This window comes from Erpetoichthys calabaricus, chromosome 11, assembly GCF_900747795.2.
Source record: "Erpetoichthys calabaricus chromosome 11, fErpCal1.3, whole genome shotgun sequence".
Classification (NCBI taxonomy): Eukaryota; Metazoa; Chordata; class Cladistia; order Polypteriformes; family Polypteridae; genus Erpetoichthys; species Erpetoichthys calabaricus.
This window is the reverse complement of record NC_041404.2, coordinates 138938066-139082244: the sequence shown is the minus strand read 5'-3', so window position 1 is coordinate 139082244 and position 144179 is coordinate 138938066. Positions and strand designations below refer to the sequence as shown.

Genomic DNA, 144179 nt, shown 5'->3' with positions numbered 1-144179 from the left:
GACCAGTAGGGGGTGCCATTGATCCCCAAACCCCAGACCCAATAATACCCAACAAAGTCAAATAATGGATTTTTAACCCACCAAGCACAGTCCAGAATGAAGCAGAGCTGATAATCACACAAACTCTTTCTTCTCCTGCGGCCTTCAGTTGTCGCCCACTCTGACACCCCGCTGGACCCCGGATGGCTTCCAGTGGCCCAGCATGATTAGTGGGGAGCACTTCTGGGTTATCTGAGAACCACGGCAGTCCTCCCCCTTGTGGCGCCTGGGGACCCTGACAGGACTCCACTTTCCCATGAGCCCCTGCGGCTGGCCAAGCTGGGACGCCTCCAGTAGACCACTGGAACTCCATGCCCTGGCATCTTCCAACTTGGCAAGGGGTCGTCCAGCTGGGATGCCGTTCCGTCCTTCATGGGCACTCAAGACGTCCAGCATCTCCATTATGGACTGAGCACTCGCGCTATCATCACGGCCTCCACGTTTATGCAATGCACAACTCTTTGATTTTATTGCTGACATGATCACACGTTATATAAATGAGAAGCGCAGTGGAGTCATGGGGGATTAAAGGTTTAAGTGTGAGTGCCAGCTGTTATTCTTTATGTAATTCCATTCTGGAACATAATAGTAAAAGAAATGTGCCGAGTGTTGGCTAATGTCCATCTGCATTTTGTAACTCTAAAGCTCGGACCCCCGCGCACACACCCGGGTCAGGAGGTGCCCACACGGTGGCGCTCTGTGTGCAGGCCGTCCACCGTCAGGCCTTCTCCTTCATTTGCTGCTGACAGCGGACAACGAAAGGACAGCCGAAAGATTCAAAGACAGCTCGACTGTCAAAGTGCTGCGTATGTCCATCGGCCAGGAGCCATTTGTAAAGCCTGCAATCGCATCTGACCTACGAACTGAGAACAACCGGGGATGAGAGGAGGCCATTCAGTCCAAGAAGCCCATACAATACAGTTTATTTTTGTAGAGCCCAAAATCACACAAGGAGTGCCGCAGTAGGCTTTAACAGGCCCCCCCAACCGCCTCGACTCCCAAAAAAATCCTTGTAGGGAAAGGCAGTTCAAAGAGAGACCCCTTTGCAGGTTGGTTGGGCGTGCAGTGGGTGTCAATAAAAGGGGGTCAATACAACACAATACACAGAGCAGAACAAATCCTCAATACAATACAATAGAAATATTACAAGGACAAAGCAGAATTTAGCAGGAGATGATATCCCATACTGCGGTGGGTTGGCACCCTGCCCGGGATTGGTTCCTGCCTTGTGCCCTGTGTTGGCTGGGATTGGCTCCAGCAGACCCCCGTGACCCTGTGTTCGGATTCAGTGGGTTGGAAAATGGATGGATGGATGATATCCCATAATACAATTTGGATTTGTTCAGAGTCCTGGAGACTTCGGCCATAAAGCCGCCTCTCCCTATTGGCCATTCCACAGCTGAGTCAGCCAATCCGATGAAAGGACCCCTCTACCCGACGATTCCTGCAATCCTCCATCAGGCAGGCAGAACAACTTGGCAGGTGGGCAGTGGGCACCAAGTGCCACATCTGAGTACCGAGAAGAGAAACAGAACTGGTGAGGGTTAGTAACAAATTAGAACTCTCATATGCTGTGGTGGGCTGGCGCCCTGCCCGGGGTTTGTTTCCTGCCTTGCGCCCTGTGTTGGCTGGGATTGGCTCCAGCAGACCCTCGTGACCCTGTAGTTAGGATATGGATAATGGATGGATGGATGGAACTCTCATATGACTTGTGTTTTAGTGCTAATGACTAACAACAGAGATGCAGTCTGCACAGTTAATCAGCAGCTCTAGTCAGGGTGTGCTAAACTGACGTCGTGAGTCTTCAGCTGGGATTTGAAAGCTCAGACCGAAGGGGCATCTCTTATAGTAGCAGGCAGACCACTCCACAGTTTAGGGGCCCCCTGTAACTAAATCCTGCAGGGGATTCAGAGAGACCCCTACATCCTCCACACTTCATTCATTTTAAATTTGCCATTTTTACCCATCAGTCTTCACTCAGTAACCCATCATAACAAAGCGAGGACATGTGACCAGAAATGTCAGCACATTTACTAAAAACCCAAAGTTGAAACATCTCATTCCGGACCCGAGGATGTCACGTCTCACCCTTTACTGGTATCCAGAAGGCTGCCAGTCCAAACCCCCATTACTGCCAAAGGGGGGTCCTTTAACCCGCATTTGCTCCAGGGCCATCTTAATACATGGGCACGCAGTTGCCCGGGGGTCTTACGAGCATAGGGGCCCCATGCTAATCTATGCTGATTGGTTGTGTAGTTAGTTAGGGACCCGACTGCACTGCTTTGCCCGGGGGGGGGGGGTTTGGGGGGGGTATGCGGAAACAAAAAAATTCCTAAATTCCTAACACAAGAAATTGTATACGGTGAAATAAAGAACAAAAAAAAATGTTTGTGATGTGCCATCTGCTGTCCTTGAGTGTAATCTGACACAAACATAGCGGCCCCCCCACATCACGCCAACTGTCCTTTGCACCCGTGTCCATACTGCTGGTCAGTACCTGGAGACATCTAAGAGTGCAAACTCCACAGAGGAAATTGAAATAAAAAGAATAACTGGTAAAGGAGTTCTAGTGTTTACAGCTTTGGGGGGGGACGGTGTGTGTGTGTGGGGGTCCGGTGTGCGAAAATCCACATTTAGCGAATGCAGAATAAGAGCTGAAAATAAAACGGTCAGCAGATTCGACCAACAGATGCCAGGGTTGGGGTCAATTCAGCAATGGACTCAACAATTCCAATTCAAAGAAGGAAATGAAGTGGGAACTCAACAACAACAACTGGGAGCTGAACTGGAAATGAATGGGAATTTCAGGAAGTGGTGTTCAATTCAGGGAAAGGTCTGCCGGATTCCACTGCTTGCTGTTTCTGGGCCTTTACTGGGGATGACGTGTAGGGTGAATTACAAATACCAAGTGCTGTATGAAGACCAGTTGGTGAAGTGGAAGTCAGTGAAGCCGAGGATCCGTGAACAGCATGAGGACCACGGAGCTCACACACTGCCACCTTCACCAAAGTGACCCTTCATAAAGGTCAGTTAGCCAGTCAGTATACCCTCACACAGGGTCACGGGGGTCCGCTGGAGCCAGTCCCAGCCAGCACAGGGCTCAAGGCAGGAACAAACCCCGGGCAGGGTGCCAGCCCACCGCAGGGCACACACACACATCAAGCACACACTAGGGACAATTTAGGATCACCAATGCACCTAACCTGCATGTCTTTGGACTGTGGAAGGAAACGGGAGCACCCGGAGGAGAACCTGGGTCTCCTTACTGCGAGGCAGCAGTGCTACCCACTGCGCCACTGTGCCGCCCCTTCATAAAGGTCTTCCCAGAAATTCCAGATTTCTCAGCCATTTCCAGGTCTAATGTGTTAATATTACCCTCAAGAGTTCCTACGCAAGTCAGACCCTCCAAACAGTCCAAGACCACACACACAAAATGCAATCCAAGGTCAATCAAAATCAGACTCACAGCAAACCCCCAGTCACCTCGAGCCCCAATTGGCTTTCATTGATACTCACAGCCTGCGGTGGGTTGGCACCCTGCCCAGGATTGGTTCCTGCCTTGTGCCCTGTGTTGGCTGGGATTGGCTCCGGCAGACCCCCGTGACCCTGTGTTCGGATTCAGCGGGTTGGAAAATGGATGGATGGATGATATCCCATAATACAATTTGGATTTGTTCAGAGTCCTGGAGACTTCGGCCATCAAGCCACCTCTCCCTATTGGCCATTCCACAGCTGAGTCAGCCAATCCGATGAAAGGACCCCTCTACCCGACGATTCCTGCAATCCTCCATCAGGCAGGCAGAACAACTTGGCAGGTGGGCAGTGGGCACCAAGTGCCACCGAGAAGAGAAACAGAACTGGTGAGGGTTAGTAACAAATTAGAACTCTCATATGCTGCGGTGGGCTGAAATCCTGCCCAGGATTGGTTCCTGCCTTGCGCCCTGTGTTGGCTGGGATTGGCTCCAGCGGACCCCCGTGACCCTGTGTTCGAATTCAGCGGGTTGGAAAATGGATGGATGGATGGATAGTGATTTGTGAAATTGACACGCATAACGTATAAAACTTACCTTACTCTTGTATTTCCTTTATATGTTTTCAATTTCTGTGATTCATAATATTTAATGTACTGTGGACTGTTTAGCAAATCAAGTGCAATTATCTGAGAAAGTGACATTTATTTGAATTCAACTTTGTTTCCTGAAATTCCAATTCAATTCCAATTCCAATTCCAATTCCCTACCAATGTGTTCTCAATTCTGTTTGTGAGCGGCCCCAACCGTGTCTGACGCCACTCTGCACTGGGGGGGGGGGGGGGGGGGGTTTGGAGTGGGGGGGAGTAGTCCCAGGGAGTGTGTGGGGGTGGTTGAATGGGCCCTTTGGCACACCAGGACTGAACTTGAGACCCTGTGTTGGTTTCGGTTCTTTTGCGCCCCCTACTGTTCCCACTCTGAACTTGTCACATTTCGTTTTATACGCTGAGAGCGTACAGCGGGTGTCACCTCAAAGTCACACATTCACTTCCAGCTCTTTGTCCTCTCAGCTGCAGTGACCGATGGCGGCCTGTCGTCGTGCCCTCATTCTTCTCGTGCCCGCGTCTCTCTTCTCTACCCTCCCACACACACACACCCATATTTCATTTTTACTTTTCCTCCTTCTACAGGACCACCTTTGCCTTGTGACAGACGGACTTTACAGCCCAGCCAAAGATCACGGACAGAAAGCCAAGGAGAGAATCGGACTTTACCCGGATGGAGTAAATCACCTGGTGATGCCAACTCTGTTCTGCCAAACGCCCACCACAGGAGCACAATGAGCACAAAGTGATGGAGATGAGAGGAAAGGGGCCTGCAGGTTTATGTAAATCTGAAAATGTTTTGTAAAATAAAACTTATTACTTTTTTATAATAAGACATGGAATACATTTAAAAAAAATGAGATAAATGTTTAATGTCTTCTCTAAGAAGTGGGCACTGAAGGTGCTGTGGGACTGTGGGTACACAATTGGCATAAACACGGAGAGTAAAGGGGTGTGTAGAAGGTGATGTTCAAAGGGGTGTCCACTAGGGGTCAGTGATGGGGCCGCCGCTCTTTTTTAATATCAGGATAAGAAAATGAAGTAGAAGAAGAAGTCGGCCAGGCATGAAGAGGTCCCCAAACTGGGTGGAATGGCAGGTCACGGAGGGTCCGCATGGTCATCACAGAGAGACCCTGGCAGCACATGGGCCTGGGCACATTTGTGGTAAGTGAAGTTTGACACGTATTACAGTGGGTCCCTCAGGCCCCGTCACGCTTTCTTCCCACTTTCCTGGGTTGCAGATTTCATTTGAATTGGTCCGGTTTGCCATTTTTGCCCTTCATGCTGCACTCGTAACCCACGATGACAAAATGTTTTCAGAAACATCCGACGCCAAACTCTCTCCTTCCCAGAAGTGTTCAGCACCTTTGCTGTGGCCCTCCACATTGTGCCCGGGTGCCTCCTGTCTATTTGAATTCCCCTTGAGAAGTTTCTAGAACTTGGCTGGAGTCCACCTGTGCCAACCTGAATGGAGCTGGACATCACTGAGAAAGGCCCACCAGTCCCTGTGTGTAGAAAGGGCCCACAATTCACACTGCATGTCAGGACAAAGAAAACCGAGAGACAAAGTCTGAGGAACTCCCTGTAGACCACCGTGATCAGGTCATGGTGAGGCAGAGGATGAAATGTTTACTGAAGCTTTGAGTGTCTCCAGGACCCCCATGAATTGTGAAACAGGGGCGGTCTGGGTCCAGCAGGTGTGGACTACCGGGGCGCATCCAGCTGCCCTAACCCAACGCAGACGTGCAGAGACTCAAGTGCAGCAGCACACAACACACTTTATTTCCGCGGGGTGGCGCTTTCAATAGGACAATACAAATGAGCAAAAGCACCAAAGCCCAATTCTTTTCTTCTCTCTTTCCTCCTCTCCCAGCAGGCATTGCCCACCCCCTCCCGACTCTGGCTGCCCAAATAGCATGAGGCGGCTCCTTTTAGGCAGCTCCTGGGAGGGCTTCAGGTGGCTCATTAGCGTTACCTGGACACCCTCCACTTTGGCCAGGGGGTCGACTTCTGGAGGAAGAGAACAAAGCTGGCAAGAAGGAAAGAAAGAAAGAAAGAAAGAAAGAAAGAAAGAAAGAAAGAAAGAAAGAAAGAAAGATAAGGTGGTATATAATATATGATAGATAGATACAAATGAAAGGCACTATATAAGATAGATAGATAGATAGATAGATAGATAGATAGATAGATAGATAGATAGATAGATATGAAATGCACTATATAATAGACAGACAGATAGATGTGAAGGTGCTATATAATATAAGAAAGAAAGAAAGAAAGAAAGAAAGAAAGAAAGAAAGAAAGAAAGAAAGAAAGAAAGATAAGGTCGTATATAATATATGATAGATAGAAATGAAAGGCACTATATAATAGATAGATAGATAGATAGATAGATAGATAGATAGATAGATAGATAGATAGATAGATAGAAAATGAAAGGCACTATATAATAGATAGATAGATAGATAGATAGATAGATAGATAGATAGATAGATAGATAGATAGATAGAAAATGAAAGGCACTATATAATAGACAGATGTAAAAGGTGCTATATAAGAAAGAAAGAAAGAAAGAAAGAAAGAAAGAAAGAAAGAAAGAAAGATAAGGTGGTATATAATATATGATAGATAGAAATGAAAGGCACTATATAATAGATAGATAGATAGATAGATAGATAGATAGATAGATAGATAGATAGATAGATAGATAGATAGATAGATAGATAGATAGAAAATGAAAGGCACTATATAATAGATAGATAGATAGATAGATAGATAGATAGATAGATAGATAGATAGATAGATAGATAGATATGAAAGGCACTATATAATAGATAGATAGATAGAAAATGAAAGGCACTATATAATAGACAGATGTAAAAGGTGCTATATAAGAAAGAAAGAAAGAAAGAAAGAAAGAAAGAAAGAAAGAAAGATAAGGTGGTATATAATATATGATAGATAGAAATGAAAGGCACTATATAATAGATAGATAGATAGATAGATAGATAGATAGATAGATAGATAGATAGATAGAAAATGAAAGGCACTATATAATAGATAGATAGATAGATAGATAGATAGATAGATAGATAGATAGATATGAAAGGCACTATATAATAGATAGATAGATAGAAAATGAAAGGCACTATATAATAGACAGATGTAAAAGGTGCTATATAAGAAAGAAAGAAAGAAAGAAAGAAAGAAAGAAAGAAAGAAAGAAAGAAAGATAAGGTGGTATATAATATATGATAGATAGAAATGAAAGGCACTATATAATAGATAGATAGATAGATAGATGGATAGATAGATAGATAGATAGATAGATAGATAGATAGATAGATAGATAGATAGATAGAAAATGAAAGGCACTATATAATAGATAGATAGATAGATAGATAGATAGATAGATAGATAGATAGATAGATAGATAGATAGATAGATAGAAAATGAAAGGCACTATATAATAGATAGATAGATAGATAGATAGATAGATAGATAGATAGATAGATAGAAAATGAAAGGCACTATATAATAGACAGATGTAAAAGGTGCTATATAAGAAAGAAAGAAAGAAAGAAAGAAAGAAAGAAAGAAAGAAAGAAAGAAAGAAAGATGCCTGTGTAAAGGTACCCTGTTTAATTAAAGGGCTGACTTGAACCCCAGACTGTGGCCTGTCTCGTTGTGTCAAGGGCTTGGTGCTCAGTGACGCCCCCTAGTGTCCATCCCACTTAATTCTGTCTTCTCCTGATGAAACACTCAATCACAAACCTTGCTCTTTCCCTTATCAGTTTTATTCACTTCACAGCCTCCATTCCTTTTATGAACTTATTACACAGATTAAATTTGATGAGTTGTATGTGGTAATTTGTAAAGCCCACCCCAATACATCCTAAGCAGACGTCGTCCTCCCTTTCAGCTGTTCCTTCGTGCCGCCTCTTGGTCTCCGCTCACTCGGCTCTTTCACCCTCTCAGCTCGTCGTTCTTCTCTGGACTTTGTGAAGATACAAACTAAAGAAGAAGCCCAGGGTGCCACATTGAAGCCTACCCCTACCCCTAACCCTCACGTGTGACTTTTGGGTTTTAACTGCCATCACACACACACACACACACACACACACACACACACACACACACACACGTGTGTGCCATTCTGGTTATGAAATGCTGAGGTCTGCTCTTCACCAAAAGGTGAATTCCAGGAGCTGATAAGGATCTGCAGACCTCTGGACTCTAAGACAAAAAATGACTTTATAACTGAGTGCACTTGGCCAGCCGGCTTCACAGAAATGTTTCCCAATACATAAATGGGCCTTTTGCTGTGATTCACCCTGATGGGTCTCACTGGTGTGCTGCTCTCTGATAAACAGCACCGCTGTCACGTGGATGCAGCTGTCAGGGTTCAAACTCAGATCAGGACGGTGTCGGCTGACGTCTGCACTGATATTCCCGCCGCCTCTCCGGTTTTTCTCTTCCACATCCTAATTCCAGGTGGGCTTAAAGTGGAGAAGGACAAACAGACTGTCATGGCCTTTACTTCCCTATTGACACGTAGACTTGTCTCCTCAACTGGAAGAGTCCAAGGCCACCTCTGTTAAGTCAGAGGGTCACTGATATTCTTTACTATTTCAAATCGGAAAAATAAAACTTTTTAAACACCTGGCAGGGTCTAATCCAGCGTTTCTCAACCTTTAAGTATTTGCGACCCGAGTTTTCCTAACAGTTTTAATCGCGCCCCCTAAGGTTTTTTTGAAAGGAGCCCACTAATACCAATCTATTCTTTTTTATTTAATGATATATCATAGATGCATATTTTATTATACCTACTTAACGTTTATCGACATTTATCTAACTCTATATTTATTTTTCTAGTATCAGAGTGTAGTTTAAGTTCATTTGTTTTGGTTTCAATAGATGGATTTTTCATATTTTTGATTCTTGTTTTCTTTTTTTCATATCTTCGCACCCCCCTTTTTGTTACTTCGCACCTCCCTAGGGGGGCCCGCCCCACAGTTTCAGAACCACCGGTCTAATCAATAATAAACATTTATATTGGGGGGAAAATATTCTCTTCCATCTTTTCTACTCTTAAAGTTGCACTCTGGCTGTTGGCCTTCCCAAATTTCTCTTGTGTGTGTGTGTGGGGGGGGGGGGGGGGGGGGGGATTGAATGTAGTTTTCTTAATTTTGACTTATTTGTATGAAATGTTATTTGCTTTTAATAATTTCAATAAGAAAAAAAAAGATGAATGAAAATCCACAATGAGCCCGCCATCAAAGGCTTCCTTAATAAAGGGGGTGCGAGATGGAGCACAGCAGGACTGGGGAGGACGTTGTCTGGTGGTGTTGGGAGAACCACCTGCAGCTCAGCATCAGCAACACAAAAGGGAGAACCTCCAGTGTGCCAAAGATCCTCTGAGACTTGGCACCATGGGGCGGTGAGGCTGGCACAGAAATGGTGCAGAGCTACCTGGAGGTTCACATTTACAGCAAACTGGATTTGCCTGCACAAGAAGGGTTTGGAGACTCAGAACGTTTGATGTTCTACCGGACCGTGACAGCCAGTGTGCTGTTTTATGCTGTTAATTCAAGAGATGCACAAACGGTGAAACACGCTGGCAGCGGGTCAGGTCGGGGAGCCTGCACTGCTGCAGCACGTTGCCGCACCCACCACACGACGAAACAGCTCGAGATCCTGGTTGGCAACCCCCCAAGGCAGACACGCGGTCCAGTCCCACCCTCTGGAAATGACCATCTATCTGCCGCAGCAGCCAGGTGTTACGTGGGCGTCCCCTTGGTCTGGCCCAGCCACTCGGGTCCTCAAAAGTGAGGATAATCGCGTCACATGGCCGTAGTACCGTAACGGACACTCCCTCACAATGCAGGTCATGAGCCTCATTCGGGACTCCATGAACAACATAAAGTCAAACTGGAGGTACCCAAGGACCCTCCGAAGAGACACAGATGAAGGAGTCCAGTCTTCATCTTCATAAAATAACAATGAGAATGACGCGCTGCAGCACCTGAGCGGTGCGCGCCTTTACTGTCACAGCCGCTATGCACAAGCAGCTCAGTCGTGCGTTTACGTATTAGTGGGCGTGGCGGCCGCTATGCACAAGCAGCTCAGTCGTGCGTTTACGTATTAGTGGGCGTGGCGGCCGCTATGCACAAGCAGCTCAGTCGTGCGTTTACGTATTAGTGGGCGTGGCGCTTTTCAAGCAGTGCGTCAATCTCATTGTTATTTTACTTAGGACTGCACTTTGATTTCCAATAATTCGGCTGTGATTGTGAAAGACAATATGAAACACATTGCAATGTGCAAGTTGTTTACAAAATCATAAAAAGTAAAGGGAAATATCTATAAAAGTTTTAGTAATTTTCAGTGATATTCATGTTTTTATTTTTTTTAACAACCACGTTATTGATCGGCGTCCTTCGGAGATCGGCGCTCGCACCACCCACGCTATACGGCTCAGTCTACTCGTCATATTTGCGATCTTCAATGGCAAATGAGAGGCTTACAAATTTAGCAATAATATCCATTGAACACGAAGTTGCTTCTTCTTTCGATTATAGCACAAGAGTTTTCCGCGTATAAAGAAAAAAGTTTTGAATGTTTTTTTATCTTTCCTTAATTGTTCTGCATTTGCATTTTTATATATTTTGTTTTTTTTTGAAAATATTGTAATTTTTTTATCCATCCATTTTCCAACCTGCCGAATCCAAACACAGGGTCACGGGGGTCTGCTGGAGCCAATCCCAGCCAACACAGGGCACAAGGCAGGAACCAATCCCAGGCAGGGTGCCAACCCACCGCAGGACACACACAAACACACCCACACACACTAGGGCCAATTTAGAATCGCCAATCCACCTAACCTGCATATCTTTGGACTGTGGGAGTAAACCCACGCAGACACGGGGAGAACATGCAAACTCCACGCAGGGAGGACTCGAGAAGCGAACCCTGGTCTTCTAACTGCGATGCAGCAGCGCTACCACTGCGCCACCGTGCCGCCCAGTAATTTTTTATGTTAATAATTTTGCTTTGCACCCATTCCTCACCACACCACATATAACTAACTATATGTGTGGGGAAGTCTGATGCGTACAATTTGTATTTATTTATTGACGGATTTTGATGAAACTTGATATCTGAATTCCAAATATGGTCCTTTGAAGCTAATTAGATTTTGATTAAGCCTGACAGGGCGCAAAGCGTTGGACCGTTACACACGGCCGAATTTTCTTCTGTCCTAAATCTTTATTTTTATATGTGTTAATTTTATCAAGAGTATTGTAATTTGTTTATGTAAATAAATAAAATTCAAAAATAATAATTTGTTGTTTTCTTTGTGAATACAATACATTTGTTGGATCCATTTTGAGTGAAGAAGGGCTCTTATTTTCCCTTTCCGCACCAGTCTGTCGTTTTGCCACGGCTACGGCTCTGATTTTTAGGGCTCTCCAGAGATGTTTGATCGGTTTCAAGTCCGGCCTCTGCCTGGGCCACTGAAGGCCATTCACAGAGTTGTCCTGAAGCCATAGTGTGTTCTCTTTGCTTTGTGTCCAGCTGGAAGGTGGACCTTTGGTTCAGTCTGAGGTTCTCAAAGAGCTCTGGCGCAGGTTTCAATGAAGGACAGCTCCATAATTTGCTCCATCCAGCTTTCCAACAACCCTACGTAGTCAATCAGTCTGTGCCGCTGAAAAACAACCCAATATGCCACCACCATGCTTCACTGTAAGAGGGTACGGGGCAGGTGACAAGCGGTGCCTGGATTCTTCCAGACTTGATGCTTAGACCGTCTGAGAGTCTCTCAGGTGCCTTTTAGCAAACTCCTGTAGGGCTTTCAAGTGTCACCTAGTCGTTCTGTCATAAAACACAGATCTGGGGAGAGTTGCAGTGATGGTAGTCATTCCGGAAGTTTCTCCCATCTCTGCACAGATTCTCTGGAGCTCACCATCTGGTTCTCGGTCACCTCCGTCACTAGGCCCTGCTCACCTGATTGCTCAGTTTAGCTTTATTGGAAGAGTCATGGTTGTTCCATATTTCTTCCATTTAGGAGTTATGGAAGCCACTGTACTCTTGGGTAATTTCAATGGTGCAGAAATAGTTTTGTAGCCTTTGGCCTTTTCGAGTGTTGGGGTGAAAATAGGTGGAAGAACCATCAGAAATTTGAGATACGCACACGATACTACCCTGCTGGCAGAGAATGAGAAGGACCTCAAGAAGTTGATCCTGAAGCTGAAAGGAGAAAACGAAAAGATGGGACTTGACCTGAACATCAAGAAGACCAAGATTATGACTACTGCCAACAAGAAAGTCCATGTAAAGATCAGAAATCGAAGAAACAGAAGAGGTTGACAGCTTCATTTTCCATGGCTCCCTCATTGACCACAGTGGCGGTCTCACAGTAGAGATCAAGCGTTGATTAGCAGTGGGGCATGCAGCCGTGATGAGCATGGACCAAATATGGAAGTGCAAGGGCATCTGAGTCACCATCAAACAAAGACTGGTCACTGCCATTGTGTTCCCAATCGCAACATATGCTTGCGAGACATGAACATTCATAAAAGCAGCGTCACACACTGGCGCACTCTCTCCACTGCGGACCATTTACAGGAAATTCTTCCTGGCCCTGATGACATCACTTCCGGGCCCAACAACATCACTGCTGGTTCCACCCACAATGACGGCACTTCCGGTTCTGGGGCCCCACGATGTCAAGTCCGGTTCCAAACCCCAACGACGTCACTTCCAGTTCTGGCCCCACTGATGTCACTTCCTCTGCTTGGCCTTAAAACCGTCGTCTTTTCCTCAGCAGTTCAGTTCTGTTTGGACTCTAACCTGTACAAATCTGCACATCAATTCTATCCGCAATATATGGGCGACTGTCCCAAACATTTTTGTGGCTCCTTTTGTTTGTCTTTTGACAGCAGATAGAAGAAAAAATTGATGCCTTTGAGTTGTGGTGCTGGAGAGGACTTCTACGAATCCCATGGACAGCTAGGATCACCAACAAAGATGTTCTTGATCCTATAAGTCCAGAGTTGTCCCTGGAAGGCAAGATCCCCAAACAGAAACCAGGCCTATTTTGGACATGTGATGAGGGCACATTCTCTAGAATAGGAGGTGCCACTCGGAATGGTCAGTGGTAAGAGGAAGCAAGAGAGACCAAAGACTGGATACCATCAAGAATGACATGAGAATGAACATCAAGCAACTGAAAGAAGCTGTGGAAAACAGGGAAGCATGGCGAGGACTGGCCTGCAGAGTATCTAAGGGTCGGACATGACTGAATGGGTAACAGTAATAGTCTTTGGCCAGCTCTGAGCCTCCATCCTATGTTGTTTCTAAGCTCTGCAGGCAACTCCTTCCACCTCATGGCTTGGTTTTTGCCCACCTGTGAGACCTTCTATAAACAGGTGGATGCCTTTCCTAATCAGGTCCCACCAATTGACTTGAGCACGGGTGAACTCAAAACATCTCGATGACATCTGCTCATCAATTCTATCCGTTTTGCAGCCAGGAACAATATAAGGTTGGCTGTCCCAAACCTTTTTGTGGTGCCTCATGCTTGTCTTTTGACAGCAGATAGAAGAAAAAATCGATGCCTTCGAGTTGTGGTGCTGGAGAGGACTTCTACGAATTCTATGGACAGCTAAGATCACCAACAAAGATGTTCTTGATCCTATAAATCCAGAGTTGTCCCTGGAAGGCAAGATCCCCAGACAGAAACAGGCCTATTTTGGACATGTGATGAGGGCACATTCTCTAGAATAGGAGGTGCCACTTGGAATGGTCAGTGGTAAGAGGAAGCAAGGGAGACCAAAGACTGGATGCCATCAAGAATGACACGGGAATGAACATCAAGCAACTGAAAGAAGCCATGGAAAAAAGGGAAGCATGGCGAGGACTGGCCTACAGAGTATCTAATTGTTGGACATGACTGAATGGGTAGCAGCAATAGTCTTTGGCCAGCTCTGAGCCTCCATCCTATGTTGTTTCTAAGCTCTGCAGGCAACTCCTTCCACCTCATGGCTTAGTTTTTGCCCACCTGTGAGACCTTCTATAGACAGGTGGATGCCTTTCCTAATCAGGTCCCACCAATTGACTTGAGCAATGGTGAACTCAAAACATCTCAATGACATCTGCACATCAATTCTATCCATTTTGCAGCCAGGAACAATATAATGGTGGCTGTCCCAAACCTTTTTGTGGTGCCTCTTGCTTGTTTTTTGACAGCAGATAGAAGAAAAAATCGATGCCTTCGAGTTGTGGTGCTAGAGAGGACTTCTACGAATTCCATGGACAGCTAGGATCACCAACAAAGATGTTCTTGATCCTATAAATCCAGAGTTGTCCCTGGAAGGCAAGATCCCCAGACAGAAACAGGCCTATTTTGGACATGTGATGAGGGCACATTCTCTAGAATAGGAGGTGCCACTTGGAATGGTCAGTGGTAAGAGGAAGCAAGGGAGACCAAAGACTGGATACCATCAAGAATGACACGGGAATGAACATCAAGCAACTGAAAGAAGCCGTGGAAAAAAGGGAAGCATGGCGAGGACTGGCCTACAGAGTATCTAAGGGTCGGACATGACTGAATGGGTTGCAGTGATAGTCTTTGGCCAGCTCTGAGCCTCCATCCTATTTTGTTTCTAAGCTCTACAGGCAACTCCTTCCATCTCATGGCTTGGTTTTTGGCTTTCCTAATCAGGTCCCACCAATTGACCTGAGCATGGGTGGACTTAAAACATCTCGACGATTATCAACAGCATGGGATGCCATAGCAAAGCCTGAACACTTGTGTCAGTGTGATATTTCAGTGTTTTTATGTTTAATAAATTTGTAAAACTGTTTTTGCTTTATCATTCTGGGGTATTGACTGCTGTTTGATGAAGGAAAAAAATCAATTTAAATAATTTTAGCACAAGGCTGCAACATAATAAAATGTAAAGAAGCTGAAGGGGTCCGAAGACTTTCTGAAGGTGCTGTAAGTGATCGGCACAAGCATGGTGGCCGCTGGCACAAAGTGAGTGACATTTCAGTTGACTTGTGTCCATTTGTTCCATCACACCTCCCACAAAACACAGAGTCAAGGAAACCGGTAAGAGTGACTCAAGCCCGGGGGGACGAAAGGGCACAGACGTGACAAAGCAAGTCACCTGAGCCGTTGTCAGGGAGGTCTCGCTGTAATTAAACACCTCAGGGACGCAGACACAGACAAACACATACAGCAAGTAAGCACTTTGTCTGAGACCGGGGAGGAAACACGTCCGAGTGAATCAGATGCCAGCTTGTCATCAGTGGCACCACTTCACAAGGCCTGGAGTGACGTGAATCAGTGGTAGCGAGACAGTGAACACACTCGCCCACCCTGACGCCTGACCATCCCACCTTATGCCAGACTTCACAGCTCAAGCCTAAGATTTACTCATTCGTTTGGCATTTCTGCATTAAGGGCCACCAGATGTTGTGCCAGGTAAGCAGTAAGCTCCCCTCACTCATTTAACGTACCCGTGGGCCCATAAGAATCCCTTCAGCATTTTTTGTGTCTGGTGCCTCAACCTTTTTGGGGTTCCCCCTTTATTCTTGGCCCTTTAGACCAGTGGTCTCAAACTCCGGTCCTGGAGGGCTGCAGTGGCTGCAGGTTTTCATTCTCTATCCATCCATCCATCCATTTTCCAACCCGCTGAATCCGAACACAGGGTCACGGGGGTCTGCTGGAGCCAATCCCAGCCAACACAGGGCACAAGGTAGGAACCAATCCCGGGCAGGGTGCCAACCCACCGCAGGACACACACAAACACACCCACACACCAAGCACACACTAGGGCCAGTTTAGAATCGGCAATTTACCTAATCTGCATGTCTTTGGACTGTGGGAAGAAACCGGACCGCCCGGAGGAAACCCACGCAGGGAGTACCCGGGAAGCGAACCCAGTGAGACAGCAGCGCTACCACTGCGCCACCGTGCTGCCCGTTTTCGTTCTCACCCAAACCCTAATTTTGAGTGACCTGTTTTTGCTGCTAATGAACTTCTTTTGAATTCATTTGAATTGACTTGTTCTTGAAAACTCGGACCCCTCAATTGTTTCTTTTTCCTTAATTAGCAGCCAAACAATAATGAGATACAAAATGAGCCAAAACAACTGGTGTCCATTGTACAATATCTCAAAATAATGAAAGATGAAGGTCTCAGGAATGTCGATCTGCTCAGGACCCCAAAACATTTTCACAGAGCTCTTAGAAAAGAGACAATCAACAATTTCGGACATGCCTAATGAAGCAACTGGTTGGAGTTTGAGGCCCTGACTCAGTTGGTCTTCTGTTGGCTCCCTCACTTCACATCTCATTTCTGTTTAAGGAAAGCGCTGAAGCAATTCAGAAGAACGATGAAGAAATTCCAGGGAAGAAATCTTAAAAAAACAAGTTGATTAAAATTCATTCAAAAGAAGTTCATTAGCAGCAGAAACAGGTCACTAATTAAGGAAAGGGTGAGAATGAAAAGCTGCATCCACTGCGGCCCTCCAGGACCGGAGTTGGGGATTCTGCTCTATAATATATTATAATTCACTATCCATCCATCCATTATCCAACCCGTTATATCCTAACACAGGGTCACGGGGGTCTGCTGGAGCCAATCCCAGCCAGCACAGGGTGCAAGGTAGGAACAAACCCTAGGCAGGGCACCAGCCCACCGCAGGGCACACACAAGTGCCAATGCACTTAACCTGCATGTCTTTGGATTGTGGGAGGAAACCCACGCAGACACAGGAAGAACATGCAAACACCACGCAGGGAGAACCCGGGAAGCAAAGCCAGGTCTCCTAACTGCGAGGCAGCAGCACTACCCACTGCACCACCGTGCCGCCCTATAATTCTCTATTTAAGAATTTACCCTGTAACAGCTTGCAAAGATCCATTCTGGCCAGGAAGTGCCAAGCACATAGCAAAGTGGTACATTCATCAATCCGTTCATTTTCTAAACCCACTTGGCCAGAGCAGGCGCCTATCACAGAAACTATTGGGCACAATGCAGGAAAAATCCCTGGAAGGGGTGCCAGTGCATCACAGGGTAAAGAAATACACACTCACACACACACATCAGGGGCCGGTTTAGCATTGCCAGTCATCTAATCTGCATGTCTTTGGACTGTGAGAGGAAACCAGAGCTCTCAGAGGACGGCCATGAGGAGACAAAAATGAACATGCAAACTCCATGCAGGGAGAACTGGGGACATGAACCCCAGTGTCCTTGATACAAGGCAGCAGTGCTACCGCTGTGCCACCAAGCCAGCCCACAAAGCGTTACAGCAGGTGTCCTCAGTCACGGTCCTGGAGGGCCGCAGTGGCTACAGGTTTTCATTCCAGCCAGTGTCCTAATTAGAACTTGGCCCTTGCTGATAATGAAACTTGGTATTTAACTCTGCCTTGTTAGCACTTTCATTCATCAAAGACAAAATTTTAGTTACATACATTGTGGGTCAGAAGTCCTTCATTACAGTCCTGGAGGTCCGCTGCCGCTTTTCATTTCTGCCAATTTCTTAATCGGAGCCTAATTAAGCAATTCAGGGGAGCAAATCTTAAAAAACAAGTCAATTAAAATGAAAGGAAAAGGAGTTAATTAGCAGTAAAAACTGGTCACTCATTAAGAAAAGGGTTAGAATGAAAACCTGAAACCACTGTGGCCCTCCAGGACTGGAGTTTGACCCACAGAACGGTTATTTTTAGGCCCTTTAAGGACCATATTTTGTACAGGAACTGAGGCCCTTATGATAAAGAGTAAACCAATCGGTGTCTTCAGTAAAAATGACTTGAAGTTACACAGGCCATATTATCTGACTCCAGGGGTTTGCCCCCCAAACGGGTTACAAGGGGTCTCGGTTACCCATTTTCATAAAAACTTTGAAGAAACAAGCTTCGGGAATTTAAGCATGCGTAGTGCTGTTTTATGCTACTTGGTAACATATAATCATAAGGTTGATATCTGGTTCTTTACTGGTGGTCCTACCTCTCTAAGATCCACTCTCATAAGGTTAAAATTGACAAATCTCAAACACAAGCATGTGGGGTATCGATTTATTAGACTTTTTCAAGGTTAGTGATTTATGAATAAGATGTTATTTTCTGATCCTTTACTAGGGATCTCACCCTCTATGGACCTCTACCAGGGTGTGAAAAATGACAGATTTCTATTACAATGGAGAACATAATTGAAGCACACATTTGAATATTTCAGACATCTGATGCAAATGGAGGATGCCATCATCTACATGCTACACTGATCCGTCTCCAACTTGGACAGAGGCAGTGGTGCAGTAAGAATTATGTTTCTAGACTTTTCTAGCGCCTTCAACACCATCCAACCTCTGCTCCTTAGGGACAAGCTGACAGAGATGGGAGTAGATTCATACCTGGTAGCATGGATCGTGGACTATCTTACAGAGAGACCTCAGTATGTGCGTCTCGGGAACTGCAGGTCTGACATTGTGGTCAGCAACACAGGAGCGCCGCAGGGGACTGTACTTTCTCTGGTCCTGTTCAGCCAACATACATCGGACTTCCAATACAACTCGGAGTCCTGCCACGTGCAAAAGTTTGCTGACGACACTGCTATCGTGGGCTGCATCAGGAGTGGGCAGGAGGAGGAGTATAGGAACCTAATCAAGGACTTTGTTAAATGGTGCGACTCAAACCACCTACAACTGAACACCAGCAAAACAAAGGAGCTGGTGGTGGATTTTAGGAGGACCAGACCCCTCATGGACCCCGTGATCATCAGAGGTGACTGTGTGTAGAGGGTACAGACCTATAAATACCTGGGAGTGCAGCTGGATGATAAATTGGACTGGACTGCCAATACTGATGGTCTGTGCAAGAGAGGACAGAGCCGACTATACTTCCTTAGAAGGCTGGCGTCCTTCAACATCTGCAATAAAATGCTGCAGATGTTCTATCAGACGGTTGTGGCGAGCGCCCTCTTCTACACCGTGGTGTGCTGGGGAGGCAGTATAAAGAAGAGGGACGCCTCACTCCTGGACAAAACTGGTGAGGAAGGCAGGCTCTATTGTAGCCATGGAGCTGGACAGTCTGACATCTGTGGCAGAGTGACGGGAGCTGAGCAGACTCCTGTCAATCATGGAGAATCCACTGCATCCACTGAACAGGATCATCTCCAGACTGAGGAGATCGTTCCTCCACCACACTATGTGACTCTTCAATTCCACACGGGGGGGGGGGGGGGGTAAACATTAACATTACACAAAGTTATTGTCTGTTTTTTACCTGCATTGTTATCACTGTTTAATTTAATATTGTCTTTATCAATATGCTGCTGCTGGAGTATGTGAAGAAAGATAGATAGATAGATAGATAGATAGATAGATAGATAGATAGATAGATAGATAGATAGATACTTTATTAATCCCAAGGGGAAATTCACATACTCCAGCAGCAGCATACTGTTAAAGAAAATTTTAAATTAAAAGAGTGATAACAATGCAGGTATACAGACAGACAATAACTTTGTATAATGTTAACGTTTACCCCCCCCCAGTGGAATTGAAGAGTCACATAGTGTGGGGTCTCCTGTCTGTCAGTGGAGCAGGATGGTGACAGCAGTCTGTCGCTGAAGCTGCTCCTCTGTCTGGAGATGATTCTGTTCTGTGGATTCTCCATGATTGACAGGAGTCTGCTCAGCGCCCGTCGCTCTGCCACAGATGTCAAACTGTCCAGCTCCGTGCCTACAATAGAGCCTGCCTTCCTCACCAATTTGTCCAGGCGTGAGGCGTCCCTTGTTGAATTTCCCCTTGGGATTAATAAAGTATATATCTATCTAAAAATATTTAGTTTATTATGTACTAGGCCTAAGAGAAGGTTTATGGATGTGGTGAGAGAGGTCGTGCAGGTGATGGGTGTAACAGAGCACGATTTAGAGGTGACCGCTGTGGTGACCTCTAACAGGAGTAGTCCAAAGAAGAAGAAGAAGTACTTCTACCTCTTGAAGTAAATCATTCAACTTGTTATGAAGACACTAAATTCGGGCAGCTTATGAAGACTGTTTAACTGCCCTCTACTTCATCTTCTTAAGTATTTTTTGTCTTTAACAATAAGCTCAATGTCATTACAGTGGATTCAGAAAGTCTTCAGACCCCATTCACTTTCTGCACACTTGACTGTGTTGTAGCTCCAATTTTAAATGGATAAATTTGCCATTTTTGCCTTCCAACCAACACTCAATAACCGAGGATGACAAAGTGAAGACATGTTTTCGGAAAGGTTAGCAAATTTATTAAAAATCAAAAACTGTTTTTGCACACGTGCGCCTTGCTCAGGGCTGTGCTCGGCGGAGGTAAGCGATACCACGATGGGACGACAGAGGGCGCGCACGATAACGGTTTCTCCCGCAGCTCCGAGAAACCACGTGGAGAGGACAGGCTACTGTCCCACCCATCCCCTGTGCCCAGAGCCGACCCTATAAAAACCCGACGATTCCTGGAGATGTTTTCGCACCTCATTTGGGTCTGGAGCAACCACCAAGGAAATATCCGAACATCTATAAGAGGAACCGTTTTCTGTTGTGCTGGCTAGCGTACCGTGATTTCTGTTATTGGTGCCACCGGGCACAGTTTTTCTTTGTTACTTTGTGCCTTTCAAATGGGGACACTTGATTGGTACTTCAACATTTGGAAGCGGCTCGTGCAGTTCTGTCCGCCCAGTCACAACGTACTCAGGGGTGCTGACCATAATACACTTTTCCAGTCATTTTCCGTCCATGCGAAATCCTTCTTCGTTCTAGAATTACTAACATTCCGGTAAATAACATTCTCAGTATATCATCCTCGTTATGTATTTTATTACATATTAAAGGGTATACATCCTGCTATGATCTGAGAACGACGCTGACACAAACTTCGCTCCTCAAACGCGCGCACCTCTCTGTTTAGTCCCCAGCGCTCTGGCGAAGGTCACGTGGCTGGTGCCAGCCACCGCACATTCTCTTCCGGTTGACAGCTGGAGATTTGCTGCCGGGTTACTCTGAAATGGCTCGAACTGCGCACATGTGAGGCTGGCTGGAAATTTATCGGACTTGAAGACGAAGACGAGCGTCGGGCGACATCAACACTCCGCCAAGCGAACAGGCACGTTATGGTGAACTTTTATTAGAAAGACCCTTCGGTCGTGGTGGCGAAGCGCGTGTCCTCCCCGTTTATAGCCTTGCGTGTAGTCACGCGCTCCGCTCTGCTCTTTAAACGATGAACACCGCGGTCTGCAGACGGAGTCTGTCGAGATTTGTTGATGTCATTTTTATTGTTATGTTCTGTGCGGTCATTTGGAGAGTTACAGTGAATTTGAACCAACTGCACCTTCTACTGCAGTAATTCTTAAACAAGAGCCGGGTGGGCTGGCCACTGTGTGGGCGGGGGTGTCCATTTTTTGTGGTTTGCAGTGCCCTGTGGCATGCGGCTTGTTCTGACCCCAAATTGGAACCCCTAAGGAAGAAATGATTTAAATACAGGGACATTTACATTGACGGCATTCATACGACAGCAGACACCGGGCATGTCCCGCTCCACCTCCGACATGCCTGGTTTCATTCTAAACATCTGAACGAGAGCCTGGGAATTTGCCTGTTACAGTTCGATAGTTAGATTGATACTTTATTAATCCCAAGGGGAAATTCACATACTCCAGCAGCACCTTACTGATACAAAAAAACAATATTAAATTAAAGATTGATAATAATGCAGGTAAAAAACAGACAATATCTTTATATAATGTTAACGTTTACCCCCCCCCCCCCCCCCCGGGTGGAATTGAAGAGTCGCATAGTGTGGCGGAGGAACGATCTCCTCAGTCTGTCAGTGGAGCAGGACGGTGACAGCAGTCTGTCGCTGAAGCTGCTCCTCTGTCTGGAGATGATCCTGTTCAGTGGATTTTCCATAATTGACAGGAGTCTGCTCAGTGCCCGTTACTCTGCCACAGATGTCAAACTGTCCAGCTCCATGCCAACAATAGAGCCTGCCCTCCTCACCAGTTTGTCCAGGCGTGAGGCGTGCGTCTTCTTAATGCTGCCTCCCCAGCACACCACGGTGTAGAAGAGGGCGCTCGCCACAACCGTCTGATAGAACATCTGCAGCATCTTATTGCAGATGTTGAAGGACGCCAGCCTTCTAAGGAAGTATAACCGGTTCTGTCCTTTCTTACACAGACCATCAGTATTGGCAGTCCAGTCTAATTTATCATCCAGCTGCACTCCCAGGTATTTATAGGTCTGCACCCTCTACACACAGTCACCTCTGATGATCACGGGGTCCATGAGGGGCCTGGGCCTCCTAAAATCCACCACCAGCTCTTTGGTTTTGCTGGTGTTCAGGTGTAGGTGGTTTGAGTCACACCATTTAACAAACTCATTGATTAGGTCCCTATACTCCTCCTCCTGCCCACTCCTGATGCAGCCCACGATAGCAGTGTAGTCAGCGAACTTTTGCACGTGGCAGGACTCCGAGTTGTATTGGAAGTCCGATGTATATAGGCTGAACAGGATCGGAGAAAGTACAGTCCCTTGTGGCGCTCCTGTGTTGCTGACCACAATGTCAGACGTGCAGTTCCCAAGACGCACATACTAAGGTCTGTCTTTAAGATAGTCCACGATCCATGCCACCAGGTATGAATCTATTCCCATCTCTGTCAGCTTGTCCCTAAGGAGCAGAGGTTGAATTGTGTTGAAGGTGCTAGAGAAGTCTAGAAACATAATTCTTACAGCACCACTGTCTCTGTCCAAGTGAGAGAGGGATCGATGTAGCATATAGATGATGGCATCCTCCGCTCCCACCTTCTCCTGATATGCAAACCGCAGAGGGTCAAGGGCGTGTTGAACCTATGGCCTCAGGTGGTGAAGCAGCAGCCTCTCCATGGTCTTCATCACATGTGATGTCAGAGCAACAGGCCGGAAGTCATTCAGCTCACTCGGACGTGATACCTTTGGGACTGGGGTGATGCAAGATGTTTTCCAAAGCCTCGGGACTCTCCCCTGTTCTAGGCTCAGGTTGTATTTGTAGGTAGGAATGTAAAAATATCATAGTTTTTATTAAACATATTGCAAGACAGACCCCTGCCGATAAGTGCAGCTTTGCAGATTAAACTGCCTGAGCGGCGTTATTTTCGGATGAGGGTCATTTGTGTGGACCTTCACTGAACAGACCGAAAACTGTGACCCTTGAAAGAGGACAGGATGTTTTCTGCTAATCATTTGTGCTTTTGCTTGCTGTAAACAGCTGGGGACACCCTGGGTGAATACCTTCATATTAGTGCGTTTAGATAGATAGATACTTTATTAATCCCAAGGGGAAATTCACATACTCCAGCAACAGCATACTGATACAAAAACAATATTAAATTAAAATAAAAATGTAGGTAAAAAAAGACAATAACTTTGAATAATGTTAACTTTTATCCCCCCCCCCCCACCCGGGTGGAATTGAAGAGTCCCATAGTGTGGGGGAGGAACGATCTCCTCAGTCTGTCAGTGGAGCAGGATGGTGACAGCAGTCTGTCGCTGAAGCTGCTCCTCTGTCTGGAGATGATCCTGTTTAGTGGATGCAGTGGATTCTCCATGATTGACAGGAGTCTGCTCAGCGCCCGTCGCTCTGCCACGGATGTCAAACTGTCAGCTCTGTGCCTACAATAGAGCCTGCCTTCCTCACCACTTTGTCCAGGTGTGAGGTGTCCTCCTTTTTTTAATGCTGCCTCCCCAGCACATCACGGTGTGGAAGAGGTCACTCGCCACAACCATCTGATTGAACATCTGCAGCATCTTATTGCAGATGTTGAAGGACGCCAGTCTTCTAAGGAAGTAAGGAAGTAGGAACCCACATAACAATTTTGAACTACATTTACCACAAAATCACTTCATTGCAAGTATCATTCGTGTTGCCTATTTAATGTGATGTCATCATACTGAGTTTGTGTTTTAACAACTTAACACAGTCATTCCAAAGAGCTTGTTAATGTAATTGATTTTAGTCAAAAATGTAGAAATGACAATTGCAGTATAGCCAAGGAGCACATTGCCTCACTCGCCACATGACAAATCGTCTCAGGACCCCAGATTAAGACCCGAGTGCAGCCATGCAACGAGTGACACCTCAGCACCACGCAAGTTCAGGTGGAATGGAACAAGTGAGAGGTGAGGTTTTTGGGGTTTTTTTTATGGTGGCTGGAGTGCCAATTCTGCCACCAACCCCCTGGTTTTTCCATGCAGGTTGGATGCAGATTAACGTCATACCCAGGACGAAGCAATTGCAGGTTAAGGGCCTTGCTCAGGGTCCCAACGGAGTGGAGTCACTTCTGGCATTTATGGGATTTAAACTGGCAACCATCCGATTACCATTGCAGATCCCTACTTCAGAGCCACCACTCCGCCTCTTAAATAAATGGAAACACTTATAAGTAGTTCCAGAGAAATGACCATTTCCACCTGCGACTTTTGAGCTGTTTTGTTCAGATTATTTTTTCCTCCAAATCTGGCTTTGACGGGGGATCATTTATATGTCGTGTATTTTTCTGTATGTGTATCATGTGTGAGTGTTATTAAAAATCAGTTTCAGCAATCCTTTCTGAAAACATGGGTTGAGTTATTGAGTGTAGCTTGATGGGCAATAAAACCTGTTGCTGCGTATGCAGTTCCGTCCACTCCTCTGTCGTCAGTTCCTCGGAATGTGCGGGGACAAGCTCTTTGATGACTGGTATTTCGAATTTTGGCTTGTAACTCAAGGCAAAAATTCGACCTAGTGATGGCTCATATCTCAAAAAACTCGTACATTGGGGCACTCGTATCTCAAGGTATCACTGTAACTAATAAAATCTGGGTAAATAGTCTATATTACTAAGGAAGGTTGTATATATGCACGGATGCCAGACGCACCATCCAGCCCTCCGCTCTGCGCTAGCCTCTTCACGCCTCTGCCACTCACGTATGTGGATTTCACTTTCACCAAACAACAAATCTTTTAATTCTCACGGATCCGCCTCTTCATTGGGAAGAAACACTACAACTGCCTATGCCTGCTCCGAGAAACCACGTGGAGGGGTCAGGGCTACTGTCCCATCTGTGGCACTGCCCTATAAAAACCCAATGGTCCCCAGGGATGTTTTCAGACCTGATCTGGGTCTGCAGTAAGCACCAAGAAATACCCGAACATCTATAAGAGGACCCGTTTTCTGTTGTGCCAGCCAATGCACTGTTATTTCAGTTATTGGTGCCATCGAGCACAATTTGTATTTGTTTTTCTCTGTGCCTTTTAAACTGGGACACCCGATTGATGACTCATCATCAACAGGGACTGTGTGGAGAGGGTCTCAGACTTCCGCTTCTTGGGAAGTCACCATTAGGGAGGACTTGACCTGGGGAACACACACTGCTGAGGTAGTGAAGAAGGCCCAAAAGAGACTGTACTTCCTGAGGGTGCTCAGGAAGAACAACATCCTGAGAAACTGCTGGTGTCCTTTTACCGCTGCACAGTAGAGAGCATCCTGGCCTACTGTCTCACAGTAGCACAGAAGAAAGAGCTCCACAGGGTCATTAAGCGGATAGTCGGCTGTCCTCTCCCCTCACTAGAAGAATTGCATAGTTCCTGTTGCCTCAGGAACGTCAAGAAAATTCTTCAGGACCCATCACACCCAGGACATGCATTGTTTGAACATTAGGCCTTCAGGCAGACGTTTCAGATCCATAAAGACAAAGACAAATAGACTGAGAAACAGTTTGTATCCTTCAGCCATCACCATGCTGACTGCTGCTAAGTGGTCAATCTGACCGAGTGCACCTTCATGTTTACAATACAGCTCTACGTTAACATTGGATAAGGGACAAGTGCAATATAATGTATGTATGAGTGGAAAACAGTGTTCTGCTGTTATGGACTGTTTTGGTACTTATTCCTTTTTTTATTTTAGTTTTAACTTGAGTAATTGTGTTTATTTATTTATTTTGCACTTTAAAATTGCACCTAAAATTTCATTGTACAATGTCTCATTGCTACAATGATGATAAAGATTTTGATTTGATGCTCACACACTTTGCAGTGGCTCGTGCAACCCCTCTTAGCCACAAGGGGAAGCACAGCAGACAGACTGACTTTTTGGATTTGAGAGTCCACTTTTAACTGAGTTTCTCAAACACTTGGCAAGCTTTTTTTTTTTTTTTTACTGTTACCATTTTCTCACTGCACCACATATAAATAAAGCTGATTTTTGTAAATATTTTGTGTTATTTCCTCTAGGGTTTCCTTGACAAAGATAATGGACAAGGATGACGGTGACTTCCTTAACTCCCCTGTGCAGAAAACTGTGAGGTTTGGGGGATCTGTAGCTAAAATTCTAGCAAAATACAAACGGGTAAGGCGGCAGCTTTCTCCTTTTACATCTTCTGTGGTATCTGATTCAGAAATCATTTTCTTCTGAATTGCCGAAAGCGAGATGTGTGGTATGCTATGCAGATGAACAGGGATTCTTGCATTCAGTGGTTCAAAAGTTGCTCTTTTATGTCTGAAAGATTCATGCTGACGTTAGAATGCCAGGGCATAATTTATGATTGAAATAAACTTTGCACTTGTAGAGTGAAACTTAAAAAAACTGCTGAACCCAGAAATGATTTTTACGATATTACTTGGAAAGGACGAAGGTCCAAGTCTTTAGAGTCATGGTGCTTCATGGCTTGCTATATGGTTGCGAGTCATGGACACTATCCAGTGACCTGAGACAAAGACTAGACTCCTTTGGAACTGTGTCTCTTCGGAGAATCCTTGGGTACCGTTGGTTTGACTTTGTGTTGCTCATGAAGTCCCGAATGAGGCACATGACCTGCATTGTGAGGGAGCATCAGTTACAGCACTACAGCCATGTGGCGTGTTTCCCTGAGGGTGATCAACTCGTAAGATCCTCATTGTTGGGGACCCGAGTGGCTGGACCAGGCCAAGGGGTCGCCCACATAACACCTGGCTGCGGCAGATAGAGGGCCATTTCCGGAGGGTGGGACTGGTACTGCGTGTCTGCCTGGGGGGTTGCCATTGTACCTGTGTATGCTCCTCAACTTACTCCAGCTTGCAGGGAAAACATGGGGGTTGGTGACAGGATTGGCACTTCAGCCTCTGGGGAAAAACCTACCACTATTCCAACGTGGTGCTGAGGTGTCACCCACTGCATTCGGGTCCCAATTCAGGTGGTTCATCATGTGGTGGGTGCTCCCCATGAAATGTAATCTCATTTTTTCATGCATGTTGGAGATATTCTTCTTATATAATACGCTACCGTGGCTGTTTGTTTGTCTGTCCAGGATTTTAAATCACCTGTAGCTCGCAAACTGTTGGAACTATTGACCTGAAATTTGGTACACATATAGTACGTGACCTCTACTGTCCGCTTTCGGGGTGATGAATGACCTTCAAGGTTTTCCTCTTTTTATTTTTATTTTATTTTATTGTAGAATCAACTCTCAGCAGCTGCCAGCAGGGTGGCCATGTGGCACATGCGTACAGGCACCGCTCGCATTCCTACCACCTTCGCCTTCACTTCCTCTGCTCTGCATATCTTAAATCATTCTTGAGGCCGATTGAAGACTTAAGTGCCAGCTTAAGTGAAAAATTAAGGAAACTCACTAAGTAATTGCAACACAAACACTGACTTAATCAGTTTTAATGCGAAAAGATGCCGACGAAAGAAGAGAAAAAGCAGGCCACTAGGGTGGAGATAAGAATAGCCGCTCAGGAAGGAACAAGTGCATCAACCTCTGAGCAAACGAATGATAAACGTAGAGAGAAAGAGGAGGAGAACTAGGAATACTCGGGTCAAGTGTATTCGTGCAGTGCACTGTTACTGGTTTCATATAATACATGCCAATGGTGACCAATGCCTTATAGTGGCAAATGATGTGTGTTGTGACCGCAGTAGAGCATAATAATTAGCCAGCCATGGGTACCTCAGAACGTTCACTTCTTTATTTTACGACCAGCACACACTGACATTCAGTTATACAGTGACATTCTTTTCCCCAAGACTTATTTCCTAACCTTTTCAGTGCTCTGGCAGAAAATACATTTGAGCACAACAATGTAAAAAAAAGTACACTACTTGTGTTACGTAATTCACAACGACAGTTATCCTTTTGTATGATCAAAATGTGCAATATGCTTGTATTTTTTGCTAAAGTACTGTTAGGGACTTCCTTAAAAATTTGTGCACATCAGATAAACAAACACAATGCCATATAGTATTCTTTTTTTTTAAACTGAAAATTAATACCGTAAAAAAGAAATGTATAAAAAATGGGGTACTGCTTTATGTTTAGAGAGTGCCCCGAAACAAATCTCAATAAACACAACTGACAGGGTTATAGTAATTATACAAAAAATTTACAAAACTCTTCATCTTTTTCCTTTCTTTCTTCCTTTCAGGGTGACACCCATGATTTTGAACTGTTGAAGCATCAGCTCTCTGATCCAGATATTAAGGTATAGGATCATGTTATATACGGTACATGGGATATAATGTCTCATGACAAATGTGCCTCATCAGGAGCCATTAGAGGTTCTGGGTTATTTCTTGTTAACTAAAATCTACTGTTCCTAAATGTTTATACAATAAAATATTACATTTTGCACGTCAGTGTAATTGAAATGCTAATATGTCATAAATTAAATTAATGTAAATGAGTTTTCCAATCTTTTCCTGGCATGTGACATAATACAGTTTTGTTCAAAATTCTTGGTATTACCTTAAAGAGCTGACTGCACATCATTTAGTTTCATGGCATAAATCTTTTACAACCAGCAAACCCGCGATTCTCGAAAGAATCACAAATCCAAGAATGGCAATCACTTTCTGTTTCCTCTGATATTTCGAGGGAAGAAAAATTATGGAGGGTGGGTGTGTCCTGGGAAAGTTTACATTTAATTAAATATATTTGTACTAAAGCGGTTTCTTTTTGGAGCCGTGACTCCTCTGGCTCTGGTGTTTCAGAAGCGCATTGTAGGCACTTGCGTTCATTGTCCATGCAGTCTTGTTTTTTTTTTTTTTTGTATGGCTGTGTCGTTAGCTAGAAGTCATTTGGTGACAGCGGCGGATTTGTGTGGATCTGGGCTTGGAGGGCTACATTACTAAATGAAGCTGGTATATGCGTTGGTGTGTGCAGTCGCATTCGGGTGGCGGATGTACTGTGTACGGCTTGCTTGTCGCCTCTGGCATCTGTGCATATATACAACCAGGTGTGCATGCTTTACCTCCGGTTTAGTTTACAGGTTGTGTTTGGGCGCCACCTACTGACTTTGGGAAGCCGCTGGGTTTGACTCTGGGTGCACATGTGCTGTCGGTGCTTCTGGCCTCTGTAATCCTTGCATATATACAAACATTAATAAACGAAGGTTGTATATGCAGTGGTTTGCACGTTCGCATTCAGGCGGCGGTCGTATTGTGACCTGAAGTTTAGTTTACAGGTTGTGTTGTGTTGTTTGGGTGCCACCTACTGACTCTGGGAAGCCGCTGGGTTTGACTCTGAGGCGCAGTGCGCGTGCGCCTTCGGTGCGTCTGGCATCCGTGCATATATACAACCTTCGTTTAGTAATATAGATTATTTACCCAAATTGTATTAGTTATGTTGAAGAATACATTGCATGGTCTGATTAAATAATAGTATGCCCCTAATTATTTTACGAAGTCTGCTTTTTGGCTTTTATTTCTATTTGCTTCCTGTAATTAATGTTTATATTAAAGTAATACACCTGTTAAGGAACTGCATCAAATTTTTAACATTTAATGGTGACCCTTTTTCTTGTACTTTTCAGATTTTGTTTCCCCCTCAAATTAACTATGTGACACAATGTGAACATTAAAATGTACATTTTCTCTTTAATTCATGTTTTCTGTGGAGTTTGTTCTGTTAATTGTGTCCAGATGCTAACAATTAATGATGAGGATAGCAGACACCAGGGCAGGTGACACTGATTCCTAAAAGGCAGCTACTTTAAATTCTCACTCCGAGGATTCACTTACTTTAGCAAATGATAAAGGTTTGCGCAGCTCTAGTAATCTCCCACTTACTCTGAATAGTACATTTTGATGACATGATGTACAAGTGTCTTGATGAAGATTAAATACCAATATGGTGGGATAAAAAAAAAACCATGAAAGCCACTGTAAAAAAAGCATTCTACACCCATAGCTCACGGTCATTTTAATAGTGGTGTCGGCCTACGTTGTTTGCACCATTTCACACAATAACTTTCGCATTCTCTTCCTTATACATTTTTTTTAATCTTACACTTCTCTATTGTGATAAATAAAAAATGTCTTTAGTGTTTTCTGTTGTTTCCTGGCAGGATGCCCAGATTATGAATTGGCTTCAAGAGCTGCGAAACTGTGTGACTGAGTTGACCAAGGAGTTTGAACAACTGGTGTTCATTGTTCTGGTGAGTTTTCAGTATGTACCTTCTTAGAGCTGAGGGCTTTGATCTAAAAACTTTACAGCAATACTTTGTGCTTTTCTTGCTCTTGCTGTTAAAGATACTCCACTGATAACATAAATGAATGTGCTTGTATTGCCATACAAGTACAGTTAAAGGCTATGTGAAATTAAACAGTTTTAATAAATCTTACTGAACGAGCCAGCAAACAAATAATGCCCTAAAGCATTATCCTTTTTAGTATTTTTTTCTTTTAAACAATAACATCTTGTAAATGACACGCTTAAATTTTGTATGATGGGCAGAGAAAGCATTCAGATCAAGTTAGATACCAAAAATAAAAAACAAATTGGGTTAAACTGTATGGATTCAGAAAGTATTCAGACCCCCTCACTTTTTACACACTTAATTCTCTTGTAGATTTAACTTTAAATTGCCCATCAATTTACACTCAGTAGCCAATAATGAAACAGTGAAAATGTTATGGGAAAGGTTTCTCAATCTATAAAATATGAAACAGAAATCTCTCGCTAATAGAAGAATTCAGACCCTCAGTTTAGTACTTTGTATACGGGTGGTAGTTCAAGCTTCGAGACTCCTTGAGTGAGTCACTGCAAGCTTTGCACAGTTTATCCCATTCCTCCTGACACATCCTCTAAAGCTCTTTCAGATTGGATGGCAAGTGTCTGTAAACTGCCATGTTCAGGTCACTCCACATGTGTTCTAGTCTGGACTATATCTTGGTTACTCAAAGATACTCTTGAGAGTTCTCCTAAAGTGTGTCATCCTGACTGTGTGCTTCAGGTCATCATCCTTCTGAAAGGTGAACCGTTGTCCCAGTCTGAGGTGGTGCGCTCTTTGTAGCAGATTTTTCTTTCAACGACCTCTCTGTATTTGGCCGCATTCACCCTTCCCTTAATTCTGACCAGTCGCCCTGTCCCTATACCCCCATAACTTGTGCTGCCTCCATCATGCTTTACCATAGGGGATGAGCAGTGCCTGGTCTTTGCCAGACATAATGCTTGGAATTCTGCCCATTAACATTATTTTTTTGTCTCATCAGACCAGAGTACTTTAAATGCCATTTTGCAAACTACAAATCGGCTGTCATATTCTTTTTACTCAGCAGTGGCTTCCTTGTCATTGATGGAGTGCTGAGTGGTCATTTGGTTCTTGGTCACCTCCCTGACCATGGCTCTTCTTTCCTGGTTGCCCAGTTTGGCTGGACAGCCCACTCTAGAAGGAATTCTGATGGTTCCAAACTTCTTCCATTTCACAATTCTTAAAGCTGCTGTACTTCTAGGATCAGTCAAAGGATTAGAAATGTATTTTATCCCCTTGCCTGGATCTGTGTCTCACCACAATTTTACTGGGGAGGTCTGTGAAGAGTTTCTTTGACTTCACAGCTTGGCTTTTATCATAACATGCAGTGTGAATCATGGGGCCTTATATACACACGTAAGATTGTGCTTTTCTAAACGATATCCAATCAATTTAATTTGCCATAGGTGGCACTTCAGTGAAGTTCTAGATACATCTCAAGGAGACTTAAAACAAACAGAAGCCACTTGAGTACAATTTGGAGTCCCATAGCAAATGGACTGAATATTTATAGATATGTGAGATTTCAGTCAGTCAGTCATTATCCAGCCCACTATATCCTAACACAGGGTCACGGGGGTTCTGCTGGAGCCAATCCCAGCCAGCACAGAGCGCAAGACAGGAACAGGGTGCCAGCCCACCGCAGGACACACACGCACACAGTCTAGGGACAATTTAGGATCGCCAATGCACTTAACCTGCATGTCTTTGGACCGTGGGAGGAAACCCACACAGACACGGGGAAAACATGCAAACTCCACGCAAGGAGGACCCAGGAAGTCAACCCAGGTCTCCTAACTGCGAGGCTGCAGCACTACCATTGCGCCACTATGCCGCTCTTATGTGAGATTTTTTAATAAATTTGCAAATCTTTCTGAAAACATGTTTTCACTTGGGTCATTTTGGGTTATTATATGCTATCGTGTTTATTTTATGTTGTTGTGTGCTTCCAGTAATTGTTGTGCTGACAGATTAACAGTCATTCCAGTCTGAGGTTGTGTGTAGATTGATGAGAAAAAATGGCAAATGCATGTTTTTAAATTATACAGTAACTAGCACACAAGACAATATGCAAACAGGGAAGGGGTCTGCATACATTTTGAATCCACTGTGTATAAATGCTTAACCTTAGTTTTGTAATTTATACATTGACCCCAAAACATAGAAGCTGGAAAATAACTGCTTAGTTAATTAAGCTAGGAGTCCAATTAAAAACAGAAGTTAGTTGGAACAGAAAGAGGCTCCCCAAGACTGAGTTTGAGGACCACTCTTCTCAAATTCTCGCAAAGTCTTAATTCTGTAGAAAACTGAGGAATAATTGAAGTCGTCAGAAAAATTGATTCTAACTCCTAAACATGGGTGGAACAAAAATCTGCATTCACAGTGATACTCCACTTTCCATCTTGTTTATTTTTACATTTGCGTGTAAAGGATGCTTAGTACTCTGTACAGTACACCCCCAAAATTCGCAGGGGTTATGTTCCTAGAGCACCCGCGAATTGTGAAAAACTGCGAATTTTGGATGTGGTTAAAAAATAAAAATACCTATTTTCATAGTTTAAACCCTAAATATGCCCCCAAAACACTTTAATTTCAAACTCCGTTTAATACATTACCTAAAAATAAAGAATGTAAAGGTAAACCTGTATACTGTACTGCTATGTCTTCCGCAGTGCTAGAATGTAAAATACAGATGTTACCGCTATATGTACTGTAATTCACGCAAGCGCGTTTTCATTGCCAGAAGCCTTAGATGGTGCAGGGCGTTTCGACGGCTTCTTGGGGCTTTAACTCTTAAACTGCCACATACTTGGGGGTCAATGCATCCCTGGATGCCAAATACTTTTTTGCTGCACTTTAAGTAAACGTCACAATTAACAAAGAAAAAGTGAAATTTTAATGGAACATTTTTTTTCATGCAAAGATCACAATTACTGCAATACTGATCATTTTACACACTGCTAATGAACTGTAAAAATGATTTAAAAAATCTACTGGAACAATATGTACAAAGTGCAACTGACACCATGGATGTAAATCACTGAGCCAACTGCACTTGAACTGGCTGCACGCAAGCACACAGAGGTAAGCGCTGACGCTGGCAGGCTAGTCTTGGTGCGGGTCACAGAAACACAGGAGATTGTAGAGACAGGAACTTTATTTAAACACTTCAGACACATGGCTCTTTCAGAAGAGAAATGAGCTCAGTATGCAGTTATCGATTAAACAATAGACAAACATCATAGGGGAGCACAACTCCCAACAGGAGCAGAGAATGTCTGGGGGAGGAGAGAGAAACCAAGCAATCAGCCAAAAAGGACAGGTGCTGTTTAGGCTTTTAAGTAAACGGAAACACAAGAACACTCAGCTGAAGATGTATCACAGTCAATCAGCAGCAAGGAGAAATGAATAAGGCTGTAGCAGTCCGGTGCCGCTAAAATTCACACCATCGACGGTGATTTATTTATTTTTATGGTGGAGACAAACAGAGACAAAAACAAAGCAAACCGGTAATCAAACAGCAAATAAAGAATGTAATGAAAACAAATGAAATAAGAAAACAACGATACCACCCCATTCCCCTTACGGCGATTACACATTAAATACAACAAAGGACAAACAAAACACACACAGTAAATCATGAAAAAGTTCATGAAAAACAGCAACGGATGAAATGTAATGATGAAAATAGGTAGTCCAGAGATCTGCACATTGAATGGGAATGTAAAGATAGTCCTACTGGTAGTTCCTGAGATGGTGAAGACGGGTTCAGGAGCGCTCCTTTCTTTGCAAGATGGCCATGAAACCACTTACAGTCCTCATGTACACGGGCAGACAATCCAGACGCACGAAACGATCCAGGATAAAATGAATAAGTACAGGTAACCCAACAGAAGGCAGGCAGACAGACAGACAGGACCTTGAGACACAAATTACAAAAACTTTTTTTTTGCTTTTGTTCACCGGCCCCCTTTTTAAAAGCCGCGCTGACACCGTTTGACCGCAACAGCCCTAGCACCCTTAGCAGAAGACCAATCAGATCCACTGCAGGGACTGCTGGGAGTTGCAGTTTCAAATTCTATTGGCTACTTTCACCATCCCAAGCCGCAGTTCTCTCTACAGTACAGTATTGCCACGAAAAAAGCCATAAAAACTGCGGAGGATATTTGCGGTTTCTGCTAATAATTATTAGTTAGGTTCTAAGGAAAAATCCGCAAATGACTGAGGCTGCAAACTCTGAACCGTGACTTCGCGGGGGTCTGCTGTAATACTTTAAAAAATGTCTTCACTAATCACACATTTGAGTAACTGGGTCAATACTATATTAAAATATGCACGCTCTGAATATCAGTGCTCAGTGTTTATTAATAGGGACTTGTTTTTTTTTTCCTGTCTGTGCTATTTATTTTTGAAATCGGTTTGTTGTTAAATTGTCAGACAATCAACTGCCTATAGAACCTGTTTTTTTTTTTTTTTTTTTTTTAAATACTTTATCAGCTTAGCGGTGCCCCATAATATTTCTTCTGCCATCATTTCTGTAACATCTCTTTTGCAGAAAATCCCTTGGCTTGGCAGAAGCCCAGCTGTTATAGAAGTATACCTGGCCTTTTTGGCCAACCTGGTATCGGCTCAGACAGTGTATCTTCGGTCCTGCCTCAGTATGGTGGTGTCCAACTTTACCCCAGGTGAGTGTTTTCTTTCTTGCTTTTGTCCTTTGAAGGAGTCGGTGAATGAATGTTAATATACAGGTGTCATTACTTTGCTTTTTCTTTGCAGGAAGAATCATCATTCGGGAAGATGACGTGGATATTTCTGATTCAGATGATGAAAATGAAAGTAAGCAGGGGTGTTGTTAAATGTTTAAGGAAAATGATTTTTCTATGTTGTGGTTAAATGTTGAACAGTTTTAGTTTATGCATTTACAATCAAAGGTGAGTGACTGGTATCATGAAGCCTTTTATCTTTTTCAAATGAACATTCAAATGATTTCCTTATCTTAATGGAAGTCTTTAAGCAAGCAGTTATGGTGACTAATCTAAGAAAGTTGATTCATTTTCGTATTTTCTGAGCAATTGTATATGTTATGTTTTAGTGAGTTAGCCCATCTTTTTGCTTTCTTTCCCTCAGACTTGCCAAGGAGCTTTGATTTATGCCATCGCGCTCTACAGATAATAGCTCGATATGTACCATCGTAAGTGTTTACTGTACTTGCACTTGTATCCAAAGTCGTTTAATTTGCAAAAGAAAGTCTTGCATGACGAAATTGTGGTAGAAGTTTTGAAATTTTTTTTTTTTTTTTTGGTAGAACTTCCAGATTTTTGGTTCCTATCCTGAGAGAGAAGTTTCCTTTCATCAACAAATCACCAAAAACACTGGTAAGGATTCTGACCAACTGTGATGTCTGAGGTCAAAAACCTGTGCCCATATTTATCAAACGTCTGAGTAGGATAATGATCCCTAACTGGCTCAAAAATATCAGAATGATGCAAATTTCGTTCTACTTTTAGTAGTAAGAGTAAATGCACTTTATCAGTTTTCCTAATTTGGGCAACTACTCCAAAATTCACCAGGATTTAGGAGAACTTGTAAACTGTCCTAACTCACTAGCAGCTGTCAGAATATGACATTTAGGCGGAGACTGGCACACAAATCCTGAAGAAAGCTCAGTCTTTTGGAAATGCCAGCCAGCAATGAACTAGTAAAATATCGATTTGACAGAGACAAACAAATCTTGTACATCAGACAATCTGCACAAACAAGCCATGCACTGTCAGTTGAAATAAAATTGTTGGTAACAGTATGGTTTTTTTGGCCACAGAAATAATGCAGCTTTACAATAGCAATGATTTGGGTATGTCGAAACCAACCTTTTCTCGAATATTACACTAAACTTTGAACAGCCATATAATGTATGAGATAATTTACAGATCCATACATTTCCCCACCACTCCATGTGAGGTAGTGCTAAAGCAAGCTGCATTCATGCAAATCGACACTCAAATGAAGATCATTGCTCCGAGTGTGGTTGAGCACACGTATGTGAATCGCAAGTGATATCACAGGATCATCACACAGGTGATCATTGATGCAAACTCTACTGTGATAAACCAGCGTGTTACCCCAAAAATAGGCGAGGCAAGGTGGGTGATTGACAGTGAAATGTCACACAGATACACTGAGCTCTCCATTCCATGAGACCCTGGAACATTCATGTTACACTTTACCAGCCCGAGAAGGTTCAAGAAGGCAGGCGGAGAATCCTGGGGCATTGGACAAATGGAGCCTCACAGAAAATAAAGGGGGGGGGGGAGGTCTTGGAGAGAGACTGTGGAAGACTATCTGGAACCCTGGAAGAGTGAACACAACTTCAGAAACCGTGCTGGAATAGCCATGGCTAGTTTCAGTATAACTGTTACCTTATGAGGCATTCTCTCTGGTCTAAACAGTGGGAGGGTAAATCTTCTGAAAGTACGGATGTGGATCAAAATTTGTTAAATAAACATGCCTGTTGTCGGCTTAATTCTCATTTGGTGTGTGTGTGTGTGTCTCAGTCTTTCCATCTTGGTACTTGTTACAGTTATTGTGAAGAGGCAACAATTGCGTGCAGATTAGCACAGTATCCCACCTTAATATGTTTTCCATCCATTTTCCAACCCGCTGAATCCGAACACAGGGTCACGGGGGTCTGCTGGAGCCAATCCCAGCCAACACAGGGCACAAGGCAGGAACCAATCCCGGGCAGGGTGCCAACCCACTGCAGGACGCACACAAACACACCCACACACCAAGCACACACTAGGGCCAATTTAGAATTGCCAATCCACCTAACCAGCATGTCTTTGGACTGTGGGAGGAAACCGGAGCACCCGGAGGAAACCCACGCAGACACGGGGAGAACATGCAAACTCCACGTAGGGAGGACCCGGGAAGCGACCCAGGTCTCCTAACTGCGAGGCAGCAGCGCTACCACTGTGCCACCGTGCCGCCCTTAATATGTTTTCCTCCTTTTAATATTATTTGATCATTATCATCATCTTTGACGTGAAGCATTAGTATCCAAAAACGACAAAGCACCTTCATGATTTCCAAGGAAACTGCAAAACGCCTTCTCAAGTGCCATTTTGTGATTTGGATTGCTGGAAGATTGTGGAGTCATTCATTATTAACCTCCTTCTACTCTGAGCAATTTTCAGAGACTTGATAAATATCGGCCACTGTTCGTGCTTTGTAAATTTAAAACAATGTTTTCTTACTTAAAAAAAATAAAATAAAAAAAATCTATGGACAAGGAGCAAAAACAGTGTTACCTGTTTTGGTTAGATTTAATTCTACATAGTAGACTAATGCCAGCTCTCTTATACTGGGTGTAAGATTTCCTAGCTTTAACACACTAATATAAAAATGCAGAATGTCTTGTTAAAGCCCATTTAGAAACTTCACTTGCCACAATAGCTTTTGTGACTGATCTTATGAACAGACTTTTGGGTTTTGAGCAGCTATTTCAGTGCCTGATGCTAGTTTACATCTTAAGAGAGAACAACTGTAATCATTTTCAGTAATAACCTCACTTGTTTTGGTGTTGAATACAGGAGTGCTATGTCCACAATCTTCTGCGAATAACAGTGAGCTTCCCAGTTCTGCGTCGGGAGATTCTGGAGCTGGTTATTGAAAAGATGCTCAAGCTTGATGTGAGTATCAACTCAATATTGTAGGATTGGGGAACGGGCAGCATAGACAAAACAATATATATGTTGCTGTAGCTGAATAAAATTCTTTGTCACATTGGATAAAACAAACTTTTCTTTTAATTTATGAGTGAACATTTAATTTTAAACAGTGAAATAAAAATTTCATGGGCAAAAATACTGATTCCCTTAACCTAATATTTTGTAGCAAAGGTTTTGCCATCAAGCACTTTGTGTTGCTCTTACTGAGTTTTCTACACTCTTCAATTGGTTGTTTGGCCCACCTTTCTTTAGTTCTCTCAGGTTTAATTGGCATCTTCTCAACAGCTGTGAATTTCCCCTTGGGATTAATGAAGTATCTATCAGCTGTGAATTTCACTTCTTCCCACAGTTCGTCATTGGGATTCAGATCAGGGCTCCTATCTTACGCTAATTTCAACTTTAACCCTTAAACCGTCGGAACCGGTTATAGTCGGTTCCCAATGCAATTTGCCAGCATGCCGGAGCCGAGTACATTCGCTGAATGCCGCAATCGGCTAATGTCTGTTTCCAGTGCAATTTGGAAGCACGCCAGAGCCGAGTATATTCGACGATGTACATTTATTGAACGCTGCAACCGGCTATAGTTGCTTCCCAGAGCAATTTGCCAGCACGCCGGAGCTGATCAGTCAGTGCCATATATTGGTTGAGCAGCCAGCTCATGAGCACGTTCATGAACTGCATCATCACTCTTCCTGGGATTCGGCCGCTGCACTAGACGAGCCTGCAAGTGTCAGTGGTTACCTCTGTGTGATTGCGTGCAGCCAGTTCAAGCGCAGTTGGCTTGGTGATTTACTGAATTTCATCAATGGTGTCAGTTGCACCTTGTACATATAATAATAGATTGTTGCAGTAGTTTTTTAAATAGTTTTTACAGTTCATTGGCAGTGTGTAAAATGATCAGTGTCGCAAGAATTGTGATGCTCTTTGCATGAAAAAAAAATGTGTTACATTACAATTTCACATTTTCTTTGTGAATTGTGACGTTTACTTAAAAAGTGCGGCAAAAAAGTATTTGCTGTCCAGGGGTGCATTAAACCCCCAAGTATGTGGCAGTTTAAGGGTTAATTGTGAAATTAACTATAAGATTAAAGTTGAAATTTTAAGGTTATAGTTGAACTTTGGACCTTTCTTCTGTAATCGGGTAACTGTTCCCCCAATTTTTTTTTCTTTTCTGTGGTTCTGTTATACACTTCCATATTTATCAGTGTGATGTCTCTCTATTATAAAAAAAAAAAATCTTGAGACGAGATGTGATTGTCTCAGAGCAGGGGGAAAAGTTCCCTCGTCTAAGAAAAGGAAAAAATAAATTTAATTATGTGTCCTTTGTCTCATCAGGTTAGTGCTTCACGAAACAGCATTGAGGAAGCAGAGGAGAATGCAGCCCAGCAAGCAGAAGAGATGGCTGTTGCATCCCGAGAAGAATGTCTCTTCATTATGGTGAGCAACGCTTGAAGTGAAAGCAAATAATTAGCGATACTCTTGTAAAATGTAGACATTTTCCTCAATTGCGGTGCAGTGGGCGGAGTGGGGTTCAAGATTGACTCCCTTGGAGTTTTAAGTACCCTGATAAACAGTACGTATGTAATCTTAGAGTCGGAGAAGTAGGTTCCATTATGCCACTGTGGAAAAGGAATGAAGCTGGGATGCTGTACTGGTGTGTACCGCTCCTGCTTCAAACCCTGAGGGTGAGGATCAGTGACTAAGCAAGCTGTCTCTTCATACTCATCAAATAGCGATCATATTTTCAGTATATATCATCATTTTCCATGTGATTAACTTCTGGTTTTTTGAAAAGCTGTGAATCAATTTGTTTCAGAGAATGCTGTCCTCTGCTTTAAATCTTGCATTAAAAGCCATTGAAGTTAAACAGGACATTTTGAACCATCGGTAGCCACCTAATAATAATTCTGTTTAAAAGGAATATCACATTTTAGCTAAAAGAAAAGCTTAAAAAGCCATACAATTACCATAATTATCTGATAAAGGTATTTATTTTTGTAACTAGACACTAATGTGAAGTTCAATTATATTCCGGACTTGGGGCCCATTTACACCTAAGCATTTTTAGGTTGTTTAGAATTTATAGGTTTGATATCTTGTCTCTACCATGAGGTGGTGGACCATACAAAGGAATAAGTGATTACTTGTGTTCTTTGTGAAATTCCTTTTTTTAAGTGTTTGTTGAATTTCTCAATTTTGTAACATAGGATGAAGATGAAGATAACGAACATGTTAATCCTCCCACAGATGACAGAATCATGGCAAACCCTGTAGCAGAACGTCTGGACTACCTCATGGTGGTTTTGCTAGCATACATTAAAGACATCTGCTTTGTGAATGGTAAGGGAAAGGCCTGGTGTGCTTTAGTTTTTCAGCAATTGTTTTAATGGATTGTATTAAAATAACAAGACTAGTCCAGTTGAGGACAATTGATTTTGAGCCCCATATGAAAGACTTTCAAACCTGGTACTGTATTTCAGGAGCATGTATGTAAAGGTCTGCAATTTTTACTTTTCTTGCTCTGCTGCTTGTCAGAAATGTATTTGTTAGTCAGTTATGGTTGTGTACTTGCAGCAACATGGTTGTAGAGAAGGAGAGATATCAGATTTTGCTGCTACAGTCCACCCCTCCAATATTGGGGAGCCAGTATTTTTTCAAAAGCAAGCAATAACAGAAAAAGTACAATTTCACAGAAAGAATGAATATAGCTGACATACCATTAGCTTCTGATGGACTTGGAATCAGGATTTCCTTATGTATCAGCTGAACTGTCCACTCATACTGGCAGCTGTGGTACACGTGTCTGTTCTGTAGAAGTCAATACAGACCATATCTGAAGCCAAATCGCAAAGGGGCTCATTCCATCTTAATGTTTTGTCTAAAGCATTTTGATAGGATTAAGAAGGTGGTGTGACATGAATAAATGATTATCCTCTTTGTTTAATTCAGACTCAAGAAAAAAGTAAAAGTGATGCCTGCTCTGCTTATTATCACAGATACAGCAATACCCTTTATTTCTTCAGGGAGATTGGAAGTTTATTAAGACATTTTTTATTTTTTTTAACAGATGTGCTGGAGTTAACTCGCACTAAAGAGTTGTACAAGGACCTGATTGCCATCTTTGACAAACTTATCTTACCCACTCATGCCTCCAGTCATGTACAGTTTGTTATCTTCTACCTCTGCAGTTTCAAATTGGTAAGGTGATATTAAAAGGTTTGATTGGGCACACCTTTTTGGGGGATGGGGGGTAATATCCCCCCCAGGGGGAAAAAACTGTCACTGTCTTAGTCACATGACCATTTACAATCTGTTTGTGTTTACAACTACAGTCTTTTGTTGTTAATTCATTTTTTTTTTTAATGAGTACTCCACTCTTAAAATATTTTTTGTTAATTACCCCTTGTAGTTTATAACGATGGCCAAGAAAATGTTTTACTGTTATGTTTTTATGCACAATGAAGATAACGTTTATGATAGAATACGAGCCAATGGGGACCACTGCTAACAATGGCAAATGATGTGAAAATGTCCATTGGTCACCATTGCTTTATTTAAAACTAGCGTGCCTCCGAAAGATGAGGAGTTTTCTCCTTTAGATGGGAGAATCTGTGAATGGTGAATTTTTACTTTTAGCTTCGGTACATTGCTCTCACAATCCTTTTTTTTTATCCTGAGTAAGGCTGAGCTTTAGTTGTACTTATTTTTAGTTATGGCATCTTTTTGGTTCTGCAAAAAAACAAAAAAAGAGTGATAGCAAAAGACTTATTCTGGAGTCAGATCTCTTTTTAAATGTGGTTCTCTCTTGTTTTGTTAATGATCTGTAGGGCTTTGCAGAAGCCTTCTTGGAACATCTCTGGAAAAAAGTGCAGAGCCCCAACAATCCACCTGTGATCCGGCAATCTGCGGCAGGCTACATTGGCAGCTTCCTTGCCAGAGCCAAGTTTATTCCCATTGTGTAAGTGGTGTAGGAGAAGTGTGTGCATTTTAAATGAAAAGCTATCTATCTATCTATCTATCTATCTATCTATCTATCTATCTATCTATCTATCTATCTATCTATCTATCTATCTATCTATCATATAGTGCCTTTCATATCTATCTGCGCCTTTCATATCTATCTGCGCCTTTCATGTCTATCTATCTATCCATCCATTCGCGCCTTTCATGGCTATCCATCCATCCATCCATCCATCCATCCATCCATCCATTCGCGCCTTTCATGGCTATCTATATGTATAATAATGTAAATATTTTGCCATTTCAAAAAGAAAATTAAGTAAATTACCAAATGAACTGAATTTATGCTTTAAAGCTGTAGCTGATTACTGGTTGTCTGTTGACAGATTCTTTCCTTATCCTCAGTATATAAACACGGAGCATAAAGAGCTGGATACAGTAAACAGCTGTTACTAGAAAGTGGCAGAAGTGAGAGTTTATCACTGTCGTTGCTAATCAGGATTGCCTTACTAACTGTTGACCGTTTCCTTGACTCTTCACCTCAGGACAGTGAAGGCCTGCCTCGATCTCCTGGTCCTCTGGGTCCATCAGTACATTGATAGCCAAGACACAGGCTCAAAGGCCTTCTGTGATGTTATGCTGCATGGGCCTTTCTATGCTGCTTGCCAGGCTGTCTTCTACACACTGGTATTCAGACATAGACAGATGGTGGATGGAAACCTACGCTCTGGTTAGTAACAGCTGTGAAACGATTATAATTTAAGAGAGGCCATATTTATTGCATAAGTCATAACAATATATGACATCTCAGTTTGATACTTATTAGTGACTTTTTTGTAATGATGCATGTGATTAAAAGTAAAATGCTACTTTTTTAAAATCATTGCCTGTTACAATATTTTTCACAGGTTTGTATGTTTAGGATGACTTGGAGAAAAAAAAAGTGTTAAAAAAATGTAAGATCCTTATATCAACATAATTAGAATGAACAGAAGTCAGTACATTTGATTTACAGGTTCCAGCAGAGTTTTCATTAACTGTGCCTTTCAGATTAACCCTGTTACAACACTGTTGTTTTTATATTCAGAGGAAAGAGATTATATTGTTAAAACAATGTATATCATTTCTGTTAGGTCTGGCATATCTTCAGAAACTCAACCTGGAGCGTCTTGTCATGTGTCGGCTTAATCCATTGAAGGTTTGCTTACCAGCTGTCACCAACATGTTTGCTGCGATTATGAGGTAAATGCACATTTGGCGATTCCTAACGTTATTTAAACATTTTTACAAACTATTGTCATGAATATTACCAGGAAGTCTTAAAATACTAAAATTTAGTTGTTTTGACATATCACTCCCTATCATTATGATATTCTTGTGATATGGAGACCAATGTTGAATGTTATTCCAGATGTAAATTTTACACAATATAATATTCGTAATCTTTTTAGACACTTGAAATTTGGCTTAGGTACATCCTATTCAATTGCTCATCATTAAGATGATTCTACACCTAGTTCGGAATCCACCTGTTGTCAGTTCAATTGAAAAGACATGATTAGGGGAAAAAAAAGCATATACCTGTCACAGTTGACAGTGTGTATTAGAGCAAAATCATGAGGTTGAAGAAATTGCCTGTAGAGCTTAGAGAGATGATTGTGTCACGGCACAGATTTAGGGAAGGCTACAAAAAAATTCCTGCAGCATTGAAAGTTCCCAAAAGTACAACTGCATTCATAATTCCTGAATGGAAGAAGTTTGGAACACCCACAACTCTTCGTAGGGCTTGCTGCTTGGCCAAACTGAGCAATTGTGGGAGTAGAGTCTTGGCAAGAGAGTGCTTGTATGCATGCCTGACAACGTCAGGGGTGAGCATGCTCCTAATGAGACGACAGATGGCTTCCTGGGGGATCTCCTCCCAGATCTGGACCAGGGCATCACTGAGATCCTGGACAGGATGAGGTGCAACCTGGTGGTGTTGGATGGACCGAAACATAATGTTCCAGAGGTGTTCTATTAGATTTAGGTCAGGCGAGTGTGGGGGCCAATCAATGGTATCAATTCCTTCATCCTCCAGGAACTGCCTGCATACTCTCTCAACACAAGGCTGGGCATTGTCGTGCACCAGGAGGAACTCGGGAACCACTGCACCAGCATAGGGTCTGACAAAGGGTCCAATGATTTCATCCCAATACCAGTTCTGGTATTCTATGGTAAATGCCATTCAAGCTCCTCGGTGCCGGGCATTGAGCGCAGGGCCCACTAGAAGATGTCTGATCCTCAAGCCACCCTCACAAATTCTGTTTCTGATTGTTTGGTCAGAGACATTCACACCAGTGGCCTGCTTGCCACTCATAGGCATTTTGTAGGGCTCTGGCAGTGCTCATCCTGTTCCTCCTTGCCCAAATTTGCAGATACCAGTCAGTCCTGCTGATGGGTTAAGGACCTTCTAGCTCTCCTAGAGTAACTGCCTGTCTCCTGGAATCTCTTCCGTGCCCTTGAGGCTGTGCTGGGGGTTAGGTTAGGGACAGCAAATTGTTGTTACATCCTGGAGAAGTTGGACTACCTGTACAACCTCTGTAGGGTCCAGGTATCACCTCATGCTACCAGTAGTGACACTGACCGTAGCCAAATGCAAAACGAGTGAAAAAAACAGATGAGGAGGGAAAAATGTCAGTGGCCTCCACCTGTTAAACCATTCCTTTTTAGGGGGTCGTCTCATTGTTGCCCCTCAAGTGCACCTGTTATTAATTTCATGAACACCAAAGCAGCTCAAACTGATTAACAACCCCCTCTGCTACTTAACTGACCAGATCAATAGCCCAGAAATTTAATTGACTTGATTCTATACTCTGATTAAAAAGTGTTCCTTTAGTTTTTTTGAGCAGTATATTTCCATAGCTTATGTGCTGTTGGCAACTATGCTTTTCCAGATCTTTCTCTTTCACAGACCATGCTAGAGGGGAATAAGAATCGAGAGGTATTATTAGTTTGTTTCTGAAGCACTCTGTTTTAGATGTTTTGCATGTCAATTTACAGTAACTGAGTTGTCATTCTGCTTCTTTTCCTTCTAGGAAGTATCAGCTTGTGTTTTGTTACACAATCATTGAACGTAACAACCGACAGCAGTTGTCAGTTGTGAGGAGCAATGCAATGGGCGATTGTGTGATTGTCCAGTCCAATCCTCTAGACACCTTCTTCCCTTTTGACCCCTATCTGCTGAAACGGTAAGTGTGGTATGCAGGAAAGGAAAATGAAAAGCCAAGGATTATGATTTTTTTTTTCTCCTGTTTGTTCTCCAGTTTAAATATTTACCTAAGAAGAAAGTAGAACATCCTGTTTCACCTTTCAAAGCATAAAATGCGATGAAGGCTAATGAAACATTATTCTGTCTGCTGCCTTTGTTCACATTAAGTGTTCACTTTCTTTAATGTGAAACCAAATTGTTTTAGATGTCACATATCTGTGTAGATACGTATGGATCACATGTCTGTGGTTTCAGCTGATCGCAGTATAAATACACCTCCATTTGGAAGGGCCAACATTTATTCAGTCAGTATGATGGTCTGACCTACACAATAAAGATAAAGGAGCACTCCAAGCAACTCTATAGAAAGCAGAAATTGGGATGGAGACAAGAAACGTCCAAGTGACTGAATATCTGCTTATATCAGTCACTAGCTGTCCCCCATGGCTACGCTCTCGTAGTAGTGAAACAGGACAAACTTTAGAAATCAATTAAAAAAAGTTTTTAAATGTAATTTGTATTGAGAACAATTTATATTGATAGGTTTTCTATCTGAGGGCCTCTTGATATACAATATTTTTGGTTTTCCTATCTGGGGAGAGGACATATAGGTTTCTTGGGGAACGAACCCAGGTGAAAGCTGACCATGTGAGAAGCATGGTGAGCTAAGATCAACCCCTGCCAACTTGAGTGTCTGTCCCTGTAATTAACATTACAAGGCAAAGCCACCAGGAACGGTAATCTCTTGAATTGAAAGGGCATGTCTGTCGTGATTAGAGGAATGCGAGGGATTAAAACCCTCTCGCCAATGCCACATCCTGTGATGATTATTGCCTCTATGATGATGATCTGAAGCTGACAGACCTGGAGACGGGTGCCGTTGCAAAGTTTGGGTGGCCTCAGGTTTCTCAAAAGAATAATCGGTGCTCCTGCTTTCAGTGCTAAGTTGTGGGTTGGCATGCCAGGAGGATTAATGGAATTTAAAAATTCTGTAGAATAATGAACTGAATTGTTGTGTTCTAAAACTGTATTTATTGAAGTGTGTGTCTGAGATCGCGTGTCAGATAATTTTGAGCACCAGTTGATTCATTTTATGCCTCCTCGGCCCGAAGCCTCTCTCTTCACTTCGTGCTTATAAATCGCTGCCGCAAGCGAACTGTGATACTTGGCGTGATGAGGGAAGTTACAAAATCAACTGAAAAAAAACCTGATCTAAATCCGTTAAGTAGTTCTCTCCTGAAAAGTGGACAGACATACAGACCCGACTCGAACGGAAGCTGGCATGTGAGTGAGGATGGCCCTGCCCGGCTCCCTACTCCTGAGGTCCCGCCTCCCCCTCCTCTCGGCCCGCTGCTTCTCTCTTTGATTTGTGCTGATTAATCGGTGCCGTAAGCAAACTGTGATATTTAGCGCAATGAGAGAAGTTGCAAAATCAAATGGATTGTTCAAGCAAATTATAGAAAAAAACCCAATCTAAATCCATTAATTAGTTCTCTCGTGAAAAGTGAACAAACATACAGACAGACAGACGTTGGATTTTATATGTATATAGAGATGAAGAAATGTAAACGGTGTGGCACAGCTACAAATCTGCTAGAGTAGATCAGCATCAAAAACTGAAGAAGATGAGTGAGGGAAGCCATCAAGACACCTATGAGAACTCTGCAGGAGTGAGAAGCTTCAGCGGCTAAGATTGGAGAGACGGGGTAGACAACAACTGTTGTCCAGGTACTTCATTCGCAGCTTTATGGGAGAGTGACAAAGAAAAGAAATGCACAGAACATCTTCCGAAAAGGCACATGGGAGATTCTGTACACAGTGTGAATATCCTGGAGTGGCTAAGTTAAGATTCCTGACCTCAATCCAATTGAGAATTTGTGACTGCATGTGTCAAAGGCTGGTCACTCAGGGTCACTATGACACCTGGCAGAGCCTGAGCAGTTTGACAGAGAAGAATGGGGAGAAATGGCAGTGTGGAGATGTGTAAAGCTCATAGAGGTCTTGTTACGAAGTAAAGATAAACTAGTCTTGTGTTATTCTGTTTGGTTTAGTGGTCATTTGTTTATGTTGACCTCTTTTGTAAGTCGAATGGATACAAGTGTCTGCTAAGTGAATAAGTGCGTAAATTAATGAAACTGTGGACTTTTCTACTTTTCAATTAGAAATTGGTAAGTAGTGATGAGTGATCCTTGTAGGGTTTGCTTTGCTGTGAGTGTGGTGATATTTTATTATAACTATCGAATATTGTTTTATGTACCGTCCCTACAATCCCCCCCACCCCCTGCAAAAACCTGGACTATTCCTGTTAGGTAACATAACTTCATGGCTCTGAGGCTAAGGATCTGCGCTGGTATCCCGAAGGTTGCCGGTTCAAATCCCCGTCACTGCAAAAAGAGATCCTACTCTGCTGGGCCCTTGAGCAAGGCTCTTAACCTGTAATTGCTCCAGGGGCGCTGTACAATGGCTGACCCTGTGCTCTGACCCCAAAGGGTATGCGAAAACTAACAAATTCCTAATACAAGAAATTGTATAAGGCGAAAAAAAAAAAAAATAATAATATCATTATTTCTGCACTTAGGTCATCTCAAAGGATTTTTATAATTGTGTGATCAGAAAGCCAGCAAATATCCACATTTAATAATAAAAAAAGAAATCTAGCTTGAGCTGTTCACTTGTGTTGGTACCAAAATTAAAAAAAAAGTATTCATACATTCAGTTTAAAGTGTACAAATAGGTGCTACATGCATCAAACAATAGGGCCATTTAGTAAGTATCCCTGTGGTGGGCTGGCGCCCTGTCCGGGGTTTGTTTCCTGCCTTGCGCCCTGTGTTGTCTGGGATTGGCTCCAGCAGACTCCCGTGACCCTGTAGTTAGGATATAGCGGGTTGGATAATGGATGGATGGATAGTAAGTATCCTGAGAGATTGCAGTATCTCTGCTTTTTGGTTTGGGTGAGCTCCGATCAGTATGACCAAGAGATACAATCAGTGTTGCATCAAATTCAGGCCATTTTATTGATCACTGCTGTGCCTCACAAAACATCAATTAGTTTTTGCTGAACCCTAGGGCTCCACGGAGCACAATTTAAGAAACCCTGGCCTAAAGAACCCCTATGTTCATGAAAACCAATCTTTTCATTAAGTGCATTACATGTGCATTGATCAATTCTGTGCAGACTGCTTCATCAGATTGGTGGTGTAAAGGTGAACAGGACATGAGGGGAAGTGAACAAAACTGATTGCTCATCTTTGTGTCTTCTGTTCTAATTACTTCAGGTCTGGCACGGTAATCCATGGCATTTACCAGGTCTGGGAGGAGACAGATGTGAATGATACTCATGGAGGCAAGCAGCAGATTAAACAGGTAACATTATAACAATTACTTTAAACCTACAGTAGACATGGGTCAGATATTAAAATTGAAATTGCGTAAGTGAATTTTGAGATTTTTTGTTAATTCATTCTCAAGCTGGATTCATCAAGTTAACTTGTAAAGACTTTACAGAAGTGTAGTTTATGACAACATACAGAATGGATTTTTACCTGCCTGGTAATATCAGTATCCAGAATATTTATATATTTTTTGTTTTGCTTTTAACTTTATATATTCTAATACGAGTACAGTAACATTTCACTTCTTCAGTTTTAATGAGGCTGGTTTCTAATTGCTTACTAGACTGTTGGCGATAGCTATAAAATCTTTTTTAATTTTGCTCTGTGTCATGTGAACAGAGACCAACACTGGCCAAAAAAATATCAGCTGCTAGTAGACTTCAAAATGAATGTGTTCAGAAAGCTCCAAAGCATGCAGTGGCACTAAGGCTTTGCCTGCCCCATGTCATTGAAGATATCATCATGAGCGGATGTGCCAGAGGAGAAATGTTTGCATCCCAAGCATTCTTTTCATTCCAGACCAACATGTTTTCAAACAACTACAGTTTCCTATCTGACTTGCATTTTAGATGCCTATTAATAAGACACAAAAGCAATCCCTTAAAGTTATAGATGTCAACCTGGAGAGTTCAAAGTTTTTCCGTAAGCAGGTGCACATGGCATTGACTCAAGCTGGGATAGAAAAATATTTACAGTGTTTGTTTTGGCAAAAAAAAAAAAAAAAAACAGTTTTCCAAAACATTCTCCAAAGTGCTTCCTTTCATTGTTGGCACGAGGTAATTAATGGAAATATTGCGCTGTAAATAAATGCTTTCAGTTCTTTATTGCTGCTGTTGTCTATTTATATCATGGACTACAATTGCCAGGTATCTTAGTTAGTTGAAACTTTTTGTTTTTCTTTTGTCGCTAGTGTCTGGCTTGCTGAGTTGTCGTCGTACATCATGCCTGTGTTTTTGCCTTATTTGTCTTACAGTTCAGCATTAAAAGTGTACAATGTAATGAAGGTTAAAGGGATGGGTCTTCTGTCAGCAGCTTTATGAATTGAGTATTAATTACAGTACTTGTAAAAAAAATATTCATCCCCTTAGAAGTTTTCATATTTTATTTTTATGCAGCATTGAATCACAGTGAATTTAATTTAGCCTTTTGGCATCAACCAACAGAAAGACTCTTAAAGTTGAAGTGAAAAAAGATCTCTGTAAAGTGGTCTACATTAATTACAAATATAAAAAATTAGGAGTGGTCTCCCCTCGACTTTCTTGTATACTCATATATGGGAATGGATACTTGAGGAGTAAGACGATTCTATTTTTATATTATGTACATTAAAGAACCATTAACGTCAAATCAAATTAATTATATATTGAAAAATTATTATAAAAGTAAAGTTGAATAAATCGGACTCTGCAGCTGCATGCATAAAAGGTAAAGTACCACTTAGCAGAAATAGCTCAAAAGTTGATGGAAATCTACGTTTTGTACCGAATACTTGTATGCAAAATTTGGTTGATCTGAGAGCATACTCAAGTTATCGTGGTTAAATACACAGATATAATTCTAAAAAATTTTTTTTTCGGACTCCGAGTTCTAAAACGTCGAGATTCATCAAAATCTCAAAGTTGAGTTTTTGGACGATTCCAATACTTTCCCCATACTTCATATACGAAAAAATCAGGGAGGTCTAAAACATCGAGACTCATCAAAATCTCGACATCGAATCTTTGGACCATTACAATACTTGCCATATACTTCATATACGAGAAAGTCAAAAACGGCAAATGATAAAGCAGATTATGTCCGGGAGATGAAAGTCAAAGGGGTGCGGACAAAAGAACAGTCAAAGCCAAAAGGAAATTCAGAACCAAACTGATGAAGCTGACGGTCAAAGACAGAAGGGGGTCAGACTGACGCAGAGCCAAGGATTGCTGTTAACAGAGTTTTATCCACCGAGGGTTGCCAAACCTGCCGACTGCCGCCATATTTCTACCAGAAGGTGGATGGTGTCATTGTCAGGGGTCACCATGCGGGTCTTGCCCAAGTCTCCGGCAGAAGGTCGATACCCTAGTAGTTCGTGTAACCGAGGATGGGACACAGTGGTGAGGGAGAGACATTAAACGGGTCTCTATGTTGAAAGGTGCAGAAAGGGTACAAAGTTTATTACGACAGGACAGGTCAATAAATAATGAAAATGTTGAAGCAATTCAAAGGAATAAAACAGGTTAAAATTTCACTGCACTAAGACTTGTTTTTTAAAGGGGGTCCTTTAAAAAATGAGCTACACAAACACAGGAGAGTAACCCCACCGTCTTGCACAGAAGAGGGATAGGGGCACAGCCCACTGTCATTATCGCTCAGGTAACGCACTTCACTGCTCTAGTCAGTTCTGTTTTGGCCTTCACTCCAGCGCTCCTGTGGACCCCACAGGTATTCCCAGCGACTTCCTTTGCCCTTAGTCCTGTATACGAGAAAGTAAAAACTCAAAATAATTGATCGCATAAGTATTCACGTAAATCCTTACTGGTGCAGCCAAATGATTTTAGAAGTCACAGAGTTAGTTGTTAATGTATCCTTATGTGGAAGGGCCAGTTTGTGGTGAGCCTCCATGGTGGCCTAATTTCCATGATGAAAACAAAAGAGCACTGCAGGTAATTTAGGGTTTGGAGGCAACAAAATATCCAAGTCAGTGAATATCCATGTAAATCAATCATCAGTCAGAAATGGAAATAGTACAGAACAGCTGTAAATCAGCCTCGAGCAGGCCATCCATAGAAACTTAGGAGGACGAGCAAAGGAGACCACCATAAGATCACGGAGAACTCTGAAGAAGTCACAAGCTACAGCAGCCGAGATTGGAGGGACTGTGTAGACAACAACTGTTGCCCTTGTGCTTCACCAGTCGCAGCTTTATGGGAGAGAGAAAATTCACAGTATATCTCGGCAGAAATCACATTAGAGAGACCCGAAGTCAACTGAAGGAAGGTTTTATGGTCTGAGGTGACCCAAGGTTGAGTTTTTTGCATTTCCGACTAAACACACATTATCAAAAACACAGCATTCCCATCTTGAAGCAGGGTGGTGGCAGAATTGGGCTATGAGGGATGGTACTGTGTTGCCGGCCCTAGAAGCTGTGTGAGGGGAAAATGAATGCAGCAAAAAGCCAAAACTACACATAAATGGCATCAAAACAACAGTTTTAATGGTTTGGAGTGAGCAAGTGAGAGTCCTGCTCTCAATCTAATTTAGAATTTATGGCTGGACTCAACTAAGGAGATTTACTCTGTCCCTATGACACCTGACAGAGCTTGAGAAATTTTGCAAAGAAGAATAGGAAAAATGGCAGAGCAGATAATGACCTGTGCAGACAGACTCAAGGCTGTCATGTCTGCCAAGGGTGCATCCACTAAATGCTGACCTGAAGGAGTCAGATCACATATTTTTGCATTTTGTATTTGTAATTAAATTAGACCACTTTGCAGCGATCAGATTTTCACTTTAACATTAAAGACTCCTTTTATCTTGATCAGTGTCAAGAAAGCCAAATTGTATCCTCTGTGATTCAACTATGTATAACAGTAAACTGAGAAAACGTCCAAAGGGCGGTGTCCAACAGCACTGTTTGTAATGGTGTTTTAATACTGTTACTATTAGATTAGATTAGATTAGATAAACTATTATTAATCCTTAGGATTAAACTTTAGCCAATACTGAATAATGATGACACACTGAGAGATGTATTCTCACAATCTCCCCTCCTGGCACAAAGACAACCACCAAGCCTGCAGCAACTAATTGTCCAAAGCTCCCTTAGTGAACCAACAGAAAATGGCACATCTCCTTGCCAACAGAAATGATGTGAAACCAGTGCTCACATTTATAATATGTGGAAGAAAATTATGAATACAGACACCCCCCACTGGAATGCCCCAATTTAAGCAATAAAACACAGGCAGGAGAAAGCGTCAATCGTTATTCTTTATCTTAAATCTCCGAAGAGGCAAAAAGCATCATATCAGTGTTTTTGCAAAGAAAAAAAGTGTCCTCTGCGCTCTATTTATACAGGCCATTGATTAAGTCACAATTCTTTAAAAGGAATTCATTACAAATTCAGAAAACTTTTAACATGATTGGTTACACCTACAGTAGGTTTGGATTTTTTTTTCTCCCTAAATAATAAAAACCACCATTTACAAACTGCATTTTGTGTTTACTTGTGTTATATTTGACTAATGGTTAAATGTGTTTGATGATCAGAAACATTTTAGGTGACAAACATGCAAAAGAATAAGAAATCAGGAAGGGGGCAAATAGTTTTTCACACCACTGTAGTTGCTAACAGGACATGGCAGATGGTGATACCTTAGATGACCACAATTTGATTGATAGTCCTGTTTGTTTAGGATGTACATGACTTATTGAAAGTATATCTTTCTTCTTATTTTACGAGATGTGTGAATTTCACAAAAAAGAGAAAAGAACAATGGTCTACACACATACAGACATATATATATATTATGATCCAGCTGGGTACAAAAACAGGAAACAGTATTATAGAAGACAGGTTATGCCATAAATATGACATTTTTTCCTTAAGGGCTCAAATAAAATAACAAGAAATACATTTATCATAGTATAATAAAATAACTGTCAGCTTTTAAGCCTAAGCTCAGAAGGATATGAGACTCGGACACATGCCAGGTGCACATTGGACTAGTGTTCAAATTCAACTCTTACAAATACTGTACGGATCGTGTAGTTATACCACACTGCTGACAATAATGTTACATAAAGAGATCATTTTTCCTACAGGTCGTCTAATGCGGTCTACCTAATTCTACGTATGAAATGTCCCAGCACTGTACTGTATGTGGGAGAAAATGGACAAACTCTCTGCCAAAGAATGAATTTACACAGATTCCACATTAAGCATGGCAATAGAGATGTTCCTATAGGAGTTCACTTCAGCATCAATGGACACTGTGAGAGGGACTTTAAACTCTCAGTACTTATAGGCAACTTCAAGGCAGAAGAGAAGGGAATGGGAAGTTAAACTGATGGTAAAATGTAACGCGTTACAACATGGTTTAAAGTACAGATTCACATTGTAAGAAAAACTTCAATTGACTTTGTTACAGAGTTATCAAAAGATCTTGACTATACATTGTTCTGTTAAATGAATCTTAGGCTGGCGAGGGCAGTTTTATTTTTGACATTGAAGATGACCCACTTAAAGGTTTTCAAGTGCTGTTTCCTGGTGTATATAAACACAGTGAACTCCAGTTTCTGTACTTCAACTTACCTGAAGAAGCCTCAAAGGCTTACATATTGTAATCTGTTCAATTAGCCAAGTGAAGGTGTCATTTGCTTCACTTCATTTAATCTCAAGGGGATAATTCAAATGCATACTGCAGCAGAAACATAAAAACAAGGATGTGTATTCACAGCACAAATAATACAGACAAACATTCGATAAGTAAAAAATAAAGTATGTTGTATAGATATTTCAAAATGGTATTTCAAAATTAACGAGTGCCCCGGGAATTGTACTTATTATTAGGTAGTACTTTATCTGTCAAGGACGAAATTTAGCTTTTAATATAAGCTCAATAAATAAGTTAATGAAAATATAACAGACAACAGGACCCCCCCCCTCCCCCAAATACACACCAGACTGAGTAAAAAAGAAAGAATAGAACTTCTGAGCGTAGGTAATGATAAAAAGCGCAGTCCCAGTTAGACATTTTAAAGGCTTATTTCCATTGGTATAAAGGAGCCACAAGTAGTATATCACCACACATTTTTGCTGAAAAATTTGTTAGTATCATCTCCAGACAGAGGAGCAGCCTCAGCGACAGACTGCTGTCACCATCCTGCTGCACTGACAGACTGAGGACTATGTGACTCTTCAATTCCACTCGGGGGGGGGGGGGGGGCAGTGGTAAACGTTAACATTATACAAAGTTACTGTCTGTTATACCTGCAATTTTATCATTCTTTAATTTAATATTGTTTTTTATCAGTATGCTGCTGCTGGAGTATGTGAATTTCCCCTTGGGATTAATAAAGTATCTATCTACCCATCTATCTAGCTATATATCTAGCTAGAAGTTCTTAGAGGCTGGCGTAAAAGTCAGCGAGAGGATATGCAGTGTTGTTCAGAATGGCCATCAGTTTTGTCTTTATTCTCTCCTCCATGACTACCTCCAGCAGGTCCAGAGGGTGTACCATAACTGTGCCTGCCGTCTTAATCGGCTTGTTGTTTCAATGGGTTTCTATGTAGCAATCTTACCATATTATTATTATTATTATTATTATATACTGCTTCAGTTGGTCTCTTAATTGCTTTGTACTTGGGATTTATAAGAAAAGAATTTATAAGATAAGAAACCTCAGTTATGCACTTCAGTTTTTAAAGTCTATTGGCTTCTCTATTATTTGGTCACTAAATATTTTTTTTTCCTTTCTACCTGCAGGGTTGCAGAGGTGGAGATGAAGATGATGATTTCTTGCGAGGGGAGACCCCCAAGAATGATTCAATGGAAGGGATCACTCCAGGCTCCTATGATTCTCACTTGCGCAGTCCAAACTCCATGGGCTCACCCCCCATTGCATTTTTGCAGCGTCCATTCTGAAATTATACCTAGCCAACAGGTTTGTGAGAATGGATCTGATATATTTTATGGACCTTCCTTTTTTTGAAGTGCAAGTCTTGCACTTTGAGACATTTGGATAAACATTCATGTGTTTACGATTCTGGCAAAGGCTGGATGAAAGAAAAAAGGAAAGTCAATTTTTATACTTTAGGGGTCTGCATTGGCGTAGATAAGTAAGTTTAAATGTTTAACAGTCAAGCAAGAGAGTAGTTCAACTCATCCTGCCATGCACCCTTTTTCTCTGGAGACCATACTGTACACTGCCCTCTGTGAAATAACATCGAGTGTCACCTCTTCCAGAAACTAAATGCCTTCAACAAGTCAAAGAAATCAAATCTGTGAGTGCCCTGCAGGGTTGTGGAGCTGGCAATAGCTGTCTGCAGTTCTCTAATTTTGTTGGTAGTCAGTTTTATTCCTTAAACTGACAGGTCCACACCATGCAGCACAGCAAGTTCATTCTGGACACCAGTCACCCTAATGTTTTGGAGCTGCACTTTCTTATGAGCATTATATATCCCACATTGAATATCTGAGCCCGACATGCTGCCACTTTTATTGTGCATCGGATTTTATCGACCTGTTGATAAATAGGTGGAAGATGTCTGCTGGAGTCGGATCAAGATTCTGCAACACCACAAGGTGATCTATGGAAACTCTGCTGATTTTATTTTGAACTTAACTATTTGGTGGCCACGGTGCTTTTTTTTTTGTTTTTTTTTTTGTTTTTTTGTTTCCCCTCCATGTCTGAATCAAATCACATTTTTAAGTGAACTCCAAAGGAAGACAAAGCAGAACAAAAGCAAAGATCACTGCATTGAGACTGGTAGGTTGTTGATCACGATGAGCTCTCCCTCCTTCTTCTGTAATGATATAGTGTGCCGAGACTGAGGATTGGGTATGCTGTGAAGGTTTCTAAACATGAGATGGGTAATTTTTAAGTTTGAGGAAAGAAGCCTGAAGCTATACATCTGACCCTATGGGACTGTCACTTTGAAGCACACTACGTGATCTGTTTGAGTATTTGTGTTATACACACAGCTGTTTGTAGCCTATTTAAAGTTAACTGTCATAATGGCACTTTGCTGTTGGATAATTTTTGTACATATATTTATATGTATATATGATCTACAAATAAAACTTTATTTGATCTAAGCCTGTGTAATGCAGTAATGCAGCAGGACAAATAATTTGGAACTGTTGTGTAGTTACTATTTACATTAGGGGTGCCAAACTCCAGGCCTGGAAGGCCGCAGGAGCTGCAGGTTTTCATTCAAACCGTCTTCCTAATCAGTGACCAATTTTCACTGCTAATTAGCTCCTTTTCCCTTCATTATAATAGCCCTGGTTTTAAGGACTCAGTCCTCAGAATTGATTCTTCATTAAATGACAGCCAAACAAAAATGAGATGTGAAACGAGCCAACTGTTGACCAGCTAAATTGGGGCTTCAGACCCCAACCAATCTCGCCCCAGTCACTTTCTTAATGAGAAGCCGATTCTTGCTCTTAATTAAACCCGTTTTTTAATTCCATGGCTTGTTGCTGCTCTCATTCTGCCACAGCAGACATTTCCAAAACTGTTGATTTTTCTCTTTTTTCTAAGAACACCGTCCAAATGTTTTGGTGACCTGAGGGATCAAACTTACTGAGACCTTCACCTTTCTTTATTTTCAGATATTGTGTGATGGGCACAGGTGAGCTGGTCATGTGGTGGCTCGTTTTGTGTCTCACTATTATTTGGCTGCTAATTAAGGAAAAAGAAACAGCAAAGGGGTCTGAGTCGAGTTAATTACAATTAAGGCAAAAGAAAACTGGTCACTGATTAAGAAGATGGTTAGAATGAAAACCTGCAGCCACTGTGGCCCTCCAGGCCCGGAGCGCGACACCCATGATTTACATGAAACTCTTGCTATTGGCCCACTACTGTGAAGTTCCTTGAGCATGGGAAAGGCGCTATATAAATAAAATGTATTATTATTATTACTGGAAGGAAGCATTTCTTCCAGGTTTTGGTTTTATGCGTCACTGAAAGAGACTAACTAATCACCTGGCACTAATTATTTGTTTGCTGTGGGTTGAGTCAGTTCAGCTACATGCTGTAGTTATCTTTTCAAGTTTTGTTTCCCTGTTACAGAGTCGTTTTTCTCTTATGAAGATGTCCGGTTGATGGAGGGGTATTTCATTTTGTATATCTGATGTGTGTTGCTATGGAGGATTAGTTTTCTTGATTGTTTTCTCTTGTAGGAGTTTTCAGTAAAGAAAGGGTGGGTGGCTTTGCAAAAGATACATTGAAAAGATCAGCATTTCCTTTCCGAACTGTGGAAAGTCAGCAGTGTGTTAGTGAAAGTATCGGTCCCTGTTTTAGCATGTTATCAAATCAGCTGTGACACGCACTTGTTTTGTCATTTTAGGGTCCTTTGGTGAACTTTTTCTCCCTTTTGTACTCTTTATCATGTAGACTTTAACAAAATATCTCAAAGCCGGTCAGGTACTGTAGTTCAGCAATGCCAGGCAATTAGAGTACCAGAACAGGCAAGGGAAAAAAGTTACACGTTCATTCATGTATTATATAGATTGTAAGTTTTATTATGACTAGTGCCATATAAAAGCAAATAGAATGTGGCATTTTCTGTACAAACCATACAACCTGGTAGGACTAGATGTAAAGTTTCAGGTGGCGTGCAAAACTTGTAGTTACATTCGATTCTGTTCTTAGCCAGCTCCTCCTCCGCATAGGGCCAAGCCGCCTGCCTGTCTCAATATGGCTGCCTTGATAGAGTTGGTCTTCTCAAGGTGGAAAAATGTCAGGAAGAGGCAGAGAGACCAAACTTATACCAATTCCTGTTTATGCATTCCTCATTCAAAGACCTTGCCCAGATGGCTCAATTCCTTAGTCATTGATTATATATCCTTAATCGTTAAGTGAAAAAGAAAGGTTTCGCGTTGGAGCTCCTTGGAAAGTGTCCAGCAGCTAAGCAAATAGAAAGCTCCATTATAAAAGTCTTCTCTTAAAATGTCAGAAAGACAACAAAACACCAACTGAACTCAAACTAAACCAAAAAAAAAAACTGAACTGAGACTCTCCTCAACAGGGTTGAGCTTCCAACTTCACCAATCTGTGGCCCTGATGTAATCCAGGGGGACTGCCCTCTTACGCCCCGGGGAAGATATTGCCCCTCTCCTGGTCCTTCCCTTCTCCAGGTGTCCCGGTGTGGCAAGGTCCCCGGTCGTCTACCACAAAGTATTGGGTACAAAACGTAGATTTCTATCAACTTTTGTGCTATTTCCGCTAACCAGAAGTGGTACTTTTTTTTTTTTTTTTTTTTATTCATGTAGCTGCAGAGTCTGATTTACCGAATCTACTCGCATTCAAGTTCGGGGCTTGATTTTACTGTGTAATTTCCTGTATTTTATAATGTCGTTCGTTTAAGTCGAATGTGGAAAACTCGTGCTATTGGTCCAAGAGATTCTGATATGCTAATGCCCAACTGAGAGAGTAACCACAGAGCACATGGCCTTTTATCTCTCTGTATTTTGCCTACGTGACCACACGGTGATACCTGCACTATTCTGAAGCGATGTTTACACTGATTTGTGTTTTTTGTATCTCACACCCTCCTACACCTTTATCGTAAGAGCATAACTTACCTACGATGGAGCGTTCGATCAGAAGAAAATATGAAGCTGGTTTTAAATTAAAAGTTGTTGAAGTAGCGAAAGAAATTGGTAACTGAGCTGCTGCAACAAAATTCGATTTGTCTGAGAAACTGAGAAGAGATTGGAGGAGGCAAGAAGATAAAAAAAATAATAATTGTCGTATTTTTGAACGGGCAGACCCTGACTTATAGATTATCTATCTATCTATCTATCTATCTATCTATCTATCTATCTATCTATCTATCTATCTATCTATCTATAAGTTGGGGTCTGATTTTATGATCGATTTTATTCTCGTTTCAAGACCTGACTTATACGTGAGTATATATGGTATTCAACTTTTGTAATAGTTCAGTATATCATTAATTTGATTTGACTTGGTGTTTATGGTTCTTCAATGTATATAATATAAAGATATTATGATTACCTTACAGTTTACTCCTCAAATATCCATCCCCATATCTGAGTATACGAAAAAGTTGAGGGGAGACCACTCCTGATTTTGTTTTTTAAGCTCCTGTATAATCAGTCGTGTTGAAGCCTGAGGTTTTATATTAAAGTCGTATTTTTAGAATTAAACTTTTTTTAGCAAAATAAAATTCTATAGGCTTACTGTTCAGTGATCAGGAAAAAAAACCAAAATAAAATCCCCTTAAAACATACAACTAATGAAGCATATACAAACATGTAGCCATAATACACATACCATTAAAGAAAATCAAACTGCTAGTCATAATTACAAGCCACAGTTCTAATGATGTTCATTTTTCTCAAGAAGACACAAGGCTCATGTCCTTAAAGAGGTTACTCGTAAAACTGACACGTGTAGCTCTTCATCTAACAATCCTATTGTTTAGTTAGTTGAGAAGATAAATTCTTCTTTGTCCGTTCTTTTACAAATTCTAAATGTGAGCTGCGTATGAAACACAAACTCGCTCACAGTCCACGTTTGGACAAGGAGAGCCTTTTTAATTACAGGACAAAATGAAAAAGGTCTTAATTAGTTCTCTTTTCTTACTGTCTGCTGTTCTGCAACTTCCTCTCCACCCACAGGACGGTTCCTCCGATTCCTTTTTTCTCAAGTTTATTTTCTCCACTTTGTTTCATGTAAAAGCTGATATTCCTGCCTCTTTGCTCTCTCAGCTAACAGGAAGTGCAACACTAAAATGACTCTGTACTTCCTCAAGTACTGTAATACTTTGCATAAAGAAGCACTACAACTAAATTACCGTAAAGCTTAAAGATGCAGATTCAGAAAAAAAAAAAAAAAAGTTTTTTGAGATCAGCTCATTTACTAATCGCCGATCGAGTCATTTGGGATGAAAGTCGGTCGATCTCGATCAGTAGCCCTTCAGTCAGAACATCGCTACCTGAAATCTGTTAGTTTTAAAGGTTAAAGCATCCCATAATACAGCACTTAGCATTTAGTCAAATCCTGTAGGTTCAGCCACTGTGTAACTAATGGTTATTTTAGGGCTGTGGCTGATCTGAGTCTCCATGCTAGTTCCACCACTCCCATCCCTCAGTGCCCCTGCAGCGAGTCTCCAGTCCTGTCTCAGTCACGCAGCTTCACTCTCCCATTCTGTGTCCACCACCCATGCCAGTTCATGCCCGTGGAGTCCAAGGTAACCGCTCCTTCTCGCTTCCCCACCGCTTTGAGCCGATGCGTGCCAGGATGGAGACTTCCTGGGAACAACGTACCAAGACTGATGGAGTTTTGCGGAAGAGTGCGTCATAACAGGTGAGTGGCACCTTAATCACCCCAACACGAGCATTCTGCAAAATATCTCCTTCGCTCTGTTTTGGGTCTGCTACAGCAGTATTTTAATCTTTATAGTTTTGGTAAACTTGATTGCTGTATCATCCTTTTCAGAAGTTTTAGAAACTTGCAGGCTAGTGCAGAAAAATATACAATGAAGAAAAACAATAATATGCATGTATATTAGTGTTAGTAATATTAATCAACAGTGAAAGATTTTGTTTTATTTGAGCCGCTATTGTTCGGTAACCTTTGTTCGTTAAACGGGATGAAAGGAGAAGCAGAGCTGCTCAGCCTTTACGTTGACTTGAAACCATTGGTGTTGTTTTTCTGTGTTTTTGACCAGACGTATGTAATCTGCGAGTTCCGTTTCTCTTGCATTAGACCTGGATTGAAATGTAACTGTAGACGTCTTGTAAATGCAACAGTGTGGTGTAGTGGTCAAGACTTTGCACTTCTAACCCTGAGGTTGTGGGTTCTGATCCCACTACTGACACCATGTCACTCTGAGCAAGTTACTTCACCAGCCTGTGCTCCAATTGGACATGTAACCAAATGGATGACGCCTTGGATGAAGATATCATCTGTAAATGCAACTCAGTGTTTCAAAGAGTACTGCAGTTTCAGGTCAGAGAGAGAGATCAGAAAGGCACTATATAATAGAAATATACAGGAACAGATGGGAAAAGTATTAATATAAGATGGATCACAGTTTGGCATGCCGGTTAAGGCTCAGGACGTCAATCTCTGAAGTTGTTGGTTCATAACACACTAGTGAGACTGTGTGACCCTGAGCAAGTCACTTGCCTGTGATCTGACTGGAAAAACAAAGGCATGTACCCAAATTATATATGGAACACTGGAAGTCACAGTGTCAGGCAAATAAGTAAATAATAAAAATAGCATTACTGTTTTGACATTAAAAATAATTGATTACATAAAGCCTTTAGCATATACATGGAAAATTAATAAATGGGCCCACACAAAAAACTATGAATACTGTAAATCCATTTGTTAAAATTCACAAATGCTGTATTATGGAAGGGGGATTACAGAAATATCCTTTTTGTCATGCCTAGTAAGAGTTAACATTTTAAGATAAAAAAAAGGCAGTCCTTCAAAACATTTCAATTCCTGGGTGAGGTACGCCAAGAAAAAAAAGTTTGCGTACCGTGGCCTAGAGCCATCGCCGTGATTGATATTCATCAATAGTCTGCCGTACTTAAGCATTTGCTTTGAATATTAGTTCTACTATTATCTAAATTTATGCTACGAGGCAGCAGAAACCAAGATCCAGGATCATGCCCAGATTTGGAGCATTGGGTTTGTATTAGAGGGGACCCTTTACCCGATGGCACATTTTGGGGGGGATGGGAGACCATGGCTTAAAAAGAGTTTGGGAACCCTTCCCATAGATCACTGTACACAAGTCACAAATGAGGAATTCTGTCATCCATCCATTATCCAAACTTGTTCATCCTGAGCCAGGTCGCAGCCAGCAAGCATCAGGCACAAGGCAGAAACAATCCCTGGATTGCAAGATATAACCATTGTTTATGGTTATAAATAACAGCCCCTTATATTCAAGTAGAGTATGTCGTTAAAAAGTGTACGCGATGAACTACAAAACTGACCTTGGCAGAATGACTTGTGGAAGGCAAACAAATATCTGCTAATAGATTCATGGTTTTACTTCGTTGAGTGAATTAGACTGTTGAGGGGTATTATGGACACTGAAACAGGGCTGAGTTGAATTTTAGAAGCAAATACAGTATTAACAAGTGCATGCGAAGGCACTTAACACAGGTAGAGTCTGACTGTTGTTATTTAATACGACACTGTGTGGTGTGCGAGGTGCTTAAAATTACGTAGGAGAAAGGCGGAGAAGAATGCGCTCAGTGCACAATTCATCTTTAGAGACTACAAATCCCGTCAACCTTTGCAAAGCATTAGGCGGACGCATGCGCAGTGTTTAATTCGGAAGCGCTGGCCGGCAAGCGCATCGACAGCTTTACGCGGTTCCGCAGGGAATGTTTTAAAATAACCTGGATGTAACAGCATGCCCCTCTTTGTCAACGGTGAAAGGATAGCCTCCCACGGGAGTACCGGTGAATTGTTTAAAAGATATCCCGAGCTGCAGGTAAGCGTGAGTGTCGCAAGGCGACGTTTGTTCCGAATGCCGCGGTTAGTGAAGTGGGTGATTAACGAGCCCATTTCCGATGTCTGGCGTTTGAGCAAAACTGCTGAAAGGGAATACAGAATCGGCTTTAGAGTGAAATGAGGCTCTTCGGAGGGAAGCAGAAAGCGCTGTCCGCCGGTGAACTTTTAGATACGCGTTTGTTTGCTTTCATACCTGCTGGTCATATTTAGTGTCGACTGAGCTGGCAGCGGCGCCTGGCCGCTGCTTCTGCTGTTCAGGGTTTTTATCCATTAGTTCATTCAGCAGCCGGCTTATCCAGTTCAGGGTCACGGAAGGATGACCCCGCGTTTCTCGTATGTCATCTACCGCTTCAGCTCGCGTCCTCTTCTGTCTCCATCTTCACTCACTTAAGTGCACTCATTTATTATTATATATATATGTATATGGCTGATGCGTTTAGCGAAGGTAACTTGCATTTTTATGATTCAGCACAGCCTTCTACAAATATACGTAAACACACAGTGGAATTAGATCGCATTCCGAGTCTTTCCCTTTTTGCATACTTTATGTGGCTTCCCTTTGCTAAATTACTCTAAATTTGTCATTTTTACAACAACGCTTAATATAACCAAAATAATAGCACTGTTGAAAGCTTGAAGTTAGCAACTTATTTTCCTCCAGCCACCTACTTACTCACACAGCGAGTGCAAACCAGGTACATATTCAACATGAACAGCAAGACGGATGGCTTTGTTAAATTACAGTCGAGCTTTACCCGACCCATGATGGGTACATGGGTGAAATGGACCTGGCAAAGTTGGCATTACTCCCTCATCAAATGAGTGGGGTTTACTGGCACCGTAGAAGGTTAAATGACATTGGGCTGCTCTCATTTTTGACAGTTCTGAGAAAAGGAAAATAACTTTAAGGTACAGTTGAGCTTTCCCCAGTCCAGTGTGGGTATCTGTATGAAACCGACTGGCAAAGTTGGTACATTTCAGCCAAAGGAGTATTCAGCAAAGTGTGTCAAGAAACGCTTCTTTATACCAACAGCAATATGCCTGCATAGCGCCACAGTGGGACTGGGACTGCCAAATCAAAAGTTTTCTTTCTTTGTACATTTGTCTTCCTTTTTAGTCATTCTAGTGCGTGTTCAGACTATAAAGTATGTGTGTATATATTTATCTATCAATCTGTTTATGTATTTATTGACAGTGTGTCTGTAAAAAGGCAAATTTCCCCCTTGGGACAAATAAAGGCCTATCTGTCTGGCTCTTTCATATCTATCTATAATATAGTGTCTTTCACAACTATTATTGTGCCCCCATATTTATTATATAGTGCATTTCACATCTATCTATCATATAGTGCCTTTCACATATCTATCCATCTATATATAATATGGTGCCTTTCACAACTATGATATTGTGCCTCCATATTTATTATATAGTGCCTTTCACATCTAACTATTATATAGTGCCTTTCACATATCCATCTATCTTATATAGTGCCTGTATCCGTTACACTATCTATATCTGTCATATAGTGCCTTTCATATATCTATCATCTGTCTATTATATAGTGCCTTTCATATAGCTGTCTATTATATAGTGCTTTTCATATATCTATCATCTGTCTATTATATATCTATTATGTAGTGCCTTTCAAATTGAATAAAATCTACTATGATGTCTTTACTTAAGACTGAAAATTTTCATCACCCAGTGCCCATTATACATCATAGTCCCATTCATTGTATATGAACGTGTGCCAACTTTGTCAGACAATTTTGGCCCATGGAACTGCATGGGCTGTGCAAAACTCGCCAGTAATTTAACAAAAGCACGTGTCTTGCTGTTAATGTTGAGTAAGGCACAGGTTTGCATGAGCTGCGTGAGAATGTAGCTGACTGAAAGCGAATCAGTTGGTGAAAGTAAGGAGCTGCCAATAAGTAGCTCACGTCAGCCTTGTAATTCTTCTTTGGTGCAAATGGATAGCAGCCCAGCCAGATTTACTCCTAGAAAACAACAAGACAAACTGACTGGCTGAGGTTGAAACTTTGCCACCCTGACCACAGACATATGGGTGTGGGGGGGGGGGGATTGTTCAGCCAGCCCAAACAAAATTATCACAAAAGCGTTGATAATTGTTGACTTGCTCGCATAAAAGCGTACTTCTACACGGTACAGCAGAGAATTCATTTACACCTGAAATGTTATCACCAACAAATGAAGAGGTCTGGGTTCTCAGTTTGTTGCCCCCCATAGTAAGACGTTGGTGTGAAAACAGTGACCTCTACTAGCGTGCGGATGGTGAGAGTACTGAAAGGCTTCAAATATGAAAAAAGGGCAAATGCTAGACGATATGGGAAAAACATTACATTAAACTGCCATTCTTTTTCTAACTTGTCTGATATTTTGCATACATGATAACCGTTGCTGCTGTTCCATTTTTGCCGAGTTGTAGTTTATAAAGAGTGGAAGAATAATAAAAAAAGAGAGACACCACAGACGGAAATGGAAGAAAAAGTTTACGTGCATAGACCTCTAAAATGGATAATAAAAATAACTTGAACATTGCCATGCAGTGTAGACAGCAATTCAAATATGAAACGTTAGTCGTGCGTTTAGTGAAAGTACTGGCAGCTGAAGAACGTTGGCCATAGTGGCATGAGAGGTGATTGCTGCGTGGTAAGTAACACCAGTGCATTCCTGCCATTTTTAAGAAACATACAATCATTGTTCATATTTCTAAATTAAACACCCCTACCCCACCCATCATTCTAACCCACGAGGGCACTTGAAGGTGGTCACGCCACACACTCGCTCACACAGACCTTTTCTTTGCCATTTCAGATCACATCCAAGGCCTTCCGCGAGAAGAAGCCAGAGACCATCGACTCGAAGCTCCTGTTGTACGTCCAGCAGAGGGAGTTGGCGGCCACCACGCCTGCTGACAGTGAGAGAAATGACAATGGACTGACTGCGTGTTGGGTTTGGCAGCCAAGGCCTCCGTGACATTCACCTGTCATTTGCACATAATGCCGTGGCCCGTGTTTTCAGTTTTGTCTTGCAGTTTATTTTTAATGGTGTGTGTGAATGTGGATGTGTGCTTTACTGGGCCCTGCCATGGACTGGCACCTTGTCCCCACACACAGTGCTGCTGGGACAGGCTCCATTCCCCCTGAATTGGTTTAAGCAGGTGTTAGATGAATATGGTAGATGAATGGATGGATGTAAGTTGTTTTACTGTTGTTTTTAATAAAACCTCCCAGATGGGTCTGCAGGAAGCTTTTGGTTATCAAAGCTAACCCTGTCTTCTTTCCTCAGGTTCAGTCACAGTAATTGGCTCAGATGATGCCACAACTTGTCACCTTGTAATACTGCGGCATACTGGTGAGGCTCCTAAACTTCTATAGTAATGAGTGCTGTTCCTGTGGCGTTTTTTGTTTTGTGTTTGAACTGTGATTTTCTTTTTTCTTCAGGCAGTGGAGCAACTTGTCTGGCTCACTGTGATGGGTCCAGCACCAGAAGTGAGGTCTCCTTGATCATCAAAACAGTGAGAGTACTAACTGCAAACCTTAAGGAGGGAAGGTACTTCATAAACTTGATCTGCCTTTCTCAAAGTTCCTCATCCTCCTCCTTGTCAAGGAGTCCAGTTGCTTGTCACTTTATTCCATCTTTGAGTGTGTGCCATGTAGCTTCATCCTCACCTTTTTAAGGCTCTGTGTGTTGTTTAGTGTTTCCATTTCTCAAGGTGCCTAAATGAATGAGGTTTCCTCTTCCCTTTCCATAATGGACCAGAATGCTGTGGAGCGCCACTCCTCACCTCTCTCCCATCCTCGCCTTTGCCATTGGTTCTTGGCTTCTGTTTCTCTCCATTATGTTCTTGAATATTCCATGTGCTATTTAGCTCTTTGCTTTTGGCCATCAGCACCTCCTCTTCCTCCTTCTTTAAGTGTATTAAATACAGACTACAGTGGCACACTGGGTAGTAGTGATCTTCACTGTAGCCATCTTTAAAAAGTTTAGTTTGCCGAGAGCTCTGCATTCATCCGACTTTAGTGTTACCAAAGTGGTGGGCTAACCAGGTGCCTGTCAGAATCGGAATTCACTTTATTGGCCAAGTACCCTAATGTGTATGAGGAATTCATTGTCTTGATACATGCAAGGACAACGCAGAACACAAAAGACAAATGTAACATTATAAAATATGATGCAGCATACCGTGACAGTACACAAAATAAGTAGTGGGGGTTAAACTGTCCATGTAGTGCAGTGTAGTGCAGGTATACCGCTCGGAGCTGATGAGGCAGAATAGCTGCACTGTTCAGGTGACATGTTGTGTTTGCTTCCACTGCATCAAGACGTTTGCCAGAGCGAAGCCTTTGGATGATGCCCTGGTGATGCCCGGGGTGAGTCGTATCAGCAGTGATGTTTGCAGCCCTCTTCCTTACCCTGGGCTCATAGATTAGATTCCTTTTATTATCATTGCACAAAGTACAACAAAATTAATTGGCAATCCATTCGGTACATTCTTCTTTCAGCTGCTCCCGTTAGGGGTTGTCACAGCGGATCATCTTCTTCCATACCTTTCTGTCCTCTGTATCTTGTTCTGTTACACCCATCACCTGCATGTCCTCTCTCAGCACATCCATAAACCTTCTCTTATGCCTTCCTCTCCTCCTCTTAAACCCGTCAGCTCTATCCTTAGCACCCTTCTCCCAATATTCCCAGCATCTCTCCTCTCCACTTGTCCAAACCAACACAATCTCATCTCTCTGACTTTGTCTCCCAACCGTCCAACTTGAGCTGACCCTCTACTGTACTCGTTTCGAATCCTGTCCGTCCTCGTCACCCCCCCAATGCGAATCTTAGCATCTTTAACACTGCCACCTCCAGCTCTGTCTTCTGCTTTCTGGTCAGTGCCACCCTCTCCAACCCATATAATATATATATATATATAATATGTGATTCAGACTACGAATGCCATGAATGTAATTACCCCAATCTACATGCTGTCAAATAAACGAACCACACGCCGTGGTGTAACGTAAAGAGGCTTCGCCTCTGACGCTGACGTCCAAGGTTCGATCCCTAAGAGCGGGTGCAGTGAGTGTGTACACTAAAACTATGCAATATATATATATACTGTATATGTATGTATGTACAGTGTGTGTATAGATAGATATATACAGTAGATTAATATAGATATATCAATAGTGATGGACACTATATATGGACAGGGGCGTCAGCAAGCCCAAACCCAGACACACAAACACAGAATCACAGTCTCGGGTTCAAATAAAGGGTGTTTATTAACCAAAATACCTCCTAATAGTACAAAAATCCCAACCCACAAGTCTTCCTCTCCTACCTAATAACTCTCTCACCACTGCACTGCCCTCCTCCAGTCAAGTGTTGCCTCGCTACCTCCCAGCTCCAACTCGCCTGAATAAGGGAGTGTGGTTCCTTTTATTACAGACCTGGGAGTACTTCTGGTGGCAGGGCGATTGGCCAATGGAAGTACTTCCAGGTCACACGGAAGTCCATAATGAGGAGCTTGTCTCCCAACAGCGCCCTCTCGTGGCACCCAGTGACCCCAGCAGGCTTGCTGTGCCGGACTACATATCCTGGCATGCCCTGCTGATTAATTACGGTGCACCGAACTCCAGGGGTGCTGCCATCTAGCGTGTTGGGGGAATAAAAACAACCTCCATCCACATTTTCTCTTTTTTAATGGGCTGTCCTTCCACCTTTTCGGATTCTTCCTTCCAGGTCTATTCCCTTTCCTGGCCGGGATGTCCTTCAAACCCATGTGGCATCTTGTATGTATGTATGTATGTATGTATGTATGTATGTATGTATACACACACATCTATACCCACATACAAGTACATCCATTTAAAAATAGTTAAGGTATTGCACAAATGAATAAATAAATAAAACTAACAATGGAAATGTAAACGTGCTGGATGTTCTTTTAGTGTTTTAGTGCTTTAGTGATAAACACCTTTGATCAAAACAGATTATTTTTAATTCTATTTGTTTTTCGGTTTGCGTATAGCTCTGGAATTAAAACTGTCCTTAAATCTGTTAGTTTTCGCTATAATAGGCCTATAGTCCACGTGAGGGCAGTAGGTCAAACAGATGATGTCCCAGGTGGGATACGTCTTTTAATATATTGGATGCTTGACTGTCCCAGTGACAACTGAATAAATCCTCTAGTAAAGGCAATGAGCAGCCAATAATTGTTTGGGCAGTGTTACTAACCCTGTGAATAGAGGACCTCAGTGTGTGGTAAGTTAGAGTCTGTGGTCTTTTCACCGGTTCTGATGATGCGCTGCAGATTGGCCTTCACTTGAACAGCGGCAGCACCAAACCAGACACTTCCAGATGAGGTCAGAATGAACTGCCATGTGGAACTGGACCCATATTGCTCGAGGGAGGTTGAATTTCTTCAGCTGACACAAAAAGACCCTTCTCTGATGGGCTTTCTTAATAATAGATGTGATGCTACTGTCACACTTAAGGCTTTATGACAGATGGTTTTCTGTCTGTCTGTCACACACACTAGCTGTACAGTCAATTAACTGTGAAGTACAGCATGAACTGATAATGGCGAGTAGACACTAAAGTGTGTGGCTGGGAAGAGAAAATGAATAGTCTGGGTTGAGGTGGAGTTCCCAGTTATCTTTAAATTAGTGACGTTTGTTTAAGAGAACTGTCTGACTGTTGCTTTTCCTGCTTTCTTCCTCTGAGTCGCCTTTATTTCCTGTTATGAAAACTTTTTTTTTTTTTTTTTAATTTTATTATTTTATTCCCATTTTGTTTCAGATTTGAGCTTCACCTCATTGGAGGGTTTCTGGATGATTTGAGCACCTCTTGTGATCTAAGCCGTCAGCTTTTGGGTAACTACTTTCTGACCTTTAATTGTTTCCAGTTTTGAGTGATGGTGCTGGTTTTTCTTTAATTGTGTTAAATTTTTGCCATTTTCCTGCCTTAATAGCGGCTTTCAGCCAGCAGAAGGAAGACATTCACTTGTTAACATGCTGCATCACTGGTAAGGTTCACTACTTATTTAAGATACATATATATTTTTTTAAATAATGTATTTATATATTTCAGGGCTGTAACAACTCATCACTGTCATCAGTAATAATTGGTGATAAAAATACCATTTATTTGTGATTATTTTCCCCCTTCTGTATTGCTTACAGTGAGTTCAGGATATTTTCAGACCCCTTCAATTCTGCGCATTTTATTGTGTTGTAGATTTCATTTTAAATGGATTAATGCGCCTTTTTTGCCCATCAATCAACACTCAAGGGGCCTTAATGACAAGGTGAACACATTTTTTCAGAGAGGTTTGCAAATTAATTAAAAATCGAACACTGAAATGTTTCCTTTATTAGATGCATTCAGACCCTTTGCTGTGGCTCTCCGAGTTGTGCTCAGGTGTCTCCTGTTTGCTTTGATTATCCTTGAGAAGTTTCCAGAACTTGACTGGAGTCCACCTGTGGCCCGTTGAACTGATTGGACGTCTTTTAGAAAGGCCCAGGTGTCCCTGAGTATGGAAGGCCCCACCATTCACACTGCATGTCAGGAACAAAATCAAGCCATGAAGTCCAAGGAACACTCTGTAGACCTCCATGATGAAATTGTGGTGAGGCACAGATCATGGGTTAGGGTTACAGCTTTACAAACATTTTTCTAAAGCCCCGTTTTCACTTTGTCATTTGTTGCTTGATGAGGGGCAAAAAAATACATTTTATGGATTTTGGTATAAAGTTCCAACATAGCAAAACATGAAGGGGTTTGAATAATTTCTGAAGGCACTGTGTAATTTGTAATGACCTTTGTACCGTTTCACTTTCTCACTCGGGCAATGGCAGGTAAAGGCCTTACACGACTTTTCTATCGATTTTCAGCTGTAGACTACGTTTACCTAATCATACTGAGTCATGGCACACTCCTATGATGCCAGTCGTGTAGAGTGACGTGCCCAGTGGCTCAGCCCATCTAGTCTACTACTCGGGTTTGATTTTGATCTCGAGTCATAGGGGTGGGCTGTTTGTGTGTGAGAGCTGATAACCAATGAGTGCTTAGCTGGAAATACAATGCAGCTAATGTCTTTGCTAGAATAGTTATCAAATATAACAATTTTTAGTCATAGCCTTCATAATCTTAGCCAGTAAGAGGCAGTCATCTAGTGTGGCATACCTGGCGATTGAGACCATTAGACTGCGACTGGCCAGGTTAAAATTAAGCAGGTTTCATTTTCTCGTTAGTTGGAGGGTGGGACGGGCTGTTTACACAGAAGAGCTGACAAGTAAATGAACCAATGAATGCTCATCTGGAAGTACAATGCGTTTATTATAGAAGTGAGGAATAAGGAACCTCCCAATCAGAAGAGAAGCTCGTCCTTCTGATGCCATAACAGAAAGAGAGAAATAATTCGACGGCAGAGATTGCTGCAGATATTAACTCTCCGTAAAGTGCTGCTCCTGCAAGCAGGATGCTATTGGCTGTCAGAAAATGGACAAGCATGGTCAGTAAACGTGACATGGGTGTAAGCTGACCTGGTGCAGCAGTGAAATCAGTGACTGCAATTGGCCAAATCTGGCATGCCCTACGACAAAAAGTCATTTAATGTGATCTCTGTTTTAAGAAAAATAAAGATCACGGATGTTTTGGACCATGGAAACAGCAGAGAAGCTCATCTTTCTGATGTTGTTTTATACACCAGGGTAGAATGTTAGGGATGAGACTGAGGCTGAACGCTGTGGGAGAAATTAAATTGGAAATACATTAAAGAAAGAAACCTTGTCCTCATCCAGGACCTTTTTTTAGTCAGAAACCAGGCAGGAGGAAGCTTGTCCATTTGCGTCCTTTATTTTCTTGCTTGGAGTTGGAGCCTTCCTGTTAGGGCAATCTACTACGGGACAACAGAGCCCTGGGCAGAGGCTGTCAGCAGATGGTCAAAGAATAAGAGTAGAGTCTTGTATTTATAATCAACTGAATTTACATAACAATGCTGAATCACCTGACATTTTACTCTGATTGGTTCGTTGGTTTACACACCCATCACCTGATTGTTTCATTAGCTTACATACCCAGATAAACATTCTTGGTCTTTATAATACTTAACAATACTACTGGGGTTCTTGTAGGTGTGACATATGTCAAGTCCAACTTCTTGAACCATGGATCACTTCGTTTTTTATTGTTCACTTGACTTTTATCTGGTCTCCTGATACGCTTGAACAAGTTTCTGACATTTTATTAACCCTTTTATACTACTACTAAGATAGATGCTATATTTTAATGTGTAAAGCAGGGGACCCAAGAGGGTCCCAGTGGCTGCAGATTTTCATTCCAACCCTTTTCTTAATTAGTGACCTGTTTTTGCTGCTAATTAACTTCTTTTGAATTCATTTGAGTTGACTTACTCTTGAAGACTCGGACCCCTTAATTGTTTATTTTTCCTTAATTAGCAGCCAAGCCAAAATGAGATATAAAATGAGCCAAAACACGACCAGCGAACTGTGACTATCATACAATATCTGAGAATAATAATAGATGAAGGTCTCAGAAATGTCGATCTGCTCAGGTCTCCAGAACTTTTGAACGGTGCTCTTAGAAAATAGAAAATCAACAATTTCAGAAATGTCTGATGTTCCACAATGAGAGCAGCGACAAGCCGTGGAATTCAGTCTTTTGAGGGCTGAATATTTTTTCCAAAAAACTGTTTTCTGAAAAGCACACAATGCACTGGTGTCACACATAGCAACAGATATTTTATGTTAATCTATGTGCTGTGGCTACTGTTGGCGCTTGTTTGGCATCTCTGGCAACAGTGGCTGCACAGGGGCGGCTTGATGGCAAGCAGGAATGCACAGTGGGCTGGCTACCTCTCCGTCTTCGCACAGTAGGTGGGCGACAGTGACAGTGTGATGCAATATGGTGTGTACCTCTTGTCGTCATAAGTGGTGGTCATCCTAGGTCAACGCTGTTGTAAGCATATCAGCTACACGAACGTGTTCAGCACCACGATCAGCTGGGGACCGATAGGCTGATGCTGGTACCTCACTTTCGTTTCGATATCCATCTCCAGATCAATTGCATCAAACCCTGAGTCCGATTCAGCAATAATACGTAAAACATCCATGGGGTATTTGCTTTGCACATTTGCTTTAGTCTCGAAGGAGATGTTGATGCCATTTTAGAGGCTGTTTGCTCTTCACTGCTCATACACACGCAGGGAATCGAGGTCAAATCAACAAAGCTTATGTAACTTTCCGTCAAGCAAAGAGAGTCGAACTAAAAAGTAAGGGCAAGTTTTGTCACAGCCCATTTCCCTCCTCTACCCCTGAATTTCGACAAAAGTCAACATCAGCCCTGAAAGAGTTAAAGAACGAGTTTAATTAACGACAAGACTCTGGTTGGAGTTTGAGGCCCTGACTTAGTCGGTCTTCTGTTGGCTTGCTCACTTCACATTTCATTTATGTTTAAGGAAAGAGCTGAAGCAATTCAGAGGAACGATGAAGCAATTCAGGGGAAGAAATCTTAAAAAAACAAGTCAATTAAAATGAAAGGAAAAGGAGTTAATTGGCAGTAAAAACTGGTCACCGATTAAGAAAAGGGTTTGAATGAAAACCTGCAGCTACTGGAGCCCTCCTGGACGGGCACTGGCGACCCCTGGTATAAAGTATACCAAAACACTTTATGCGCAATAACCATATTACCCCGTAATGACTATTAGACCCTTAAGTCTCCTTTTTCTTCCACCACCTGCCATACCTGTAAATTTTGAAAGTGGCACCGGCCCCCTCAGACTGCACGCTATTGGTTGTTAGGTGAAAAAATGATGGGCTTGCAATGCTTTGGAAGTGCAAAACTGTGCTGAAAAGTCGTCACGAAGACCCATATTTTGACATGCCCTGTGACGAGGTGGGCAGCTGCAGTCATTTCGTCTGACATCCCACCCGATAAGACTGGATTGGATCAGATAAACTTGACTAATCCCAAGGGGAGATTTAGACGCATACAGCAGGAGAAAAACAAAAATTCAGACTCTCAGCACAAATAATACAGAATATCAATAGGCATTGTGTAATGTGACATCGGCTTAACACTTCCGGTATTACAGTGTCATGATAAGGCAGGTTGTTTTGTATTCTGCTTCTTTTGAGTGACACAGTATTTGCAATGGTGACACTTGTGAAGACTGCTGTGGCCAGAAAAGTACAACTGAAAGTTGGAGCTGCTGAGCCTGTTGACTGATTTTTGGTCAGCTACTGCCAGCCAGGAAGTTCAGTGAATTGTGAAAGTTGAAATAATCTGCCACTGTCTCGGGTGTGGTGCTGGTGTGCCATGACGCCTTCAAGAGAGACGCGGCCTAACCGGGTTTGTGTGAACCAGGAACACTTAAAAAAATATTAAAGAACAGTAAATCCTCGTTCGAGAGCAGCATAACAATGTGCCCCAGTCAGCCTCTTCATTCGGGACCGTGAGACCTCTTCAAAAACTGACGCCTGCTTGGAGTGGGCCAGGGATCTGAGCAATGTCTGAAGAGAATGCAGATTTTTATTGCAGACAGGTGGAGCAAAGCCTTTTATTAAAGAAGTTGCCTACTTTTAGTAACTGTTTATGTTTTCTACTAAATTTAGTCGCTGGAGGTGGTTTAGCGGGCAATGCCTTCTGCTTTTGGAGTTTTATATTCTACTTGTCTATATGGGCTGTGAAGTGACCCCCAAAGACATAGCACTAGGCCACATGAAGTCTTTAAGTGGACCTGTGCCCCCCCTTCCAAGACTGCTTCCAGCTTGGCATCTGTTGCCTCAGGGATAGGCTCTGCTCCCTGTGAACTGGAACCCTAAGAAATGTGTAGGAAATATAAAGGTTCTGCTCTTTATCATTTAATGTCATTAAATATTTTGGCGCTACCTCTTTTAGGGCTGATGTCAACTTTTGTTGAAATTCAGGGGTAGAGGGCGGTAATTAGCTGCAAACTGCAACAGAACTTGCTATTAGATTTAAGTTTGACTCTCTTTGCCAGAAGGAAAGTTAGCTTTGTTGATTTGACCTCAATTCTCTGTGCGTGTGTGAGTAGCGAAGAGCCAACAACCTCTAAAATGGCATCGACATCTGGCGAGAGACCAAAGCGAACGCACAAAGCAAAATACTCTGTAGATGATGATTTACTTATTATCACTGAATCGAACTCTGACTTCTCGGACTCGGATTTTGATGCGAGTGATCTGGAGATTGAAAAAACAAAGGTGAGGTACCAACATCAGTTGATCGCTCTCCAGATGATCGTGGTACTGAGCATGTTCGTGTAGCTGATGCACCTACAGCAACATTCACCGGGGAGGACCGCCACTTATGATGACAAGAGATACAAACCAGACTGCATTGTATCGCGACCGCCACTACCTACCTACCTGACGGGTGAAGACAGCCAGGCAGCTGGCCTGCTGCGCATTCCTGCTGGCCATTGAGCCACCCTCCATGCAGCCACTAGAAACAGTGAACAGGCACCAACAGCTGCCACAGAATGCAGCAACAGACATTGTATTTTGATTTATGTGTGAAGCCATTACTTTGGGTGCTTTTTCTGAAAAAAAATATCCAGCCCTCAAAGAGTTAATTACATTTGACCCTTGTTCTGATTTTTTTTGCAGAGCTGAATGACAGTGTGGTGTGTGGCATTCACAGGCCCAAGGTTTATGGAGTAGGTATGTGGCTCAGACTTGTGTAAGTATAATGAAGTCTCTTCTCCACTCTGGTCCTTTCGCAGTTGATTTATTCATTTTTCTCTTTTTTCCCCTTTTTTTTCCTTGTGTATCCTTGTCTTGAGAGTTTAACATTTGGCCTCTTCTTTATTTTTTTAGGTGTGAACGTGAAAACCGGGGAAATCTTTCCAGCAACATTTCCACACAGAGGCCCAGAGGAGCTCCTGCGGTCAGCACGAACCTTCACAGGGGGCCAGGTGAGTCCGTTTATGGGGGGATACTGGGCGGAAAAGCAGACGGTCCACCAAGTCGATTTGCTGGCTTGTGTCTTCGGATTGGAAGATTCTGAGGTGTCAGTTAGCGTCTGCTCGTGACTGCACCTCCGTTCAGCTTGGGCCTTCATTGTTAACTCTATGGGCCATTCACAGCCTTCTGTCCCTGGTTTGACACACTGTCACATCTTGGCCAGACAATATGGGGACATCCCTAAAGAAGCTCAATTTCATACATGCTGAGTGTCCACTTTATTAGGTCTCTCTTGTTGTTCATAGAGTTCTCTACCCAGAAATTTTAAAATTTTTGTATTTGCTACTTCTCTCACATTACTTGATGGCTGAGGAAAAACTTGAATTTACAGGCAAGCAAAAATCACAGAATTCTTGACAGAATGGGCTTGACCAGCGACAAAAGTATGAAATCATCCATGAAAAATAAATCTGAAATCTCTCGTATCCCACAATCCACATGTCGGGTGTCCAGTCGTCAATGTTGCTCTTCACGGAGTTGCAGGCTGAGAGCACTACAGTAGTGGCCAAAAGTTTTGGCAGTGATACAAATGTTGTGTTTTGGAAAATTTGCAGCTTCAGTTTCTGTGGTGACAATTCATTGTTTTTATATTCTTGTGCAGAGCTCATTGCCAAGAGCTTTATTAGCATAAAAAGTTCACTTTATCACAAAAAAACATTTTCACTTATTTTGCCCCTGGCACAAAATGATCAGCTAAGAGTGTCCAGCAAACACCAGGCCCATCTCCTCCTGAGTAGTCACCTACAGAATGGTGTTGCCACCCGGGCAGAGCTGGCTCAGTATTGGCAGCAGGTGGCTGTGAGGGAGGCCAAGACTTGTGGACATCTGCCATGTGTCAAGAAGCCACTTCCTTGCAAGAAAAACCATTAAGGACAGACTGGAATTCTGCAGGAAGTACAGGGATTGGATGGCAGAAGACTGCAGGTGCAAAGTTCTTTTTCTGGATGAATCTTCCCTCTGAATGTTTGGAATATCTGGAAAAATCTATTGTCTGGAGAAGGAAAAGGTGAACGCTACCATGAGTTCGGTGTCACTGTGCCAACAGTGAAGCATCCTGAGACAATCCACGTGTAGGGTTGATTCTCATCCGAGGTGTCCTCCAAGAGCAACTTCTGATTTTTCCACATTAGATAACATCCATCCATCCATTATCCAACCTGCTATATCCTAACTACAGGGTCACAGGTTCTGCTGGAGCCAGTCCCAGCCAACACAGGGTGCAAGGCAGGAAACAAATCCCAGACAGGGCGCCAGACCACCACAGGGCACACACACCCACAAACCAAGCACACACTAGGGATAATTTTGGATCGCCAATGCACCTAATCTACATGTTATTGGACCATGGGAGGAAACCAGAGCACCAGGAGGAAACCCACACAGACACGGGAAGAACATGCAAACTCCACGCGGGGAGGACCCGGGAAGCAAAGCCAGGTCTGCGAACTGCGAGGCAGCAGCGCCACCACTGCATCACTGTGCCGCCCATTAGATACCATTCTACCCCAAAATGACAAAGTGGAAACAAAATTTTGGCAAATTTAGCAAAAAAAAAAAAAAAAAACGAGTATTCAGACCCTTTAGTTGTTGCTGTTGTTGAAGCCCCTTTGGCAGTGACTGCGGCCTGAGGTTGTCTTGGATTTGACGAGACAGGCTTCTCAGACCTGTCTTTGGGGTTTGTGTTCCATTCTTCTCCTCGGATCCTATCGAGTTCCGTCCAGTTTGTGGAGTCCCTCGGTGGACAGCTATTATTAGGGGTCCCCAGAGATGTTTGATTGGGTTAAAGTCCTGGATCTGGGTGGGCCACTCAAGGATGTTCAGAGTTCATCCTAAGCCGCTCCTGTGTTGGCTTTGCTTGGTGCTCATTGGTCATATCCCTGTTGGAACGTAAACGTTCGGCCCAGTCTGAGGTCAGCAGCACTCTGAGCAGATTTCCATGAAGGGCCTCCGTTTACTTGGCTCCATTTAACTTTCCCTCAGCCCTGACCTGTCCCCCAGTCCCTACTACTGAAACACACCCACCGAACCAAAGCATGATGCCACTGCTACCACCATGCCTTACCCTTGTGCAGGTGATGAGTGGGGCCTGGTTTCCTTCAGACATCACGCTTAGAATTGAGGGGCAAACAGTTCATTCTTGGTTTCATCAGACCAGAGAGTCTTGTTTGTCACAGTGAAGCAGTGCTTCAGGTGCCTCTGCAAACTCCAAGTGAGCTTTCATGCATTGTCTGGACACTCTGGCATAAAGGCCACATTAACGGAGTCTTACAGTGATGGTTGCCTTTCTGGGAGTTTCTCCCATCTCCACAGAGGTTCTTTGGAGCTCAGCCAGAGTGACCATTGGGTCCTTGGACTCCTTTCTTACCAAGCCCAAACCATGATTGATCAGTTTGGCTGGCCTACCTACGTGCCAGCTGTAGGAATTTTGGTAGAATTGAGATTGCAGTATGGTAACTAACTGGACCCTTCCTCTTTTCAGATGGTGAACATCTACGACTCGCCAGGAGAGCAGATCCGAATCGGGCCCTACAGTTGGCTGTCAAACAAGGACATAAGTGTCTGGCTAGAACAAGATGACCAGACCATACTTAAGGTAGGGGAAGATGCCCGGCTCCCATTTCTAAACATATTACCTGTGGGTGATGAGAGTCCTGAGAGTCGCTAGCTTTAAGAAGTTAAAGGAGCATTCCGCTCCAGAATGAAAGGGTTTGTATCAGTTACCCCACGTAACTTATAGTGATGAGTGAGAACAGTTGTAATCTCGTGTTTTCATGGAGAATGGGGGTTAACAGAATTCCTGACTCCATGGACTTGAATGGGTGAGTGAGCCAGCGCTTGGTCTTATGTGAAGAGCTGCAACGTTTGGGGTGGGGATGAAGTAGTGATCTCTTTTAAACAATATGGTCACACCTTTGGCTACCATCATATCATAAACTTTTATCTTCCTTCTCCACGAAAACACGAGATTACAATTTTTTTCTCAATCATCACTACAAAACGCATGAAGTAAGTAACCTATACATTGTTGTTTTATACTCCTTTATAGGAGTACTCCACCCAAAAGTAATATTTTTATCGGTTACTTACCTTCATGTGTTTTGTAGCGATGTTCGAGAAAAAAATTTAATCTCACGTTTTAATGGGGAGCAGAGATGACAGAAGTTTCTGGTAGAACAGGCATCTAAGCTGACCATTGCTGAACAACCGGCAACAATATCACAAACAACCATGAGGAAAATCTCACGTTACTCATCCTGCCTAATCGACACGTCGTGTCATCCAACTGCACACTCACAGTGCCCCAAATGCATGCATTTTTCTTAAACCACTTCTGGAAATTGCTCTTGTGAAAGAAAACAGAGTGCACGCGTGGATGCCAGTGAACATTTGAGTTGTAGACTTCTCGCCCATCACATTCCATTTATATTCATACACACAGATGGACTACCTCGGATAACTTAGCGGTGATATGTGGAGCTGCAGAGGTGACCTGACCTTCAGCTTGTTGAAGAGTCTCAGATATGCATGGGTACGAGGCACATCCTCTTTCAAAAAATGTTTTCTTTAACTTTCAATCAAAATTATTTTAGTATTAAATAAATTGCCCGTCACCATGACATATCATCCTTCAGAATCGGATATTGCATCTGGCACTACAAAAGGGATAGTTTTGTGTGTTAAGATTCCTCTACCGCTGGTTTTCTTTGTTTAGCTAGAGTGAAACATTTCGCCAGACCACTCTCTTTGCAACCGGAACTGGTCCTTGCTTAATAAGTGAGTCTCCTGTAAAAATACTATCTTGGCATTTAGACTTGTTAAGTGCAAGAGTACTTTCATTCTCTTTAATTCATAATTGAGACCCTTGACATTCCAGCTCACACAGTTCAGTATTTGGTCATGGAAATGTTTCTTCTGAACTTTTGTTGACACTTTGTAGTCTTATGTTTAAGGTATTGTGCATATGATAGCTTTGACACAGATTTCATATTATTGCCAAGTGATACAGCTATGAAGCGTATTGTTATATTGCCACTAAACGTTATTGGGGTATAAGGGATAAAATAGAAATAGCATTGCTCTCTTTCTATCCACCCATAGTGCCTCTGCAAGTGAAGCAAGCCACACTTCGCAAAGTCCTGGTCCTCTGACATACCAAGAGTAGGGGTGTCCAACTTCAGTCCTGGTGGGCCGCAGTGGCTGCAGGTTTTCATTCTAACCCTTTTCCTAATCAGTGACCTGTTTTCACTGCTAAATCACTCCATTTCCCTTCATGTTAATAGCCCTGTTTTTAAGGATTCAATCCCCTAAATTGATTTGTTTCTTCATTAAATGGCAGCCAAACAGAAATAAGATGTGAAACGAGCCAACAGACGAGCAGCTAAATTCGAACGTCAAACTCCAGACGTCAGTTTCACTCCAACCAGGTTCTTAATGAGAAGCCGATTCATGCTGTTAATTAAAGCCGTTTTTGAATATCAGGACTTGTTGCTGCTCTCGTTCTGCACAGCAGACTGTTGATTTGCTGTTTTTTTTTTTCCTAAGACCACCATCAAGATGTTTTGGTGACCTGAGCAGACCAACATGGCCGAGACCTTCCCCTTTCTTTATTTTCAGGTGAACTGGTCATGTGGCGGCTCGTTTTGTGTCTCAGTATTGTTTGGCTGCTCATTAACCCCTTCACCGCCCTCTGCCGGATATATCCGGCACCGTTGTTTTAATGCTAACGCCATACTGCCGGAATTATCCGGCACATTTGCCTGTGGTTATATGAATGCCTGGCAAGTAGTATAGCTGACGGTTTGGCGTGGGTATTATTACTACGTTGTATTTCGACAAGTCTGTGGTTGTTTTGGCCGGTCATGTGACGTGATTCGCATGTAATAGCTGTGAATATGGCGAAACGTAAACTGACTTCAAGTGAGGCTTTGCAGGCGATTTTGGACAGTTCTGATCATGATTGTAGCAGTTCTGAAGAAGATTTTAGTGATAGTGATGAGCAGCAACATGCGCTGCATGATATTGTGAATGAAGACGCATCGGATGACGGCGCTGAGTGGGTGTATCCCCAGCATCTCAGCTGGGCTGCTGCCCGAGGTGAACTACCTTTTCTGCATTCGTTTGAGGGAACGTGTGGCTTTATTGTTGATGTAAACAATTACACTGCTGAGCAGTTTTATGAGCTGTTTGTGTCACCTGATTTGATTAGACATTTTGTTCATCAGACAAATCTGTATGCAGCACAGTTTATTGAGAAAAATCCCAATTTACCTCCACATTCCCGTGTTCGTGCTTGGTTTGACACTGATGAAAACGAAATGAAAAAATTCATTGGGATTTTGATGTTGATGGGAATAATCAGAAAACCAGATATTGAGATGTACTGGTCTACAGATCCTATGTATGCAACACCTATTTTTGCAGCTGTCATGACACGTAACCGATTCTCTTTGCTGCTGAAATTCTTTCATTTGAATGACAACAGAAACGAGCCAGATAAGAAAGATCCAAACCGTGACCGCTTGTTCAAGCTACGTCCTTTGATTGATCATTTATTTGAAGCATTTCAGTTGCCCTACATGCCAGGACCGTCAGTTGCAGTTGATGAAAGTTTATTGTCGTGGAAGGGCCGCTTACAGTTTCGACAGTATCTACCATTGAAAAGGGCACGGTTTGGTATCAAGATGTTTTGCTTAGCTGAGAATTCAGGTTACATTTATAGATTTCGTGTATACACTGGCAACTTGCACAACATTTAGTGGTCAATACTGCTTGAATAAATGTAAAAAATGTAAAAAAAATGTAAAAAAGTAAAAAAACAAAAATTGTTCAGATTTCGCCTGGCTTGGGGAATATTTAGGGAGTTGGCGGTTAAAGGGTTAAGGAAAAAGAAACAACTAAAGGGTCTGTGTCACGTCAATTAAAATGACGGCAAAACATGTTAATCAGCGGCAAAAGCGGCTCACTAATTAAGAAGATGGTTAGAATGAAAACCTCCAACCACTGTGGCCCACCAGGACCGGAGTTAGACACCCCTGGTCTTAGAGCAAAATGAATCCCCCAGCAGCGATATGAAAAAGGTTAAATCTGAGATATCATGTGAAGATAAATTCTAAATACAGTAGACTAATGATAGAATCATAAACAGTACAAATATAATAGACGAAGGGTATGATGTTAAACAAAGAAAGAAAAAAATGTAAAAGGCTTGTTAAATAAAGTTTAACAAAAAGACAAGAGCTTGTTACTTTGTGATGACCAAAGTGTAAATACAGTCATATGAAAAAGTTTGGGAACCCCTCTCAGCCTGCACTTTCAACACAAAAGATAACAGTGGTATGTCTTTCATTTCCTAGGAACATCTGAGTACTGCGGTGTTTTCCAAACAAAGATTTTTAGTGACGCAGTATTTAGTTGTATGAAAGTAAATCAAATGTGAAAAACTGTCTGTGCACAAATGTGGGTCCCCTTGTCATTTTGCTGATTTGAATGCCTGTCACTGCTCAATGCTAATTACTTGCAACACCAAATTGGTTGGATGAGCTTGTTAAGCCTTGAACGTCAGACAGGTGTGTCCAATCCTGAGATATAAAGGTATTTAAGGTGGTCAATTGCAAGTTGTGCTTCCTTCCCTTTGACAGCATGGGATCCTCAAAGCAACTCTCCAAAGATCTGCAAACAAAGATTGTCGAGTCTCATGGTTTAGGAGAAGGCTACACAAAGCCATCTCAGAGGTTTAAACTGTCAGTTTTAACTGTAAGGAATGGAATCAGGAAATGGAAGGCCACGGGCACAGTTGCTGTTAAACCCAGCAGGTCTGGCAGGCCAAGAAAAATACAGGAATGGCATATGAGCAGGATTGTGAGAATAGTTACAGACAACCCACAGATCACCTCTAAAGACCTGCAGCAACATCTTGCTGCAGATGGTGTATCTGTACATCGTTCTACAATTCAGCGCATCTGATGGCAGAGTGATGAGAAAGAAGCCCTTTCTGCACTCACGCCACAAACAGAGTCACTTGTTGTATGCCAATGCTCATTTAGACAAACCAGATTCATTCTGGAACAAAGTGCTTTGGACTGATGAGATAAAAATGAAGTTATTTGGGCATAACAAAAAGCGCTTTGCATGGCAGAAGAAGAACACCACATTCCGAGAAAAACACCTGCAACCTACTGTCAAACTTGGTGGAGGTTCCATTATGCTGTGGGGCTGTGTGGCCAGTTCAGAGACTGGGGCCCTTGTTAAAGTCGAGGGTCGGATGAATTCAACCCAATAAAAACTAATTCTTCAGGATAATGTTCAAGCATCAGTCACAGAGTTGAAGTTACGCAGGGGTTGGATATTCCAACAAGACAATGACCCAAAATACAGTTGGAAATCTACAAAGGCATTCATGCAGAGGGAGAAGTAGAATGTTCTGGAATGGCCGTCACAGTCCCCTGACTTGAATATCATCGAAAAGTATTGATGTCATCTTTCTGTTGGGGTGCCCACATTTATGCACCTCTCTAATTTTGTTATGATGCATATTGCATATTTTCTGTTAATCCAATAAACTTAATGTCACTGCTGAAATACTAATGTTTCCATAAGGCATGTCAGATATTAAAAGGAAGCTCAGCCAATGAAACAAAAATCCAAAGAATTAAGAGGGGTTCCCAAACTTTTTCATGACTGTATAGTCAGAGAAAGAAATTTCAATATAATAACTGAAACTTGAACAATAACTGTTTACTTTTTAGTATCCAATTAGCCAAATTGTAGCGATAAGTGGCCCAAATGGACATATAATTAATGAAATATCAATATAATAATTGCAGCCTAATTTAAGAAAAAGGAAAGGTTTGGCCAAAAAAGAAGTAAAATATAAAAATATATATACTGCTTAAATAAATTCAAGGAACACTTTTGAATCCGAGTATAGCAACAAGTCAATGAAACTTCTGTGCTATTGATCTGGTCAATGAAGTAGCAGGGGCTTGTTCATCACGTTCAGCTGCTTTGGTGCACTAAAGGGGGGGCAACACTGAGATGACCCCCAAAACAGGAATGAATGGTTTAACAGGTGGAGAGAGGCCACTGACATTTTTCCCACCTAATCTGTTTTTTCACTTGTTTTGCATTTGACTGCAGTCAGTGTCACTACTGGTATCGTGAGGCGATACCTGGACTCTACAGAGTTGGCACAGGTAGTCCAACTTCTCCAGGATGGCACATCAGTACGTGGCATTACCAGAAGGTTTGCTGTGTCTCCCACCACAGTCTCAAGGGCATGGAGGAGATTCTAGGAGACAGACAAGCAGTTACTCTAGGAGAGCTGGACAGAGCCCCTCGTAGAAGGTCCTTAACCATCAGCAGAACCCACCGGTATCTGCTCCTTTGGGCAACAGGATGAGCACTGGCAGAACCTACAAAATGACCTCCAGCAGGCAGGCAGGCTGGCCACTGGTGTGAATGTCTCTGACCAAATAATCAGAAAAAGACTTAATGAGGGTGGCCTGAGGGCCCGACGTTTTCTAGTGGGTCCTGTGCTCACTCCCCGCCTGGCACCGTGGAGCTCGATTTGGCATTTGCCATAGAATACCAGAATTGGCAGGTCCAACCTACTGAGTACCATTTGGAGTTGCTGCAATGAAATTTCGGCCAAATGGACTCGCCTGCCTGTCTCCTCATTTTTTTCCCTTTGATTTTCGGGATGTCTTTGAATTCAGCCCTCTGTAGGTTAATCATCATCATTTCCATCATACGATGTGCCATCCTTTCATTCCTAACACATCACCATATCAGTCCATATCAGTAGAGATAGCCAGCAGGATTTTTTTCCCCCCATTGAGATCTGAGGTGTTTTCAAAGTGTTCTTTTAATTTTATTGAGCCGTTTATATATTTATATAAAATATATATATATATATATATATATTTATATAAAATATATATATATATGAACACGGCAGATTTTGCTTTACAAATGGTCCAAAATGCAGGATTCAAGTAGAATCTTCTTTGCCTTGCCAGAACACGGTGTGACTCGTCATCTTGTGTTTCAAAAGAGAGTGGAGTTCAGTCATCTTAGCTCTTTATGTGCTTTCTTTTAACATTTAATCATTAGTTATACACACGTCTGTCAGTGAACTGTTAGCCAATGAGTAAGTGGTTACTGGACTTGTGACCAATGAATGATGGGAATGGTGGCACTTCGATTCAAAGCTTGGTTGCATCAGAGCCCACTCCATTTTTTTTTTTGCTTTTTGTTTTTAATATTTTAATAAAAACACATGCATTTGGGACATTGTGACCACACGACTGGATGACCTGACATGTTATATGACACAAGTGAAGTTGAGATTATTTTTCGTGGATGTTTTTGATGTTGTTTGCTGCTGTTTAGCCTTCCTCACCATGGACGCCCCTTCTTCTGTCTGCATGAACACATCAGCGTAGTTTTTATTTATTTTTTTCATCAATCACTTCATGGGGTAAGTAACATACTTAAAAAAAAAATACGCATATTTCTTTGTGTTGGTATCACGTACTGTACATTCTTATAAAGGTGGCACTGATGTCAGCGCTGCTCCCACTCTTTTGTGGGCACTCTCAGATGTGCTGTGCCCCACTAATGCCTCTCCCTGTCCTTTCTGCAGCACATGTCCACATCACCCTTGGTGGAGCCGCCTCATTTTGTTACTCACATGAAAGCCACGATTCAGTTCCTCTTGGAGAATCCTCGAGCAGAGACCCTCTTTCCGGGGGGACAGTCGCACGTCTACAAAAGAAGTGCACATGGCTCGTGGGATAAAGCAGCTGACTGTGCTGTGCCTGTGCATCACTCTGGTGGGAACAACTGAAACGGTGTTCATGATAATCGAGTGGCACTCGTGATGTGCAATGTATAGCTAAATGAGCTCTGGGAGACTCGAATGGAGGACATCTGTGGTCTGTGGAGGCAGTACAGCCAGAGTGACCTGGAGTGACTTGTTCTGGACACTTTGTGACATTGCCAGCCTGACCTGCATGTTCCTCCTCGTCCTTCAAGACGTCTCACAATGTTTCGCTCCCACTGAGGGGGACCAGAGATTAACTCGCATGTGTAAACCCACACACCGTAATATATATATATATATAGGGGGGGGGGGGGTCGGGTTCGGGGGCTGACATAAAGAAGACGCTTCTTGAAATTGCACTAAATTGTTTTTTTCTTTTTAATCACCATGTAGTTCATCTTCTGCCTCAGGAAACTGCTGGCTGCGGTTTGCTTAGACAGAGCGGGCAGGCCACAGAATCGAGTCAGGCTCACCTACTAACTCTGGCCTGTGTAGCCCCTCGTCCACGAGACCACTTTATCTGTATTCACTCTGCCTCGTCTAAAGTGCGCCACCATCCAGACCTTTTGGGGTTTTCACTTACCGACAGAAATAAAATGCTGATACCACATGTCTGTCTTTTGGATTTGTTTCATGTTGTTTTGTTTTACGCACATACAGGACGTCCTTTCAATCCGCCGATCGCATCGTCTGTTTCAAAAGACTTCATTAGCGAGAGAAGGGGGACAACTCGACTTAAGGAAGTTTTGCGTGCGTAATAATAAAAGCCGAACCAACTTCAAACCCAAGCTGCTGCTGCTGCTCCTTCCTCCTCCTCCTCCTTTCATCTTTTCCCTCTTTTCTATGGGGTCTTTGAGTGTATGGTTTGATTCCATCCTTAAAGTTTTGGCTCAGTTTAGTCCTTATTGACACGCTAACCCTCTTTATTTATCTGGGCTAGGGGCTAGCGCTAGCTTGGGCTACTTTGCCCCCCCCACCCCCGGTGGCTACATGGCATTTCAAAAAAAAAAAAATCAAGAAGGGCATTTGAAGGTGGGGGGTCAAAAATCCCATCACTCCCAAAGATTGGAGTTGAGATTCATGAAGATTTACATCTCCGCCCCACTCATTAATATTGATGAGCTACCATTGAGTGGCAAAGCGCATAGACAGATTCCTGGAGTTCCTTGCAGCAGGCTGTTATTTTAGCCACTAGATGGCGGCAGAATACTGTTAACAATCCAATAAAATTTTATTGCACATCAGATCACAACAGTTTTAACCCGAGAGACATTTGGGGGTTAAGCGTTTTTACACCGAATTCCGAGCCCGGGTGGATTTCGTGGGGTAAACGCCAAGGAGGTTAAAGGTTAAGTAGCACCCAGCTGCTACACTTTCCTCTAAAAAAAAAACTTTGCAAACTAAAACAATCTCCGCCTGCACTAGCGTTTTACAAATGTCTCTCCAATGACACTAAAGTGACCCAAAACGCATGTGACACCAAGGGTCACTGTGTCCTCCTTGAAGGGGTGGCCTGCATCGTTGGGCCCAGGATTGACTCCCAAAACTGTAGCCATTGACCAAATGAGTTGTGCATGAAGGCACCAATGAAACTGCACAAACGACACCCTGCTTCATGTCTGCCATGTTGGAACGTGGTGCCCAATCAGAATTGAGACATTGTAAGGAGCAGAATCCAACCAGGGAGGTGCCATGTAATGAGCCCAACCAATCAGAGCACAGTTAAGAGTCTCCGTTTTTCACCCACCCACACCTCAAGAGGGCGCTTTCAGGGGTCTAATAGGGTGGGAAAAGGGGTGAAAAACCGACAGTAATGTCCACTTTTGTAGTGTGGACACCGCCTTGGACCTGCAGCGTCCATGTCACGGCCCACCCCAGTACACAGTTAATAAAATAAACAAAAAAGATGCAAAAGCTTGAAAGTTAAAATTTAATAAAGTAACCAATCAGGACACACCATTTAAAGAGAATTCTTCAGGACGTCAGTTTGTTGCGACTTTCAGACAAAAAGAAATGAAGAGCTGATCAGACACACCATTCTGAGAACAGTTAACATGGAGGATTAAACGTGTGAACAAATACAAGATTATCTTTATGTTTAAAAAAAAACAGCAAAAAATAAAAGATGTCATTAAGTTATAAACAATAAACCCCCGTTTTAGCCCTACAGTATATAATATTAAAGCAGTCACAGTTAATTAATGTTCTCCCCGTCCAGTTGTTCTAAATTAATTTACTTCATTGCACCAAGAATACGTAAAAGGCAAAATAAAAATAAGGAAGACGAGATCACGGTAAGAACGGTTTAGTACTTAATACAAAAATTGCACTTGCCAGATGGTTTTCCGCACGAGGGTCCGGCCTTTTCAAAAATGTCATTTAAGGCAAAAAAAAAAAAAGAAAAGAAAAACCCACCTCGAGACGGACTGAGGGGGCAGCTGACGGCTTTTCTCCCCAAGGCCGAGGTGCTTCAGGGTTTTTGGGACCCGCAGCTGTGAGTGGCATCTACATATGGGGTGGGTGGGGGAGACGGGGCGCAAGGCTGGAAGACGCCAATCTGCCGGTGGCCTTCACATCTTTTAAGCGCCAGGGACAGTCGGACAGAAAAGGCCGCAACAGGAGGAGGAGGACGGAATTGTACAAAATTTGAATATGGAGTGGGAAACGGGGCTCACCTTTTAGGTTGTGGTGTGGCTGTGCAACCGCCAACCGTGACAGCCATATTGAGGAACCCCTCGAGTGGCCTACCGGCGATTTTGAAGTAACCACACGTACAGGTCTGGGACGGCAAGGCAAGGTGGGGTTACTTTTGTCACATGATGTCCCGTTTTGGAGTCAGTGACGTGGATGCTGGGGCGTGCAGCCTGGCCGGGGGTTTGGGGGGGGAACCTCCCTTTTTGTTTTTGTCTTTTGGAGAGCGTTTGTAAAAGGACGGCTTGTGGATTTTGTTTTATTTTTGTGCAACCCCACTTTTGGCCACCCACCTGAATAACATTTAGTATTTAGTTATGTTACTGCTTTAAAAATCCCAGGAGTAAGCTGGCAGGGCAGAAGGACGGGCACACCCCAGAAGAGAAGGGGACCTTTCTTTCATATTTCAGTCATGACGCCATTCAATTGATCTGTGATTCCATTCATTCCCTCCATTTCTCAAATCTGCCTACCCAGAGCAGGATTGCAGGGGAGCTGGAGCCGATGCCAACAAGGATCGGGCACAAGGTGGGAACATCAGAGGGTGAAGACGCAGACACGTGCATGCCAGCCGTCAATTTAGTGCCGCCAACCCACCTGCCTGGCACGGCTCTGGACTGTGGGGGGACAAGCAAAGGCCATGAACCTCAGGCTCCTTGTAGCGATGTACCACCATGGTGCCCGCGATCATGAGGGCCTAAATCAGACCAGTTATGTCTAATGGATGCTTGCACACATGTCTTGTCCCAGCAGCACTTCTAGCATGTGATGTGATGTCTGGTTGTGTAGCGTCGGGCCTGCAGGTGGTCAGAGTGCATTTTGGTGAATGCCACTGAAATGCCACTTTTATCCTCCTAATCTTCCAGGTTTCAGGTACAGCACACCTGTACATCACATCGCGTCGCCTCACCCACCACATGACGAAACAGCACGGGGTCCTGGCTGCCAACCCATCAAGCAGGCACAAAGTCCAGTTCACCCCCAAGGTTTCACTGAACAAAGTGCTTATAATTTCGACCCACCTGGTTGCAGCGCTTCTTGTTTGCCTCACGAGCCACTTTTGCCGGATTTGTATTTTGGAGACCCTGAATTGCCGCTGACCTTCAACCCCTGGGGATTTTTGGGACATTTGCTTTAACTGGCGGCAGCGATCCATCGTGAGACCCTCCGCACACCACAACGTGGGCCTTTCCAGTCAGGTGCCATTGTGAATCTTGACCTGGCGTGACCCAAATTCAGACAACATGTGATGCCCCATAGGCCATCAGGTGAATGGTGACTTGTGGCACTCTGGTGGGTCAGAGGGGGTCATTTCACAACTTCAGGTTTGCTCCCTTTGTATTTTAAGCTCAGACTTGAGTGTGTTTTGGGGTTTTTGTTTGGCTTGTGAGGCAGCGGCCAGACAGACACTACATGTTGAGGTGACAACACGGCCCCCCCTAAGACCCCAGGGTCCTATCTTCCCACCCCCACCATTGATGGCTTAATGAATGATGCCCCACATCCTCCTAACAGCACCTTTGCTTCTGGTAAAGAGTATGGAAGGAGTAACGTGACCCCCGGTGGGCTTGGGCTGCTCTGCTCGTCACATGGCTGTGCTTCAGTGGTCACTTCACATGTGGACATTTACCCCTGACAATACGGTCTGCCCTTCATAACCGGGCCATGATGAAGAACACGTGCCTTCGGCTTGTGGCCTTGACTGAAAGTGACATGTTTTAAAATTTCAAGGGGTGTCGGCTGGCACCAATGCCAAGGCAGCATTCATGGGCACCGTCAGCAAGAAAAGTTAGTGCCACGACCGGGCATCCAAGCAGAGCAAAGTCAGAGTGTGAAATGGGCGAGGCCACTGCTGGCATCGAACACACCAAACATTAAAAGTCTGGCTGTCAGCCTGCCATCTTTATTGTAATTGGGGGGCTACGTGAGAGGAGCACACCGACCAGCATCCTCGGCATGCAAAAGGTCAGAGTTACAGATCAAAGCTGATGGGCTGCACAGACCGCCAATGGGCAGAACACTTTAAATTGGAAAAAAGAAAGTGTCTTTTAGTATTGTACTCCAAAACTGCCAGTTGGCGGCTGAAAGTCACGTGGTGCAACCTGGCATTTTATGTAGCAAAAACGAACTGCTGCTCCGAGTCCAATGAGAAATGTCCAGGGGTGTAGTGTGAACGGAGGCGTGGCAGGTGGCACCAAGCACTGGCGTATTCGGGATGGTGTGAATTAGTGTTTTACAAATGAGTGCCACCTGGTGGGTGGGTGGGTACACAGAGTGGCAATGGCTAAAGGTGACATGAAAAGACAACAGAGGGGCCACAGCCCTGACCAGACCTAATTCACTGCTGTGCGGATTTTTAATATTTGTCTTCCTCTTTGATTCTGGGTTGCTACAGACTGGCGCACACGTAATGGGGGCGCGTTGAGCTGAAAAGGATATCACGTCATGAAACCCCCCCCCCCTAGCTACCCACCCTCCCTCCCTCCACCAATCGGGGTAAGTCCGTCCCCTCCACTTCCTTCAGCATGTGCTCCCCGAGCACGGCCGAGGTCTATCTCAAGCTGTCCACACTCTCCGTTTTCCCTTCTACTTGCGTCTGCTCGCTTCCTTCGCTCGGCGTCCTCTCGTCACTCGGGTCCTCCCTCTGGGGAGACTCCAGCTGCATCTCCTGCTGTTCGGGGACATCTTCCCTTGCGAGGGTGCCATCCTGAAGGTCCACTTCCTTGTCGAGCTCCTCTGGATGTCCTATTGAGCTCGTCTCGCTAACGGCGTCACCGCTGGGTCTCGAGCGACGGAACAGTTTCTCACCTGGGGACGGACAAACGCACGGCTGTGAGGAATCCTTTGGTTTTGTACTTCGAAACTCCATGTTGATTACTTAAAACAAAAACGGACAGGACCCTCTTCAGAGCTGCACTGAGACTCGTGAAGGACGGGACCCTGAACACCACAGAGTGTCTGCCATGAAGTCAAGTGTAACCTTACCTGGCATCCGGCGTTTGGTGCGAGACGAGGTGGGGGTGGGCGGTGGCGTCCCCCGGGCACTTTGAGCCTTCATGGTGTAGGTCTGCTCGGTGGAGTCCAAGGATCCTACGGGAGGTCAAACAAGAAGAAGAAAAAAGGGTGAAGCCTTCTGACAAACGGGTGGGCTCATATACCGCGGGGAAAATACGTATTGAACGCGCCAACGTGTGTCTCAGTCAATATATTTCTAATGGGGCTGTTGACGTGAAATTTACACCAGACGTTGGTAACAACCGAGTAGTCTAAAATAAAGGCGGCCATAAATGAAATTCTCTCTCTCTCTCATATATTATGCTATATATATATGTCTGTCTGTCTGTCTGGCCGCTTTTCACAAAGGATCTAAATGGATTTAGATTGAACATCCCAGTTGATTTTGAGACTTCGATCAGTGCGCTAAGTGTCATAGTTTGCTTGCGGAACCGACTTATTTGCATGAATCTGAGAGGCATGCAGTGGGGCCCCTCCTCACTTTGCTAGTGAACGAGAGAGTCGGGGTCTGTCTGTATGTCTGCTTTTCATGAGAGAACTACTTAACAGATTTAGATTGGGTTATTTTCTAGAATTTGCTTGAACATTCCGGTTGATTTTGAGACTTCTCTCAGTACGCTATGTAAGTATCATAGTTCGCTTGCGGTACCGATTTATTTGTGCAAATCCGAGAGACACGCAGCTGGCCATGGGGAGGGAGTCGGGGACCTCCTCACTCACGCACCAGCCTCGGGGCGTAATCTTAATTCCACTTAGTTAGCCAACAAGAGAACTACTTAACTGATTTAGATTGGGTTATTTTCTAGAATTTGCTTGAACATTCCAGTTGATTTTGTGACTTCTCTTATTGCGCTAGGTATCACAGTTCACTTGTGGTACCGATTTATTTGCACTAATCCGAGGAGGGTGGGGCGGGGCTGAGGGGCGTATCTTACCTCTGCTTAGTGAGCAAATGAGAGAACTACGTAACAGATTTAGATTTTTTTTTTTTCTGTAATTTGCTTGAACATTCCGGTTGATTTTGCGACTTCTCTCATCGTGCTAAGAATCAGAGTTCACTTGCAGGAGTGATATATTTACGCTAATCCGAGACAGAGGCTGTGGGCCGAGGGGAGAGGGAAGCATGACGTCAGGAGTGGGGAGCTGGGTGGAGCCCTCCGCGCTGTCGCGGGGCACAGCTAGTTAGAAATATATTTACTGAGAAACACGTTGACACGTTCAATACTTATTTTCCCAGCTGTAAATGGTTTTCAGTAAAGTGATGGAAAGAAGCTGGCATAGGTGGCGGGCACACGTTTAAATGTGGAGCAGGTTTTCTGTGGGCCTGCTGACCACTCACCTACCTGCGGCCAGGTTAAAGGTCCTTCCTTTGATGGAGCTCTGCACAGGAGAAAACCAGTTGAGGACGGAGCCCACCACTGGAATCTGACGTAGTACTCCCTAGGAGGCGTGAAGGAGACAAAAACAAAAAGGGGGGGCAAATAGTGAGAGTTGGGAGTATCAGGGAGCAGGCCTTGAGAGGCAAAAAAGGTGAAATGGAACAAATCCCATCAAAGCTGACAAAGACCCCCAAGCGAGATCCATTAACAAGATCCAGGTCAGAGGGCATAGGCAGTAAAAACTCCAAATAAAATTGACGAGACTGAACCCCCATTTGAACCCCAGCTATCATTACCTCCTGTAGACCCCCCCCCCCCCCACACACACACACACCCCCATACTCCCCCCCTTTCTACCACAGGCTCTCACCTCCTCCAAAAGTTTCTCCTCATTGGCTTTCTGCAGCTGCAGCTCCGCCTCCAGAATTCCCTTCCTCACCACTTCGGTCATGTTCTCCAGGAGCTGCGCAACACAAGTTAAGATGAATTAGCCAATCGGTTAGGTGACCCTTGGGTTCCCCAGGATGAATCCATGAATGATCTCAATGGAAGAAAACCGTCCACAGCAACACCCAAGGCCCCAGGAGAAGCGAGCGAGTCTCACGGGTGGACACTGCAGGCCTCTGGAGTTTGTACCCTCAGGAAACCCCCTCCTCTTTTAATGTTTCTCAGCTTGACCACCAGGCAGAGAGGTTTGGGTGTGGAGTGGCACCCGATATAAGGCTATACAGGCCTGCCCAGTACAATTGAATTTGCTCAGAGTGGTGACCCTGGCTGAGCTCCTTATTCCGCCCGAGAAGGTTGAGACGGTGGTGGGTCTCAAACACACGGGGTCTTCAGACTTCCTCTTTATCACAAGTGGAGAAGCTGCAGCTAAGTGACTTGGGGGGTGGGGTCGACGGGGGGGGGGCCCGGACCTCACGGCCAACCTCTCCGTGTGAGGATGTGAAACTGAGAATTCCTCAGCAGACACAAATGGTAATGTGGTCTGGTGGAGTGGGGGGTCTAACGAGTGTAATGGGATTGGTGAGCACAGCCAGGGTATAAGGGAGGATCTGCACAAGAGACCATTGGGTCAAGGCGGGCGGGTTCACCTTTAGCAGAACTGAATAAACTTCTGCTTACTGAGGCGGAGGCCCACTGTTCCACGTGAGGATATGAAATGGAGAGGGGCAGTGACCTCAAAGGGACTCCTCACAGGTGACACGGTGTGTGACTGTCCAGGTCACCTGACTTACCAGTAGGAACAACTGCAGTTAGTGACTCAATCTGGATACAAAGAACAGTTAACGTGCGCCAGATGGGGCGAAGTCCTGAGCAGAGACAAATGGCGCCGTTGTTCTATTTGCTCAGGTGAGAGTAACGGGAGGGCAGAGCGCAGTGAGGCTGTAAGAGAGATTGAGGGTCTGCATTTAGGAACTCCGAATTCACCTTTAGCACTGCGGCTTACTGACGTGCAGGTCCCAGGCTCACAGAAAGCCTCCTTGAGTAGACATCAAGTGGAGAAGGACGGCAGCTTAAGAGATTTCTCGCCAGTGACGACAGACTTGAGCTCACGTCTTTCCTAATCCTGGGCAGAAACGACGGGATATGAATTGTGCCTGCCATTTCATGTATTGTCACCAATAGACTGTGGTCTACGTGGCACTGTCACCACTAGTGGGTAGTGACAGCAAGCCGAGAGAGTTTGGCTTTTTAATGGCCAGTGGTCGTGGGTTTGGGAACATGGAGGGCCCTGTCCTGGGGCAGGGAGCACAGTGGGCCGAGTCCCCAGGGGGGGTCTGATAGCCTTGACGTGGAGATGGGCTGCTGTGTCTGTGAGTGACTGGGCAAAGACTCTATGAGAGTACCCACTGCGCCCCTAAAAGCTATGCACGAATATCTGAATTGGTGTCGGCTCGCACTCCTGGCTCCAGGGTCCTCGGATTGCCCAGTGTGGAGTGTGCAGGTTCTCGCTGTGTCTGCAAGGGTGTCCTCCCACCTGCCAGAGCCGTGAATGTCAGTTTGACTGAGGACTCCAAAATGAGTTTGGACACGTGTGATCAGGCGTCCTATGGACTGTTGCCCTGTCCCGGACTGGTTGGTGCTGCCAGCCCCTTAGGAGCCTAACCTTGGTTAAGCAGGTTGTCGCAATACAAAGCTAAATGAATGATGAACTACAGCCGCCCACCACTTTCAGCGGAAGTCATGCTGGTCGGTTTTATGGTTTTGTCTAACCTGAGCTGACCGGTTACACGGCGGGTATTAAAAATACGCCAGACAAGTCAGTGGGGCAAACCAGCTGGCATAACGCATGGCTGGCAGACACCGGCCAATACAGTATGGAAGGGCTCTTTCTGGGCTGAAGGCCCCCTAAACCTCGCCATTTAGTTTCTTACCTTTGAGTTCTCCTCGATCTCCCTGCCGGTGGTGGAGATCGTTTCCACCAGTTCAGCCACGTCCAGGTCCTCCGTCGCCATGCCTACATAGATGCAGTTCTTCTCTGGGCCAAATTCTGGACCTGCAATTCAGAGAGCGGCGAGCTTCTTCAGGGCCGTCAGCCGTGACCCACAGTGGAGAAGCTCGGGTCCTCCCCTCACTTGTCTACTCACCCGTGGAGAAGAGCAGGTCCGAGTCGAGCTCCTTCAGCTTCTTCAGCAGCGCACCGTTGGTCTTCTCCACCTCCAGCTGCCTTTTGCTCAGGTCGGCTTCGTCACTGCAGAGCTCGTATCTACAAGGTGAGTCATTCTGTGGTGAGTGAACTGCTCGGCGCCACACCGGGGGGAGAGGCCCACAGGAGACCCCGAAGTAATGCGTACCTTATAGCGCCCAGTCCTGGCCAGTTCAGATCCTCGATGTACGTCAGAGTGGATGTCTGGTACACCTCCCGTTTAAACTCCTCCCGCATCCGCAGGGTGCTGTACAACACAGGGATGGTCTCTCGAAGACGCTCAACCAGCATGTCCACATCTTCTACCTTTGTCCCTAAAACTGAAAACATGGGGTTTTCTTTTTTAAAGGTTTTCCTGACACACGTATCCCTCAGTCCTAAACGGGCCTAGTCCCCCATCACTCCCAGGCTCGTTCTAGTGCAGCTATGTCTTTATTTTTTTGGTAATATGGAGACCTCCAGGAGAGGCCTCATGAGTGTGTTATGCAGCTTGACCCGGGGGCACAATATAACCCAAAATCCTTTTAGCCATCTTAGTGGCTTCTTTCCGCTGTCTGGATGTAAACGGTGAGCAGCCCACCCTCATTACTGGGTCCTTCTCTTAAGGTGTCCTTTCACATTTGGGACCCCACACTTTGACTTCTTGTGTGTCTAAGAAGTTACAGTCCAGGCCGAAAGTTTACACCCACCTGGGCTAATGCCATGTTTCCCAGCTCCATACACTCCCTGTGTTAAGTTCATTAGGGTCTCGACTTTATTTAATGTCACAATAATAGCGGAGGTGACTACAGCCATCACTTACCTGGTCACATCTTCAGTTTCCATACGCTTTGTTAGTTGTTGCTTTAAAATTTATCAATGGTGGCGTAGTGTATCGCTGCTGCCTCGCAGTAAGGAGACCCGGGTTTGCTTCCCGCTTTGCTTTAAGGGCGGGGTGGTGGCTCTGAGGCTAAGGATCTGCACTGGTATTCCAAAGGTTGCCGGTTCGAATCCCTGTCATTGCCAAAAGAGATCCTACTCTGCTGGGCACTTGATCAAGACCTTTAGCCTGTAATTGCTCCAGGGGCGCTATACAATGGCTGACCCTGCGCTCTGACCCCAAGGGGTATGCGAAAACTAACAAATTCCTAATAAAAGAAATTGTATAAGGCAAAATAAAGAACAAAAAAAATTGCTTAACTTGATTCAGATGCTTAGGGTTGGCACCTTCCACCAGCTTCTCATAATACGTGGCAGGAATTTGTGCCCATTTCTCCTGGCAGAACTGGCGTCGGGCAGTCAGCAGCCTTGTGGGCCTCCTCGCCCGGACAAGTGCTTTCAGTTCAACAGGACTCGGGTCAGGACTTTGGTGATGATGTTTCACCTCGTTGTTTTTACACCATTCAGTTACGACTTTGGAGTTCTACTTAGCACTCCGGTCCTACTGGAAGACCAGCTTGAGATTTCTGACTAAGTTTGAACTTTCTGGCTGAGGCTGCTGCTTCGTGATCATCTTCTTTAATTAAGATGCCATTTCATTTCTAAAGCGGCCCTGTCCCATTACCCCCACAATTCGATGCTGACACCTCCATGTGTTCTTTGGCTTAAAATTCCTCACCGTTGTTTAATTTTTTCCATGCAGAAAAGAAATTAAACAAGACGTGTCAAGATGGTCTACCCTCCACCTTACGCTAGTAGGGAGAATCGACATTGTCAAGATGACCATCCTTCCCAAGATGCTCTTGCTATGTCAAAGCATCCCCATATACATTAACAAATCATTTTTAGACTCAATCATAATTTCATTTACTGTATATACTCACGTATAAGTGAGGTCTTGAAACCCAAAAAATCGATCATAAAATCAGACCCCGACTTATACACCCGTTCAAAAATACGACACTTCATTTTTTACATCTTCTCGCCTCCTCCAATCTCTTCTCAGTTTCTCAGACACATCAAATTTTGTGGCAGCAGCGCAGTGACCAATTTCTTTCTCCACTTCAATGACTTTTAATTTAAAACCAGCTTCATATTTTCTTCTAATCGTAGATAAGGGATGCTCTAATGATAAAGGTGTATGAGGGTGTGAGATACAAAAAACACAAATCAGCATCAACGTCGCTTTGGAATAGTTTGGGTATCACCGTGTGGTCACGTAGGCACACTACAGAGAGAGAGAGGTTAGGAGCACACGCCAATACAGCGCATCGCCGCACCCACAAAGACAGAAAAGGCTAAGTGCTCCGTTTTTACTCTCTCAGGTGTGCATTAGCATATCATAATCTCTTGGACCAATCACATGAGTTTTCCACATTCTACTTATACGACCGACATTATAAAATACCAGAAATTACACAGTAAAATCAAGTCCCGACTTATCTGCAGGAGACCTTATCCACGAGTATATACGGTATTTGGAATTCAAAACATCCAAAGAGCAACTCTACAATGACCTAAAGCAGAAGGTGGCACGGCACTACCCAACATCCAGTTTTATTACTGGGTGGCACATATACAAGCTATGAAGACCTGGACATCGAGACAAATTGACAAATATCCACAAGCCTGGTCTGCAGTAGAAATACAATCTTGCAGGACTTCTTTATATTCCCTGCTCTGTGCCTCAGTTAATACAAACTACCGCCATTACACTAAAAATCCAATTACCCTTCACTCTCTCAGAATGTGGAACCAATGTAGGAAGCACTAAGACAGAAAAGCCACCCTTTTCCACCTTCTCAAACATAAAGTGGGGGAAATAAGTATTTGATCACCTACAACCCAGCCAGAATCCTGGCTCTCACAGACTGGCTGTGTGCCCACATGGCACACAGATTACAATCAATCAGTCAATTCCAGATCCTCCTGATCAAAACTCGTGATATGTATAAAGCCCACCTGTCCACAGAATCCATTTCTTCTATTCCAGCCTCTCCACCATCATAGGCAACACCAAACAGCTGTCAAAGGATGTCAGGGACAAGATTGTAGACCTGCACAAGGCTGGAGTGGGCTACAAGACCACCGGCAAGAAGCTTGGTGAGAAGGTGACAAACTGTTGTGATTATTCAGAAATGGAAGAAATATAAAATGACCACCAATCACTCTCGGTCTGCCCTGAACTTGTACACCACGTCTGTCTGGCAGTGCGCCCCTTGATGGTTCATAAGGGGTTCAGGTGGACATTTCAACACAAAACTTCGTTCATCCCTTCCCAAGTGACACAGCGTCACGTTTCTGCGTCTCTTTCGCCCCTACATGTTTCTGCGTCTATGTCTTACCTACACGTTTCTGCGTCTGTGTCATCCCTACACGTTTCTGCGTCTGTGTCGTCCCTACACGTTTCTGCGTCTGTGTCGTCCCTACACGTTTCTGCGTCAGTGTCTTCCCTACACGTTTCTGCGTCCGTGTCGTCCCTACACGTTTCTGCGTCCGTGTCGTCCCTACACGTTTCTACGTCCGTGTCGTCCCTACACGTTTCTACGTCCGTGTCGTCCCTACACGTTTCTACGTCCGTGTCGTCCCTACACGTTTGCACGTCCGTGTTGTCCCTACACGTTAGCATTCGTGTAGAGTTGTTTGTACAGAAGCTGGTAGTGCCTTCAGCGGTTTGTAAACTGCTTCTGCGGAGGAGCCTCACTTGTGGAGGGTCCGCCATTATTTTTCTCTGCGGCCGTGACGGAGGGGCTTGGATTTTCCCCAGAGACTTCAAGGCACTGACCGAAAGGTAGGCCCTTAAGTCCAGCCACAGGTGCATTCCCAAGTAATTCAGTTAACGCTGCTGGCCAATCAGATGCTTCTAACAATCATGACATCAAATTTCTGGAATCTTCCAGGCTATTAATGCAGACTTTCAGTTTAGTGGATGGAAACCTGTGACCCACTAAAAACCTGATAAAGCAGACAAAGGCTGAAGTAAATCTGTCACTTAGCTAATACTGTGACATTATGGAAATAAAGTCAAGACCCTTTCCATCTGAACTGGTGTGGTGCTCAGGTGTCACCTACTGCATGGCTGCACTCAGGTCCTAATCTGGGATCCTGAGTTGGTTTGTCATGTGGTGGGTGCGGCAGCAATGCGCTGTATCAGCAGGTGCTCCTAACCTCCCAAAATGGGCTTAACAAAGAGAATGTATGGATTTGTGGAACATGCCGCTTAGAAGTCTGGAAAGCTCTCACCTCAACCGCATTACTTCAATATTAAACTTCATCTTCCACAAAGCTGCTCAGACTCCACTACAGTCACTAGGTCGGTGAGCTCACTGGGCCGGATGGCCTGCTCTCATGAAAACTGTCCTAATGTTCAGACGAGAGAATGAGACGTACCTGCCGACGTCATGAGCGGGCTAAACCGCACACAGCTGCCTTCGTCCTCCAGCTCGACGACATCCACCCCGCTGGCAGGTACAAGTCGGGCCAACTGCTCTCCAAGCTGTGAAGAGAGAACAACAAGAACACCATCATGAGGTGGGGTCAAGGTGGAGATGGTCAGACCTTCTCTCCTGACTCACACAAAGAGCTGCTAAAGGATAACCTTGGCCGCTGACTCACTGATTCACTCGGCGCGTTAACTGTTGCCCACCCAGAACCTCCCAGAGATCTGAAGCCCAACGTCGAGTGTCACACAGCCGGGTGGGAGCCACTAGGAGCTTCGTTATTACGAGGATTTCATTCACTTTTTATTTCGTATTCTGGGCTCTACACATTTTTCCAACTAATTTCTTTAGGGTGGTCTTACAGTGGATTGAGAAAGTCTTAAGACCCCCATACTTTCTGCACACTTTATTGTAGGTTTGTTTCAGTTTAAGTGGATATGTTGGCCATTTTTACCCATCAGTTTACACTCAATGTCCCATAATGACAGAGTTGAGGACGTGTTTTCAGAAAGGTTTACTAATGTATGAAACATCTAAACATGACCCCTCTCATTTCTACGAGTAATTCAGACCCTTTGCTGTGGCATTCCAAATCGCATTCGGGTCCATCCTGTCCAGTTTGATTCTCCTTGAGATGTTTCTAGAACTTGATTGGCCTCCACCTGCAACTAATCCACCTGTAAGTGACTGGACATCGTATAGAAAGGCCCACGTGGACCACCGTATAGAATTGTATATTTGGGGCAGAGTGGTGGCTCTGAGGCTAAGGATCCATGCTGGTATCCCCATTACAGCCAAAAGGGGATCAAATTCTGCTGGGCCCTTGAGCAAGGCCCTCCAGGGGTGCCGTACAGTGGCTGACCCTGCGCTCCGACCCCTAGGATTATGTGGAAACTAACAAATTTAGTTGTATTTAACTAATACAAGAAATTGTATAAAGTGAAATAAAGAACCAAAAGAAAAAGGTCACACTGCATGTCAGAACACCAAGCCATGAAGTCCAAGGAACTCGCTGTGGACCTCCAATCAAACCGTGGTGAGGCACAGATCAGGCCAAGGGGATAAAAGCCATTTCTAAAGCTTTTAGTTTTCTCAGGAGAACAGGGATCTCAAAAATGGTAAACTGCAAGAACTTCAGGACCACCACGACTCAAAGTTGGCCGGCCAAGAAGTGGCCATGTACAGGGAGTTGACCAAGAACCCAATGGTTCATAAACCAAGTGGTGTGTCATTTTCAAGTAGTCTTCCTCCAGGTGATAATTTTGGAAAATTATTATGGTAATACCCGCCTTAACAATTTGGGGTAAAATGTTTCTGCCCAATGAGAGAAGCCCCCAACACGTCCATGGGGTGTTTATTGAAACTTTATGGTGTGAAACACTATAAATACCGACCTCACAGGAAACTGAAACAAAGGAACGAGTCGTCCCCCAATTCGGAAACAAAGCCAATGGCCTAGCAGTGCGAGAACGCCTTTCGTTTGTAGGACCTCTGGTATCGGAGACGGGGACACTCAAGATGTTACGAGATGATGCCACAGGAAGAAAGCCTGAAGACGGAGGGACGGGATGAGTTTGGGTGTTTTTAGAAACATGACCACCACTTTCTCCTCCAGAAGAAAAGTATGGGCTGAAATAGCATTGGGGAGGGGGTGGGCTTGGCCCTGCACTGTGACATCCCACTGGTCCAGGAGGTACGTCAAAGAAGTCGGCCTTGTATAAACCAAGGAAGTCTCTCTCTCACACACTCTCGGCTGTACCATCTCTCGGGATGCCAGGCTACCCACCTCTCTCAAGCCATCCAGACACCAAGTTGTTGAGTAAGCCCCCAAAAGCATCTGAATGTTATGTCATGGGGACATCTTCTAACTCGTTTTGTTGGTTTTAATGTTATTAAGGTGCACATAAGAGGCTGAGGGGCTCAAAAACTGAAAACAGGCCAAAAAAATAAAAATTTCCAAGGCTCGGATGTGTGTGTGGCCTTACCCAGCGGTTCAGCGTGTCCTGCAGCTCCCGTTCACTGCTGGCGAACACCTCCAGCGCTGCCTCACTCGGCCCTGGAAGAAGGAAAACAGGACAAGGGTTCAAATGCTGGCGGGGATGGAAAACTTTGACAAGAAGATGTAACTGCATTACTGCCGACGAGCGGCTCCTACGACAGAGAGGAGGTCATGAAAGGGTGGTGTGGTGCCATTAACACAAAAAAGGACTTTAGGGCGTTTCTGGGAGAGATGACCTCAAGTGCAAGACTGAGCAGCTGCTCACAACGTGCTCACCTGCTCCGACAACTTCTGGTGTGAACCTAAAAACGACCACAGGGGAGCTGAGGACATCTTCTACCTGAAGAAGAGAGATGGACACAGTCAGGACCACCGGGACAGACTGCACACCCCCAAACTCCCTGATGACGGCTCATATCGACGGTGCCACCCCCACCCCCCTGGACGTACAACTCAACAGTGCCATCCTCTGGACAGCAGCTGGTCTCGACTTTGTGACACTCTTGCTGTCATCTCCAACTGACTAACAGGGTTTGTGACATACAACACTTTTGTCTTCCCACTGACGTTCCACTCTTCTCCACGTGAATGCGCTTTATTTTTTTTTTCCTCCTCAAATTATTTTACTTTCTTCCACGTGGTGCCAGTCTATGCCATTTCTCTTTATCTTCCATTCATTCATTCATTTCTTTTCCAAACCCACTGTATCCTGAGCAGAGTCACGAGGAAGTTGCAGCCCGTCCCAGCAAGCACAGGGCAGGAACAGCACCCTGCACAGGATGCCAGTCCATCGGTGGGTGAACACACTTATACACACACAGAGATGCCAGGGCCAATTCACCTGACCTGCATGTCTGTGGGAGGAAACCACCAAAACCAAAAACAACGAAGCCAACGTCTGACAGCACGAGGACTTACCGAGGTCTTCACAGACGTCACGTTCTTCAGCTGATCCAGCAGTCTTTGGCTCTGAAAAGAGAACACAAACTTCCTGTTAGCATCCATGACGCTGACTTACCATCAAAAAAACTTTCACATCTCAATCATGTATGAAGTTCGAAAGGGCAGAATGATCATAAAGACAGAATTTGTGGTGCCAGGCCACTGGGCCAGACATAGAGGCAGGTGCTCATATGGGTAAGGGCACCATGGGTGTCACACTGTTCTTAGAGATGGCGATGGGGGCTCAGACTTCGTCCACAACAAAGAAGTGCAGCGGTCCGCTCTTTGTGGGCTCAGAGTGTAGCGGAGCGGTTGAAATCCCCATCCGTTTGTCAGAATCCTGCCAGGAATACTGTCATCGGTGGTGGACGTGGACAGGGGTCCCCACTCCTCCATTTCTGCTTAACACTTACCTGACCATTTTTGAATTTCTCAGCCCATTCATAAACACTCCGCCGTGGTCTTACCAGTTGATTTTGGCAAACCTAAACTTTCTGCCATGTCTCAGATTGTTTCTTTCTGATTTTCAGCCTCATGATGACCCGCTTTACTGGCACTGGCATATCTAAGTCACACAAGTAAGGAGATACCGATACCCGACTGCAGGCCAAGTGACATATGGCCCTGTCATTACACAGACAGTGCCTCACACGTCTCACTGATAGAAGTAAGAATTTTGACCATACTCTGTATGTGTGACAATAAGGACCCTAAAAAAGCTATAAATTAATGAGAGGGGTAAGAAACAGATAAGGTGGTCTCTGGCACGATACCAATACCTGACTGCAGGCCAAGTGACAAACAGTCCTGTCCTTAACACTAGAATTGCCAAAGCCTACGAAAAAACTCGTAGATCCGTCCCACCTTAAATCCCTTCGCACCTCTCCATCAGCGTCTTTTGCCTTTTAAATGTGTCAATAAGTAGCAAGCAGCCTGCTATCACATCCCCCCACCGCCGCACAGTTTTCTCAGCTCAAGTCCGTTTACCTGCTCGTTAGTTGCTTAAAGTTGTATAGAGTGAGAAGTCAAGCAAAATGACACCTTTTATAAATACTATATCGTTATTTGGAACACGTGCATTTCATGTTTGTAAACACATCGTTAAAATAGAAACGTTTTTCACGTTTTATTAATAATTGACAAAATGTAGACATGAAGTGTATAATGTGTGAAGTCGCACTTTTGCGTTGCTGTACTTTGTATATGTACACGGGAAGCTCTGCAGTCTACTTGTGACTTTACGCTGTAGGAAGTAATTAAATAAATAAAGGTAAATAACATTCGATCTGGCTTTTATGTAAGTAACATATAAATGTTAATGTTTTGGGCACATGCACCGTCCAGATCTAAACACTAGAGTGGAGAGTCTATAGCTGAAGGTGGAAGCTGCAGTCGCTGTACTTTGTATATAAAAGCCAGATTGAATGTTATTTACTTATTTACAGAGCTTCCCGTGTGCATAAAATGCACAGCGACGGCAAAAGTGCGACGTGCATTCTTACTCTGAAGTAGAACTGTCATCATGATCCGAGTTCACTTCCGTTATAGTGCGTCTTTATGTGAAAACAGCAGTGTTCGATTAGGGGTGGTTGGCATCATGAACGTGACTAAGAGAATAAAACTGAATAAAAAATAAACAAAGCTAACCTTTACAAGTATCATACATTTACACCGGCTGTTACAGACTCAAATCAAATGTATGTTTTTATTCTAAGATAGTAAGAATAAGAGCAGCTCACTTCTCAAAACAGACTCATCCGGGGTTGAACCCGTGAAGTTTTGACTACCAGTCAACAGTTGATACCACTGCACCACTGAAGCGGTCGTAGCAAACTCGTGTCAATGTCGCACCCTAACGCGGGTTTTTTATCTGCATTTATAGTCTTGAATAGAAGCGCACTTGTTCTGTTATATTTGTACCTTTTGTGAAAGTGTTTATTTGATATTTGGACTTCAGGCTTCACACATTATACACCTCATGTCTACGTTTTGTCAATTATTACTAAAACATGAAAAACTTTTCTGTTTTAACGATGTGTTTACATAAACATGAAATGCATGTGTTCCAAATAACCATATAGTATTTATAAAAGGTGTCATTTTGCTTGACTTCTCACTCTATACCACTCTAAGCAACTGATATGCAGGTAAACAGACTTGAGCTGAGAAAACTGTGCAGCGGTGGGGGATGTGATAGCAGGCTACTTGATGCTTAACATATTTACAGGACAAAAGACGCTGATGGAGAGGTGCAAAGGGATTTAAGGTGGGACGGATCTATGAGTTTTTTCATAGGCTGTGGTAATTCTAGTGTTAAACGGAACACGGCTTACATGTCTCAAACATGCAAGTAAGAATTTCTCTGCACTCTGTACGTGTGACAATAAGGACCCTAAATTATTGTGAGTAATGAGAAAGAAATAAGGTGGTCTCTGGCACATGACACTGATACCTTTCAAAGATAGATAGATAGATAGATAGATAGATAGATAGATAGATAGATAGATAGATAGATAGATAGATAGATAGATAGATAGATAGATAGATATGAAAGGCACTATATTAGTGATAGATAGATAGATAGATAGATAGATAGATAGATAGATAGATAGATAGATAGATAGATAGATGTGAAAGGCACTATATTAGTGATAGATAGATAGATAGATAGATAGATAGATAGATAGATAGATAGATAGATAGATAGATAGATAGATAGATAGATAGATAGATAGATAGATACTTTATTAATCCCAAGGGGAAATTCACATGAAATTCACATAAATTTACAAATGGCGAGGGCCTCAAATGGACAGCAGCTCATGCGTCATCACCTCTGTGAAGGTGACGCTGTCCGCCACTGCAGGAGACTTACCAGCTGGGAGGCGTGTCTGATCTGGTCGACAATCCCATCATGACCCAGGTACTGCAGGGACAGCCAGAGCGGCAGGGCGCGCAGCTTCTCGACTGGCTGGCTGGACGTTAGGCCTGCTGCCAAAGACTGGAGAAGGAACAAGAGCAGGGCTTTAGGTGTGGCGCCTTTTTTAAGTAACTGCTATATAAACGACAAGGAGAAAGCAAATTGTGCCAGGCCTTGCCTGCTGAGATCGGTCCTCCCTGTGCCACACTACCATTAAGTACTTACCCAAGTTTGTATTTTTTCATATTTATTATGAATGTAGACCACTTTGCACAGATGTTTTTACCTGGACATTAAAGAGTCTTCTTCTGTTGACCAGTGACAAATTCAATCCACTGGGGTGCCATGTTACATAACAAAGAGATGTGAAGACCTCACAAAGTGGGCAGATGCTTTCTAGAGGCCAAGCATGTTCAAACCGACTCTAATTAGCTCGATTTATTTTATGTTTTACTGGGTGAGCCAAAAAGAAGTGCCACATTTCAAACGTTTATTCTACCAAAACGCTATAAGATAAACTTCATTACGACACAAGAGAGGGTCTACAAAAAAGATTTGCTTCCACTGTGTTTTAAAAATGAATGGTGGCCATTATTAGCGATACGCTCTTCAAGACGATTTCTGAATGGTCGTATGATTTGTTTGGCGATTTCAAGGGGAATAGCGGCGAATTCGTGGCGAGTAGCGTCCTTGAGGGCTTCAAGGTTTTGAGGTCGGTGTGTGAGATAGAAACCTGCCCTGCGGTGGGCTGGCACCCTGTCCGGGGTTTGTTTCCTGCCTTGCACCCTGTGTTAGCTGGGATTGGCTCCAGCAGACCCCCGTGACCCTGTGGTTAGGATATAGCGGGTTGGATAATGGATGGATGGATGAGATAGAAACCGCACGGAACGAGATCAGGCAAACGTGAAGGCCACCCGACATCGCCACGCAGGGAGATCACCTTAACCTGGAAACATCTCCCACAAAACGTGCACGGATCTCCGCGCAGGCCGTACGAGCTGTCGCTCCATCCTGTCGACACCAGGCATCCACCACATCCAGTTCTTCAGCATTTCAATGTCACGTTCTGAAGTGACAGTGACCCGTTGCTCCCCCCCTAAGGGCCTACAGTGGCAAACTCTGCAGTGGCGCACCAAACTGTAACACGTGTGCCCACCATGTGGGGGTCTCTGATGAAATTCACGAGGGTTGGTTTCAGCTCAATAGCCAAAGTTTTGCTTATTTATGCCACCATTCAAATGGAAATGTGCCTTGCGGCTGATGTCACATGACAATGATGGCATCTCGATGAACGGTTTGCAGAATGTTGGCGCACACAACTCTCTGCCAGTCTCTCTCAGTGAGTCGTATGGATGGAAATGAAGGTCCTGATGTAAAATCAAAGACGTGTTGGAGATGCCAAAGGCAGAAGGGCGCTGAACGTCTAGGAGGCTGCAAGATGGATGCCCACTCCAGGTGGATCACATGAATGCAATCATCGCACCGATGGCTTTGGCGAGGCGAGGCACGCCGTGGGACCATGAGGTGACTTTTAAATTTTGTTTTTATTTTTTAGAATAAGCATTTAAATTGAGGAAGCAGGTTCTCTCCCCTGCGGTGGGTTGGCACCCTGCCCAGGATTGGTTCCCTGCCTTGTGCCCTGTGTTGGCTGGGATTGGCTCCAGCAGACCCCCCGTGACCCTGTGTTCGGATTCAGCGGGTTGGAAACTGGATGGATGGAGGTTCTCTCCCCTTTGTTACTCCATTTATCTTTATTCATTTATTATCTTTATTACACAGGGACACGGTTGGAAACTCGTTAAGGGCCACCTTCGCACAAATGTTGAAACATTTTTCTTCACACAAAGCACCACAGACATGTGGAATAAGTGACCAGGTAGTGTGGTGGACAGAAGGACTCGAAGGACCTTCACATCTTAACTTGATGTTATTTTGGATAAGCGAGGTGAATAGGATGGACTGAGTAGCCCGTTCTAATAAAACAAAATGAGGACACAATAAGAACGAGAAATAAAAGTTTAACCTTTCACCCTCTAGGTGAAAATAAATGTTACCATCAAATTTTTTGGGGGAAGAAAATTCCCAACGGATGGATACCTTTGACCTCCTTGGCGTTAACCCTGAGACTATGCAATTGCGGTTAAAACCGAGTCGGACGTGGGGTGACGTGTGATGATACGCCTTATGGTGTTAAGCCTGAGTAACTCTCAGGACAGTATCTGCTGCCATCTGGTGGATGAAATAACTTCAAGCTCCCAAAATAAAAAAATATTTCTATGCTTTCTGTCTCATTTATAGTAACTCATTAATATTCATGAATGGGGTGGGGCCTCCAACACAATGAAAAGCTGCAAAGGCAGTTTTAGAGCAAACTGAACCCGAAGTGCTGCTCGAATCGAGTGATAGTGACGACGATGTGAATTGGTCATCAGATGTTGACGCAGACAGTGAAGCTGATGTGGGATACGGCCGTGATGTGCCCAGGGGATTCGGTTGCGTGAAGCTTCACCGGGATACGACAATAAGGCAAAATAATTCTGAGCGAGTGCAAGGACTAGCAGGACGTTAGCCCCCCCAGGCACCGTTCACAATGTGGAAACTGTCAATGTTTGTGTCGGGGGGTAAAAGTGGAAGTCATGAAGCCTTGCGCTGTGGGAGCCTACAGTAACAAAATGGGAGCGCTGATTGTGCAGATCGGGCAGTGACATCTCACCCTCTCATGTGCAAGCAGCAGACAAAAAATATGTAAGTGTGTAAAGAAATCCGCGTCTACCGTCACAAGGGCGACATCGGCTGTGTGCTGGTGACCATCTCGAAACATGTCACACGGAACGTGTACTAAACCTGCATCAGGACAGCGGTGGACACTCAACAGACCGTTTCTACTGCAGTTGACGTTTCGGTTACCAGTAATAACATTCACCGTTTTTGGCTCGTTTCTCCATAACGCTAAGGAGACATCACAGCAATACTGACCAAGGCAGGGTCCTCGTGACGGTAGAGGGTGACCGCAGGTACAGCAGGCAGCCCCAGCCAGGGTCCAAGGGTCAGGGTCATGCTATCACATTTGGTGGCAGCCTGAAAAATCAAAGAGATGGTACAGCGTTACACATGACAGGGGTGGGACAGGGTGGGGGGGTCGAAGAACAGCACAACACAGAAAGGAGTAACTGAGAGAGGAGACGCTGGGCATGACGGGGTCTCCCTCGGCAGTCTTCAGCTTGCCAAGCCACACTTTCACTTTCTGTCCTCTAAAGAATGCCCAGTTTTGGGGTGGGGTGTAATGCCAGTCATTTTACAAGTGACAATACTGAAAATAAGTAGAGGCAGAAAAGACACAACCTGCAGATGAGAATGTCCGCTGGTGGTCTTACCATGACTGAGGAAGAGACGTAGCCCAAGGCCAGCATCGCCAGGTTGACCCTGCAGATGACAGCAGACAAAAATCAAAGAGTGTGCCAGTTAAGGAGGTGTGTCCTACCAGGACTTAAAAAGACTTGGTGCCCTCCCACCACCCCAGATGAACCACAGCAAGTCACATCTCTAGAGTGTAGAAGACATGAAGTATGGAAAAGGGACAGCCATCTAAGTTTAAGTGGCCACACAACAGCTGGCGAGAAGGCCATTCCCTTGATGGCAGGGGTGGCACCGTTCCACCTCACTAGGAGGCATGCAGTGGTGGGTAACAGCAGCTTACCCCTCGACGTGTAGCCACATGTTGTACTGGGAGCACAGCTCCTTCAGGCGGCCCAGCTTGTCTGTGTGTCCTGCGCCAGGGGTGCCTGTGAAAGGAGAAAAAAGATGGCACATTTGAACAGTCCTTACATATTCAAGGCGACCTTCCCCAACCTTCACGCTGGCATCGATTCCCCACACCTACCTGCATTGGCCACAAGAAGCAGTGGCAGCTTCCCAGAGTCCACGTCTTCTTTAATAAGTCGGTCCAGCAGAGCCACATCCTGTGACAGGAGACGAGATGACATGACTACCCCACACAGTGGGGAGTGGGTAGGGGTGGGTGGCCGAGTGGAAAAGTGGAGGGCACACTTACCATCTGGTGCTGAGAGCCAAACATGGTGTTGCAAGGGACGGTGCACAGGCAGGAGAGCGGCAAGCCGAGCTGCACAGACACAGACACGGGTGGTCAGGGTAACAGAGTAACAACGGAAAAACTAGCAAATGTGCCAACGTATAAACCCAGTGAATTTACGTCAATGCTATTAAAAAAGGATTATGGGCATGATAATGGTTAGAGTTTTCATTGTATGACTGCAAAAAAAAAAAATCACCCCAATGATGTACGGCAAATGGAAATTATTACACGAAAGGTAAAAACACGCAGAAACTCCCACGTTTACCACAGAAAATAACAAATAAGCACAAACCGAATAAGTGGCACAGGCCCAAGGGTTTGCACCGCACTCGTGAAAACCTCGGGACTCTTACGGCTCGCACGTGCCATTGAACCTGCCTGGGAGGTCCGATCAGCGATTAGGTGATGCCCAAAACGATAAAAAAAAAAAAAAAAACAGCGCCATACCTGGTTACACAGGTGTTGGCCCAGGCCTAAGCGGCAGGCTGTGCTCTGGTAGATGACGGGCCGTCGATGGTTCAGCACGTTGAAGCCCTCGATGGTGAAATCTTCGTAACGCGAGTGGATGACCAGACGACACACTTTGAGGAGACCATCCCGGTCATCTTCGTGATAATACGCCGAGCCATTCTCATACCTAAGAAAGTGGAAAAGGCGGACAACGTGTTTACTGTGTGTGTGTGTGTGTGTGGAACGAAGGCCTCACCGGGGAAAAACGAGGAAACGGCGCCATTTCTACCTGCAGTTAAGCAGGAGGAGGCCCCTGGTAGCATTGACCTGTGGCTTACGATTGTAGTCAATGTGCCAGCCTGCCTAGTCACACACGGGCAGGGTGGCACATTTGTTAACAGCCACACCCAGAACACACCTGAAGAGACGGCAGAGCCACAGTGTGGTGTCCGACAGGATCCTCGTGGTCATCTTCCTCAGCCGCTCCTTGTCAAGCACAGAGATGTAGGCTGCCAGGCTGTGGCCCAACAGAGCCAAGTGACCCTGCTCCCCAACGTTCTGCACCCTGCTAGAAGGGAAAAAAAAAAAAAAAAACACCGGTTAGAGCACCAGCCTACACGTTTACAACGCCCTGTTAGCACTGCCAATGAACCCAATGCCAGTCGAGGGTGCCCACTAATCAAATGTCGCATCCATTCATCTGTTCATTTCCTGGCCGTGCTTAAACCACAAACGTCAGTCAGTCTGTGGTGGACGGTAACAGCAAACAAGGGTGGAGGATATCTGAAGGTTATGACGTACGGTGGTCTGCAAGTCTGTGATAGAACATTCTAGATGAGAACACGCCATTCAGCCCAACAAAGCTCGCCAGTCCTGCCCACTTATTTCTTCCAAGAAGTCCCCAACGTCTTACTGTCTACCACACTACTTGGTCGCTTATTCCAAGTGTCTGTCGTTCTTTGTGTAAAGAAAAACTTCCTAATGTTTGTGTGAAATGGCCCCTTCACAAGTTTCCAACTGTGCCCCCGTGTTCTTGATGAACTCATTTTAAAATAACCGTCTCGACCCACTGGACTAATTCCCTTCATAATTTTAAACACTTCAATCAGGTCTCCTCTTCATCTTCTTTTGCTTAATCTGTGAAGACTCAGCTCTTTGACTCTTTCCTCCTAACTCATCCCCTCTAGTCGCTCTTCTCTGGACCTTCTCTTGTGCTGTTATGTCCTTTTTGTAGCCTGGAGACGCAAACTGCACACAGTACTCCAGATGAGGTCTCACCAGTGTGTTATAAAGCCTGAGCAGAACCTCCTGTGACTTGTACTCCATACGTCAAGGCGCTATATAACCTGATAGTCTGTGAGCCTTCTTAATGGTTTTTGCACACTACCTGGATGTTGATAGCTTACAGTCCACTACAACTCCTAATTCCTTCTCATAAGGTGGACTCTTGATTTTCAGACCTCCTATTATGCACTCCGACCTAACAAGACCTAAACTTATTGCAAGCATTAGGCTCAGCTCTTTGACTCTTTCCTCCTAACTCATCCCCTCTAGTTGCTCTTCTCTGGACCTTCTCTAGTGCTGTTATGTCCTTTTTGTAGCCTGGAGACCCAAACTGCACACAGGACTCCAGATGAGTCCTCACCAGTGTGTTATAAAGCCTGAGCATCATCTCCTGTGACTTGTACTCCACACGTCAAGGCGCTATATAACCGGACAGTCTGTTAGCCTTCCTAATGGCTTCTGAACACTGTCGGGAAGTCGATAGCTTAGAGTCCACTATGACTCCTAAGTCCTTCTCATAAGGTGGACTCTCGATTTTCAGACCCCCCATTGTGTATTCAAGCCTCACATTTTGACTTCCTACGTGTAATTCTTTACATTTCCTGACATTACATTTCATCTGCCCAAGCCTGTCTGCCGTCCAAGTCCTTCTGTGATGATATAACGGATTCCAAATTATCTGCTAATCCACCAATCTTGGTATCATCTGCAAACTTAACCAGCTTGTTCCTTATATTCCTATTTAAATCATTTATATACAGTATATTACAAATAGCAGCGGCCCCAGCACTGACCCCTGCTGGTCACCACTCTTAACATCGGCCAATTGTATACACTCGTATTTCGTGCCACAGCCCCAAAGATGGCACCATCCGTCAACAGGTCGCCAAGTGAACTTGTATTCGGCTGGCTGGCTGATTACCACTTGGGCAGCCCCTCTTCCTCCTGTCGTCCATCTCCCCCTCTTGGCTTTACCCCCACCTTCTCCATCACAATGTGAATTTTCACCCAAACCCCCTGTGCCACTCGCGTCACACGCCCAAGTGACCTCTGCGTGACTTGCCGCCTCCTTCTTCCATTCGTCCATTTTAAACACTGGATCTTGTGCTCTTACCGGTGAGACTGAGAGTCCTCCTCTTCCTCGCCATACATTAGATTTTGTACCAGTTGAAGGATGTTGGCCACATCTTGGCCGCTGTGAAGGACAAGAAAAGACAAAATAAAACACAAGTTACCATCTGCTCCAAGCAATCGGGTGTGAAGTCCACCCAACTCTCTTCTGCTCACCCACTCCATTTCAGTGGCAGTTTGGTGGCTTTGCTGCCCTGACTACACTCGGACGTAAAGCTACCCGTCACACTACAGAGTAAAATCTCGCGTAGGCGTGAAGGACAGCCTTTACTCCAGAAGAAACCGAGCTTCGTGGCTGCCGAGTGTGGTCTGCAGGCGCCTACCACATCAGCGCTGATTTTCTATTACCCCGTCCATACTCTTCATCACTAGACAGGGTACCAGAATGTGTATTTAATGTACAATGTCCGCTATGACTTAAAGGGATGAGGACCACCATGATGAGAGTAGGCTACAGAGCCCTGCCAGCGCCCCTTATTACAGCATGGTACAAAATGCCAGTGACTAAGGGCTCTAGTGGGGGGGCTGGCATTGGTCACAATGGCCTCTAACTTTGCCCTTATCCTCAGTTCTATCACTGCCTTCAGCAAGCTCAGGGTCACTTCCTAATATGGTGGGCTTCCCTGGCCTTCTTATTGTGGCTTCCTGCTGACCTCTCATGGTGTTCTAGTAGATGAGCTCCAGAAGTGCAAGGCTTCCGATTCAGGAACAGAAACTTGGAAAACTGAAAATCTCGCTCAATTAAGGCAAACCACACAAAACTGATGAGGGTGGGCATTGGTCACAAACAAAAGAAAGAAAACAAAAAAAAGGAGCCAACGCAAGCCGGCCGGCCTACCTTCCCTGGAGGGGACCTGGGATGTCTTTCCTTCCATATTTCCGTTTTGCTTTGTCTTCTTCTGCTTCCCTGTGTAAACAAAAATCAAATTAGCATTCACGTCAGGGTTACAAATGCCCTCATTGGGAGGGGCCGTCTACCAGTCCCACCCCACGTGCACAAGTCCCGTTTTTTCCCCTCAGAGTTTCACTTCCCACAGACTTTCACGTATGCAGGTGAGCCTGACTGACCTCAGCTTTTATTTGCGACAGTTAAGACGTCTATCTGTACACGATTGCTAAAATATAAAGTGCAATATAAATAAAATTTATTATTATTATTATTATTATTACACACGACTGCCAGTTTCCAAAAGAGTACGGAGCAGACGCCATAAGGCATCTGAAAACAAGATGGCCACACACAAAGGTCAATCTAGCACGTTGGCCTGCAACTGTTGCTGCTGCCAGTTGAACCCTGAACATCTCCGTCACATGTCCACCTTAATAAAAGGTCAGGTCTCTGTGTGTCTGTCTGTGTGTTGACCAGGTCACTATGTCTCTGTCATTCCAAAAGATGGCACATCACAAACATTAACACTGTTTTTACAAATCCCGTACCAAACGGCACATAAAAGGGACATATGCATTACATTTTTTACTCCCAACAGATGGTACATCACAAATATTAACACCGCTTTTATGAATCCCATACCAAGTGACATACAATAGAGACATATGCATTGCATTTGTCTTTCCAAAAAATGGCATATCACAAACATTTGTAGTAATGCATTTTATGACAACAAATGTTTGTGATGCACCATCTGTTGGAATGACAAATGCAATACAGTTCATTTCTACAAATGTTTGTGATGCACCATCTGTTGGAATGAAAGTGTAATGCATTTTATTACAACAAATGTTTGTGATCCATCTTCTGTTGGAATGACAAATGCAATGCAGTTTATTTTTACAAATTTTTGTGATGCACCATCTGTTGGAATGAAAAGTGTAATGCATTGTATTACTACAAATGTTTGTGATGTGCCATCTGTTGGAATGACAAATACAATGCAGCTTATTTTTTACAAATGTTTGTGATGCACCATCTGTTGGAATGAAAAGTGTAATGCATTTTATTACTACAAATGTTTGTGATGCGCCATCTGTTGGAATGACAAATGCAATGTAATTTTCTTTCTCTAAAGATTTGTGGTGCACCATATTGTGATGCGTGGATATTAAACAGAAGCGAGTATAATCTTCCTTTACTGTTGCTAATTCTTTATTCCATTTAGCATTGCCACCATACTGCTAGGGAAAGATATATCTTATATCTTTATGTATATCGGTGGATTATTAATGGCTGCAGTCTCTAATGAACCTCTTCCCGGGGTGCATGCGCCCCCTGCTGGATACAGGCCTTTGCTATATTTTGGAATTATTGACCCTCAGGTTCAATTGGTTGACTATGTTTTCTGGATTACTATTTTGTGACTTTGCTTGCACTGGAGTGTTATGGGGGCAATTCCTTTGACTTGTTGTGCTCCATTGAGCTTTACTGTTATTTAAGAGCACTTTGTGGGAATAATTTTAAAAAGAATTATTTTATAAAGATTTGCTGCTTGCCTTTATTACCAGCAGGGGTTTACAGCGATATCCCCCTCTAGTGGGCATTTATTGGAAGTGCTTTTGGAACTTATTGGGGTGTCTGCGCTTTGGGACTCCTACTTTGTGGCCAACCCCCCCCAGGGGTAGCACAGCAGGACGTCTCCAGGCCACATGTCCCGTGTCACCTCACTGGCTGAACACCTGAGGCCAGCGAGCCGAGAGATTCACACGACAGACGGTGCTCAGCAGCAACACGACGAGGCGTCTGACCCTTGACCCGTACATGAAAGGGCACAAGTGGACCATGGAACTCGATGTCAGGGAGAGACCAGGAGAAGCTTTCCTTTTCCATATTTTAAAGCCAATTAGGGCTGCCACACAGCGCCCTCTAAAGGACACCAAGGGAAAGGAAGAGATGAACACTCCTAACTTAAGAGTCTTACAGCAGCCCCAGAAAGACCCACTGGCGATACCTTTGGCCGTCTTCTAGAATCTTCATGGCTTCATTCAGATTCTTGCCCATTTCTGCCAACGTGGGGTCCACCATCATCTAAGAAAAGAGAAAAGACATTCAGAGTCATCTCTGAGGTGTGGCACTCCTTTCGCAAGGCTGGCCCCCCCCCCCCCCCAAGGGCTCTGTGCCCACGTGCCATACAAAGTCAGTACAATGTATGAGTATCAGGAAACAGAACACAAAAAAAACAAGTATACGAGGTAAACTTTAACTGCTCCAGGAAGGAAACAGAAAGAAAAATGTCTCTACAGGGTGGCACGGTGCTCAGCATGGCCGCCTCACAGCACTGGGGACTTCTGGGGTCTGCGCACAGCTTGTTTGGTGTTCACACGTCACACTGACCAGCAATGCTCTTCTGCCCTGCCTGGCACCGACTCCGTCCTGCTCGCTATATAAAGTGGCCACCTTGGCGGGGGTAAAGCGGGCCCCTCATATTTGCAATTTACATTTCATGTTCCGCAGGACACAACTGCCATGTTGTCGCTTGTTAACGCCAAACACTAACCGTGGCAGATGAAGGAGGCTGGCATGGCCAAAAGCTACAAGACGAGTGCGACTGACAGACACGGCGGTGGAGACGAAACCACAAAAGTCTTAAAAGGACCTTCTGGAACTTGTCCTGTTTAGCCTGACTCAAGTGTCCTTTGTGGTTCTGTGATCTTTTTACTATTCTGTAAATATAATTACTGGCCAAGATGGCAGCCTCCAAGCTTCTGTACCCATCATGACGGCCTGCACTGGAAAGGCACACTGAGGGGTACAAGAGCTCAACTTGAGGGGCCATTTGAAGACTAAGGCCTGGTTTGTACTTCACATGACGTGACATGTGTGCCTGTGGATGCTTCTGCTAAGCAAGTGGTGTGTACTGTTTGTACTTGTGCGCGCACTTTATGTAAATCTGGAGGATTCCACCGGGTGGCAGTGTTGTGAATTGCCCGAAACATCCATTAAATTCCCAGGACAGTGTGATGGATGGCCAGGGCCATTACCCGGCAGGGACGCCACCTGAGTGGAAAGACCGAGGGAATTGGAGTCACTGTCTTCCCCCAAGACACTAGAGGGCAGCCCCCATTGGGTTGCTATAGCATCACAGATCCCCGCAGGGCATGTTGGGAGTTGTAGTTTGGAGCAGCCCTGTTGGGCTCTGTGGGCACCGCCAGGGGCTGCTGCAGGTGCAGCTGAGTCATTGGAGGAACCGCTTCTGCCACACCAGGAAGAAGGTCAAGAAACGCCTGGAGAATTTCTGGGCGCAACTTAAAAGGTGTCTGCCTCACCACCAGATGAGGAGGAGTGGAGGCCAAGACGAGAGAGAAAGGACCGTGTGTCCTAATATTTGGTGTTTGTGTGCCGTGCTGTGAAGTGCGGAGCAACAGAAAACGCTGCCCCACCGAAGAATAAAACGTGTGCAGTGTTGGGTCTGGGGAGAAGTACGCCCCTGGTGGCCCACAACATCTCTGAAAAGAATGGACGTTTCATGATTCCATCCAGCAATCCAGGGAGACACAGCAAGCATCGGGCACAGAAATGATCCCTGGATGGGGCGTCAGCTCATCGCAAGGTGAAGACGAGCGCACACAGACACACGCTGGCGCCATTTTAACGTCACCAAATCCCCAAACCTGCATGTCCTTGGAAGGAAACAGGAGCCCACTGTGGATAACCCAGCCGGAAAACATGCAGGGAACAGAAGGGACGTGAGTCGCTACTGTGAGGCGGCAGTGCCACCGCACCGCCACCGGGTGTAATTATTAACAGAATTCATTATTGAAATGAAGTGAACGACTTATCTTATAAAATGTAACGTACATATGCCTTTCATCATGAAAGTGACATCAAGTAGAAATCTAAGGATTCTAAACGTGCAGAGAGCTGGAATTTCAGAAATGTAACGTGTTCTGTGCAGCAGTCGCTGCCTGGCACTGCACTGGGCTGCCAGACAACTGGCTTGGTTTTAAGATGGCGTTCACGAAGTTCTACTTTAATGACAAAATAAACTGCAAGATTAAAGTACACTGGAGAGAGCAGACAGACGTTACACAGGAGGATGGCCCAGCACAGAAGGAGTAACACCTCAGGGCCGGAATCAGCCGTTGAAGGGCAGAGGACACTCGACTGAGGACCTGAACGTCCAGATATCGGATAGAGAAGACAAGTGGTTTGAGAGAGGGGTGAGGGCAGCTCACTCAACAGAGGTGGAGGCCTTAGGGCTCGTTTATACTTCACCCTCAGAACGCGGACGCGCAAACACATCATGGCTGCCACGCGTTCCCAGCGTTCATTTGACGCGTCCTCTGAGCAGCTCCTCTGAGCTTCGGGGGAGAACCTCTCTACTTTTCTTATTTCTCGGAAGACATGGCACAGCACTGGAAGCACACCCGCTGCCACACATGGAAGAGGCAGAATTGGGAGGCAGCGGGCGACACTCAGCGGAGGAGAGAAGGAGGAAGAATGAATTGTGATTTACCGTCTTTGTGGCTTATTACTGGAGAAGTGGAACATGCTGTGGTGGAATACAATCCCTTTACTGTATTCATTCATTCAGCGTCTGGTGACTTAGTGTGCCTGTGGTTTGGGGCTCTCAGGCGCCCCCGTGTGGTCACAAGAGCTTCTGTAAAAAGCCAAATTTCCCCCTAGGGACAAATTAAGTTCTACCTATCTTATTAAATTGGAGACTGAAATCAGAGATGTCGGACTGGCCCTCCACAGGACCTGAGCTCACCGTAACTCGTTCTGAGAAGTCACACACACTCCTAATAATTTGGGGTTTTTCGTTTTTTTTGCTCTAGTTTTTCCAATTGATCGCATTCTGTGGTTTATTTCTAGATGAAGATCCCCATCCTGTGTTCCTGCTGATCTGAAAAACTTGAAGTTTTTCACACTTTCAAGTCTTTCTCCATGGATGTTATCTTCTCCATCTTGCTCTTGTCACTTACGTCTGAAGGTTCTGTCTTTTTCCTACTGATCTCAAGGTCTCTGTTGTCCATACTTCTCCTCCTCTGCTCCAGTTTCCTCTCCACAATATGCTCAGTGGTGCTGCAGATAGCGTGCGCCATGGGGTCTGATCAATTATTCCACCTGTCACTCTGACATCACATGTGATGAAGACCATGGAGCGGCTGCTGCTTCACCACCTGAGGCCACAGGACCGCCACGCCCTTGACCCTCTGCAGTTTGCTTACTAGGAGAAGATGGGAGCAGAGGATGCCATCATCTACATGCTACACCGATCCCTCTCCCACTTGGACAGAGACAGTGGTGCTGTAAGAATTATGTTTCTGGACTTCTCTAGCGCCTTCAACACAATCCAACCTCTGCTCCTTAGGGACAAGCTGACAGAGATGGGAGTAGATTCATATCTGGTGGCATGGATCGTGGACTATCTTACAGACAGACCTCAGTATGTGCATCTCGGGAACTGCAGGTCTGACATTGTGGTCAGCAACACAGGAGCACTGCAGGGGACTGTACTTTCTCCAGTCCTGTTCAGCCTATATACATCGGACTTCCAATACAACTCGGAGTCCTGCCACGTGCAAAAGTCTGCTGACGACACTGCTATCGTAGGCTGCATCAGGAGTGGGCAGGAGGAGGAGTATAGGAACCTAATCAAGGACTTTGTTAAATGGTGTGACTCAAACCACCTACACCTGAACACCAACAAAACTAAGGAGCTGGTGGTGGATTTTAGGAGGCCCAGACCCCTCATGGACCCCGTGATCATCAGAGGTGACTGTGTGCAGATGGTGCAGACCTATAAATATCTGGGAGTGCAGCTGGATGATAAACTGGACTGGACTGCCAATACTGATGGGCTGTGCAAGAGAGGACAGAGCCGGTTATACTTCATTAGAAAACTGGCATCCTTCAACATCTGCAATAAGATGCTGCAGATGTTCTATCAGACGGTTGTGGCGAGTGCCCTCTTCTACACGGTGGTGTGCTGGGGAGGCAGCATAAAGAAGAAGGACGCCTCACACCTGGACAAACTAGTGAGGAAGGCAGGCTCTCTTGTAGGCATGGAGTTGGACAGTTTGACATCTGTGGTGGAGTGATGGGCGCTGAGCAGACTCCTGTCAATCATGGAGAATCCACTGCATCCACTGAACAGGATCATCTCCAGACAGAGGAGCAGCTTCAGCCACAGACTGCTGTCACCGCCCTGCTCCACTGACAGACTGAGGAGATCGTTCCTCCTCCACACTATGCGACTCTTCAATTCCACCAGAGGGGGTAAACGTTAACATTATACAAAGTTATTGTCTGTTATACCTGCATTGTTATTACTCTTTAATTTAATATTTTTTATCATATGCTGCTGCTGAAGTATGTGAATTTCCCCTTGGGATTAATGAAGTATCTATCAATCATATAGTGCCTTTCATCCTATCTTTCTATCTATCCATCTTCTTCTCTAAATCCATAAATGCTAAGCACACGCCACTCCTTTCCGTTCCTCTCGGTATTTTTCCAGAATCTCTCTCATGGCGGAAGTCCCATCTGTTGTACCTTCGCCTGGCACACACCCAAGAAACAGCCCATTCTCAGAGAATTAAAACAACAGAACTTGTAGACGAGCGGGTATCCCCCATTTCGCACCGTCTATGTTTAGGACTGCAGGCCATCAAAGCTTCACGTGTCAGAAGTGCGGGCTTCCGAAATAAATCACGGCGCTCAGAATGAGCCTTCAGGCCCCGCTTGCTATTTTATTCGCTTCATTTGCTTAACAAATAAATATCCTGTGATGAGTCGTCGACGCCGCCACAGCAGCTCGGGAGGATCTTAAAACTAACGGCACACTTATCACCCCCCTGGTGTTTTAGGACCCCTCTATCAGCACACTGCCTTCCAGAGGACGGCCACCCTGCATGCCGCTGCTGTCACTTTTATCTCCCATGTGACTTTCAGGATGCCTGGTGTGGCAGACACCCCACCCCACTGTGTATACAAGTCTGAAGGAGTAGCAGGAGCTGCAAGGAGGAGAGCGAAAGAGAAAGTGACGTGGCAGGAGACCCCGACCTCAGGTAACGTGGCATGGCTGGGTTTCCTTTTCCACCGTTTTCTGTTATTAGCGTTTTTCACGTCTTTATCGTAATCATCCAATTTTTGTGTGTGTTTAATTTTGATATTATGCTTTTTTTGTTTATAATATGGACGGCACGGTGGCACAGTGGGTAGCGCTGCTACCTCGCGATTAGGAGACCCGGGTTCGCTTCCCGGGTCCTCCTTGTGTGGAGTTTGCATGTTCTCCTCATGTCTGTGTGGGTTTCCTCCCACAGTCCAAAGACATGCTGGTTAGGTGCACTGGTGATACTAAATTGTCCCGTGTGTGTGTGTGTGTGTGTGTGTGTGTGTGCGCCCTGCGGTGGGCTGGGATTGGCTCCAGCAGAGCCCCGTGACCCTGTAGCTAGGATATAGCAGGTTGGATAATGGCTGGATGTTTATAATATGTTTGATTATCTTTCCAGATGTATGTATCAAGTGTGTACTCTCTTGTGCTTTGTGGGTGGAACCCCCCCAGGAGGCGGGGCTACCATGACATCACTGCGGCTGGGACTGCCCTCAGTTTTTATGTTGAGCTCAAAGGCTACGCCCACACCACGACGTTTCTGTTAAGACTCACACATTTTAGTCTCCATTTTGGCCTTTCGTTAACAGCTGCCCTTCTCTGGTGGCTTTGTCATTCAAGCCAGAGGTTTAGACGGATCCTCTCTCTTGAACGGCATTTTGTTTTTTGGTGTATTGTTAAGGACTTTTTACAAACTATTTTGAACTTTTAAAAGCCAGGAGAGCCATTTTAGGCCTATGCAGGTCAAAGGCTGCCTGTGGAGTTTTGTCAGGCTGGTTACCTGGGGTGAGGCCAACTCCAGTTAGGAATGTGGACCACCCTCGCCTGGAACTGCTGGAGACAAACTCAAGCAATGGTGCAATGGAGGACAGGCTAAGACGAGAAGGGTCCAGCTGCAGTCAGGACAGTTTTAGGCTTCGGACATATCGGAGCACTTCAGACACTAGGAGGTCTATAAACTGATGCCCCCCGCTTCTGGAGCCCCTCCCCTGTTTCGCTGGTGACCTGACGCCCCTCATGATGATTTCAATTCCCTTTAGTTCCTGCACTCGAATGTGTATTCAGCGTTTATTAAACTTCTAAACTATCGAGGTCTCTCAGTTCTGTAGCTGATGCAGTTGTTTTGGTGTCATCATATATTAGAAACAAATGGAACAACATTTTATATTTTATAGAATACGTTTTATATCTGCGTTTGCCGTGTGTCATTCATGACACTGCACTATTTAATACGTCAGTTATACTCTGCACTCCACGGAGTGGTGGCTCTGTGGCTGAGGATCTACACTGGCAATCAGAAGGCCGACCCCATAGAAAAATGGGAAATGTGAAGGAGGAAGACAAAGAAGAAGAAGAAGAAATGATACGCTGCACTGAGCTACCATTACCACTACATATTCTTACAGACTCTGAATCGATTAAATCATAGAATTTGTGTAAACAGTCAAAATATGTAATACTACGAGCCGGACGTTTAGGAGCTCTTTAGAGTGCTGTCTTTGTGGTCCTCTCTGTGTATTCTTACTGGTGTACAGAATTGGAATATTTATATTGACGATGCGTTAATTGTGGTGGAGTTTATGAAGGACACACTCGCCCTCAGAAACATGAAGAGGTATAAAGTAGTCATTTGAGTTGCCCAACAAGACGATTACAAAATGTTAAGATCGTCTAAAGACAAAAGCTGGTCTCGCACGGACGCCGGAACTGGTAAATCCAGCTTGACACAAGGCGTGGAGCAGGCAGACTACGATGCGGGTAGGGGTCGGCCCGCCGTCATCTCCCACTTGTACGCATTTCGTCTCCCATTTTTTTTATTTTTTCTTCCAGCCTTCACGCAGATTTAACCGAACGCTCAAAGGCCGATTTCAGACTGCAGTTCTTATTTTTGTGTGCTGATTGACTGCAGTCGCCTCACTGAAGACCTGCGTATTCCCAAAATGGACAACCAGCGGCACTGCCAGTCACAACCATACGGGCCTCCTCCAGTAAGTTTGATCTGATTTTCCAAATTCCTGCACAGGTTTAAATCAATTTAGGGGTACAAGGACCTGGAGCAGCACTGGGCCAAATTGAGGGCCCAACCCGGGACAAGGTGCCAATTCATCAATTCCTGCTTTAGAATTACCGCATGGCTCTAACAGCGGGCACCTCGGTTTCCAGTCAGTGTAAGATTACTGCCATCACATCTCCATAGGGCACCAACCCACAGAGGACAATAGCCACACACCTGCTCCACCATCAGAAGACACTCGGGACCTCTGTGCCCCATTCGCGTCAAACACTGGGCAACACTGTGCCCTATCAGTGCTAGGCACCTCAAGCACTTACGTTTCAGCAGTAGGCATGTCTATGCGTGTTGTAATGACAGTGTGGCACACCAGGGAGGCAGGGATGGGAATGGATGGCACCAGAATTGCGGTCTAAAAGCTGGTGTTGATAACTTGAGTACCAAACCACCACCAATGCCTGGCCAGCACTAAGCACTGGGCACTTCTGGGCCCTACTGGCATTAGTGCTATCTGTAGCCCACCATCATCAGAATTGAGGGGACGGGTGTTTGGCTCTTTGTGCCCTTCTAGCACCTGACATCTGGCATCTCCATTGTGTTCAATTTTGTTTCCTGTCAGAACTGACAAAATGAGATGTTGGCACCTGCACTTGGAAAAGTCCTATGGTGTGCCCTACACATGATCAGGCATGGCATTATAGTGCCTCTTGCAGGTCAAGGAAAGGCATAAGGCGCCAGCCAGCCCCTGAGCTGGTAGCCACTGTCACCTGGCAATGATATGATTGCTGTTACAATGAATAGCACAACTGCGGTGGGCTGGCGCCCTGCCCGGGGTTTGTTTCCTGCCTTGCGCCCTGTGTTGACTGGGATTGGCTCCAGCAGACCCCCGTGACCCTGTAGTTAGGATATAGGGGGTTGGATAATGGATGGATGGATGGATGGATGAATAGCACGAGCCACATGAAAACACCCGAGGATTCGGCCAGTTTCCTTACCAACGTGCCAGCCAGCACATCCAGCACCATCAGGAAGTCGCCTGGCAGCGCTTCTTTGCCTCAAAATGAATGAATTGCGAGTTGAACGCCAGGCTATCGAGCCACAAAGGATGGCATCACAGCTTACAGTTAACAAAAGCAGCTTCATCCTCGCTAGGTGCCCGTATTGCAATAGGAGCGCCACCAATCGCACCAGTTACATTAGGAGAAGTGGGCACGGCTGTAGAGTGCCTTTTTATGATGACCTGTACACCGACGCCATACAGAAACTGAATGTAACGCCCTGTCATTCGCTTAAGGCTTCCAGCACAGCGGGCATAACGGAGCTGATGCTTGGCCGAGATATGTCTGACCTGTCTGCCCGTTCCCTCTGTTTGGTGACACTTTTGTGCGTACACAAGTTTTATAAATCTGACTTCCTGGTATTTTGTCCTTCTCTGTGCCATACCAGCTATATCCCTATTTTTGTGCCCTGTCAAAATCAAGGCACTAAGAACTCCCCATGCCCAATTTGCTGTCATTTTAGTGTAGCATTTGGTAGCCATGTGCCCCTGCTAGTACGAGTCCCTGGGCATCAGTGATTGGCACAGGGCATTTTGTGCACTCTTAACACTGCATTCAATATGTATGAGACCAAGGGCATCTCTATGCCTGGCCAGCACTGCCCACCTCTGGGCACTGAACAATTTCAGTGCTTTCTGTTCCGTGCCAGCATCAGATGTGGGGACCTGGTATTTTGGTCACTTGCGATGACACGGGCGGTCTCTGTGCCCTCATTAAACGTCAGACATATCTCCACATGTTCACACTAGGCATCCCTGTGCCCAGCTTGCTGGTAGTTGGTTGTACATAGGATTTAGCAGCCATACACCCTACCAGTACTACAGTAGACACTGGGCATCTCTGTGCTTTATCTTTTATTATTTGTCACTGCGCATTTTGTGCAGTTTTAATTAGCATACCATTACATCGGCATCACACTGCTCTGCCTTACTAGCACCAAACCCTGGGCTCCTCTGAGCCACATTGGCATTGGGCAGCGGGCATCTCTTTAACCAATTAGCATCTGATACAGGAACCTGGAATTTTCTTCACTGGTGACACTTGGGTGTCTTTGTGCCACACCAGCACTTTTACCCGTTTGTGTGCCCTGTCAGAATCAGACCCTAAGCATTCCTGTGCCCAATTTGCTATCACTTTATAGAGCATTTTGTATTCAAATGCCCTACCAGTACTAGACGCTGGGCATTTCTGTGCCATATCAGTATTTGTCACTGGGCATTTTGTGCATTTTTTTTTAGCATGGCACTCTTGTAGCACCAAACCTTGGGCTCCTCTATGCCACATCAGCATTAGGCGGTGGGCAATTTGGCGCACTTTCCACTTTGGGGATCTCTTTAGCCCATCAGCCTCTGATGCAGAAACCTGGGATTTTGCTCACTGGTGACGCTGGGTGTCTCGGTGGCACTTATGCCTATTTGTGTGCCCTGCCAGAATCAGACCCTAAGCACTCCTGTGCCCGGCTTGCACTCATTTGCTGGTACTTTTGTGCGCTTTTAGCACTGGTCTGGTCACCTGAGACTTGGGGCCTGGCAGAGTCGGATACTTGGCATTTCGTTACCCAATCAGCATCAGACACTTGTTACGTTGCCATGCACGAGCGGAATGAAGACTGACAGTGTGAAATGTCACCCCAGGATTGCCCAGCACCGACACGCGTCTAAACACACCCACCCGACTACTGCCCCGCTCCCGGGTGCAAGGTGAGGGCAGGGCACGCTACACCAGCAGACACGTGACGATCGCGAAAACAGACAGCCACTGCTGCCAGCCCCTGCGGCTCCCCGAGCCCCGCACCGCCCCGCGCAGTCACGCCACGCTCGGTACCTGGTGAAAGGGCTTCTCCATGGAGTCGGCAGGCCGCATACGTGCAGGCTGAAAGTGCCGGAGACCTTGACGGCCGCTTCTTGGACTTAACCGAGGGGCTTTGGGCTCGGCTTCTTCTCCAGACGACAACCGGAGGCGTGGACACGAGGAGGAGCGCAACAAAAAGCAGCCAAGAACTCGAACTCTGCTCACCCGAGCTCCGGCTTCTCCACTTCCTGGAACGGCTGACTTCTCCACGCTGGCAGCGACGTCGCTGCGTCGTTACCAGGCAACGACGCAACGCAACCAGGAAATGAACTGCAAGGGCGGGGTTTCAAATTGTAGTTGCACTTAACTCCCTTCTGGTTTACTAGGCGTCAATCGATCTGGGGCCGTACTCAGATTTATTAAAGTCGACATCTGAATTTAGGCAGCACTGCCGTTACATGCCCAGTCTGCCTTCATCCAAGTCGGAATGACAAGTGAGACCGTTGTGTTTTTTTTCCTGCTTTATCTGAGAGTTAGGGACAAGATGGCCATTGGAAAGAGTCAGATGTGAATGGTGGGCGTACTGGGCAGTGGCAGGTTGCTTAAGTGTTGAATAGAACTCAGCGTCCTTACACGCCGGACACAGGAGCGCGTGTTATGTCGCCAGTCATCGGTTGGGATGCTTCGTCCTTTCTTTTATTTCAATAAATCACTGACAGGAGTCGTGTCTCGTTTTTTTTCCCATTCAGCTTCCTTATTCTAGCCCCTCCCCTCTTCATCTTCTAGACGGGTCTCATTTGTAGTCCACGCCCTTAATCCCGCCCATCTGCGTTTTCTTTACCCACCTGTACGCCTCGTACTGGTGTCTGTGCATTGCCACGCCCCCATGGATACGCCCCTTCCCTAATTATACGATACTAGATGTCGCTTCACCTCAACGGCGTAGACATTTTAGAGGTTGCCGGCCTCGCACCTCGTCGAGACAAGGACCGCCCGGACTCACCGGTGTCAGTGTCGCGCTTCACAATGAACAGTCGGACGGTGAGGCTTCTCGCACGAGCCTCACCACCTGTCGGTTAAGTCGTAGATGTCTGTCGATTGATTCGGCGCTGCTCCGAAACAAGAGCGACTGGTGAGGGCGCCCGCTGGGTATAGCGTGACGTTAGTGGGGGGTAACGATGATTGATGGGCACTCTGTAAATCCATATGACTGAGTGGGTGGGTGAATGTGTGGGGATATAAGGGGCATGTGAGTGGCAGAGATTGATTGGCACTAATGGGGAGCAGTTAATGCCAGTTTACCGAGGTGCGTGCGGGTAGCAGATCTGATCTGACTGGTGGCGTTAATTTAAAGAAATGACTTTCACTGAGGGGCTGTTTGAGGGGCAGCTCTTACCCCTATGATGTGATTCTCACTGACTGATTAGAGGAGCATGTGAGTGCCATCTGTAAATCCTGAGGCGTGACTCTCGGATTAAGGGACACCTGTGGGACAGCTGTGCCACCAAGATAAGGTACATGTGGGTGGAAAATCAGATGGATTTTGGGACGTGACTTTCATTGAAGGACTCTGCCAATATGATGGAGTGCCAGCTGCAACTCTGACTGATTGGAAGAGTGTGCGACTTCCAGCTTTGAATCCTGAGGCGTGAGTCTCATGGATTAAGGGACACCCGAGAGGCCATTGTGCCACTATGATGAGGTGTTTGTGGGCAGCAGATGTGATTGGCAGTCCTCATTGATGGATGGTGCGTGACGGATAGCGCTGTCTGTATGATGGCATGCCAGTGGGTGACAACTGCAATTGTGAGAGTGAAGCTTGAGTTATTGGAGGACACCTGATGGCAGCTGTGCCAGTATAATTGGTGAATGTGGCTGGCAGCTTTGATTGGCAGGATGAATATTGAGGTGGCATATAAGTGGCAGCTCCCTCCATATAGCTGTGTGCCTGGGTGTGGCAGCTTTCATTGACAGGCTGAATGTTAGAGTGTAACCTGGAATGATGATGGGCAAGCGAGTGGCATAACTGCCTTGCGTGTGCCCCCCATCAGTCACATGCCACTCTATTCCCACTATTTGACTCATACAGATAGCCCATCTCACTGGCAGGGCTGCCCTCTGAGTGAAGGTGTGGTGATGGTCCCTTCATGTGGTGCCCATCAATGTCCATATACTTTGGCTGCATGTGTTTTGTGCCACAAGGGTACAAGTTATGCCCGGCTCAGTTTATGTGAGATGGCGTACGCGGGCAGTGGCTCCCATTATTTTATCCATCCACCTAACGTGCGACTCCGACTGGCGTTGTGTTTCAGCTTAGAACTTCATGAGCCAGCGTGCTGCAGGATGTGGCGCTTCATTTTGAACCCAGTGAGGCGGTGCCCCTGGATCACCAACGTCGCCCTGTATGGGTCCCTCTTTGCAGGGGGCGACTTGGTTCACCAGGGCTTCAGCAGGAGAGCCGACTTCAACTGGAGGCAGACCCGGAACGTGGCTGTGGTGGCCTTCACCTTCCATGCCAACTTCAACTACATGTGGATGCGATTTCTGGAGCGCAGCTTTCCAGGCCGGGCGGCCAGTGTGATCCTGAAGAAGGTCCTTCTGGATGTGACCGTGGGGGGCCCTCTGGCCATCAGCGCCTTTTACACAGGTGAGTCCAGCTCGGGCCTAAATGACCCTGCAGCCGAACGCTGGCATTGACTACAGGCTGAGGCGAGGTGACAAACAGACCCCCGGTGGTTCAAAGGGCCACTTAGCTGATCAGCCTGAGAAGAAACTTTGGACCTCCGGCCACCTGAAAATCCCACTGCTGTGCGTCAGCCCCAGTGAACCGCACTCACATGCCTGGAGGTCAAATAAACGAAAAAGCAAACTGACCGTGAACTCCGCAGAGCAAACAGCGTGTGCCACGTCCACTGGAGAACACTGACCCTGCCCGCCTCCTGACCGCAGGATTGGCACGGAGGTTAAGAGGATTTGGGCAACTCCATGGCCCTCAGGCAGTGGTCAAGGTGATCACAGTCAGGGCTACTGGTGCAGCTCCCTCAGCAAGGAATGGCACTGTGTGGGACAAACTCTTGGATGATTAGCCAGTCTTTGGTTTAATGGGCACCGATGACTTCCTGTGTGACCCTGAGTGAGTTGGGGGGACATGGAGGCAGTTGTGCTTTACTGGTAGAGCGCCCCCCAGAGGCCTGTACCTCACAATGACACGCTGAGTGCCCCTGTGACTCGAAGTCACTTTTAACGTCCCGTGCAGTCACGTTCTTACTTGATGTCTCCTCAGAAGAGCACACAGCTAACGATTTACACACAAGACGTGGACAGATGTGTTGGGACCCCCTCCACGAGAAACAAAGAAGAACCCACAATTGTTCGAAATGACTTGAAAATGACAAAAGTCGTCGGCAGCCATCATTGCTTATTTCGTATTTAGCAAAAGTCAGCCTTGGCTTGCGAGTTTTGATTGCACAGAATATTTCAAGTTGTAAACAACACAAATGACAATGGCGTCGGCCAGCAGGACGGGACCCTTCACCTCATATTTGGTGGCACAGTTTATATTCCTGGAGCCCCCTTATGAGATGTCTGCCCTTGTCCATGGGTCCTTTGGCCCCCTTCCACTGTCTTCCCGTGTGTGTCCAACCTGCACTACAACGGAGACCCCTATAGTGGGGTCCTGGTGCAAAGACCACCCATCACTCCTTGTGTGTCACTGAGTGACCCGCTGCAGGCGCACCGCTCCAGTCCAGCGCCCCCTGGAGGACTTCAAGGCCCAACGTTGTGGGTTCAGTTCCCCTCCAGTGGCTCCCCGCTCAGACTGCACATCAATAGACGCGATTGAACTGCAGCTGTGAAGAGCCCCCTGGTTCAGAGGTCTCCCCGGACTCTGGGTGACACCAAGTGGGTCATTTCACCTGTCAGGGTTCACAGCGTACAGCCACAGGGACCTCTGTACTGCACTGGTGAAGCGCCCCCTTGTGACAAATAAAGCACAAAGCCCCCTTTTGACACTTTGCATCAGACCGCTCAACCCCCTGTATTGCACCAGTGAGACCCCTACAGTGGTTAATGGTTCAAAGGCCACCATTTTCTTGCTGTGTGACCCCCTGAGTGAGTCATTTCACCTGCTAGACTCCATATTGCAGAAATCCAGACAAAGTTGGCCCCCTTGTGAACGTTAAAGCCCAAAGTTGTGGGTTCATCCCCCTCCACGGACTCCCTCTGTGACCACGTGGGGGTCATTCTGCTTACTGGAGCTTTGCAGTGTACAGCAATGGAGACAGTTGTACTGTGCTGGTAAAGCCAATCATTGAGAGGTCACCTTAGATAAGTCATTTCAACTGCGGCAGTGCACCACTGGCAGTATGGCGCCCCCTAGGGTGGAGGCCGTTTCACCTTGCAGAGCTTGCTCAGTACAACAATGGAGCCCGCTTCACTGTGCCGCTATAGCGCCCTCTAGTGGTCTGTTCAGCACAAAGTCTGGTGCAGGAGTCTTCATTCACCTTGTGAGCAACAACCAGTGAGGCGCCCTCTAGTGGCATAAACGGCACAAGGCACCTGGTCATTAACTCGCACTGACTGAGCCATTTCACCTATTAGAGCTCACACAGTACAAGAATGGAGACAACTGTGCTGCACCATTAAAGCGCCCACTAGTGGCCATTAAGACACAAAGTTACTGGTTCAAGGTTGTGGCACCGAGTGAGTCATTTCACCCTCTAGAGCTCACATTGTGGAAAAGGGAAGATAACGGAACTGCAGCAGTAAAGCGCCCCCTAGGGGCTCATACAGCACAAAGTAAATAGTTCAGGGGTCTCCTTGACTCTTTGTGTGAGACCCAGTGAGTCAGTCCACCTGATTGGAGTCACAGCGTACAAGAATGGAGACAACTGTACTGCACCTCCAAAACGCCCCCTAGTGACCATCAAGGCACAAAGTAACTGGACCAGCGGTCTGCATTGTCTCATTGTGTGACACCAAGTGAGTCACTTCACCTGGCAGAGCTCACACTGTACAACAATGGAGGTGACTGTACCGTACCAAAAATGCCCCCCCTAGTGGCCTGTACAACACAAAGTTCCTGGTGCAAAGCCCACCATTCACCCCTGGTGTGGTCAAAAATCCATAACTTCTTCGCCTCCCTCTGCTCAATTCACGTGACAGTACGACTCCTGCTGTGTAAAGGCGCTATATATAAAGTAAGTTTTGTGACCCCTGAGTCAGTCCCTTCACCTGAAGGGGCTCACAGTGTCGAATTTTAAACTTATGGGCAGGACAAAGTGGCGGTTTGTCCACCTTGAGTGAACTGAGCAACTGAAGGAAGCCCCTCGTGTGTGAAAGCGACCCGAGAGGGGGGACGTGTTTGACCTTGGGCTGCGACTCCTGGAGATGTTGATTTAGTTTTATTCATTTTTGTAGTTTCTGAAAAGCCATCAATCAAACAGCCCCCCCTTTATTACAGACGTATCCCCCTCGTCCACTTTTGGTTGGTCACTTGATCTTTATTCTGGTTTCAGGGGTCAGCCTGATGGAAGGTAAGAAGGACCCTCTTCAGGATTGCCAGGAGAAATTCTGGAATACGTACAAGGTAAGGCGCTATATACCTGAGCTGTAGGCATTGCCACCACATCTCAGTAAGAAGGCCATGGCCAGCACTCTAGTGGGCTCCATGGACGTTCACGCTGACATTTGTTTAGAGATGCTGTGGCTGTGTGGGATGGCCGTCTCTGCCCGGTCATCTGCTGACCACTCTATTCGTTTCTTTTTTTTTTTTCAGACTGGTTTCATGTACTGGCCGTTCATGCAGGTAAGAAGAGACAACACCAGTGGCTGTCTTGCTTGATGGTTCCCTTCTGGTCGGCTTGGTGTCACTCTTGTGTTTGAATGTCTGTGGACATCCTGGGCACAACAGAGGCGAGGAGTTTTGATGGGGCTTGTCTTCTGTGTGCCCACCAACGATGAGTGACATGAAGGATCGAAACAGGGGGAGGAATGGAAAGGAGGGTCAGGGCCATGTGCTGGTAAAAGGCTTGGGGGGCTCGTGTTTCTGGTGGCTCTGTTGACTGCGTCATATCAAGAAGAAGCAGAATAAGAGCCGGATAGAGGCAGGCAATAGAGGGCTGGGCACCCAAAGGATGACCCACTGGGCCTCCCCAACCTGGCAGAGTCATTTTACACTTTTGTGTTCCAGTCGTTTCAGTTATTTTTTTTCTTTTCCCCCTCATCAAACAACGCTGAGGACCCCAGAATGACAAAGTGAGGACAGGAGTTCAGACATTTGGGCAAATTTACTAAAAATGAAACAAGTGACATCTCACAAAACTCGGCACTTTGGCAGCCGGGACTCCTCTTGGGTTTGACCCCCCAGGCTTCACACATTTGGATTTGCAACGTTTCCTGGCCTTCTCTAACCACACCCCCCCCAGCCACCCACCAAGAGCTGACGACTGTTTCCAAGTTTCTCCAGAGATGTTGGGTTGGAGTCCAGTAAGAAGCCGTCCCCGAGTTGTTCCTCAGCCAACCCTGCGTTGTCACTGCTTTGTGACCCTTTGGCCCAATCTAAGGTCTCCATTAAGGAACCCCCTGGTGTCTCTCAGCCCCAAATAGTCTCCCGGTCCTTGATGCCACCATCACCATGGTCTTCCATTGGAACAGAATTGCTCGGGTGACAAACGGTGACGCTAATCTTTGGGAATCTCGTTCCTCACAGTCTGAGGGACCTTCAGGTGCCCTTTTGGCAAACTCCAAGGGGGCGTCCGTGTGTCCTGAAGTGAGGAGAGGCATCTGTCTGGCCACTTTTTGAGGAGACCACCAGCACCGCGACACTCCGCTGATCTGGGCTTTAGGGCAGTTTCTCCCATCTTCACCCTGATCCTCTGGAGCTCAACCAGAGTGACTACCAGGTTCTAGGTCACCCCTCTTGCCAAGGCCCTTCTCTCACCTGATCACTCAGTTTGACTGGATGGCCAGCTCTTGGCTTGGTTGGTCCAAACATCTTACATTTAAGAATTGAGGAGGCCGCTGTGCTCTTGGAAGCCTTCAGTGCAGTAGTCTTCCTCAGATCTTCACCTCCACACAATCCCATCTCTAAGCTCTGACGGCCATTCCTTGGATCTCCTGGCTTGGTCATTGTCACCTGTGGATCTTCTCGTTATCCTGTCATCTGTTGAGCACCCTTGGGTGTCCTTCACTGACAATGCAGCTAGGGTCTCTCGGTCTTGAAGATTCACTCTGCACAACATCCTTTAGATCAGCCCGGAGTATGCAGCACAGCTCCAGGTCCAGGCTTTGGTCTCATCACATCTGGGCTGCTGCAGGTCTATACTGCCAGGACCACTGGCATGTGTCACCAAGCCACTGCAGATGATTCAACATGCAAAGGCACGTCTGGTGTTCAATGTGTCCCTCCTCTTTTCAGATCACTGCATGGTCTCCCTTAAGTTCAAATCCTTGATGCTCAATGAGTCAGCACCTATAGACATGGAGACCCTCGTGAGGTCCACTCAGTTGAGCTGATGAATGATGTCTGGTGATGGCACCTCTGTATGACATCAAATCTCAGGCCAGACTTCTTTACTGGGTAACTCCTAGCGGGTGGAACGAGTTTCCCATCTCTATTTGAATTTCAGACTCCCATGACAGGCTGGCACTTCGTAATTTGTGATAGACACCTCAGAACATGAGGACTGTCAGCAGGGCCGCAATCAGACCAAGTAACACATAACTATAAGATGACTTTGGGGAAAAGACACCCCAGCCAGCCATGCCCAGAGTCCACATGGCAGACTGGCACTTCATAATTTGTGACGGGCACCTCAGAACATGAGGACTGTCAACAGGGCCTCGGCCAGATGGTGTCCTGGAGCTCCACAGTAAAGTAGGAGAGCAAAACGACTTCTGCGTTACTCCAGACCTCAATGGGCGAGTTCACCATTAAGACAAATCATGCAAGGAAAGTCTAGCCAGCCATGCCAGAATTTACCAAGTGCCAGTCTGCCATTTAATTTGTGACAGTAGTATCAGAACATGAGGACTGTCAGCAGGGCCACCATCAGACCAAGTAACACATAACTATAAGATGACTTTGGGGGAAAAGACACCCCAGCCAGTCACAGCAGAGTCCGCATGGCAGACTGGCACATTGTAACTTGCAAGAAACACTTCACAATATAAGGATTTGCCAGCAGAGGCTCGGCCATACCAGGTAACACAGTGTCCCAGCAGAAGTTAGGCAAGTACAGTCTGGCCGGTTGTGCCCGAGTCTAAATGGCCAAGTGGCATTTTGTAATTTGTGACAGTTCCACCAGAGCTCAATGGGTGAGCTCCATGATAAGACTAATTGGGAAGTGAAATGCCATCCAGTGAAGCCAGACTCCTTTTTCTGGGTACCTCCTAGCGGGTGGAACGATGGAACGAGCTGCCTACCTCTATTTGCACTTCAGACTCCCCCAGTGGCGCCTGAAGCCCCTCTTGTGCCGTGAATTTATCTACCGGATGACCTCATGAGTTGTAACTCACAGGTATTTTGTCCCGAGCTCTTCACTCCCGGTGATCGGTCCCCTCCTGTCACACAGTCCCCAAGACTGACGTTTACTCCATCTTGTCCAGTTTTGTAAGTCGCTTTTGCTAAGCCAATAAATGCATCGAGTGCTGCGACTGTGGCGCCCCTAGTGGCCTGCCTCAGGTCTGAACAGCCCCCATGCCCGGGTGGTCTCACTCCTCCCCTTCCTTCTCCTTCTGTCTTTCTGCAGACTCTGAATTTCCTGCTCGTCCCCCTTTACCTGCGCACCATGTTCACCGGCTGTGCCGTCTTTCTCTGGGCGACGTTCCTCTGCTTCTCGCGGCAGAGCGGCGACGGGACAGTGGCAGCCGCCTTCTCGTGGATGAAGTCGCGGAGAGAAGTGCCCCGTGTGTCGGCTGGGAAAGACGAAAAGTAAGGAAGAGGAAGAGCTGGCGAGCAAGAGGAGGAGAAGTGGGCGCCTTTTCAACTCTGACGACTGACCTGGCTGGATGCCGTTTTTTTTTTTATTTGATTTTTCAGAGTTATTTACCTTTTCTTTTTTTGGGGGTACACACTGGCGTGGCACACACTGATACCCTTTACGATGCCGACAAAGTCACAGAGTGGCAGCACTCGACAACGAGAGGACTGTGAGCAGGGCCGAGTAACAGAGACTCCGAGTTAAGTGGTAGACAAAAAGGGTTCTGAGTTACGCCAGACCCCGGTGGGTGAGCTTGGCAGCAGGATGAATCAGGAAGCAAAATTCCTGCCAGTCGTGCCAGGGCCTGAATGGCAGACAGCAGGTTTGCAGGATGTGTCACGTCGCAACAAGAGGACTGGGAGCAGGGCCTCCGTTTGGCCATACCAGGTAACACCGCTCCACTGTAAATGTGGGACTGTTAAGATGAATCGGGCAGGTACATTCAAGCCAGTCATGCCAGAGTCAAAATGGCAGACTGGCACTTTGTAACTTGCAATAAACACTTCACAACGTGAGGAGGGTCAGCGGGGCCTGGGCCAGACTGTGGCTAAGTGGGAGACAAAAAGGCTTCTGCATTATGCCGGACCCCAGTGGGTGAGCTTGGCAGTAGGATGAATCAGGAAGTGAAATTCCTGCCAGTCGTGCCAAGGCCTGAATGGCAGACAGCTGGTTTGCAATATGAGTCACGTCACAACAAGAGGAATGTGAGCAGGGCCTTCTAATTGAACTCCACAGTGCTCAGAGGTCAAATGGCCAGCTCAATAAACAGACCAAACAGGAAGTGACATCACAGCCAGTCATGCCAAAGCCCAGCTGGCACACTGAGGTTTTTGTTACCTGAGGCACTTTACAACTTGAGGACTGTCAACAGGGCCTCGGCCATACCGGGTGACACAGTATCACGGTAAAGTGGGACTGTAAGGTGACTCAAGAAAAGACACCCCAGCCAGCCATGCCCAGAGTCTACAAAGCAGACTGGCACTTCATAGTTTGTGACAGGCACCTCAGAACATGAGGACTGTCAGCAGGGCCTCGGCCAGATGGTGTCCTGGAGCTCCACGGTAAAGTAGGAGAGCAAAACGACTTCTGTGTTACTCCAGACCTCAATCAATGAGCGAGTTCACCATTAAGACAAATCATGCAAGGAAAGTCTAGCCAGCCATGCCAGAGTTTACCAAGTGCCAGTCTGCCATTTAATTCGTGACAATAGTATCAGAACATGAGGACTGTCAGCAGGGCTGCGATCAGACCAGGTAACACATAACTATAAAATGACTTTGGGGAAAAGACACCCCAGCCAGACACAGCAGAGTCCGCATGGCAGACTGGCACTTTGTAACTTGCAATAAACACTTCACAATATGAGGACTGCCAGCAGGGCCTTGGCCATACCAAGTAACGCAGCGTCCCAGCAGAAGTCAGGCAAGTACAGTCTAGCCGGCTGTGCCCGAGTCTAAATGCCCAAGTGGCATTTTGTAATTTGTGATATGGGTGAGCCCCATGATCAGACTAATTGGGAAGGGAAATGCCAGCCAGTGAAGCCAGACTCCAAGTGGCACACTGGCACAGACACTGTAGAACTTGAGGACTATGAGTAGGGGCTCGGCCTGCCTGAGCAATGGTGCGCCACCGTACAGTGGGAGATACAAAGGGGCAGCTCTCCAACTGTTTAGGCACAACTGTAATGTAGTAGCTGTAAATGGGGGGTCCACTTTGGAAAGACGCTATATAACAGACAGAGTAACTCTGGGCGAGTCACTTCAGGTACCGTCCTGATTTAGAAATATTGCGACAGCTTCCTAACCCGTGTAAGAGACCCTCGGTCAGTTTTCACTATGTAAAGGCGCTATAATTCCCCTCTACTCTGTCCTTTATCTGCTGTTCCTCCGCTCAGAGCTGCCTTTACCTTTGTTCTCGTTTGTTGATTTTGATTTTTGCCGTGCTGATGTATTGTGATCTGATTTGCTCCTAATGGCGGTACGTGCTGTTAATGGCACTATAGACAATTCAGATTGATTGACGTCACCTGCCAAACCTCAAACTGTGCCGCTCCTGTCAGGACCGTTTTTAGGCACAGGCAAACTAGGCAACCGCCTAGGGCCCCCACTGCCAAGGGGGCCCTGCTGGGCGCTTTTTTTTTAACCAAATAGCCTACAACTTACAGGTCCATATATTTCAGAAGTACAAATTTTCTCTGGTGGCGGAATTATCAATATGGTTACGCGCAAGCAAAGAGGAAACAGTGAGGACGACAGGCAGAATGGAGGTGATGGAGTGGTGGGCGGAGCCCCAGTGGGAGGGCGGAGCCCCAGTGGGAGGGCGGGGCCCCAGTGGGAGGGCACCGATCATCCACCTCACCAGCCTCCAGGCGTCTGCGCAACAAATCGATGACGCTATAAATAGTACGGAAGCTGGGAAGATCAAAACCATTCCACAAAGCGACTCGACAGTAGGTGGTGTGGTCCGTCCCTCCGTCTGCTCGGCTATAATTATACATGGAGGCTCTCTTTTCCGTCGACTAGTCGCATTATCATTAGTCTGTGTATACATGTCTGGCACTAATATAATCAAGAACACTGGTCTATGGTCTACTGGACCATCAGTATTTTTGTATGTACAAGTGAGTAATCATTAGCTAATAACGCAACTTGATTTTGTCCTCCCTGTTTGAAAATGAAGCGAGCTCATCAGTCTGGTGCTGCTAAACGTAAGAACAAAGCCGCTGAACAGGCGCATGAAGGTTCTAGCCTTAACACTAGTGGCAGGGACATAAATCTCTCGTCTGAGGTCCATTTTGCAACTTCATAATTCACTTTTATCCTCAGCTCTGGGGGCCATGCCTAGGGCCCCCAAAAACCTAAGAGCGGCCATGCTCCTGTGCAGGACACTTGCGCGATGGTCACTGCGGACTGGCGCTACATGAAGTGTGGGTTCTATTCAATAAGGGCGCGCACAAAAAGGCGATCTTCAAAAGGGCGACCTCAATTGAGCGCCGAATAAATGCGCGCGCAAATAAAGGAGCGCTTCAAAAGGATGACTTTAGGAGCGAATTAAATTAATTGTCCTTGATTATGCTAATAGACCGCATCTCGAATATCTACGTGGCATTGCACATAATCTACAGCTTCAAGTGTAACTTGCTTTCACCTTTTTATACATTCAGTCATTGCCTTAATCTAATTTTCTGTAATTTTGAAAACACGAAATATAGAGAGCTTTAGAAATAGTTCGTTAGAAGTTCATGCATTAATTAATTGGATGTTTTAATATTCTTGCTTTCGCCTTTTTATACGTTCAATCATTGCCTTTATGTAATAAATTTTCTGTAATTTTGTTGCGTTTACCTTTATTCGCTGCGCCCAATTGACGTCACCCTTTTGAAGCGCTCCTTTATTTATGCGCGCAGTTATTCGGCGCTCAATTGAGGTCGCCCTTTTGAAGGTCGCCTTTATGTGCGCGCCCTTATTGACGGATACCTGAAGGGTGTTTGTCAGACCTGTTCGTCCTTTCACCGGGAACATCGCACTTCTCTTTACACTTTGGGTTCGCCTGCCAGTTTAGTGGATTAAAAACGCCGAATTTCTGTAAAAACTTCAAATGAGTAGCTGAGGCACCATTAATGAATTGAGAAGTGAAAATGCGTGGCCAGCTTTGCAGAAGAGCCAAGAATGTGCGTCAGGTTAACATGAAGGGGTGTGGGGGGGGGTGGGGGGGGGGGGGGGGGGGGCGGGGAGGGGGGGGGGGGGGGGGGGGAGGGGGGGGGTGAAAGTGTCCGAGTCTTTGTCATTTTGGGATTTAGATTTCCGATTGTGAGTCAGATTGTAACTTGAAGTCCCAGGACGGGAATGAATGACAGCTTCCGGTGTGGCTGATTAAAACTGTCACTGACTGAATAAAAGTGTCACTGGCTGAGCGCGTTTGTCCAGTTAAGTGTTGAGCTTTGTATTAATGGGCTCGGCGCCGAGTCCAAACACCACGTCTCCATGCGGCGTCCCGACCAGTGACGACTCCTGCCTTGCGTCCATTTAGGTGTGCCGCCATTCATTTTAATTAAGCGGGCACTTCTTAATGGAAGACCAGATGTTCTGCGTTTCACAGTCAGCTTTTGCCATGCACGCTATTAAGAAATCGCTCACTGCATCTAAGATCATCTCGAAGGAGACGAGACCTGCAGAAGGGGGAGAAAACGAAGAATGACGCGACTTCAACGGACACATGGCCACTAGATGGCACTGTTCACCATAGGAGGCCCTCAGCGAAGGCGACAGCGAGTACATCCGTGCGCCTGCGCGCTGCTCCTCCAAATCTCTTGTTTGCGCCTTCAGAAATTCCCATTTGTTTTCTAGAGGGGCTTTAAAATTTTAGAGGGGACCCCAGCATGCAAAGGGGCACAAAATCGCAGGGCATTCTCGGACTGGGGACACGTATGAATAACACGTCTCCTTCATGGGTAATTATTATCTCATTTATTTATAAAACGCACGTATCTGCCTGATATTTTCTAACAGTTGGTGCACTTATTTGCGCGGGCTGTCTGTTGTGTCGGATCAGCAGCCTTGGAGGCTGAAATAAAACGGGAGGAAACTCAAAAAAACACTTGGAGAATGTTCGCGACATTGAAACTGAAGCCAGCGCCATCCCGGACTACTAAGGAGCTAAGAAGTCCCCTGAAGGAGAAGAGGGGGTCCTGGTGAAGAGGAGGACACACAGCGAGTGCTGAAGAAAAAGCTGAGTGAAGGAAAAGATGCTTACAAAGTTAAAAAGAAGACAAACTCACCCAGAATAACATGAAGGATGTCTGGGATGGACTGGGCAAGCCAGGGCTCAAGTGTTAGAAGGGCATGTGGACAACAAGCTAACTCCCTGACCCAGGCTTCTTCCAGTGGCCAGTCTCCCCTCACCATCAACAACTCCTATCATGGCCAGTGACGAGTCCACCTCAGACCATCAATATAGACTGTCGATAAGTGAAGACCAAGCGAGGAGATCACTGAGGAAGCTACACAGAGGAACAGCTGAGTGACCAGATGGAGTCACGTCCTCGAGTTCTTAAGGTCTGTGCAGACCAGCTGGGTGGCATCTCCTGTCACCAAGGCTGCAGGAAGTGGCGCTGTTGTGGAACTCACCCTGCATTGTAAGGTGGGCACTTCTTCACCTAATGACGACAGACCAGAACATCTCACATCATGAAGACTGGTGAGAGGCTAGTCCTGGACTATATGAGTCCTCTTGTGGTAGACCACCTGGACCCACTGCTGTCTGCCTATCGGACAAAGATTGGAGGAGAGGATGCAACTGTCTGTCTGCTCCACAAGGCTGGACAATCCAGTTATCCCTGTTAAGGGTCAACTCAGAGATCTGCAGATGGGTGAGCCTGTGCTGTCCTGGATGATAGGACTGACTGTCTGTCTGACCAGAAGACCACCATTTGTGAGACTCAAGGACTGTGTGAGCAACACTGGATCACTACAGGGAACAGGCCTGTCACCTTTACTCTTCACTGCCTTGGACTAGAAATATAACAGCAGGTCAGGTCACTGGTAGGAATTCTCAGGTGATTCTGCACTTATGGGGGGCTATCCATGAGGGGCATGAGACAAAGGAGAGCAGTCAGGAGGAGAACTTTGGGAATCGTCTGCAACTCAACATCAGCAAAACCAAGAAACTGTCACAGCAAAGAGCCTCTGTGTCTGGTGACCATTCAGGGAGGTGGTGCACTTCTAGAAGTTCTTGGGGGTCCTCGTTAATGACATGCTGGACTGTAACACAGAGAAACGATCGGAGGAAGGGCAGAGCAGACTTTTCCTCCTTAGGAGACTGCGTTCCTCTAATGTGTGCTGTGCTGGTGACATCACTCCAGGAGAGACCTGCCAAACAAACACAGGGCAGGCTCAGTTGGGTTCTGGGTCACACTCCGGACCCCCTGGAGGTCGCATGAAGACAGAACTGAGCGCCATTATGAACAAAGCTGCACATCCTCTGTCTGACACACCAACACTGAGGACTTTCAGGCAACGAGTCATTCAGCACAAGTGTGTGTCAGGATACGAGACTGGGGGTCTTTTATACCAAACAATACACCTGTATAGCGCCTTACTGGACCGCCAAGTCAGACGTTTTGTTTGTGTTTAGCCATTCTGGTGTTAGTTCAGATCAAGGTGTGTGTGCGCATGCGTGTATTTATTTATTCATCTAATGAACTTCTGTAAAAAAAGGCGGATTTCCCCCCTGGGGACGAACGAAGTTCTATCTGCCATTTACGACCCCTGGTGATGCAGACGCACAAACCACCGCGCTGCACTTTATGGTTAATCTGAGGAGTTACACAAACGAGAAGATCACAAAAGTGACTTTGCCTGGCAGGTCCTCGCGGAGTGGCGGCTTTGTGGGTCCACTCAGTCGGGGGTCCAACAGGCGGCCGATGACTTTATGCGTCCTCTGCTGCATAACAGGCGCTTGAACCCCCCGGGGCATCTCGAGACCTGGAGAGCGTTTAACGTCCTAAAAACCGACCGGAGCAGCGAGTCTATGTGGGCATCAGAGGACCAAAGGGAGGACAGCCATGAAGAAGACCCCGAGAGCCCGCATAGCGCAACACTGAAGGCCATGCGACGAGGAGTCAAAACGCTGAGCCGGCCGAAGTCGAGCAAACGCAGGACCCCCTGAGCCCCCACCCCCGAAATGATTTGCATTTTACTTGCGTTTATTTTCGCATGGCGGGTTCTCCCATCTATCGTTAGTTTTTATCACCCCTGTGGTTTTTTTTTTTTTTGTTAACCCATCTACTATTTTTTCTCACCCATGTCACTCGAGGGGCTTCGTAATCTTTCTCGTTGATGTCCTCCCTTCAGACGCTTTTCAGACCTGCAACGTCAGCGAAACGTGCAGCTCTCCTTCAATCCAACATCAGGATATTTGTAACCCACGAGTCATACAGAGTAGAGTATCGTGTCCTGCTAAGTAAGGATATAGCGCTATATAGATGTAATGAATTATTATTATTATATGGGGGGCTTTGGTAGGTGGGCATCAAAAATGCGCCTACAGCCTTCAGTGGCCGTTCTGTGGCGTGGCTTCAGTCTGGCAGGCCAGCACAAGGATGGACGACCACCAGCGCGGCTCCCTCACGCGTCCACGGGATCGACTTAGTGTCCTGGTTACGTTTTATTGACTGTACAAGGTGGTCCACGCGAACACCTCGGGAAACACGCAGAAGGTGGTGGTGCAGCTAGGAGTCTAATGTTGAGCCTTTTTATTTCTACTACATGCTCACTTTAAAAACAATTGTTTTGGGCCAACAAAAAAAATTTAACGCAACCCTCTGCATCAAACTTTTTGAGTTACTACGACCTCTGGTTAAAATTACGTAGAACCAACCCACAACACTGAGTAACTGGAAAAGGTTTTTCCTTTGGATCTGAAATTACTTTTAAGTACCATCCATCCATCCATTTTCCAACCCGCTGAATCCGAACACAGGGTCACGTGAGTCTGCTGGAGCCAATCCCAGCCAACACAGGGCACAAGGCAGGAACCAATCCCAGGCAGGGTGCCAACCCACCGCAGGACACACACAAACACACCAAGCACACACCAAGCACACACTAGGGCCAATTTAGAAACGCCAATCCACCTAACCTGCATGTCTTTGGACTGTGGGAGGAAACCCACGCAGACACGGGGAGAACATGCAAACTTCACGCAGCGAACCCAGGTCCCCAGATCTCCCAACTGCGAGGCAGCAGTGCTACCCACTGCGCCACCATGCCGCCCCTTTTAAGTACCATCTACTTAAAAAAATATTGGATACACACAACTTTTTAAATTCACTGCACATAAAAATTAAGTTGTCCCAATTAATTTATGTTACATTTTTAAAGACACTTTTAAGTTCTAAATACTTAATTACAGTATTAATATATTTTAAAGTTGTGATGATGTAAAAAATGAAGTTGGTGTAATTGGTGTTTTCTGCCTATTATTTTAAGCTTTATCAAGTTTAATTACTTATTAAATTATTAAAACTACAGCCACTTAAAGAATTAAAGTGTTGCAAAATTTACTTTTTTTACTTACATTTTTCAACATCTTTAAAAAATTTTGTCTAACAAATAGCCATAATACAGCAGCAAAAATATAGGCCTCAATGTAATATCCATCCATCCATTTTCCAACCCGCTGAATCCGAACACAGGGTCACGGGGGTCTGCTGGAGCCAATCCCAGGGCACAAGGCAGGAACCAATCCCGGGCAGGGTGCCAACCCACCGCAGGACACACACAAACACACCAGGGCCAATTTAGAAACGCCAATCCACCTAACCTGCATGTCTTTGGACTGTGGGAGGAAACCCACGCAGACACGGGGAGAACATGCAAACTTCACGCAGCGAACCCAGGTCCCCAGGTCTCCCAACTGTGAGGCAGCAGCGCTACCCACTGCGCCACCGTGCTGCCCTCAATGTAATATTCAATTGCCAAATATGTCAAACCTGACTTCTATTGCAAGATGCAAAAACATTTTCCATTACAGCTTCGGAGTATACTCTAAACCTTACAACTGGAAAATAATTAAAGTCAAAGAAAGATTATTACAATTAATGAAGTATCTTCTCAATATGCCATCAGGCTTACATCCAGTAAAGCAATACTGCGTCTAAAAGCCTTAACCAACATAGAAACGCACGTGAGAAATCATTAGCGGCTGGAACAAAAAAGTAATGTTGAGAAAATATGGCAAGATGGACGGAACTAAATTTCACTAGAGCTAGTCAACCTGTTATGCAAAATAAGTAAATGCTATTTACTATATTAGAGCAATGTAAAAAATTATTAGCTTGAAATTGATCCTGTGTCACTAAATCTCCGTTCTATCGCTCACCGTAGTTGCTTTCTTCACTTGCAGTATGGCGTTACGATTTTGCCACAGCATGATAAGTGGGAGGAGTTTCACACTCATGAAGCGGAGAAATTAAGTAGCCATAGCGTTAGATTACGTTAGACGAACTTAAATTTTGTCTTTCAATAAATGAAAAAAAGAATTTGAGTTTAGATTACTTGCAAGTCTAAGCTAAAGTTTGTACTAATATAATTCTTTCACGTCAACACATTAAATAATGTTTTCAAATTAAAATATTTAATAAAATCATTGAACTTGAATTTTTAAGCTAATAGCATGCATTTGATTAAGTGATGGTTAGAGGTCCCTTGAATTGCTTTTTGCAGTGACTGCTATACATGACAGCTGTCTTCATGACATCTACACGCCTTCTTTATTACGCCAGCGCGTGTCGCGCAAGCGCAGGACCCCCCCGCGTCCCTCGTGAACTAATTTTGGGTC

The 144179-nt window shown here is 44.9% G+C and overlaps 5 protein-coding genes across 8 annotated transcripts in view; 4 read left to right on the top strand and 1 right to left on the bottom strand.

Moving 5' to 3' along the window:
• Positions 1–4957, top strand: part of si:dkeyp-72e1.6 (transmembrane protein 238-like) — an 8864-nt gene extending 3907 nt beyond the window's left edge. Inside the window, exon 2 of the mRNA XM_028812587.2 lies at positions 4700–4957. The gene's annotated coding sequence lies outside the window, so the exon portion shown is untranslated. The remainder of the gene's footprint in view (positions 1–4699) is intronic.
• Positions 4958–21128: 16171 nt separating this feature from the next.
• On the top strand, positions 21129–56860 carry rrn3 (RRN3 homolog, RNA polymerase I transcription factor). The gene is made up of 18 exons (XM_028814103.2): positions 21129–21264; positions 26407–26521; positions 28576–28632; positions 30496–30585; positions 35237–35366; positions 35458–35517; positions 35809–35872; positions 35987–36056; positions 38271–38369; positions 39744–39845; positions 40616–40748; positions 41476–41606; positions 42236–42366; positions 42914–43098; positions 43502–43610; positions 45443–45595; positions 48891–48978; positions 55478–56860. The coding sequence occupies exons 2-18, from the start codon at positions 26426–26428 to the stop codon at positions 55634–55636; spliced, it is 1857 nt and encodes a 618-aa protein (XP_028669936.1). The 5' UTR covers positions 21129–21264; positions 26407–26425; the 3' UTR covers positions 55637–56860.
• Positions 56861–62997: 6137 nt separating this feature from the next.
• On the top strand, positions 62998–86688 carry ntan1 (N-terminal asparagine amidase). Its single transcript, XM_028814101.2, has 10 exons — positions 62998–63210; positions 66066–66168; positions 66540–66605; positions 66695–66803; positions 70047–70120; positions 70219–70272; positions 75899–75952; positions 76109–76206; positions 78735–78848; positions 85899–86688. Exons 1-10 carry the CDS (start codon positions 63130–63132, stop codon positions 86100–86102), a joined length of 957 nt encoding a protein of 318 aa, XP_028669934.2. The 5' UTR covers positions 62998–63129; the 3' UTR covers positions 86103–86688.
• Positions 86689–87994: 1306 nt separating this feature from the next.
• Positions 87995–126953, bottom strand: pdxdc1 (pyridoxal-dependent decarboxylase domain containing 1). Of its 3 annotated transcripts, none has more exons than XM_051933802.1 (23): positions 126863–126953; positions 115894–115970; positions 113829–113897; positions 112974–113054; positions 110994–111143; positions 110573–110762; positions 110084–110152; positions 109913–109991; positions 109730–109814; positions 109407–109455; positions 109009–109110; positions 105988–106113; positions 103089–103139; positions 102447–102510; positions 102157–102227; positions 100122–100227; positions 95962–96133; positions 95755–95873; positions 95542–95663; positions 93534–93626; positions 93128–93224; positions 91755–91859; positions 87995–91577 (listed from the first exon to the last, which is right to left on the bottom strand). In XM_051933802.1, the coding sequence occupies exons 2-23, from the start codon at positions 115968–115970 to the stop codon at positions 91321–91323; spliced, it is 2334 nt and encodes a 777-aa protein (XP_051789762.1). In that variant the 5' UTR covers positions 126863–126953; the 3' UTR covers positions 87995–91320. The 3 variants fall into 3 exon arrangements, with proteins under 3 accessions (XP_051789762.1, XP_028669933.1, XP_028669932.1); XM_028814100.2 differs by lacking the exon at positions 126863–126953 and adding an exon at positions 125893–126144 and having other exon boundaries at positions 110994–111140; XM_028814099.2 differs by lacking the exon at positions 126863–126953 and adding an exon at positions 125893–126143.
• On the top strand, positions 126859–138487 carry mpv17l (MPV17 mitochondrial membrane protein like). Of its 2 annotated transcripts, XR_007936249.1 has the most exons (6): positions 126859–126991; positions 128172–128506; positions 131376–131446; positions 131636–131665; positions 134610–137114; positions 137153–138487. XR_007936249.1 is itself a non-coding variant. In XM_028814098.2 (5 exons), exons 2-5 carry the CDS (start codon positions 128203–128205, stop codon positions 134793–134795), a joined length of 591 nt encoding a protein of 196 aa, XP_028669931.1. In that variant the 5' UTR covers positions 126859–126991; positions 128172–128202; the 3' UTR covers positions 134796–138487. The 2 variants fall into 2 exon arrangements, 1 of the variants encoding a protein (XP_028669931.1); XM_028814098.2 differs by having other exon boundaries at positions 134610–138487.
• The last annotated feature ends 5692 nt before the right edge of the window (positions 138488–144179 follow it).

Coding starts and splice junctions, on each gene's coding strand:
- mpv17l (XM_028814098.2), top strand. CDS start 128,203: ATGTGGCGCTTCATTTTGAACCCAGTGAGGCGGTGCCCCTGGATCACC. Junction 128,507..131,375: donor CATCAGCGCCTTTTACACAG/GTGAGTCCAGCT, acceptor TTCTGGTTTCAG/GGGTCAGCCTGATGGAAGGT. Junction 131,447..131,635: donor AATTCTGGAATACGTACAAG/GTAAGGCGCTAT, acceptor TTTTTTTTTCAG/ACTGGTTTCATGTACTGGCC.
- rrn3 (XM_028814103.2), top strand. CDS start 26,426: ATGGACAAGGATGACGGTGACTTCCTTAACTCCCCTGTGCAGAAAACT. Junction 26,522..28,575: donor TTCTAGCAAAATACAAACGG/GTAAGGCGGCAG, acceptor TCTTCCTTTCAG/GGTGACACCCATGATTTTGA. Junction 48,979..55,477: donor GCAAGCAGCAGATTAAACAG/GTAACATTATAA, acceptor TTCTACCTGCAG/GGTTGCAGAGGTGGAGATGA.
- pdxdc1 (XM_028814099.2), bottom strand. CDS start 125,931: ATGCGGCCTGCCGACTCCATGGAGAAGCCCTTTCACCAG. Junction 113,055..113,828: donor CCAGGTCCCCTCCAGGGAAG/GTAGGCCGGCCG, acceptor TGTCCTTCACAG/CGGCCAAGATGTGGCCAACA. Junction 95,874..95,961: donor CCAGGACTGGGCGCTATAAG/GTACGCATTACT, acceptor CTCACCTTGTAG/ATACGAGCTCTGCAGTGACG.
- ntan1 (XM_028814101.2), top strand. CDS start 63,130: ATGCCCCTCTTTGTCAACGGTGAAAGGATAGCCTCCCACGGGAGTACC. Junction 66,804..70,046: donor GCAAACCTTAAGGAGGGAAG/GTACTTCATAAA, acceptor ATTTTGTTTCAG/ATTTGAGCTTCACCTCATTG. Junction 75,953..76,108: donor GCCCAAGGTTTATGGAGTAG/GTATGTGGCTCA, acceptor TTATTTTTTTAG/GTGTGAACGTGAAAACCGGG.